We start from the raw sequence: 141,646 nt of genomic DNA on the forward strand, positions 1-141,646 counted from the left end.
TCTCACTCTGTATCTCAGCTTGGACCTGCCGCTCTCAGCCTCGACTTGGCTGTCCCAGATACACTGGGAAGGTCCTACCAAGGATGGGACTTATTTTGTTCGTCCTGCACCTCCTGGATCCCACTGCCAGTCTGGTCCCCAACAGCATCTTCCATCCATTATGGGGAACTGGGGTGCTTCCTGTGTGCATTGAGGACACCCTGCAATGCAGCAGGTGCCTGGAGCATCACCCCTTTTGCATCCCCTGGGGGATGAGCTGTTTTTTGGAAGTCGTCGCAGAGGGTGCCAGGATTAATTTATGCCTTGGATTATGGGACTCCTTAATTGTTGTCTGTTTTGTCTTTTGGGAGCTGTGTGTGTGATTCCCCATGGAAACTGAGATGTCCTCGGCTGTTCCACCTTCCTCCCGTCAAGGCTGTTACAGTATCAGGACGAGGCTGCACTGGAGAGACCAGGGCTCTCCTTCTCCAATTCCTGCTGGCCTTACATCACCTTTCTTGTCCCTTAGCTGCTGACCTGAACGTGCCTGTAGCCTCTGGCACAGAGTGGGCACAGGTGATGGCCACCTCCCTGCAGAGAAGCCCCCATTGTCCTTTCCAGCCCTCCTCTGAGCTGCCCAAACAACATCAGGATGTCACCTCCTGTAAGACACTCCCTGGGTGATGTAGGGGATGAAGGGGTGAAGGCTTAGGATGGAGATAGGATGAGGATCCTGGGAATTTGAGTCCTTGCCTTGCTGTCGTGTGGTTTCGTCCCTCTTCTCTGGAGCAGGGAGGGATGGTGGGACGCTGGTGGCAGTCACGTCCCCACCCATGGGCACCCCACAGTGATGTGGCTGGGGCAGAGCCGCCCATCCCTGCCAGGGCCTCTGGAAAATAATGGGAGGAAAAAAAAAAAAATCATTAAAATCAAATGAATAAAAGCAAAGTCAAACAAAGCAGCTCCCTAGGGATGCCGGAGCGCACTGGCCCTGGAGCAGGCAGGGACATCGCGGTGTCCCTCGTGGGGGACCCAGCCGTGGGCAATGTGGCCGGGGGAGCGGACAGCCTGCCTGCACCCGCCACTCCCTCCCTCCTTCCCTCCCCGATGCTTTAATCACATTTTCAATTCAAATCTGCTGCTATTTGATCCTCCGGGGGTGGCGGAGAGGAGGGGGAGAGTATTTTTAGCTGTGCTTAAAGCTGCCGGGGCGGCTGGGGGAGATCGTGCAGGTTGCTTTGGCCGGGTGGAGTTGGACGGGATCCCCCCCCTTCCTTTTTTCTTCCTCCTCCTCCTCCTCTTCGCACATCTGAGGGCGGCAGCGGGGCTGGCTCCCCCCTCCCGGAGGTCGCCTTTGTTTTCCTCGTGTCGCTTTCCCGAGCAGCCGGGGAGGGGGAGGCGGGAAGGGGCCGGGACCGGGCTGGGCTGGACCAGCCGCCCCTTCTCCTCCTCGCCCCGCCGGAGCCCGCGGAGTTGCTGCGGTTCTCCCGGGGCTGCGCAGCCGCCGCCAGACCCCCCCATGGCACCGCCGAGATGTTCGTGTCCCGGGTCCTGGACTTCCAGAAGACGCGCTACGCCAGGTAAAGCCGTCGGTGCGCTGGTCCCAGACCCCCGGGTGCTTGCAGAGCCCCCGGACAGCCCCGGGCTCGGCTCCAGCGGGGAGGGAGCCCCAAGGGACCTTCGAAACCTGCTGAGTGCCCCAAAGCCCAGGGCAGGTGCTGGCTGAGCTTTCGGGAGAAGATTACCTGCCTTTCTGCATCCTTAAGGAATTCTGAGCATCCTTGGGAGCCCTCGCTGCCTTTCGCTCGGTCTAACTTCACCGTTGTCCTCCCATTGCTGGGGGACAGACCCCATCACTGGCTGCAAAACCTCCGTGGAGGGACCAATGTTGCCCAGGGTTCCACTGGACCCAGGTGACATCCACTCCAGGTGGCTCCCCCAGCCTGGAGCTGATGGATACACAGGGTTCCCATGGAATTACTTGGTGGTGGATCCTTCCCCCTTCAAGGGAGGTTTTCCAGCAGCAGCAGGGACTTGTTTTAACAGCTCAGGTGTGGTAGGAAACCTCGTGGCATTACCTGCGTAGGGGGAAACCTGAGGACCGCTGGGTACAGGTCAGAGGGCACTCGGCCACGCACGCTGCTGCAGGATCAGATGTGGCTCTTAGCAGGGGAAGCTGGTGGGTGACACGGGGACAGCAGCCGCCCACAGCCCATGGCACGCTGGGTGGCCGAGGATGAGTCAGATCACACAGTGCTGGGCGACGCACGGCCAGACAGGGCTCAGGGGGGTGCTCAGTGTTAGACCAAGGACAGACTCTGCTCCCTGTGACTGTGGTGGGGATGTTATCATGGCTGTGGAGGGTCCCACAGGCTGGCACAGCTCCTGGGCACATTCGGCTCTGCTGCTGTCACTGCCAGACTCCCAGTGGTCCTGTTAGAGGCACATACCAGAGAAAAACTTGTCTGGAAAGAAGTGGTGATGGCGTTTCTTGCCTGCTCCAGACAGGACCATTCCTGAAGGGTGTTTGCCTGGGCTGGGTAAGGGCAGGACACCTCTCTTCCACCATCCCCACACCACCAGCTCCTCTCCTTCCAAGTGTCCCACAGCAAAAATCCATGCTTGCACCTCAAAAGCTGCTTGAAACATGGGTACCTGCTCAAAGACCATTTTGATGCTGTAACTGTCTCCTAATGACCTTTGCCTGGGGGAGATGCAGGAGGTACCCAGCAGGTCGGCACAATGCACCTGCTCCAAAACTCCTTGTGAAAACAGAGAATTCAAAACTGTTTTTCCCAGCTGGCAAGCAGAGGGGAGGGCCAGGGGGAGATGGAACCGAGTGAAGCCCTGTACTCCCAGAACAGGAGAACTGTATCTTTGCCCCATGGCAGTGGTGCAGAGGCTCTTTGGGAGCTGGGCAGCAGAGCAGGGCCTGCCCCTCAGCAGAATGCACCTGCCAACCTGTTGCTTGATTCATCCAAAAATACTGATGCTCCAACCTCATAGTGATGTTTTCTAGAGACAACTTGTTAAAGAGGGATGGGGTGTTACAGAGTGCCTTGTAGGGACAGAGCCCATGTGTGGGGCAGGGGCTGTGGAACGTGGGAAGGATCAGGTCCACAGGGCATCCTTTGCTTCTTGCTGGGTGCCAGGGGCTGGATGGGGAGTAGAACGAGATGGGTGCTCCCTTGGCTTTCACCCCAAGACACACAAAGGCAGTTGTCAGCACATGATGCTAACCCAGAGCTCCCTGCATCGCCACAGAGATCCTCTTAGCCTAGTGCTTAAAAATAACAGTTAGTTAATCCTCATCCTCACCGTGCTCGACACACAGCAGCATTCCTCTCCTGAGAAATGCTCCACTGTGGCATATCCCAAAAGAAACCCTAAAAGCAGCTCATTCCTCTGTGCCAGGGATGCTCTGTCAGCTTCTCTGGGCTGCAAGCAAGAGGGACCAGGCTCTACAATGGGGACTGGGGTGAGCAGGAACCACAGGACTCATGGTGGCACATGCACTTCAAGGCATCAGAAGCACCTTGCGACATCTTTTCAGAGGATGAGAAACTCTTGCTTATGGCCTTCCTTGGGAAAAAAAAATAGCAGGAAGTTTTCTTTGTGGTGGAAAAACCTGGAACAGCTTCATTTTTAATGTCATTTTATCTAATTCTTGCAAGGAGCAAGAAAGGAGGAACTTGGCCATCAATACAACCATCAAAAGAAATAAATAAAATACAGCATGGTGATGAAAGACCTGTTGTGTGAAAGCTGCAGAGAAGGCACCGGGCTTTGAACAAAGAGATGAAAGGCAGCGATCAATGCGGCAGCATTTCGTGAAATGCCAGGAGAAAACTCGGGGTTGGAGGGTCACTGGAATGTCCCTGAACCCCTCCGGGCTGGGCTTCAGAGATGGAGCATCACGGGTGGGGTGGAAGGGAAGAAAGTAAGTGGAGGGGGCTGTCTCCGTGGTGGGAACAGGGATAAATGGCAATGCCGCTTGAACAGGTTGTGGTTATAAATGAGGCTCTCTGTGGTTTCTGCTCTGCTGTAGGGTCTGCAGGAGGCTCTTCCATGGGGAAAAGGAGTTAAAAAGAGCTGTTGCTGCAAGGCTGTGTTGTTCACAGCCTGCGCCATGGCGAGCAATAGCTATCTCCTCCCCAACAGGCCAAATCCAGCCGTGATGCTGGGAGCAGATATGATTCCTCCTGCTTTATCTATCCACTGGATCATTATTCCCCCACTCTCCCTCCAACCCTTTCCTCTCCTTCTCCGAGCTCACCAAATTGCTGCTGGTTTCCCCCCAGAGCAACAGACTGGTGCAAGTCACATCTTCATCACTTAAACTCATCATCCAGGTCACAGTGAGCCAGTAACTGATCCCTCCACCTCACCCCTGGCTTTGACCACACTTTGACCCACTTTTTGCTCAGCATTCTGGTGCCTCCTGCCCATGTAGCCACAATTCAGCCTTGATCTCTCTACAGGGATACAAAATACTTCCCAGACTTTTGCCATCCAGAGTCATCATTTAAAAGAAACACAATCAAGCAGGGAGCTGCTGCATCTGTCCAGCTTCAGCAGCTCCGGAGCAGCCAGGGGAGAGGGGTTTGCTGGGAGCTGCAGGCTGCACAGGGCACTGAATCATCCTAATTAACTGATAGCAGGCCACAATTCGCTTTGTTCATGTAGAAGGCTCTAAATCCTATTGCATTTGCTTGTCTTGCCCTGTGCAGAGTAAGAAAGAGGAGCAGCCAGAAAAATCTACATTAATTTCCCAGTCCATAAGAAGCAGGAGGTTAGGGAGAGCAGGGGCCTTTGTAGGTGCATGGTCCAGCCTTGTCCTCACTTGTCCAGTGTCTGCAATGTAGACACTGCCACCTCTTCACTGGCACAAGGGGATGGAGATCTGAACTCTACATTTGCCCAAAAGCAAATCCTGAGTTCAGGGAAAGGCACCTTCTTTACCGCTCCCTGCACCCATAATTACTGAGCAAGGAGACCTTCACAGAATCCTCCTCCAGCATCTCCAGGCAGGAGGGGAGAACCAGCAGAAATAGGAGTGAGAGAAAACACTGGGGTGCTCAGACCCCAAACACAAGAAAAAGCAACACCAGGCTGACAGCCTGAGCACAGCTACTGCATAGGGAAGGTCGAGTCCCCATTTGCTTCACAACGAAAGCACCAGCAGCCCTTGCCCGCTCCCACACACACCAAGATGCTTTCCAAGAGCCCTGCTTCCCCTACAGCCCACGTGGGATGAAGTGGTGAGAAGGGAGATGCTTTCAAGCATCAATATCACAGCTCTGAGCTGCTTAGGAGGCAGGAGCTCCTCAGCAGCCCCAGTAAGACCTCCTGGGCTGCCCTCTGGCTGAGCGTATCTCCTTGCTGTGAAAGGCATCACTCCGAGGAATGAGGAGTCTTCCCAAAATACCAGGATCACCTGGTGTCACTGACCAATTCAATACTGATCACTGTGAGCCCAGGCTGACTCAGACACCTTCTTAAGAGGATATCTTAGCACTGGAACAGGCTGCCCAGGGAAGTGTTTGAGTCACCATCCCTGTGTTTAAAAGATGCATAGATTAGTTTCTTATGGACATGATTTAGTGCTAGAGTTAGGTTGTGGTTGGACTCAATCTGACGGGTCTCTTCCAACCCAAATGATTCTAAGATAGCAGTAGTAGGATTCATCTCAGGTAGGCTTAGATGCCCAGGGTGCAGTTATCATTGGAAGCAAGTATTTAAAAGACAGATACTCAAGACCATCATTTGCACAGCTGGCTGGGGATGGGGCATTCCCTCAAACTGCCCCTTTCTCTCCTTTGAGAGGGTCAGGAGACCATGCAGGACAGGCTCAGGTGGGGATCAGCACCCTGGAGATGCACAGCAGCAGCCAAGCCCTGTTCTTCTGGGGGAAGGCCAGTCTCTTGTCTGCCTGGGAAATGGATGTACGATGGTCTTTTCCCTCCTTCAGCTGGTGTTGGATGTCAGCCCGATGTGATTCTTTGGCACAGCTCGCTATGGCCAGCTTCACGAGGTGGCTGCCAACACGACGCATGGGAAATTCAAGCCACTGCAGGTCAGCGAATGTGAGAGATGGGGCTGTGCCAGGACTGTCCCCAGGCTCGCTGTCTCCCCTCCTCCTTCCCACACCCCCAGCTCCACAGCGAGACAAAGCAATGCAAACCGACTACAGCTCCTATGGAAAGGAAGGGAAAAGAGCACAACTGTTATTTCAGGTCATTGCTCTTGGAGCTGCAGAAGGAGGTTGGTTGACTACCCAGAGGTGCTGCCAGGGGATGGATGCTCAGAGCAGGAGCTGAGCAAGACAGCAGAGGTGTGATCCAACACACAGGGCTCAGGTCTCTATTTGGGGTTCTCTAGGTGAAACTGAGCCTCAGCATTTTCATGCCATGAAAATCCAGAGTCAGATGGGCTCAATGTGATATGCCACAACTTCTGATAACGTGATACCACGAGCGTCATACTCCTGATGTTTGCTTCAGATGTCAATGAGTTGAGCTGAGCAGTGCTGACCTTCAGGAGAGCTTTGCTCTGGGTTTATGCTCCTGTTCAAGTTCATAGTCCAGGCTTGCTGCTGCTGAGGAAAGGATTTTATGCAGAGAGCGATCAGCAGGTCAGGAGCAAGGAGTTACCTGCTCTGCTGCGCTCAGCAGCACCAGCTGGTACCACAGCATCAGACACAGCCCTGCTCTGTTACAAATACTAATGGAAATCCTAGTATTTGCTCTCCTGAGTGGTGAAATGCATGGTTCTCCTTCTGTGCATTCATTGTCCAGAGGCATTTGCTGAGTTTACAGGTATCATTTGTACTTGAGCAGCATCCAGGAATCCCAAATGAGAGCCAGGCTCTGGCTCTTGAGGGATGCTCTGGGGAAACTTCACAGACCTGAGAAACCACCACCTGCCCGTGTAATTTAACAGTGACAGTGGCAGCCAAGGTTGGAGGCTGGGAAGAGTCCAGCCCCCCAGACTGTCCCAAAGTGGGCAGAGGGGTCAGTGGTCGCACTCACTCCTGCCCTCCTTGGACTGTTGCAAAGTTTAACCTGGCAGAACCAACTCAGGACTAATCCCACTGGCTTCAGTGCTCATGGCAACACCGACAAGGCAGCAAGGAACATTCACAGTGACTTCCCAAACAAGAAAATTGTGAATAATAGACAATTTTCAGTTCTGGAAACAGTCCTCCTAAGATTTTTTTAAACACCTGGGACATCAGAGTCATTTTGTGACTAATCAGCTGTTGTTGGAGGTCTCATGAGCACCAAATGAAACAAGAAGTCCCAGCTCAGAAAGTAATTTGGGAAACACTCACCAAACCCATCTGTTGTGAATAAACAAACAGCTCTGCTGTAGTTGCAGGGTCATGAATTACCTTGGAAGACTCAGAGATACCATCTACATAAAAAGCAGAAAGCCTGCCAGAGAGAAAAATAAATACCCCTGCACAGAGGGTGGGAATATGGACAGTTATGGCCCTGCTGGGAATTACCTGCTGACTTTCCACCCACCAACCAAGCCCTGCTAGATATTTATGGGTTCTCATGGGTGCAGAAATGGTCTGTGTTTGTGCCTAGCCTGGCTTGGAGCATCCCGTGGCTGTCTTTGATGGGAACAGGAATCAGGTCTAGCCTTGGTGTTGTCAGGGAAATAACATCAGCATATTCCCTCCCGCCAGGCTCAGCCCCTTGTGTACCCACTGCTGGTGGAGCAGGTTGTACTGGGAAGGGACTTCCCTGTCCCTCCATGGGGGACAGCTCAGGACCAGACACAGCAGGGACACAGCTGAGCACGTGGTCCATGCCTGGGAGCATCTCTCAGTAGGCAAGTGGACTTGTTCAGTGTTTCTCCTGGTATCCAGGCTATGGTCTACAACCATCTCAGGGTGTCCCCACATGTGAGAGTGCTGGGAACATGTTAAATCAGGCTGAGGGCTATCAGGAGGTGATACATGAGCATTCAATCTGCAGCCCATTTTGACTTGCGTTGTGGAAGCAAAGCTTGCACTGGGGGCTTCTGAGCAGGTTACATCAGAAATCTGGCAATCTGCTGGTTTACCCATAAGAAAGGTTGAGAGACGCTGGTTTAGATGAAAAGCCTTTCAGTTTGCTGGCTCAGTCACTCCCTACCCAAGCTGCCAGCTCTTTGCGTGACGCCAGGAAGCAGCACAAAACAAGATGCTTTGCCATCTTGCTGCTTCTCACATGGGACAGGCTGGAGTCAAAGGAGCAGCCCACGGAGCAGGTTTGTCCTGGCTGCCCCTTCTTCCCCAGCTCAGGGAGCAGATTCATGAGCTTACAGCACACAGAGCTCAGCTTTCCAAACCAGGAGCACCATATGTTCATGTAGGAGCATGCAAGCACCAAAGAGGAGGCATGAAAACAAAGATTTCAGCTCTTCACAGGGTGCACATGCCCATGTGGGTGGCTCTGCAGATGGCAGTGCTGGGCAGCATCTGCCTGAGCCTTTGCATTTCTGCTTCCCAGTGGCAAGTACTCCTGTGTCAATGGATAGAAAGGGAATGCAGGATTTCCCAAGCATTCCCAGGCTGGATGAAGTAGCTTTGTGGTGCTGCAGAGTCTGGAGGCTCCACACCAGGAGATACAACCATGGGGAGAGAGAGGAGGGCTGCTGAGCCTTTCCTGTGTCACTGAGTTGCAGAATTGATGTCCTGGCCCTGAGCATATCCCTGTGGTCCTGCTCTATCTCCTGCATCGTGGGATCACACCCCCTTAATGAGCAGCGCTCAGGGCCCCGCACCACATCATCACACGCAGCTCCCCAAGACTGAGCTAATTATGATCCACAGAGGAGCTCAGGGGGATGAAGCCTCTTAGCAGGGACCACAGCTGGAGAATTACCAGATTACAGGTCAGAAGCAGAGCATACAACAAGCCCCAGATCACAGGGATGTCACTGCAGCAGCTTGCATGTCAGCACAAGCCTGACATCCAAGCACCAGCATCTGCATTGGGTGCGCAGCTTCTGGGATCTTTAGGGCAAATCCAGACCATGCACTGAAGAGGGATCTGGGGCCAGTCTGCCCTGCAGGGACACATCTGCTCCCTTACTATCACTTCAGGCATCACACCACTTGCTCTGCTAAGGGACAAGATAAAGGACCCCAGCAGGACTTAACACCACTGCTGGTCAGCACCCAGCAAAGGCTTTCCCCAGCCTTCCTCTCTGATAAGAAGCCACCATCAGGATACAATCCTTCAACAGCTCATCTATTACTTAAAAAAACCCAAACCTAGTTGTGACATCCAGTCACAAGGAGAAATCCCCTTGATTTACAGTCAAATCTCCAGGAGCATCCCAGCAGAGAACACAGTTCCCTGGGCAAAGGAGTAAACACACAGGAAACCAGCAACTCACCTCCAAAAACATTGGACTAGGGCTTGAGCAAGCCCAGCCCTTTTATAAGCCATTCTCAGGTGAAACTTGTAGAGATTAGATAGTCTGGGGAGATTCACATCACCTGCGAATGAACTCGGACATGCCGGCTGCTCCTTCAAACCCCTATCCCATAGTGCAACACATGGCTCTGGCATTTAATTCGCAAGTTCTGAAGAGGATGTGGTGGTTTTCAAGTGTCACAGCCATGGTCACAGTCTCAGCAATGTGCAGGGGGAGCCCAGCTCCTAAATATGTAGATACACAGCCACATGTCATGCCTATAGCCTGATTTATAGCAGGTGCCAATGCAGTGGTTGATGCAGGTTGTCTTGGTGTCCCCAGAAGAGCTCAGATGCTCAAATCCTCACACATGAGGGACTCCGAGGAATAATTTAATTTAATCCCCTTTTTACCTTCTTCCCTCCCACCCCAGCAAAGCAAGAGCCAGGCAGATCTGCCTGATTTTTAAGGTCAGAACTTTGTTCTTGGATAAAAGTCTTTAAAAAAGAAACCCCAAAGCCACAAAAAAACAGAGTGGGAGAAAGAGAAGGAGAAAGGAACAAGCCTGGGAAGCCGGCTCTGCACTTTGCCCTGGCTGCCTGGGACAAGGGGCTCTTTGTTTCCCCATCCAGAGCCTGCTGTACCGGCCCTTTTCAGGCTCCCTCCCTGGGAAAGGGGCCAGGGGGAAGCAGGCACAAGCAGGGCAGGCAAAACCCCTGGGGCTGCACTGAATAACCTTTGCTTGGACCCCCACCAGCCCCCCCATCTTCATATAGCTGGACCATATAGTGTCTGCCAGAACTGGCACTGGGAGAAAAAGCTGCCGGGAGCCCCTCGGGTCTCGGCTTCCCATGCACCATCCCTGAGAATGAACATGCTCGTGTTCCTGATGTTCATCAGTTTTTAAACATTTCTGCATCTTTGGAACTTTGCAGTCCTAAAATGCATTGAACTGCTCAGCTGGTGTGTAATCACCTGTCTGTGGCTTCATGGACCCATCGCGCCTAGTGAGCCACCTCATCATGGTTTGCTGGGTCCCTGGGTGGGTGGTGCTGTAGGCTGGAGGCTGTTGGGGACAACCCGTTCTCATCTCCTCCCACCCCAGGGACAGTGCCAGGGTGTCCCCAAGCTTATGGGTGCAATGACATGGAGCTGGTGATGACCGTGGATTCAGCCAGTTGGGCAGGAGACTTGCTGTAGGGGATCAAATCTCAGTTTGGGTTGGTGTTTCCCTTCTTCTCCTTATTTTCTTGCATTGAAAAACCCCAGAGCTCTGCCTGGCTGCCCACAATTCCCCTTCTCCGAACCCCACTGCACAGAGCTGGGGCTGGGAAACACACAGCAGCCTCCCTCGTGGCTCTCGGCTGCTTTGGGCTTTCATCAGTTCTAATGAGAGTAACAGGTGCATTCCCTGAGTGTGTCCATCCGTCTGTCCAGGCTGGAGCTCAGGGTTGAGGCTGGTTTTGCACACTGGTACGGCAACTTTCTGCAGGCTGGGAGTGACACAAGGCTCCCTGTGTACCCATGGTGATGAGCTGGATGGACACTTAGCGTCCTGGGATGGTCTGGGAGATAAAGTCCCAGGAGAGAAGGTGAGGAAACAACCCTGCACTCATCCTTCCCTGCCAGCAGATGTGCAAACACTGGCAGCTCCCATGTTTGTTTGTACCACTCTGTTCCTGAGCACGGAAGACAACAAAAATGTGCCCAACTAGCCCCAAAATGCAATGCTGGCTGCCCTGGGAGGGCCCCGCTGTACCTGGCCTGGCCCAGGAATTTGCAGTCAGGTCCTGCATCTGTGATGCGCCATTTCCCATCCTTCACAGGATGGTGCTTATTAGAAAGCAGGGCAGGAAAACCAGAGCAATCTTTCCCCAGGTCAAAATAAAGATCCTCCTGGATCTATTCCTCCCTCTGGGACAAGCGAGTGCTTGCAGCAGCCGCACCAGCATGCCTTTGGGCTTCAGGGATGCATGTGCTGTTTGACCTCATGCCATGGGGTGGCCGTTCCCAGCCTCTCCATCCCTGTATCAGAGCTGGGGAGGATATTTGCACCCCAGGCATCCCTTCCCAAACGCTCCAGGCACTGCTCAGCCCTGGTGGGCAGGGGCTGTGGGAACCAGCCCCTTCACCGTTCCCTGTTACTGCTCTGAACAGCAACTGCCAGAGCAGAGGGGAGACCACGCGGGGCTTTGTTAAAACAAATAAATTAAAGGAAAAGCCTCGTACACGTTTCCTCAGCAACCGCAACGTCAGGCGGGATGTCTGGGCTTAGCCCCCCCGGCTTCTTATTATTAAAAGGGAAAAGAAAGGGAAGCAGAGAGCGAAGGGGAGCTGGGGACAGTCTCTTGGCAACGCTGGGGACACTAATGTCATCCTACCAGGGGGACATGGCTCCAGCGCAGGGAACCTGGCCAGCCTTCGTGGCTGGAGCACTGGGATGGAGAAGGTGGCCCTGGTGTCCCCTGGGATGGAGGCGATGGCATGCCAGGCACAGCCACCACCACAGGGATGCCCGGCTGCTTCCCAGCCACATCAGCCTTGCTAAGCCTGGCTTTACGCAGCGCGAGTCCTCGACTTGAAGAGTGGTGGGAGCCTAATCCCGTCTTTTTCCCCCTCTCAATTCAAGCCACTTTTTGGTGACAATGACCACACTTCTCGCAGTGCTGGGGTCTGGCAGCAGGCAGTGCAGGGCTGGGGACACGGTCCCCATGTGGGCTGTCACTGCTGCTTTCTGGGGAGCTCCTCGCATGCCCGGGCCTGCTGTGGCCACTCAAATCCTTATTATTTGAAATATTTAATCCATCCTGCCTCATGTTTAACAGATAGAGGCTCACGCGGTGGGGCTGAGCAGGCGGGAGATGGCAGAGGAGTCCGCTCGGGGGTGGATGGCTTGGGGACAGGGAGAGGGGACATTTACTGCCTTTCCCAGTGCCCCAGACCGAGGGGTCACCCTGTGCCCAGCAGCAAGGTCCTGCCAGCCCCCTCACCAGGCACAGCTCAGCTGTGAAACACACTGCAGATGGTGCCGGAGCCGGGAGCTAACAGGGTCAGAAAGCAAATTAACCCAGGTCCAGCAGCGCAGCCCTGCTCAGCGTGGCCATACTGACCTGAACCACAGCAGAAAAGGTCTTTAAACCCCTGATTACCAGCAGCAGCCAGGGAAGGATCACTCTCTATTTGCCCATTTCTTTTTCCCTTTTGCCAAGACTCCACTGCTGGCTTCTGCCAGAAAAGGATGCCGAGCAAGGCGGCGCTTTGCTCTGACCTGTTATCATGGGTACACGTTTAACTTGCGTCTTAATACAGCATTACGTACCTAGCAGTGGACTAGCCAAGCCCAACACTGTGTGTTGGATCTGACAGCGGAAATCAATACGTTCCTCTGAAAGCCAAGAGGAAGCTGATACCTTGGACTAAGGGAAACAGAAATAAAGACCCAGGTTTCCAAGGGAGTGTGGTGGGGCTGCCCCCTGCAGCAATCTGTGCTGGGACACATAGCCCCCATGAGCAGGAGGTAGATGCAGGTGGTACCCAGAAACTGAAAGTATCATGGGAGATAACCCTGTTGAGGCTAGGCACACTGCTGTGACATGAGGGTGTCACTGCTGGGTGGGTTGGGGACTTGCAGCAGGTCCCCCTGCTGCACCATGTGTCCTCTTCACTGCTGGGGCTGCCCTGTCTGTTCTGCCCACAGCAGCAGGCAGAGCCACCTCCTGCCTTCTGCTCTCCCAGCAACGGCGGCTACCGGGAAATGCTTCAGTCTGCGCGGGAGCAGAGCAAGACCTGGGGTCCTGGCATTTGGGGACAGACAGATGGACAAGCCAGGGTCACTTGCAGGCCCCTCCAAAAGGTCTTTCCCCCAAAACCCATCCCCTGAGTGTGTTTCTCGCCTTGCTTCTCGCTGCAGGTTCATGAATCACCGCGTCCCGTCCAACTGCAGGTACCAGCCGACAGAGTACGAGCACGCGGCGAATTGTGCCACCCATGCGGTGAGTCCCTGTCCCCGTCCCAGGGTGAGGGAGGACAGTGCTCAGCTCTCTGCGGGTCCCCTGAGGAACCTCAAAGGACACCAGTCCTTATGGTTGGACTCCATGAACTTAAAGGTATTTTCCAACCTGAATGATTCTATGCTTCTATGATTAAAAACGTCTTTGTTCAGCCCTGGAGCAGCTCCTGAGGGTCTCGAGGCTGTGATGAGGCAGATGTGCCCCAGATGTTCCTGTGGAACCTGGTGTGCATCTTCCTTGCTCTCACCCACCATGGCCCCGTGTCCAAAGGGAAGCTGGCTGTGGGATTAGTAGAGAGGGAGTATTTTGCAAAGCTCTCTGAAAATGCAGTGTTTTTCACAGCGCGATTGGTGATGGGTGCCCCATGGGGTTGCCCACACAGCCACGAAGCAGGCACTCCTCACATCAGGGTTTCTCTCAGGAGATGGCAGCTCCCGCTCCCAGCCCTGGAGATGACTCAGAGGTGTCCATCCTCCTCCTGCCTACCTCCACCTGGAGAACCTACTTTGGAGCTGCACCACCCAGGGAGAGACCCTGCCTGGGCAGTATGGGCAGCCAGCCTGGCCCTTACAGATGGTGGCTTCAACTAGAAGCAAAAAATAAACCCTAAAAGGAAAAGCAAAGACTATATTGTAGCTGCTAAATCGTAAAATCACAGAATCATAGAATAGTTTGGGTTGGAAGGGACCTTCAAAGGTCCCATCTTGTCCAGTCCGCTGCCATGAGCAAGGACACCTTGACCCAGCTCAGGTTGCTCAGAGCCCCGTCCAGCCTGGCCTGTGATGTCTCCAGTGATGAGACATCAATGGAAACACAGAGTCAACAACAGATTTGCTTCTCCCTTCCAGTTCTGGATCCTGCCCAGCATCCTCGGCAGCTCCATCCTCTACATCCTCTCTGATGACCGGTGGGAAACTATCTCAGCCTGGATCTATGGCTTCGGCTTGTCCAGCCTCTTCATTGTCTCCACCATCTTCCACACCATCTCCTGGAAGAAGAGGCATCTCAGGTACCAGCCCTGATCGCTTGAGAAGGGGGGAGAAGGTCTGGAGGCCCATGGTGCTGCAGGCTGTGACCCATCTGTCTGTCTGTCTCACAGGACTGTGGAGCACTGCTTGCACATGTTCGATAGGATGGTGATCTACTTCTTCATCGCGGCATCGTACGCTCCCTGGTGAGTTGTTGGTGCGTGGGCGCCATCACTTGGTCCCACTGGAGAGGAAAAAATCAGTCTGGCACCAACAAATAGGGTTTCCTTCTCCAGCTTTGGCTCTGCTTGCAGCTGTACCGCTTTCCACAAAACCTTCCTATCCTGCAGATTTTAACCCCTTTAAGTTGAAGTTACAACTTGGGAGGACCCTTTGGTGGGATAGCCATGGGGGTGAGGGCAGCATTTCCCCTCTCACTGCCTGCATCCCCAACTGGGGTGCTGCCCTGGACCCCCCCTCACTACAGACCTGGGTCTTGCAGGCTGAACCTGCGGGAGTTGGGTCCCTGGGCCTCCCACATGCGCTGGATCATCTGGATCATGGCGTCTATTGGGACCATCTACGTTTTCTTCTTCCATGAGCGGTGAGTGTCTCTACCTGGCCCCACGCTGGTGGGTGTCACAGAGCCCAGCTCAGCTCTGCCTGTCCCTCGTAACGTCTTGAGGTAGACAAGCTGTAGGGAAGAGCAAGAGGGATAGAGACAGGCAGACAGACAGACAGGTACAGGGTCCTTGGGCAGCCTGCTGGCCAGCTGGTAGAGGAGGGCTTCCTTGGACCACATCCTTCCCTATCTGCACCCTGGTTTTAGGAGCTTTGGCGGCAGAGAGGTGGGAGCAGGAACGTGAGAGCAGAAATCCGCTGCCATGAATTCCTTCTTCCACATGGTGGCACCAAATAGAAAGCAAAAGGCTCCAGCTGTCTCCCCCGAAGCCTCAAGCACCTAGCCCTGAGCTGGCAGCTCCCAAACCAGGGTTGGGGTCCATCACCCCCAGAGCAGGGTTCTAGCCTCACTTGCAGTGGTGTGGCACAAGCATGAGGATATGGGACGTGCTGTGGTGGCACCACTGCCCCTTTTCCTATAGTAGAGCAGCAGACGTTACAGGCGTGAAACTCAACTTTCCCTCTGCACCTGCCTCCAAACAGCTTCTCTGTTGGTTCCAGGTACAAGCTGGTGGAGCTGGTGTGCTACGTTATCATGGGTTTCTTCCCTGCCTTGGTCATCCTCTCCATGGTAAGCCAACACTGGGAACTCATAGGCTCAGTGTGAGGGACAAGTCCCAGCGAGGCTGGTTTGTATCCAGCAGGTTGGTGATGGATAAAACCATCCCCAAACATGACGTGCCCCGGGCTCAGTTTTGCAAGTGATTTGGGTGCCCAGCAGGTACCATGTGCATTTCCAGTAGCAAAGCTGAGCTACTGGGTCCACACTGCCTTGCTGGAGAGGATGGTGTAGCAAAAGGGAGAGCAAGGGTCCTACCTGCACCCTGCCATACTTCTGGTCTTGATGGAGTGGTGAGGACACGGCAAGGGTGTCACAGCACCACTGAGCCCTGCCTCCCTGCTTGTCCCCAGCCCAACAGGGATGGTCTCCCGGAGCTGGTGGCCGGTGGATTCTTCTACTGCCTGGGCATGGTCTTCTTCAAAAGCGATGGCCGCATCCCCTTCGCCCATGCCATCTGGCACCTCTTCGTGGCCATTGGAGCTGGCATCCACTACTACGCCATTTGGAGGTACCTCTACCGGCCCAGCACACTGGAGTCTAAAACACCCCGGTAGATGCCTTAAAGACATTGTTTGCACCAAACCGGCACGTGGGGCATGAAGGGGAGCAGGGAGGCAGCCTGCGCCAGGGCCTCACCCCAAACCACCCGCTCACCCCGTGGGCAGCAGCCACTGGTGCCCTTCCCGCTGGGACAGGAGAGCCCGAAGGTTGATCTGAAACAGATATTTCTTCCTTTTTTTTTTTTCTTTTTAAACTTGGGAACTGCTTATTTTTTTAGGTCAAGGTTTTGTAATACAGTGACTGGCTGACGGGGAGTGACCACTCTCCGAGGCCTTGGGGGGGCCCCACTCACCCACCTGGACCTGAGCATCCCTTGGGAGTGGGGACCTTGGCCCCACACACCCCTGGCCAGTGACACTCTGGGTTTGGCTACTGGAATAAATCAGGGGACTGGAGGTGTCATGGCATGGGGAGGGACCAGATCCTTTTCCCCCGGGATGCCTGGGCATGTGGCTGCTCCACCTGGGCAGGGGGTTACATTGGTACCCCCACACCACCCGAGTTCCTAAACAGTCACAAGTCATGTCAGCACCAACCGCCCCCTCCCAAGTTCTTGGTGGGAAGGTCCGATTCAACAAAGCCTTACCTGAGATTGAAACTTGAATGTCTTCCAGGGCTCCCCAGAGTCCCCGAGCATTGGAAAACACTTTCTCTAAGTCAGTATTAAGTGCACGACTCAGTACATCCCCACTAGATGGGCCCTTGGAGCTTCCCCCGGATATTTCCTCCCTGGAGTGGCAGTCCCGCTCCCAGGCTCTGCCATGCACATGCCTTCATCTGACGGGGACCAGGGGGGGATCCAGGTCTGTCATCCACCTGGCTGGGGTCGGCCTGTCCGCATCAGGGGATTTTCTTTGTCTTTGAGGGAGGGAAGTGAACCTCCTTGGACTGGGATCATAGGGCTGCCTTCCTTCTCTGCTCCCATTTTGATGATGAGCTCAGTATCAGATTTAAATCCACTTTTGGGAGAAATTCTGACATTCCTGAGAGGAGACACAACTGTGTGATGCTCAGAGGTGAGCTGTGATAGGGTAGTCCTAGCGATGCTTGGGTTTTAAACCACCCTAACGACAGCTACACAGTGCCCTCCAAGGCAGGATAACTGGACATGGAGCACCTGCCCAGCCATCACAGAATCACAGAATTACAGAATGTCCTGAGTTGGAAGAGACCCACAAGGATCATTGAGTCCAACTCCTGTCCCTGCATAGGACAACCCCAAAATTCACACCATGTGTCTGAGCGCATTTTCTGATTGCTTCTTGAATGCTTGGTGTCCAGGAGCAGCCCTGATGCTGTTGGAATGGGTAAACCACACCTGGTTCTGCCCCCCAAACACTCTGACAGAGCTGCTGGAACCAGAAAGGTCTGGTCTGTGCTGGGGTCTGTGCTGGAGCAGGCAGAGCAGTGCTGCTCTCAGCCCTGCCTGCACCTTCCCTGGGAGCCCCCGGAGGCATCGATTCTCCATCATCTCTTTGGCCTCTTGATTAATTGCAACTGCAGCAGTCTTGGTGCAACGTGGCAAGAGAAGGAGATTTATGGCCACTGTCCCACATCTCCTGTTTCTCCGGGGCAGAGCTCCGTGTTCTGCCCCGTCTTCCACAGACCTTAGGATGTCCCCCAGCCTGCAGCACCCTGGCAGAAAATCACCAAAGAGAATGTATCCAGATACTCTTCCCCTCCTGGTGGCTGTGGTCACCAGGTCAGCAAAAAAACCCAATCCTGTGAGTTTTCACTTCCACAGGCAGAGGGTTCCTATAAGGATCCATGGGGCTGCTGGGGGGACTCTGCCCCAGGCACCCCAAAGCAGCCTTTGGGCTGTGACACCTCTTGAGGTCACGGGTGGTTTTAGGGATGGGGGGAATGACCCAGAGTGAGCCCGGTCTCTGCTGCTGCCTCTTCCATGTCCCCAGGTCCCAGCCCTTGCTCTATCACCTGCCACAGCCAGACGGGAGGAGAAGGATGAGCTGAGAGTAATCAGCAGTTGGTAGAGCAGGTTTGGGCTTGGAATAGCAAGATATGGGGTCTTAGACTGGGACCTGCAATTTTTTCTGTCTGGCAAGTCATTACCCTTCTCTGTGCCTCAGTTTCCTGATCTTTAAAATGAGGGTGAAGACACCGACCTACCTCACAGGGCTCATGTGAGGACCCCGTGGACCACTTGGGAGCTGACTGGTGCTTTACGGACACATTGCAATTTCCACCGAGTCTGAGGCACTGGATTCCCAGTGGTGGGGGACGGTGACAACTGCAGTTCCCCTCTGTCACTAAATCCCACAGTGTAATCACCCTGGGGACAGACCATGCACACAGCAGTCCCAGCCCTCAGGGAAATGTCCCCTGGCAGGGGCTGGGGATGCCCAGGGACCACTGTCACGTTTTGTCTGCAGGCTTCATCCCAAGGGCTTTATCTTAGAAGCCATTTCGCCACTGGGGGCTTATGGCCCTAAATCCAGCCCAGGGGCTCTCAAGATACAGGGAAGTGCCAGAAAGACCATTCCAAGGCCACTTGATCTCAGCCTTCTGCTGAAAACCAAGGGCAGGGCAGGTGCCTGGATGGGGATGGGTGGCCAGGCTCCATCGGGGACATCACCACCCTGCCTTGAGCACAAATTTGCCGAGTAGGCTTCTCCGTATTTGAGAAGTCCCCACTTCTCTTGCTTCCCAAGTCCTTCCCTTGCAAAGCAAGGTGGGGGGCACAGAACAGGTTGTTGGATTGTCCTCCTATTTTATGCTAATTTTAAATGACTCATAACATTCAGGATGTCTGGAGGAGGGTTTGAGGGATTTTTTAGCATCTCACGTTTTTCACTGTCCATTCTTGTTCAATCAGTATTTTATATTTAACACAGTATTGGGTCAAATTAAAAACAAATGTAAGGAAAATAACGCTAGCAAATATTGTTTCCTGTGGAGTAGGATTGAAATAAAAACTCAAGATACCTCACTATTGGCCGCTTGTTAAATCAAAAATAGTTTCCCTGCAGCATCTGGAAATAAGCTCATTTTCTATCTGACTTGCCCCACATGTCATCGCTGCCCCGGTGAGGAGAAGAGCTGCTCAACCAGCTGCAGCGAGGCCCCGCTCACGGCGATGGAGAGCTGAGAACTGACTCACCTCGGTGCACGGATGGCATTGCCATCTGTTGGCTCGGCTTGCCGGGGGGGGACAGTGCCACTTTGCCCTTCACACCAACTGCACAGGGAAATTCAGGAGATCATGGATGAGTTGAGCTCCAAGCTACAGAACTTCCTTTAAAACAACATGAATCGGTGAGACTGCTGATGGCGACCCTGTGCTCGGCAGCATCAGCTGAAGGGTTTGCCAGCATCTCACCAAAGTGGTTTCAGCATAAGGCCGTGCACACCCACTCTGGCCTTGTCATTTCCTCTCCTGCGGTGGCCGAGTCTGTGGTTGACGTGTCAATCTCTGAAGCTGCTGCTGCAGGGGAGCAAGGATGCCAGGTCTAGGGAGGAGGGAAACCTGTGGCAGAGTGGGCAGAGGGTAAGCACTGCTCGCTGCGCACCCCAGATCACCCACCGGCTCCCACCAGCCTCTCCCATGGGCACCGGCTCCTCTCGGAGAGGGACATTTTGCCCCCATCCAGGGAGCTTTCTGGCTGCACTGTCAGCTCTGCACATCCACTGGTTACCCTCTCGCTCGCACCTTTCCATCATAATTACAACAGGGCCGGATCCCCCACATGCTGCAATGTTTGGCAGCTTTCCTGGAGAGCTGGGGAGGGTTCCCTGCTTCCAGGGACAACTGAACTCACCCCGAAACCTGATCCGCAACTTCCACCTCACTCATAATTTCTTTGCTGCTGGCAATGGGGATGGACTGGAGGCCTCCTGACTTCACTTTGCCTTTGTACTGTCATTCTCAGAGTGTGTCTGGGTGACAAACCCACCTTCCCAACCAAAGAGTAACCACTGTACCATTGGACGGAAAACACGCACTTAACCAAATGGAGATTTTTTAACTGCGAGAGGCAGAGCATCAGCGATCACCTTGTCTGGAACAGCTCCCCAGCGCAGTCACAATCCATCCCTTCCCGATTCCAACCCCCAGCCACAGGAATCTCCAGGTGGACTTCGGAGTTTGTTTGATAAAACCCGTTCGGCCCAAGCCGGCAGCTGCCCACGCAGTCGAGGCGCCGCCGCCCGCGCAGCCCTGCCCGTCTCGCTGCCCGCCGAGAATCTTAACCGGGCACCGTGCCCAGCGTGGAGAACCGGGCACCCCCACGCCGTGGTGCCCCCGTTCATCCCTCCCGGTCCTCCCACTCGCGGTGCGGGGCGCTGCGCGGCGGGCGGCCGCGGGGGGGCGCCGCGGTGCCGCTCCGCTCCGCTCCGCTCCGCCCCGGGACGCGGCCGCGCAGCCCCGGCGGCTCCGGGCGCTGCAGCCGCCGGGGCCGCGCCGAGGCTGCCGGGGTGAGTACCGGGGGCGGGGGGCGCGCACCGCGGGGGATGGCGCGGACCGACCCTGCCCGGGGTATCCCCTATTTTTTTCCCTGGGGGATGGGGTGGTGGGGAAGATTCCCCCTGTGACATCCCCTGGGACACCCCCGCCAACGGGAGCCTCTCCCCGGGATGGGGCCAGCAGATCTCGTTCCCCCGCCTGCTCGGACGGGAGTGTTTGTTTCTTGTCCCCTTGGAAAGTGGAGGCAGGAGGAAAGTGGCGGGGAGGGTTGAGGCTTGCCCGGTTGCCGTTGGAGACCCAACCTGCCCTGCTGCCTGCAAAACAGCACCGGGCAGCGGGCGGGCAGGGAGGGCTGTGCTGGGGGGACGCAGCACCTTGGGGTCCTGGTCCTATTGCACACTCCTTGGGATCTTTGACCCATTGCATGTCCCTTGGGATCCCTATCCCATTTCACACCCCTTGGGATCCCTATCCCATTGCATGTCCCTTGGGATCCCTATCCCATTTCACACCCCTTGGGATCCCTATCCCATTGCATGTCCCTTGGGATCCCTATCCCATTTCACACCCCTTGGGATGCCTATCCCATTGCATGCTCCTTGGAATCCCTATCCCATTGCACACCCCTTGGGATCCCTATCTCATTTCACGCCCCTTGGGATCCTTATCCCATTGCACACTCCTTGGCATCTTTGACCCATTGTATACCCCTTGGGATCTTTGACCCATTGCACACTCCTTGGGATCCTTCTCCTAATAGGTCACCCCTTGGGGCCCTTATCCCCACTCCACACCCCTTGGGATCCCACCACTACTCCACACACACTATTTCACCTGTGTCCAGCAGCTTGTGACTGTTGTGGCATCTCGGGCCTTGGTGGGGAGGTGCTGGGATGGTCTGTGTCCCCGTGAGGCTGGAGCAGCGTCATGCTGAGTTGTAACTTTGGCAGAGAAAACTCAGGGGAGTTTGCTACTTGCTTGGGAAGTGCTTATTTTCAGCACTTTCCAGGACCAGTTAATTATCGCTGGAAAAAAATTATTGCTAAGGTCTTATAATTAGGCAGCCTACCGAGACTCTGCTGCTCGGAAGGCAGCGGAAAGCAAACGCTCTTTGTGAAATGTTTCTTGCCGCGTGTGTGAATAGAGCTGCTTGGGCAGAGGGCTGGCATTTGTACTTGCGCATTACCGGAGAGCTGATGCACGTTGGCGGCTCAAAAGATCCTGCTAAAATAATGAAAAAAAAAAAATTAAAAAAGGCAAGAGAAGAATACCTGCTAAAAGGGCTCCTGTCGTCCTTGCAGAATGGGGTCTCAAATCGTCATAATCTATTCATAGAGCTATAGCTGCCTTTAGGAGAAATGGTTAGTTCATCTTTGCAGGACTGGGACTGCCTTTGTATTGTTTAACTGGTCCCTGGGCTGCGGGGTCCAGGGTGCTACCGCAGAGCGCCTGCTGCTAATAATAACGCGGTAAGGAGTTTACCCACTCTGATCCGGCTAAAGACGGCACCGAGGCTGGCATTGACATTATCAGCCTCCGATCTGTCCCTAGATTAGGCAGATAAAACTCACTCAAGAAAAGGCCAGGCTCTGAAGGGGAGAGTTGATCCACAAGGGAGGGGAGTGGGGGCTCTGATTTGGAAAAGGGGGTTTGGGCTCTGCCCCGGCTGTAGGGACGGGATCTACAGAGGGGCAGGATTTGGATCTGAGGAGCGCACGTCAAAGCTGCCGTGTCCAGGGTGTTCTCATTTCCTTTGCTCTCTGAGTTATAATTTGTTCCACATTGCAGTGCTGGAGTGGCCTCTCCCTCCGCTCGCAGCATCCAGGCTGTGGTTGTTGCCATTAGACCGAGGCTGCGACTGCAGTCGTTTCCATCCAAAAAAAGAAAAAAAAAAAGGAAAAAAAATGGAAAATATTTCAAATAGAGACCTGGGGAAATCGCTTTTCTGGTTGCCATTCTGGGATGGTTGTAGCTGAAATCTCACTGCCCATCTATGCAAAGCTGAGTCTGTGTGGGGACAAGCCCCAGGGAAATTCCAGAAGATTGAAAAGTGTTTTAATAGTGTTGCTGCTCTTCCCAAAAGGGACTAAGATGACCTGGTAGCTACAGGTTGATTGGCTTGATAGCATCCCCTCAGGGGGAAGAGGGAGAAACCTGGCTGAGGCTTTAATTGATTAAAGACTTGAGCACCAGGAATAAATTCCTGCCATCCAACGTGGCTATATGGAAATTAACTCCTGGCAAGAAGAAATTATTTCAGTCTCTGACACGAGAGGTGTCTCTCTGGCTGTAATACACTTTTGCGAAGCATTTGAGTTATGCAAGGTGATATTCTTGTAAAAATCTGCACTCTCCCATATTAAAAAAGTCAATCCAGTCCAATATTTCGAGCTGACATTATACAGTGTCAAGAAAGCTGGCATTAAATAAACCTGATCCATTTCAAAGGCAGTTATCAGAGAAGATTATCACTGCTGGGCACTGCTGGCTAGTAGCATGCCCTCAGTGTTTCAGCGCTTTTATCACTAATCTGAAAGGAGATAGAAATTATTTCTGGAAAAACCTGGGGCTGACCCAGAGCAGCACAGCGTTAACAGTTTGCACAAATCCGGGAGGCAAACTGGGCAAGCGAAAGGCTTCCTAACTGGAGCTGAGTGGAAAATGGAAACCTTCTTGCACCCAAAAATAATAATAACCGGAGTGGTACATGTTTTCCTGTCCCTGATCTGGATGATAAATTCACTATTTTCAGCAGGAGATGCTCATGCGGGGGCTCACCAGCTCCCACCTCCAGCAGAAGCTGCCCGAGGGACAGCTGTGTGTGTATCTCCATTTCTGTGCTGGAGAATTGAACATTTTCAGGCTAATGGGAAATTCTGCTCTGGAAAAAATAGCAGTTATTTGTATTTTCAGTCAGGGCACTACCAGAACTGAATGTGGGGTTATGGCAGCCAAACCCAGTCTCTCCATCTCGGCAGAGGGGATGTGGGAACCAAAGGGAAGGGACCAAGCGGCTACAGAAAATGTCCTACAGTGAGAGACGAGGTGACCATCCAGTCAGTCTGCTCATAAATCAAAGAGGAACAAGGGAGGGCTTGATTAAAGCATCTAAATACTCTCGTAGATGAGAAAATACATGGTGGCCAAGAGCTTGTTAATTGAGCAGAGAAAAACACGACAAGAATCAATGTCTGGCAACTGAAGGCAGACACAGTGGAAATAAGGCATAAATATTTAACCAGTGAGAGCGATTAATTATCGGAAGAAACGGTGAGCAGCAGAGGTGGGTTCAGCATCTCTTTGCATTTTGCATCACGACCCGTAACCTTGTGGAAGGTTTCTCCTATCACCCCAGCTGGGCCAGCAAGAGGGGCTGGATCGAACCTGCACTGAGGCTCTGATTAGGTGATTTAATTAGTTGGTGCTTTTGTCTTTAATCACAGCAGAGCCACGGAAAAGAGTATTTCTTGTGCCCTGCCAGCTCTTTCTGAGAAACACCCATGAAATCACTGCAGGCACTTTGCAGGTGCTTTTTTTCCCCCCTTCCTTTCTTTTTGGGTTATCACTGATCATGTTCCTGCAGATCGGTGCTGGGTGGGCGAGGGGACAGTGCTTGTCCTCCACGTCCAGCAAAACAGACTGAAATTCAGGGAAAACACATCTCGGTGAGAATCCCAGCGCGCTGTGGCCACTGAGGGAAGGAGCTGGTCCAGGACTCATTATCCAGCTGTGGGCAAGAGGGTCCCCAGGGACATGTGCGGTTGGGAGAAGGAGATAAAGGTCACCAGGTTGTTGCTGGTCTCACCTCCTCCCCTTCACCTTTCTTTTACAGCAGAGTTTCTTCTCCTATAACTGTTCTCTCCCAGGCTCTATGTGATGGGGTAGATGCTGCTGGTGGGCATCACCATGGCAGGGTTCGCTCTTCCTCCATCTCCCCCGTCCCAGGGCTTCTGTGTTACTGCTGCAACGGAACCTGAGCTTGGGGTGGGCTGGTCCTCCCCATCTATAGGCTGTGGCTGGATGAACATGCGTGAACGTGCCCATCGCCAGCCACATGTCCCCCATGGGTCCACAGGAGCCAGCAGCCCTCAACTGCAGCAAGCGATTGGGCTGTTTAGTTTGAGGTGTGGGAATATGGTGAGGTGGTGAGCTATAGGGGATATATATATGTGGCTCAGTAGCCTGCGTGCAAACCTGATGCCAATCAGGAGCGGAATCGCAGCATCTCTGAGCCCTCCAAAGCCACCGCGCTGTGAGCAGCCCAGGACCGCTCCTCCTCTTCCTCTTGCAGAGACGTGACAGGCACCCGCCTGGGATGATGTGTGACACGGGGGACGGACTGTTTTGAGGAAGAGGATGAATGGAAGGAGAAAAGGCATGTGAGAAGGATGGCAAGGTAAGGGGAGGTTTGCGTGTGCGCTGGGTGGGGGCAGAGGGAAGGAGCTGCTCACCCACAGTGGGAGCAGGAACCTCGGAGCACACAGGAAAGTCCCCGGCGGTTGCAGAGCCCGTTGTGGTGATGGAAGGACATGTGGTGGCCACGTGAATACCGAAAGCATTTGTCATAGCTCTGCAGAATGAATACAGATGACGCTAGCCAAGGAAAACAGCAGGTTCTGGTGTGGCCGGGCACAGCGTGCGAGGAGGCGGTGGATACCTGACAGAGATCCCATGGGGAGGCAGTCACAGAGATTTGCCTAATTCCTGTGTAGTCATTACCAGAGAAGACGTCACTGAATGCTGAAGAAAGGACCTTTTCGGAAAGTCTAGGTCATACCTCCGTAGCTGCAGGAGGGGTTTTCTCTTTACCGTCCTGGGAGATGCCTGTGACCGTCACGCCTGAACGTACAGATGTAGGAAGAGCCCATCTCGTTATCATCTTATCATGTCCATTCAAGTCCTTGAAAGGATTAAGATTGTGCATTACTCTGTCTTCAGGATAAGGCTGTGATTTTTCAGGGAGCTGGTGAAATGGTGCTTGTGTTGCTCCAGATGTTGAGTAACAGGGGGACCAGGCTGGAAGCTTCTCACAGTCCAGGCTTCATATTTTTTCCCTGTGAAATGTCTTTGCTCCTGCACTCTGTAGAAGCTGCATTCGATGGAAAGAACAGGAAAATAGCTGAGCTATAAATAACATATTCAAAACCAGGCAGGGACCTGTGAGAAGCGAGGATGGTGTCTCTGTCTGTGAGGTGGACTTGGAGGAACGATTTTACCAGCAGCAGAGGTGGAGGAAATTAAATCCATGAACTGAAAACAGTGATTTGATGATGAAGTTTTGTCTTTTGCATCCTTAATGGCGAGGTCTCCTAGGGACGCTGGGGTAGTTTTTCCTCTGCTCAATGTTAGTGAGGGCTGGCAGGGCTGTGCTAATAGCCTGGGGAAGCTGTTCTTGAACCCAACTGTCTGCCAGTGCCCTGACCTGCTCCTCAGGTTGGGTCACTCCCAGGAGGTGTCACACAGCAGACACCAAGTGATATCCCCAGCGGGAGAAGTAGCTCCAGGCTCAGCTGGAGGAGGAGCAGCAGCGTGGGGAGAGTTGTAGCTTTAACACCACCCCTGCCTCAGTTTCCCCAGTTGCAAGGTGGGAGCAGGAACAGCCTTCCCCAAACCCAGCGAGTTGTGATGAAGCTGTTGGGGCAAATGCTCAGCTGGAGAGGTACCAAACACAAGACACTAAGCTCTGCTTTGCAGGCCGATGGCAAAGCCCAGTTTCAGTGAGCCAGACAGCGGTGATGTGCCAGGGCAGGGGCAGCCGCTGGCTCCCCTCCCTGCCCTGCAGCACCCAGACAACAGCTGCATCCTCACTTTTGGAGATGGTGGGTTGTGAAAAAGAACAAACCCTGGTATTTTTACAGTCCTGGTGGGAAAGGGGTGACTTGAGATGCAGCAGCGTTGCAGGATGGCACAGCTCCTAGACACGTCCTGCAGCCTTAGCGCTTGTTGGTGCCTCAGTTTCCCCATGGGCAGGGTTCAATTGGCCTCTTGTCCCAGGCTGGGAGGATGCACACCCTGCAGACATCCTCCGTGCACAGCAGGGAAGTTGTTTCTGGGTTAGAAGGTGACCTCTTCCATTAGCAGCAGGGACGCTTTTTCTTCCTGAATTAGATGGTGGTTTGGAGACTTTCCAGGGCCGACATCATTCTGCCTGATAGCGCTGGGTTTGGTCAGGCTGTGAGATCCTGCCCAAGTGAGACGGGGCTGCAGATGCAGAAAGCCGCCAGCACCCACATCTCCCTGACCATGCACAGCTGGATCGTGCTGACTGCTGCATCAAAGCGCTCTGATAGGAGGTGGGACATTTTGGGGGTCCCCTGTGCATGCACCCTGCCTGTGCTTGTTCCCTGCACATTATAAATCTGGAGGTGAGGGAAATCCCCATCCTGTCCCAATCAGAAACACTCAGATTCTCTTTCCGTACCTTCCCCGTCAGTGGTACGTGGTGCAGCTGACAGCGTCACCAGCGCTGTGCAAGCGCCAGGTGTTTGTGCATCCAGGATGCAATTTCAGAGCTGGCCCCAGATGTCGGCAGTGACATCGGGCAGGGCCGTTGTCTGTGGAGAGCCGGCAGAGCATCGTGGTTTCCAGCCCGTTCCTGGGGACCGAGGTGCAGCACTCGCACGGCCGTGGCCACATCTCCTCCAGTCGCTGCCCCGAGCAGCCCTGCCCCGGCTAATGTGACAAGGGCAGCGTTGTTAGCGATGCCACCGCGTGCTTTAACATCCTCCGCAAACTAGCAACAGCCAAGAGATTTGCCAGAGTCAGGACATTTTTAGAAAGGCTAATTAAAGCCCATTTTCACCCTGTGCCTCTCGGTGAGCAAAAGCGTTTAGCGGTGACCTCAGAGTGATTGAATTTGCACTTGAGCTTTCTGTTTCACCTCTAAAATAAAAATGGGATTGCTCCATAAACTCGTTAGTGTAAGTAACTGCTGATGCTTTGGCTCCCAAGCGGGATGGGCCCCGCCAAGTCCCACTGAGCTCTGCTCTCCTCCTGCCTTTTGCTTGGGCAAGAGGGACCTATTAATACACATGATGCAGAAATTTGGGATCATTCCAGGCCATGTGTTCAGGGACAAATCCATCCTGGGGTAACTGTGCTGATGCCAAGGAGCCCAGCTAAACTTGGCCGCTGGTGTTCTGGTTTGCACAAGGGGAATGTCCCTCACTGCTGTCCCTTTCCACCTTGGAGGTGACAGTGGCTCCTCCGTGGCCACAAGCCAGTTCCTCCTTGCTCTTCCGTGCTGCACATTTGGCCTCCAAACAGCTGATTTTTCCCTTTTTCCCCTCTTCCCTGCCCAGCTGCACCCCATGACAACCTCATGCATGATGTTTTATGGGTCCTCCTCCACCATGGCTCCACCATCCAAGAACCGGTTGAAGCGCCAGAGCCGGATTTTCTCCCAAGTCTTGTACCGAACGCTGAGCTACAAGGATCGGAGCTCAGCCTCTGCTTCCCCGGCAGCCGGTGAGGATGATCCAGCCGAGCTCTCCACCCAGCTCTCAGCCCCCGGCATCCTGAAGATTTTCGGGGGCAACATCTGTGCAGGCACCAACTACAAGAGCGTTTTGGCGACGGGCAGCTCGGGCGCGCGGGAGCTGGTGAAGGAAGCCCTGGAGCGCTATGGGCTGAGCCAGCTCAGCGCCGGGCAGTACGCCCTGTGCGACGTCATCGGGAAGTTCGAGGGTCCCGAGAAACGGTGGCAGACAGAGGGACTGAGGGTCCTGGGTGACCACGAGAAGCCGCTGCTCATCCAGGATCTCTGGAAGCCCAGGGAGGGTTTCTCGCGGCGGCTGGAGCTGCGCAGGAGAGCGGAGGTGGAGGAGCTGGCGGCCAGGGATGTGGACACCACCACTGCAGGTCAGAGCTGGGCACGGGGCAGGGAGCGGGTTTGGGGAGCTGTGACCCCCCTGCGGGAGATGCACCCCCCCACCAGCAGCTTTTGCAGGTGTTTTGGGCACAGTGGGGCATGGTGCAAGTGGGAGGGTAACTACATTTTAGCTGCAAGGCTCCTGGGTAGAGCTGGTACTCAGTGCTCTCCTGCACAAATTTGGTACTGGCAACCTCAGATATTTACCCCAGCCAGTCTAGGGGTTCATACCAAACCCCAGCTCGTGGCTGAGATGGACAGGCAAGACCATCAGTGTTGTCTGCTCTTCCCATCACTGAACCAGCATCGTGGTATCCTTGGCACAGCACTGCCCCCCACCCCTGTACCCCGATCTCCCCATGGGTATCCCCCAGGCCAGACACCCTGTGCAAATCTGCAGGAACAACTAAGCAAAATGAAAAGCTAATGAAGAGAGAACAGTGTAGGGTAGGAGACCCCCCTCAAGGTGCCTGCTGGAGCCTGGGGCTGGCAGGAGGAGATAAGTGCATCATTAGGAACCAGCAGGTTAATAAGTGACCCCAGCACACACTAATGAAGTTTTCCTTCTGCCCTCAGATAAAAACCCCACAAGAACAAGGGCAGAAAGGTTTTAAATTAGGTTTTTAAATTGCGTGATGCCCTTGATGGGTCTGACCTGCTGACGGAGGGGTTTGGATCAGACTCAGGAGGTGTCGACTGAGGGGTTTTGTTGGATGGGCACTGAGCAGTTCCTCACACCTGTAGGAAGAGATTGTGATGGTCAGAAATAACCTGAAGATCACACAGAATTACTGGGCAAACCCCTCCCTGTGTCCGGTCCTTGTCCCGTGCTCAGGGAGGGGACACTGCAGGATGGCTGCACGTGTGATGTGAACGGAGAGAAATAGGCTCAGGCCATGGAGGGAGCTGCAGAGGTGGATGTTGTTCTTTCCAGCTCTTTTTCCAGCCAGGATCAGAGAACCATTAAGCACTTTGGAGAGCAGTGGCTCTAAAAACAGCATCTTTTGAATAGAGAGAAGGGCAAGATCCAAGCGCAATGGCTATAGCGTGCGGTGTTGGGGAGGGCCACGTGGCAGCTCCCTGCCTGAGCCCAAGGTCGCATTGGCCTCAAATTCTCCCCCTGGGCTGCAGCAAGCAGCCTTCCCACCCGTGACCTGGCAGCCGTGGGGAGGGGGAGGCTCCCACACAGGGCAGGGGGGTGGGCAGCACCGAGCTGGTCTGGGCTTGGCATCCTTTGGTGATTTCTGATGGAGGAGCAGTTCCTGACTGGATCACGTGCCCTGGATCTGGAAATAAGCCCATTATGCTTTCAGTGTAGATATCACTTCATTTGTTTCAGCACTCCTGGGTGGGGTGGTGGAAAGTCTCAGTTTTTTAACCTTTAGGCATTTTCCACAGCTGACCAAGCTCTTCCGAGACAGAAAACCCATACCCGCGTTTATTTAGGCTGCCTGCTCTGCAGACTACACAACCCTTTTTTTGTCTCACCCGTTAAAATCTCACTCCTGCAGCCCTTTCTGTTGGTGGCACCAGGGGCTCTGTCACCAGTCTCGCCTCGTGCCAGTGGCACTGCCCAAAGCGATGCTGCGGTGCCGGGATCACACAGTCCCACCCCATCCACAAGCTGCCAGGGATGGATGGGAGTGCTGCAGCACGTCTAGGGGAGGCATCTGCTTTCCCCACACCCAGAAGCCTAGAAAAAGACGCAAAACTCCTGGTGTGATGGGGACTGACTCCACTAGGGTCACCCTTGTCACCAGCCTCCAGCTGGCAGAGGTCCCCTGCGCAGGGTGGTGGGGTGGAAAGTGCAACATCTGTGCAAAAATAAAGGGACTTTGGGCTTGTGGCAGAAAAAGGATGGAGATGTTACAAAGCAAGATTCCCAGGGAAATAAATACCTGCAGGGCCCTTTCCCACTCAGGGCATCGCTGGGACCACTGGTGTCACCCCATCTGGAGCATCACTGCCTGCCCTGCTGCTGAGCTGGGGGAAAGGCCCCCCACCCATCTATGACCTCCTAGCAAATAGCTTGAGAGTTTTATCTGCTCAGTTACTCATTATCCTAATTAGTTTATTAGCTGCTTTCCACTGGAGAGGAAGGCACTCACTCCTCACTAATTAGCTGCACAGGTGGAGCATCTCCACAGTAAACGAGGCTGATGCCCTCCCTCACTGCCACCCCAGCCCTGTTCTTTCTAAGGAGATAAGGGAACATCCAGGGAAAACACCCATAAATGGGAGGGTGCTGGGAAAGAGGTGCAGCACTTGACCTCTTTATGGCATTCATCTTCCAAATCAGCCCCATTTTGCACCATGTCCTGAGCTTGCTGGGGTTTTTCTGGGAGGCAGAAGGCTAAATCACTCGCACACTTTGAGAAACTTAGGAGTTAAGGCTGTTACATTAAAAGATACTCTGCCAGGTACCTCTGAGGATCTGGCTTTGATTATACCTCAGCACAACAGTCTCCAGGGAGGATTCCCTGCAGTGTCTGCTTTGCAACAACATGAGGAAGGACTAGTCCAGTGTTGGCCCCTCCTGGGTAAATTCAAAGCGTGTTGGGTTTTTTTTGCCTGAGGCCCATGGAATTATTTATTGACTGATTTATTTCTCAGCCAGGAAAAGGGAACCTCTTTCCTAGGCTGAAAAAGAGGCAGATCCCAGCCAAAATCCCGGGTACCACAACCGGCAGGTTTTCCCCTGGGATGCAGGATGGGATTAGAGGCAGCAGTGTGGTGGGGACCAGTGGACACTGGCCTGGGGGTGCGTGGTGTCCCTGCCTGGGGTGCCCAGCTCTCCCTAAGGGACAGGGTACGATCCAGCCCCCTTCCCATCCCCATCACCACGTGGCTTCAGCAGCTGCCAGCTCTGCTTGGGCTGCGCTGTGTCAGGGATGCTCAGAAAGTGTTTTGGGTCAGATAACCTGCACATACTTGGGAGGAGAAAACCATACCAGAGGACTGAAGAAAAAAAATAACCTGTTTTATGGAGGGACTTTGTTTTGCTCAGGAAAAGAGCCGTGTTTATCTTTCCAGCGCAGCTCCGGGGTTAGTGGGGAGCCTGTGACAGGGGCTCTATCGGTAGTAAAAAAGCTGCTTTTTCCTACACAAAATAAATACAGAAGCTTCCTTTTCCCTAGATAAGGGACCGGTGATGGCGTGTTTTCTGGGCAGCGGGACCCCAGTTCTGGCAGCCCTTGCTCCCTCCTGGTGCAATGAGCTCCAGCAACAGCTGCTCCCCAGGATCCAGCCCCTCTCCTCCTCCATTCCCCCGAGCTGGGCTGGGACCTGCATCGCCCTGGCCATCCTTCATCTCTTTGGCCCATTTCCATGCTGTGGGTTGAGGATGGGGCTCCTGGAGGGAGCCTGCAGACACATTTTGGGGTGGCCTTTGACATCCCCAGTGGCCTGGGCTGCTCTCCTGCCCGGACAGGCTGGTTGCACCCCCCTGGATTTCACATCTGCAGGACGCAGGCGTCCTGTGCTGTGCTGCTGGCCATGATGGGAATGTGAGCAGGGCCAATTGCCTTTTTAAGAAGGATGCGGGGCACTGGACCGCTTGGCCGTGCCTTGCCCTAATCCCAAGGCATGTAAACAGCAGGGGCTATTTTTCTCCTTCTCTACCCCCCCCATCTCCATCCCTATCTCTTTCATTTTCCCAGCAAAGGAGCGCTCGATTTAAAACAAACAAACACAAAAATGTATTTCAGAATCGACAGCCCATTCCTCACCAAATAAGGCAGATGACATTTTTGTTTGGGGTCTGAGCTTGCGAGTGTCCCTTTAAGCAGCCCTGGGCACTAGGCTCTCCGCTCTGCTGTCCCCAAATCCTGCCACTTGTCCCCAAATCTCGCTGGCTGAAGCCGTGAGCGGGACTCTGGCTCCGTGTTGCACCGATGCAGCTGCAGTCCTCCTACCACAAGAAAATCCTTTAGTTATTTTCCCTTTTCTTCATTGTCCCTGAATGCCAGCGACCTTCTCCCAGGAGGCTGCCCACCCAAGGTATGAGCATCGCCCATCAGACCTGCAACTTTTCTTCCCTGCAGAGCTCAAGCCATGCTTGTAGTAGGAGGGGATGGGGATACCACGCAAGGGGCTGCTTTGCAGCTCGGCCAGGCCTGTTCTTTCACTTCAGCTCCCATTAGTCTTGCAGATGGCTTTGCTTGAATTGATGCTTGGGAAAAGTTAATTACAGCTTGCTCCTGCAGCAGGCAGACAGGCGGGCAGGCAGGCTCCACTGCAGCTCACAGCTCTCATGCTTGGCTGATGCTTGTGGGGGACCAGGGGTGCTCCCTGCAGCTCCTGCTTGCTGCCGGCCACTGAGTGCTGAAGGCCTGAAAGCAGCATCCAGGTCCTTTTTTTTTTTGGCAAGAATTGAGATAAATTTCTTTTTAGCACAGATTTTGTCTCCACCTCCCCAGCCCTGGCCAGGGTGCGTGGGGGATGCTGCAGACTCTGAACCCGGCCTTGCTGCCCCCTGGTTAGTGGGGTTTGGGGGCTGGGGTGGGCTGGGGCATCCGCTTTTTGATGATGGCATTAGGGCACGAAATTCCCCATTTTGGTGTCCTGGTGTCACCCTTTGGAGAGGGCAGGGGACCAAGGGAGGGTGTGTGATCCCGGGAAGGGGGCTCTTAGCTGCTCCATCCTCACTCCAACGCTGCAGCATCCCCCCAGCCGTGGGGTGCTGCGGCTGCGGGGGTGCCAGGAGGTGGCAGCGGTGGGGGGGGCTGAACGCTGCTCTCTCCCCCCCCATCCCGCAGGCATCAACGCTCAAGCGCGGAAGCTGCAGCGGCACCGGGCGCGGGGGGCCCGGCGGCCGCCGGCGGGGGCTGAACGGCGCGGGCCCCCCCCGACCCTGCGGCGCAGCCTTAGCGAGACCAGCCTGGGCTGCCCGGTTCGGCGGACCGGGACCGGGGCCGGGGCCGGGGCCGGGACCGCGGAGCGGGTCCCCCGGCACTGCTCCACCCTGCCCGGGAGCCCGGCGGCGGCGCGGAGCGGCGGCAGCAGCATGCGGTACTCCCTCTACCAGTCCCCGCACCTCCTGCTCCTGCAGGGCTACAGCCAGCAGCATGTAAGCACCGCGCTCACCCCCTGCACCCCCCGGCACCCCCTCGCTTTCCTCCCACCCCCCCAAAGCTCGGGGAAAGGGGGGCCGCTGGCATGGCCGGAGCTGCTGGGGTAAGGGACGGTGGGTGGCGCGGAAGGGCATCTTCTAGAAAACGAAGCGGTGCCAGCTTGATACTTGCGGCCATGTCCCCAAGCTTGTCCCCAAGCCTGTCCCCAAGACGGGGGGCGTGGACCCTGGACCCACCACCCCCGGACAATGCCCCAGAGAAATCCCCGCAGCAGCATCCCTGCTCTGGAACCAGGGAGGTTCGGTTTTGCGGGAGATGGCTGAGCTGCCCCATCCCCTGTCTGGCTGCTTCATTAGTGGCAAATGTAATGAGAGGCAGCAAGGAGACAGCGTGTGTGGGAGCTCCTGCTCCCCAGTGCTGGAGGCACTTGGAGAAATGGAAAGAACTGGGATGGCTTTTGTGCTTAATGGCTACTTTATCCCCATTGAGGATCTGGCTGTTCCAGGCTTTCTGGCAGGGTGACATCGGCACTGCAGCCCTCAGCCCCCTACGGCCATGCCGTTAATCCAGTTGGGGAAACTGAGGCACGGGGTGGTTACGTGAGACACCTCAGGGCATGCGGGCAGGCTGGGGGAGCGGCAGGGCAGGGAACGGCTTCTCGGCCCGGGGTCCCACCGTCCTCCCCCAGGCAGGGGGATGCAGGCAGCACTGCAGTCTGGGGGGAAAAGGTGGGAAGGAAAAGCTGCTGTGGGAAGAGGCAGGGGTGTGAGAGGTGGAGGGAGAGATTGATCTGCCCAAAGCAGCCCCATTGACTGCATGGCCAAAGTTACTGCGCCTGTTAATTAGCGTACCCAAAGCGGGGATTGCTGCTGTCCTGCTCGGCAGTGAGGAAAACGGAGAAAAGTGTTTCTGCCGTGTGAAGGTGCAGCAGGCGAGGGGACAGCTGGGGACAGCGGGAGGCTGCAGCACCCACTGCATGGCAGGGAGGAGGGCTCCTTCCCCCCAGTCCCCTATTCATGCTGTGTCTCCCCCCTTGGCAGGACAGCTTGGTTTACCTGCTGAACCGCGAGCAGCACACGGTGGGCCAGCGAACGCAGGCGAGCAAACCCAGCATCAGCTTGTCAGCCCCCGACATCTTGCCCCTGCACTGCACCATCAGGAAGCTCCGACCTTCCCGACATCGCCTGGAGGAGAAACTGGTGCTGGAGCCCATTGCCGGTGCCAGCATCTCTGTCAACTTCACCGAGGTGACCCGGACGGTTGTGCTGCAGCACGGGGACCTCCTCTCCCTCGGTCTCTACTACCTGCTCCTCTACAAGGACCCCATGAAGGCACAGCCGCTGCCGGCACAGACCCTGCTGAGGCTGCGCGCCCTGCACCCCGCTGTCCCCGAGGGTCCCCCTGTCTGTGGGTCGTGTGGCAGCCTGATGAAGGAGAGGGACTCTACCACCAAAAAGCGGGACCCCTCACCCGCCAGCGGACCCAGGGCTCCCCGCAGAAAGCTGCAGCTGGAGTTCAAACCGGCGGCTGAGGACGTGCTCCTGCAGCGGATCATGACCCTGATTGAGCCGGGGGGGGACGACCACAAGCTGACACCCGCCTTCTTGCTCTGCCTCTGCATCCAGCACTCGGCCACCAGCTTCGAGCCGGGTGACTTCGGGCAGTTGCTGCTCAAAGTGGCCAAAATGATCCAGAGGACAGTGTGGGTCAGTTGGCAGTGGGACGGGGGTGTTGATGGGGTGGGGGTGTTAATGGACCCCCACGGGGGCTTCTCCCAGTCTGGCCCGCAGCGGCAGCGAGTGCTGGTCGGGTGATGCTCGTGCCGCCCTGTCACACTGGTTTTCATTTTGCTTTTCCCTTCTCTCCCTGCCCAGGAGCGGACGCGGGAGCTGGCTGAGAAGCAGTCCCAGCAGTAAGTGCGACCTGCTGCCCTTCCTTGTTTTGCCCCAAAACAGAGAGATTTAAACCCAGTTCTCTGTGAGTGAAGGGAGTCCATGGCTGTCTAAAACCACCCTCCCAGCCTGGTGGTACCAGTAGACACTGAATTTTCCTGCTCAATCCCATGCTTTCAGCTCTCTGGTCCTTTCACCACAGTTCCTGCAAGGGTCTTGCTTGGGAATGTGTGGGGCTGGAAAAGTGGGCGAGCTCAGGAGGGAATAAGACCTGCAGCAGCTCTGGGGTCTTCTCAGATCCAAGACCTGGCCAAGACTTCGTACCTGTTGCCCCAGCATCCCTGAGGGACATGGCAGGAATGGCCCTGGTGTGGGGTCTCACCCTGTTCATGCCGAAGACCCCCCCATGGAGCAAGGGTGGGGCTGGCATTGCATGTGTGCATCCAGGGATGGTGGCACATGGTGTCCTGGGGTGGGAAGAACCACTTTGGGGCCATCACAGCATGCAGGGGGCTGGCTCCTGGTGCGGTGTGAGGCTGGCTTCCCAGTCATTTCCAAAATCCAGGCTCCAAAGCAGCATCTGTTGGTGCTTGCTGTGAGCTCTCCTTGAGGCCAAGCTCTGAGGATGCTTCCCAGGCCTTTCCTGTAGCAGGAGAAAGCAGTTCAGCAGTTGAGAAACTTCCCAGATGCTTTTTATTTATTCTGCTTTATTTTTGAACAGCCCAGGGCAGGCGGGCTGGGTTTAATCGTCCAGAGCTGGCAGGAGCAGCACGTACTTCTTGGGGAGAACTGTTCTTCAGCCATGACTACTGCAGTTCAGCTGTATTAGGGGCAGTCTCCCCCAAAAGTGGCACCCCACAAAGGCCAGGTGGCCCTTGGCCAGCCCAGTCTCGACAGGGTCCCCTTTGCCATCCTAGAGAGCAGGAACCACCAGATTTTTGCTTGTAAAGGGTCTTCCTAAGCAGAGTGCTGGGCTTGGGGGTGAGGGGATGCAAAACTCTCTGGCATTACCCCAGGCTGTTTTCTCCCCAAAAACTTGAATGGGGATGCCAAGGAGCAGCAGCCATAATGCCTGCTGTGTGTCCCCAGCCAGGACCCTGCCGCCTTGTCCCGCTTCACCATCGCAGACCTTCTCCCAGACCTGCAGCACATCCTCTTCTGGATGGCCAATGCCATCGAGGTCCTGTATTTCATCCAGCAGAAATCGCCCACCTACATCCAGAGCATGGAGGAGCAGCTGGATGTCAAAGGTAAGGCTGGGCTCAGCGCCCTGCTTGTTTCACCAGCCAAAGTGACTTTTCTCCGCTGATCCCCTGTTGCAAGCGGTGATCAGTTCCTCTGAGATTCTCCTTTAACCTCCCGTAATCCTCATCGGCAGGGATGTCTGTGGGCAGGCTGGTGTTGTTAATGTGTGCGGGAGGAGCAGCCTTGTGTCGTGCCGTGGTGCTGCTGCACTTCGGGGCCGGGTTGTGCCATGTTGGCAGCCGACCACCCCCTTTCCACCACAGCAGGGTGGTTTTGTGTCCCCGGGGATGCTGCGGGGGCACCTGGATCTGCAGGCAGCCTTGCAGAATGGCTTGCCAGCATTAATACCAGGAAAAAAAGAAACAAAAAAGGGATTAAATCAGCTTCAGAAATCTCTGACCTATGCAGCAAGTTAAAATGTGCATAGACCAGGCTGTTGGAAGGAGGGTGCAGCCCTGAGCTGCTGGCAGGGCAGAGCCCACTGTGCTGCAGTGCTGTGAGCTGTGGGGGATGGCAGGCGGGTGCCTGGGGACAAGAAGAGCATCGGTCCCCATTGAGGAATGCTACGGTGGTGATGCCAGCCTGGGAGCACAAGTAACCCCCACTCCGGGGATTTGGGGAGCGGGGAATTCAGCCCACCTTGCTGCTGCGGGTTTGCTACCCCATCCTCCTCTCCACCCCGCAGGCTCCAAGGAATCTCTGTTCTCCTCGACCATCACCGCCAGCGAGGAGGCGATGACGGTGCTGGAGGAGGTGATCATGTACACCTTCCAGCAGTGCGTCTACTACATCTCCAAGGTATGTGCTCCACAGGGAGGTGACAACAACCCACAGGGCCAGCACGAGCATCCCCAGCAGCTCTTGGGCTGCACAGAAGGCTTATTTTTTTTTTAAGCTTTTACTTTTTGGCAGTTGCATCACACCGAGGTGTTTTCCTTCGGGCTGAAGTGCCCCGATGTTTTGGTCGCAGCCCAGGAAAAGTATTGAATTACTGCGGCGTGTTTCCCTGCCTGCAGTGCAGCGGCTCGGGGGAGGCGTTTGGGGAGAGCTGCTTGGCTCTGGCCCGCGCAGCATAATGGTGCGATTCAGGGCGCGATGGAAAGGGGCCCCTGGACCGTCACTGTTGGGCGGTGAGGGCCGAGCAGCATCGGGAGCAGGGAACAGAGCGGGCAGTGTGAGGCAGGAGAAAAAGCTGCCTGTGTGCTGGCATCAGCACACGGGGACATAGGGGTTGATCCCGCACCGTTCCACCAGAGCAGCACCCGGCTCCCCAGCACCCTCACCTCCCCCTGGGCCTCGCAGAGGTGGGTGCTGCTCTCCCATTAAGGCAATGGGGAAAGGTCCCAGAACAGGCTCCCCAGGGAGGTGTCACAGCCCCAATCCTGACAGTGTTCAAGAAGCGTTTGGACAGTGCACTCAGACACATGGTGTGAATTTTGGGGATGTCCTACGCAGGGACAGGAGTTGGACTTGATGGTCCTTGTGGGTCCCTTCCAACTCAGGACATTCTGTGATTCTATGAAAGGTCAAAACCATCGGTCCTGGTTTATCTTTCATCCCCATGCCCAGCTGGTTGAGCACTGCCCTGGTTCAGAGCAGTTTTCAGATCCCTTTAGCTGAGCTGTCCCACGCTGCCACCTCCAAGTGCTTAAAGTGACAAGCGTATATATATATATATATATATATTTTGTTTTTAATACTTGCACAACACTGGAGCGCATTGAGGCGGGGGGGTGAGCAGATTCAGCCCCTTGCCAGAGCAGCACCAGCAGGGTTTGTTTGGCTTGTGGAGGTGATGGGGTCAGAAGGGTTTGGCTCATGCAAAAAGAACAATAAAAATAAAGAAACAAAAACGAGCCTGCTGTGAAGCTGCCGCCCTCTCTCCCTGCAGTGTCTGTACGTGTCGCTCCCGGCGCTGCTGGAGTGCAACCCCTTCCAGAGCGAGTGCCGGGACAGCTGGCGGGCGTCCCCGCTGCCCGAGGAGCTCCGCAGGGTCGTGCTCATCTACCAGGCGGCGCTGGACCTGCTCCGCCAGTACGAAGTGCACCCCGAGATCACCTCCCAGATGTTCGCCTACCTCTTCTTCTTCTCCAACACGCTGCTCTTCAACCAGCTCCTGGACAAGGGTCAGTCGTCCTCAAACACCTACCTGTAGGGAACGAGCCCTTTGGGAAGAGCCATCCCAGTGCCGCTGTGGAATACAGGAAAGAGCAGGCTGGAGATGGGCAGGTCTCAGCACCATTTTTGGGGGTACAAGCACAGACCCAGCTGCTGTCCCCATTCCCAGGAGGGATTTAACCTCATACATACCCCATCCTCACCCCCACTAGAGCGCTGCCCTTTGGAGCCTGAGCAGAGGATGCTGAGAGCATTTAGAGGGACAGCTCATTAATAAACTCCTGCAGCTTTGTAAATGAGGTGCTCATTAGCCCTCGTTAACACAGCAGCCCCCTGTAAGTGCCAGGTGAGATCTGGCCACCACCAGCAGTTACAGCTATAGGATGCTGAGAACAGTAACCTCCATTTATTTTGCTGCTTTGGGGCTGGGCTCTAGCTGGAGGGGTTGTTTCCCCACACATGCAGTGATGGATGCATTGCCATCTGGGCTCCCCAGTTTAAGAAGGACAAGGAATTACTGGAGGGAGTCCAGTGGTGGGTTTTGAAGATGCTGAGAGGTCTGGAGCATCTTTCTCAGGAAAAAAGGCTGAGAGAGCTGGGACTGTTCAGCCTGGAGAAGAGAAGCTGAGAGGGGATCTTATCAGTATTTAGAAATATCTCAAGGGTGGGTGTCAAGAGGATGGGACCAGACTCTTTTCAGTGGTGCCCAACAACAGGGGCATAGAAGGTCCCATCTGAACATGAGGAGAAACTTCTCTACTTTGAGGTGCCAGAGCCCTGGAACAGGCTGCCCAGAGAGGTTGTGGCATCTCCTTCCCTGAGCACATTCAAAACCCACCTGGACACGTTCCTGCGAAACCTGCTGTGGGTGACCCTGCTTTAGCAGTGGGTTGGACTGGATGATCTCCAGAGGTCCCTTCCAACCCCAACCGTTCTGTGATTCTGTGCCTCCGCAGGCTCCTCTCTCAGCTGCTTCCACTGGTCGCAGGGGGTGAAGCTCCGGGCCAGCGTGCGGCTGCTCCTGGACTGGCTGCGCGGCGCCGGCTTCGAGCAGCTCGCTCAGCAGTTCTTCGCCAAACTGGCCAGCGTGGCCAACCTGCTGGCCATGCCCGGCTCCCAGCTGGTCCAGGTGAGGGGTGCGTGGCCAGGGCTCGTGGCATCAGAATGGGCACGGGAAAGGAGAGACCCTGCTCAGTGCTTGGGTGTCCCTGCAGGGATAGGTCCCTTCTTTCATTTTTACTAAACATTGATCATAAAATGTCAGCAAATATTTGAAAAGTGTATGTTGACTGACAGAGCCACCAAATATCTGACCGTTCTCTGATTTTACAGAGTTGAACGTGGTTGAAAACAGACGTCCCAAGCTGATTTTCAAGTACAAACTCAGCTATTTTAATAATTCCTCCTAAATTATCCTCAGATTGCCTTTCTCACTCTTCTGTAAGTTTTCCTGAGTGTAGCAGTGCCAGCTTAGTAATGAGATTCAGAACAGACTGTGAAAATCTTGTACCTATACTGCAATATGACTTTTTTGCCTTTATTGCAGTATCTACAGAAAGAAACGCCCCATACTAGGGGATCAACCCCCAAAACAAGGCGTTTTCTCCTGCTGTCACCAGCTGCCCCTTCCCGGGGTGGCGGGTCCGTGGGTGGGCAGTACTGAGGAGGGGATGCTCGGGTCACTGCATCTTGCTCAGCTTTTCCCTCGCGAGCCCCTGCTCCCCGCAGAAAGCGGCTCCTCGGCTCTGCCGCTCACCCGTGCTCTGTCTCCTTGCCCAGATGACCTGGCCGGCCCTGCGAGCCGAGTTCCCGGCACTGAGCCCCGCGCAGCTCCACCGGGTGCTGAGCCAGTGCCAGGCGGTGATGGACGTGGGCTGTATCACAGCGTGGCAGCCTGGCGAGGAGGAGAACCCGGCCGCCTTCCAACCCGGTGAGCCCCTTGGCTTCGTGCTGCTGCGATCACCTGCGGGTTCCCTCCAAGGTTTTTATGTACAAACTGAACAGGCAATTCCCTTCCCCTCCCTGGGGCTCCTGTAGTAACTGCAGCGATCAGGAATAACCGTGGCAATTTGGGTGTTGCAAAGGATGCTCAGAATGGCTGGGGGATTTCTTTGCATTCCCAAGGGAGGGTTGCCGCTGTCTCGGAGCTCAACGTGTCCCTGATTCCCCTGAGAGAGTGGCCGAAAGCCGGGAGGTAGGAGTGGGGTGCAGCCAGGACCAGCACTAGCCTCCCTCCCTCTGCCTTTCAGATGAGATGCTGGAGTCCTTTGACAACCACCCACCCATCATCCTGCCCAGCGGCGGCTTCAAAGTGGACCTGGAGGTGGAGACGTTGGATGACAACATCTACCGGCACCTCCTCTACATCCGCCACTTCCTCTGGAGCCTGCAGAGCAAGAGCCCCCACACCGGCGTGGGGCTGGGCTCAGCACCCCCAAAGGTACCCCACGCCAGGGCTGTTCCTCTCCTGGGTGGGCAGGAGGGTCTCAGGTCCCCTCCAAGCCCGGTGCCAAGGGTTTGCTGCCCTCGCCTGCAGCCTGGAGCTGTGGCGATGCCCTCCTGCAGAGCTGCCAGCAGGATTACTGCTGCTGATCCCCGCCCGGGGTGCAGCAAGGACGGGCTGGTCCCAGCAATCTTGTTAGTGGGAAGGAGGGATGAAGGGGGGTGCCTGCAGGCAGGGCTCCCCTTCCCCCTGCGTGTTCCGCCGGCCTCCCTGCCCTGCCTGTCCCCACGTAGCCAGGCAGGCTTGAGCAAAAGCACTAATTAGCTAATGCCTATAAAGTGCAGGGAGGGCAAGACGTGCTGCGGGTGCTGAGCTAAACTGCCATTCATCTCCAGCTCCCAGGGGAGAATGTCCCGCCAGCAAGTCTCCCTCTCCTCTCCCCATCCATTGCAGCACCCACAGGCACCGCTGCCTCCTCCCGTTGCCTTGGGGCCACATCACCCGGCTCTGGGGCCATGGGAGGAGCTGCGCTTCCCCAGTGTCCCCCTCCAAAGAGATCCCCCAGCAGTGACATGACGAGGAGTGTCCACCTGGGTGGCTGTGAGCATCCCCAGCACAGTCCTGGCCACAAAACTGGGGTCCCGGGATTCGTGCTGGGAAGCCAGGACTACCCCTGACGGTGTCTGAATTGCCAAGGTTTCGGCTGGAGCCACCAGCAAAGCAGACAGGGTGGTGGGGTGTAGGTAGGGTGTGAAAAGCACCCGTAGGGAGGGTCACACAGGGTGTCTTTCTCCTTCTATAGAAAGAGGCACGTGCAACACCTGAAGTCCCAGAGGTGAGCGAGAGCCCACCCGCTGCCCTGGGGATCATCCCCCAGGAGGACCACGACTCCCTGGGGGGCTGCACCGAGCCAGAAGCAGAATGGGCCCCCCCACTTCACCTGGCCACCAACGGCTGCCCCTGCGAGCACCCCACCAGCGAGCCACAGCTCCAGGAGAAGCTCCAGCAGCTGCAGCTGGGCAGGGATCTGGCCCCCAAAGCTGGCACAGCACCCACAGACCCCTCCTGCCTGCTGACGCCACCCACCACCCCCCTCAACTTTGACTGCGGGAGCCCAGAGTCCCCACAGGGCACTGGGAAGGGGCTGCAGGAGCCCCGGAGGAACGGGATGAATGGCACCAAAGGCAGCACCCCTGAAGGTACCGAAAGCGGATGCTGCCCTGCTTTGGGGGGTGCAGGATTTGGGCAGGAGGGTGTTTGCTGCGCGGACCTGTCAGTGCTTGGACAGCACAGGTGAGAGCAAATGAAGCATCTCATCCAGCTCCTGCCCGGGCAGAAAACCAGCCTGAGGTCAGCTTCGATGGGATTTGGGGTGGGGCAGTTTTGTGTGGGAGGGTGTAAGGCTGGGTTTGGGCTATGCCAGAGTGGTAAAGCCAGTCTCTCTGTTGCCAGGATGCTCACCGACCCCCTACGACTACCCCACGCCAGAGTCCTCCAGCCGCAGCTCTGCCACCGATGACTTCTGCTACGTCTTCGTGGTGGAGCTGGAGAGAGGACCCATCGGGCTGGGGATGGGGCTGATCGACGGCTTGGTGAGTTTGCACTGATGGTGGGACAGGGCTGATGCCCCTCCAGGTAGCTGGAGTGGGACATGTGAAACATATTTTATACCCCAAGAAGAGCCAACAAAGAATCAGATAGCCTTGTACGGGAGCTAGGCTGCTTTTATTGGGGAAAGTAAGGCACAGAGTAGTCTCTAGTGAGGAGCAGATCTCTGCTCCTGGATTGCTGTGCTGCACATAGAATCAAAGAATAGTTTGGGTTGGAAAGGATCTTTAAACCTCATCCAGTGCCACCCCTGCCATGAGCAGGGACATCTTCACCAGCTCAGGTTGCTCAGAGCCCCGTCCAGCCTGGCCTGGGATGTCTCCAGGCATGGGGCATCCACCACCTCTCTGGGCAAAAGAGACATGCAAAATCCAGCACAGCTGTTCTGCAGCTGGAGAAAGCAACGGGATGAACACTCTTGTGGAAGGAAAATGACTGAGCCGAGGTCTTTCCTGCACCCTTCAGCGGGTGGCAAGGGATGCAGAGGGGAACAGGGAGACTTGTGGGGTGCCAGAACAGCCCCACCAGCGACGGCACTCAGTGCTCTCCCTGCTCTTGCATAAGGTGACGTGTCCATCTGGTTTAGTGCCATGGATCATCTTACTAAGTGGCCTTTCACAGCAGCGCATGAGTCAGTAGGAAACAGGGCATCACTGAGCCCTGGGGACAGCCATGAGCAAAGGGCTCCCATCCCAAGACGGCTGCAGGTCGATGATGCTTTACTCTTAATTTAATTGAACAAGGAAAGATTGCCTGCCCTCTCCTTTCTGTGTATAAATTAATATAAAACAGAATGCTCATGTTTCCTTCCTTATACCATCAGTGACACGGTCCCCAGTGCCTCCAGGGTCCCACCTGGCACTGGGGGGAGAGTCACTCTTCCTGGGGAGCTCAGCCCTTTGGCACCGCAAACCTTTTGTGTCCCCTCTGCCCTGGCTGGTCACTCACCGCCTTTCCCTGCCGACAGCACACTCCTCTCTGCTCCCCGGGGATCTACATCCGCACCCTGATCGAGGACGGCCCCGCGGCCGCCGACGGCAGGCTCTCCATCGGGGACCGCATCCTGGCTGTCAACGGCACCAGCCTCATCGGGGCTGACTACCAAAGGTAGTACCGGGAAAAGGGGAAGGCAGCTGGGTGGAGGGGTTTGGAAGAGGGAGCAGAAGCAGGAGAAAAAATTTGGCAGAGTCCAGGTGCCCACGGGGCAGCTCAGGGCTCATTTGCCCTCGTCCTGGCAGCGCTTGCTTGAAGGCCAAGCTGCCTGTAAAGCTACACGCAGAAGAGAAATGGGCCCTGCCTGTAACACCAGGCAAGCACACAGTGCAGGTGTTCTGCAAACAGGGGGTGTTTTGCAAATGTCTGTGAGCTGGCAGGCTCCCGGGGGGCTGCCGAGGAGCCAGGACTCATCTCTCTCCCTGTTGCCGTTCTCTGCAGCGCGGTGGATCTCATCCGCTCCGGAGGCAAGAAGCTGCGGTTTCTGGTTGCCAAGTCGGACATGGAAATAGCCAAAAAAATCACTTCCAGCTCCTCTTTCTCATAGTCCTTGTGGTACGAGGGTCCTTCTGCCGCAGCTTGAAGGTGCAGCTCTGGTTAAGGCTGACCTCGGGGAGCCTGGAGGGCAAGACAGAGGGACCAGGACTCCACAACTGCCCTCAATTTGCTTTTCGACGCCTTGCCCTGGTGCTGCAGCAGATGAAAGGACACGAAGGGTGGTGCACGCTTCTCCCACCGCACTGGCTGGAAGCATCACTCCTGATCAGTCGTCTGGCCCCATCTTATACAGTGTCATCCTTCTCAGGAGCTTTGCTGTTCCTTGGTCCCCTCTGGCAGGGGGCAGACAGGGGGTGCTCCCCACATGGGGGCTGTGAACAGGTCTCCCATGCTGGCACAGAAAAGACTTGAAACACCTTTTGGATTTAAAGATCAGCATGTGGGACAGGCCTGAGCTTTGCTGTGGCAGTGGCCACCTGAGGTGCTGGCACATCAGCCTGGAGAAGGGTGCTCTGGGAATGGTAAAAGCAGCACAAGTACCCAGGAGTAGAATGCAAAGCAGGACAGCTCGCTAGGAGTTAAGTTCCCTGGTATCATGCCCAAAATCAAGCGCTTTTCTGCTGCTGGGCTACAATCACGCTGCCCCCAGATCTGCTTGGGGATGTGAAGCAGCTGCAGCAAAGGGCTGACACCACCAGCAGTTCCTTGAGTCCTGGGGGAGCCCCTTGAAGACAAGGACTCTCTCACCCTTGCTCATGCAGCAGATTTATTGCCTGGCTGTGGCACCGTGATCCTGGCAGAAGGTCCTTGGGGCTGACCCAGCAGCGCGGGGCATTCACAAGTGGAGAATTTCCCCAGGCAGGAGCTGTTGCCGTCTCCAAGGGGCTATGGCCGGGTTAGTGCTTCTGCCCCTGGTACCTGCGAGCTGGGAATGGTGAGTTTGTGCCACCTGGGACCTGAACAAGCTGACACTGATTCAGACAAACAAGATCTTGGCACCGTGTCCTGGTCCTCTCCCTCCCGCTTTGCCAGGCCGTTGTGTGGCCGCCCTGTGTTCTGCCCCGCTCAAAGCATTTCAGAAGTTTGTGCTGCTGACGTGCCGACGGGTGACGACGAGCAGCAAAAGGCTCCCTGTGGAAGGTCAGTCCTGAACGTCCCAGAAACAGCTCCGCTATCTGCTGCCAACAGCAACGGTGTCACCAGAGCCGAGGTGGCAGCTCCACCGTGCGGCTGGCCCGACCCTGCACACCCGGCCTCCTGCCTGCCACGTCCTCGCTGTGCTTTTAGACATATTAATGGGATAAACCCGACCTGATTTCCACATATAGACAGGTACCGAGACCTAGTTCAGCCGAACCCTATGAAGACAGCCTGCCGCAAAGCTCTACATCACACCCTGCGCTTAAACCAGCATGGACCGGGCTCGGGCAGCAGATGAGATGTTCACATGGCACCTCCCAACAACAGTGCTCCGAGGATTGTGATGCTAAAAAAAGGGATGCTTAACAAGGTCAGCCTTAATTAAACCTCAGCTACTTCATTGCTGTAGTTTTGGTTTCTGTGCTTAGTCTTGCACTTTGCAGAAGGAGAGAGATGTTGAAATAATCCATGCAGAGGAAACACTCCACTAGTGGATTTCCACGCAGCCTGGCCTGGCTTTTCTAGGGTAAGACAGACCTTCACCAAGAGACTTGTGCCTTTTGCTTCTCTGCTCTGCCATGCTCAAGCCAAGTGGCCCGGGGTGCCGTCTCAGCAGGACTGGCAGCGATGTGGCCCTCCTGCCACCGACTCGGCTGTACCAGGCAGGTGAGCAAAGGCTCAGGGCCCCACAGGGCTGCTGGTGATTCACTCGACGTCGAATCAAGTAGGTGTGTTGGTCTGATCATCCCCCACGGAGCTCAGCAGGTTTGCAGGGCTGGAAATGGGCTGTCTGGAGCCCCTGGGCAGGCTGCATGCACTCCCTCCTCCCCCCTGCCCGGGAGCCAGGGCTCCGGGGAGGCTTAGTTTGCACTAGACAGAACCGGGGTAACCAACACAACCCTCTGCAGGCTCCCCTGAAGGTGGGAAACAGCCCCAGAGCTGTATGTTGCTCACAGTGCAGTCAGGTATTGCAACAGACTGTAAATAAACCCAGCTATTTACCAGTGTGCATGATGGCTTGCTTCTCCTGGGAGGAGCAGCAGGAGGGATTTGCTTCCCCCATTTGTTAATACTGTACAGCTCGAGTGTGTATAAACTTCTCACGCCGATACAGAACACAGCATGGCGCCTGTTTGACACCGGGCTGATGTATGTTAAGAAATGCTCTTGGTGTCAACACTAAACTGGATCAATAAATCTCTCTAAGCTCCCGTCTGGTAGCTGTCTCTTGGATTTCGACATGTTCACTCTGATGGTAAGACAGAAGACCAGGGAGGGCTTGCAGGAGACTTAATGGAGTCACTTCTGCTTTCTGCACCTCACAGGGGCTGATCTGCCACCAGCAGGGATGCAATAAAAGGAGGACACGCATAGCCCGGGTGCAGTGAGGGCAAAGGGCATCGAGAAACACATCACAGGAAGGGAGGGAAGAAGAACTGTATCTCCAAAGGGGCATGGTGTGCTGGGTATTAATGCACGCACTCACCCTCCTGCCACATTCACAGAAATCCAGTGGGATTTTCAGTCCATACTGGCCAGGGAGAGATAAGCTTAGGAGGCAGAAAAGCAACAGGCGCTACGAGACAGAAATACAAACAGCCTCAGACCAAAAGAGCAGCCTCAGCTCTACTTGTTCCTCTTTTCTGTTTCATTCACAACAATTTGTTCCTCATTTCCAGTTCAGAGCAGGGCCTCAGCCTTCAGCATCAGCAGTGTCCAGAGAGGCTGGAGCCCCTCAGAAACCCTGTGTCCTCAGCCCGGCACGAAGCCAGGAGCTGGCTCTAGGAGACGGGTGACGATCCTCAGGGCAAAAGGGAGGGACTCATTCACCTCCCTCTGAAACCGCGTACTGGCCACGTCTACAGGCGGTGTGAACACTAACTGAGCCACGCTTGGCATTTTCAGTAAGTTCATGAGCTCAGTTGCCCCAGTAAGGATGTCCTCAAGGTCCTCCTTGCAGTAAGCAGAGGTGACACCAGGGCTCTGCACAAATGTCCTCAACTTGGACAGCAACATGGACGCTCTGCAGGAGAGAAGAACATGGACATCAGTTGGCAGGACCCTAAGAGCCAGCAAGGCTCCCACTTCAGCCTGTGTACTTTCTGTGTTGTTGGTGAACACCAGATGCCACCCACCCCCTCCTGCTGATGCACAGAACGTCAGTCAGCAGATGAAACCCACTTCCCTGAAATGTGCTCCTCCATGGCTTGCTTCCTCCAGCCTGTTTCAGTTTCAGGTTCCATCATTTGCCATGTTTGATTATTTAACACCAGCAAACATCTGTGTTTGGACCCATGAGATCTGCACGTTTCAGCCCTTTGCCCTTCCCTGCCATCCCTCCTCACCTGGGGATCAGGTCCTGGCTGCGAGCTGCCAGCTTGGCCAGGGTGGCCATAAGGACACTGATGGCGCGGGGTGCGTAGGTGGGCGTGCTGGCCAGCAGTTGGATCCGGGTGATTTCCAACAGTGTGGCCTCTAGAGTCTCAAAGAATCGGTTGATCTGCTCCACAGTGCAGCGCTTGTCATAGGACACAGACATGTACTCTCCAATAGCCCAGACCTGAAGCAAAGGCAGATGAGCTCAGGGTAAACAGAAGGAAAGGGGATGGACTATTTTTTAGGGAATGACAAATCAGATTAACTGATGCAAGGACAGAGGAGAGGAGGAAAGGGAAGGTGACAAACAGGTTGCACTGCAGTTGGAGCAACGTGTGCAGAAGCAGGCAGGCCCTGCTTACCATGTGGGTGAAGATGGGCTCCTTGTTCTGGATGTTGTTGACTGTTCCTGTGAACTCCAGAATCTCCTTGGACACTTCCAGGATGAGTGCAGGGTGCAGCTTGCAGAGCATCACCAGCTGAGAGCTCAGCACCCTGGAAGAGAGAGATGGGCAGAGTTCAGAGCAGGTGCAAGGTGGTCATGACAAAACCAAGAAGGTACTGGCAGCACCCAGCCACTGGCACAGTGGCCATACACTTGTGATGCTTCCAGAAGGGCTGAAGGTGCAGCTCCCATTTTGCACCCTCCAAAAATGCTCACCTGTACACCTCATCTCTAAACGCTGGGATCTCATAGAGCTGGTCACTCCTCTGCAGCAGCAGCACCACCAGCTGGTTTATCAGCTGTTCATCTGCAAACTGAGAAACAAGCCCGTGCTTCAGCAACACCAGGGACTTCCAGCAGCCAAAACTCAAACTAACCAGCCAGGTGAGATGGCTGGCACAGAAACAGGCTGACCGAGCAGGCAGCAGTGCACAGAGCAGGTATCAGGTGCTCATTTTGCTCTCACCCACAGCTGGCTGAGAGCAGTGTGCAGCCTGACACTCCACCATGGAGCTTTTCTGCTTCTTCCAATTTAGCAGCCAGCTCAGTGCTGGTTCATGCCAGTATTAGGCCACCCCACCCTTCCCTCACACACCTCTCTGTTGAAGATGCAGCGTCTTAAAACTTTTGCTTCTATGACTGTTCTTCACATAACAGGAGACCCCTGCGGCATGACTGGGAGCCAAACTCCCCCAGGAGAGCCTACCTCTGCCACCACCCCGAAAAAGAGCTCCAGTAGGACAGGGACAGTCTCTGCACACTGCACGACCCTTGGGCTGCTGGCCAGGGATCCCAGCAGCTGCCGAAGCAGAATCAGCCTGTGGGCAACAGAAAAGTTACTGTGGAAGGCTTGTTCCCTGGCTGCCCTTCCCTATCCCCCAAAAGTGTTTGGCAGAGCTACCACAAGGGAGATCAAAACCACCTCACCCCAGCTGAGAGTGGCTGTGCCTTTCCCAGTAACCCCAGTGCTGCCTCCCACTGCTGGATGGCTGAATCAAACCCTTAGGGCAGTTTCCTCCAGCAGCCTCCTACCTTTCCGGGGCATCCTCGGGAACAGAGTTGGTGCGGAGAAGATACTGGAACACGCTCTTGTAGAGAGGATGGTGAAAAGCTTCCAGACAAGTGGCTGGTGTCACAGCTGGGTTGCAGGCAGCCCTCTCGGAGGTAGGAAAAGCAGCTGACCTAACAAGAGACACACACAGAATGTCCTGTGTGATGGGCATGGGCCAGGGCATAGCTGGAATCCTGAACAACGGAGCCCCGTTCTACTGAAACAGGGACAGCAGGTTGGTCTAACTCAGACCCTCTGGAAGGCAGAGAACCAGGGTGATAGTAATTACAAGCTCAGACCCCCTGGGCTCAGGTAATAGTTGCAGAATTGCTTCTGTATCATTCCAGGGAAAGGGGAAAATGGAGCTCTGTATCCCTCAGTGACTGAAACCCACCAATATCTTGCCTCTAAGGTGACTCCCTTTTCTGAGAACTCCAGAAAGAGCTGTTAATGCCAGGGAAGACAAGGAAGAGCAGAGGTACAGCAGGAAGCGCCAGTCCCTGTCCTGCTCCATCCTTCTGGGGACTCATGGTTCCTAATGGCCTCAGGAAGAAACTTCTGCATGCCTCCAGGAGAACAAGGCCAGAAAACAGGGGTAAGGGCAGGGAGGGAAGACCAGGTAGCCCACACTGCGCTGAGGTGGCAGACACTCCAGCATGTGGCAACAGTTTGGAGCTGGATATGGAGAAGGGAAGGACAACAGCTCCCTGAGGCCCAAAGAGAGTCTGGTACTAAAGTACAAGAGCTGGTCACCTTCTCTTCCCATGCACAGCACATCACTAAGAAAACCTGGGCAGCTTTGTGTTAACCAGACTGTAGCAGATTGTAGCACAATCTTGCTCTGTGACAGCAGCAGCCAGAGGGCAGCTGAGGCTCAGAGAAGCGTGTATTAGGCTATGGTCAATGTCAAGACCCTGATTAGCAAGTGAGAGGAAGAACAGGGAGTGTTACCTCAGCTGGATGTCCAGAGCTGCAGTTAAACAGGGTAGGTCGAGCAGCAAATGGAAGATCTCAATGGCTGTGCCTGCATCCAGCAGAAATGGGAGAAGGTCCACAAACTCAGAGATCAGGGGTGGGCTGTTCCACGCCAGGAACTGCAAGGAACAAGCACAAAGTGCTGCACTACCCCTGCTACTCTGCCACACACCCAGACAACTGTCACACTGTGACTGAAAGGGACAGGGAAGGGAAAGTCACTTCTGAAAAACAAAACCAGACAAGTCTGAGGGTTAGTTCAAAACCTGGGATGCTGCTGGAAGCTCAACACAGGCAGCTGGGAGCTCGTTCAGTGGCTGGAAAGCTGCAACTTGTTAAAAGTTTTCCAGAAACAAAGCGCTGTGTTCACTGCGCTTCCCAAACCACTGGCAGTAACACTAATGCAGACTCTTCTCTAGCAGCAGTGCTAATCACACACAGAACCCTCTTCCCTCTTCAAATACCTGCTTTTCTAACAGTCTTTCTTGCCGATGCTCTCCCTAGTGCTGCCATGGAGGGACACAGAGGGCTCTAGGGTGCACGGGAAGGCAAACACAAGGTTCTGGGGCTCAGAAAGGAACGTGCAGCAGGCTCCGTCCTCTGCTGCTCCAGCAAGCTGTACCTTGAAGAGATTTGGGAAGCTCTGCCTGAATATGCCAGAAGTCTCAGTGAAGAGCCGCCTGTTTTCTTTGCAGAACTGGACAAATTCGAAGGCCAGGGATGGGTTGTGGAAGAGCTGAGCTGGGATATCAGTGAATAAGTGTTTGTAGATTGCTTCAGAGTCCACAGTTGCTGTTTTGCCTGGAAGAACACAGCACACAGCTGAGCACAGCCCACCCCGCAGCCCTGCTAACACAGGCTCCAGGGGCTAAGCTAAATTTGGGTTATGTTTTTCTAAAGAGCACAGGACAGCCCAGCTCTTGGGTCTCCTGGAGTGGGATCAGCCATCCCAGAGTACAGCCAAGGCTGAATTACCAGCTCCGGCAGTGAGCAGACTGCCAGGACAAAAGGCTGTGCTGAGAGAGTATGCAAGACAAGATCATGGAGAAGGAGGCAAGAGCTGATGACTTACTGTGGTTCAGGAAGAACTGGGCAATGGGCAGCAATGCCCTGGCATAAGCGGCATCCCCACAGATTCTGCTGTGTAGGATTTTCAGGAAGGAGACTGTGCGGTACACGTAGGAGCAGTCCTGTTTGCAGATGATGTCCATGATCGTCACTGCCTCATTGAGACACTGCAGGAGAGCAGAGAGCCAGATCAGAGTTGGGGACGCCGCAACTCCCAGAGCTTCAGCTCCACCTCTGTGTACTTACAGCTTTCTGCAGATCTCCATCATCCTTCTTCAGGGGTCCTGCCACAGAAGGAAGTCCAAGTTAAACTCTGAGTCCAAACAGGAACATTAGGCTGTTAGTTTGAGCACTAACCCAGATTTTAGGACAGGTGGGAACACAATGATCCTGATTTCAGGCTAATGAGAACCAAGTTCCACAGTTCCCCCCCTGAAAATCAAGGGTAGGAGCTAGAACATGGCCATTGCCTCCAAATCCCTCCCAATACCCCAGCTCAGGGCTGGCCAATGATTTGCACCAGTAGCTGCAACTGGTCCCATGTCTAGAGCCTGACTGCACTCTAGAGACTGAGATCCCAGTCCAAAGCCGCAGTGAACCAGAAACATGTTCAAGACCACCATCAAGAGTGCTCCAAGGAGGGTTTGTGGTAACACTTACGCCTGTTGCTCTGCTCAATAAGCCGCTGGCAGTACTCGAAGGCTTTCTCCCGCAGATAGTCCTTTGAGGGAAGCAGGCGATTAGACGTGGAGGTAGTAGAGACAACGGACGTAACAGACTTGTCCATTCCCGAATCATCTCCTACAGAATAAAGGTTACCACATATCAGCTCATGTCATGGGCAGCGTAATCCAGGTGCACTGCGAAGAAAAGGAGGCTGGGGAAGAAGGGAGTGTTACAAGAACACTAAGGAGTTGCTGCTTCCTACCACCAGGCCTTTTTTCTCAGGGACCCACTGAATGAATAATTTGTCATGGAAAGGTCGATAAGAATCACTCAGGAGGTTGTGTGAAATTTCTTCCCAAAGTTCCCTTGTTCCTAGTCCAAGAGCTCTGAACTCTTGCCCATATTCCTGCCACCTAATCATCTCAGAGCACACACTCCTCTTGGGGGTGAAGTCCTTCAGTTTGTACCTGAATTAGGGGTCTTCAACCCTTTTCCCCCGTAGCAGAGCAGCCATTTTCGCAGCATGGAGAAGGCTTGAACATTGAGCCACTGGTCCTGTGTGTGGTACTGACCCACTGAGAGCACTGTGAAGAAGTCTGTGGCAATGGCACCATCCACCTCTGTGACAGGGCCAGGCTGGGAGAAAACATGCAGCAGGTCAGATCCCCAGGGAGAGGCTAAGTGAGAAGGCAAGAAAAACTCCACTCAGCCTGTGAAGACAAGCAGCCCTCGTTCATACGTACTATGGAGCCTGCAGGGAGACAGTTATCCAGAGCGAGAAAAGACAACTGTGTTGGATTCTTTTGCCCAGCTGAAATACCCCAAATGTTTCCCTTCCCTCTCATCTGTAATCAGCTTTTACTTTGAGGTCCAAAAGACTCTCCCCTCAACACTACTTCATGGATCAGAGTTCTGGCTCTAGAGCAGAACTTCTATGTCTTGGAGCTATAAATACCCCTGCTTTGGTCTCCTACATGTCTTGGCCATTTACCCCACCAAAAGTGCCAAAGAACAGCAGCCCTTTTAGGTCACAATTTCCCAAAAGAACCTGATTTTGTGAACCCAAAATGGCAGGTAACTGATTAACAAATGCCCCTGTGAGATGATCATGGCAACTCAGCACTCACCTGTCTGGTCCTGGGATAGGAGAAGAAGCCTCCAGAGGGTTGAGCGACTCCTTGCTGAATACTCGCGTACCTCAGCCAGTCGGCCATCTTTCTACTGACGACATTGGTCTGTTCTGTACAAGGGAAGTCACAGGCTCATTGCTAGATCAGGCACAGAAACAATCTCTGGGGTGATGGTTTCAAACTAAAGGAGGGGAGATTCAGGATAGTCGGGAGGAAGAAATTACTTACACTGAGGGTGGTGAGAGCCTGGCCCAGGTTGCTCAGAGAGGTGGTGGATCCCCCATCCCTGGAGACATCCCAGGCCAGGCTGGACGGGGCTCTGAGCAACCTGAGCTGGTGAAGATGTCCCTGCTCATGGCAGGGGTGGCACTGGGGGAGCTGGGAAGGTTCCTTCAACCCAAACTATTCTATGATTCTCTGCAACACGGCCCTGCTGCCCCTCAGCTGCTGTGCTTTTCCTCCAGCCTAGATCACTGTCTCTCTGATCCAGCAGTCAGCAAATGGTTTCCCCAAGGCGGATGCCCTGTACTCCTCCTCATACCACTTCAAAGTCCAGGATCGCTCACACTCATTTCAGAGCTCCCTGTCCTTTTCTCATTCTTAGTCACTGGGTCAGTCTCATTATTGTTTTGCCTCTTTCCTCAGACAAAAAGCCAGGGAGCGCATGCTAGGACCAAGGACTTCTGGTACCAGCTCAGTCCAGAGCTCCTTGTTCCTTTGTCTCCATCCACAGCTGTTGTTAGGAAGAAGGTGCAAAAACACTGTCATATCTATTCAGGCAGTGACTGGCTTCAGCTCGACAGACATAAATCCCTCACAGGGAACAGGCAGAAACCAAGGCAGGTAACCCTGCCTGCACAGCGAGCCTGTACACCCTGGCCCAGCGTCCTCCACAGAACTCACGCAGACTGCACGACAAACCTTGCAGGAAACTCACAGAAACAGACTCTTGCTCACAACACAGCTCCTCCCCATTTTAAGCCTGGAATGCTCTCCTAAGTTTTACTCACTGCTGCCCATACAGTTCTGCCTCTCTCATGAAGCGATTTCACACTCCTGCTGCAAGAGGAGACCTTAGCTAAGGCAAATGTTACCGTGATACAAATCCACACAGAATGGAGACTCTGGCCTCCAAAAGGGGCCAAAGCATCTGAAGGCCCAGTCCCATTTTTGAGTGGTGGAATGCTCTCTCATCCAATAAGTTCACGTTGTTTTTAACAACAGCTTCCAAGTCCTGCTCTAAGCCAAAGCCTTCAGAGAACCTTCTGATCACTAAACAGATCACAGCCAGATGGTAACCTCAGGCCTTCCTATATATTTACCTTCAGTTAGTGATTCCGGTGAAAGACTGATGACATTTGAGAGGACAGGAAGAAGGTACCGAGCACTCTGACCCTCAGGCAGTCTTCTTTCAAGCACTTTCACAATACGCTGCCCCACAGCAGGCAGTTCAGCCTTCTTATTTCCCTTAAAAATAAAGCAGAGGTAAAGCTAGGAAGATAATCTACTAATGCTAGAGGCCAATACCATACAAACTATTCCATCAGGCATAACACCAATGTAAAGCATAAAAAGCCTCACAGCACAGGCTATTTTACCACATCTTACAGAGATTTTCTGCAATGTGAATTCAGAGATGCCAGGAGGGGAAGAGTAAACATAACTCAAAACATAAATTAAACATTAAAAAGTTGCCATTTTTTCCTACACAGTGCAAAATAATTAAGTTCCTTAAGTGAGCATGGAAATGCTGCTTTTTCCTAGATACTTTCAATTGATTTTCACTTCCTTGAGCTCAGCAAACAGAGAACAATCAGAAAGCAAATCCATCTTGACAGGGGAAGATTTCTGACTTGACACGTCACTTACCTGAGCCAAAAGGACAGAGGATACCAGGCTCAAGAGCTTTGTATCTTGAGTCTCATCACAGGAGAGGATCAGGTCATTGCAAGGCGACATCTCTCTCAGGATGGCAGCACATAACATCTGAATCTGCTCAGGGCTCTTGGATGAACAGAGCACTTTCTGCAACAGTTCCACAAACGTGCCATCTAGCCTGCAAGAGTCACAGTAAAGCATCACTGCAAGGCAAGGAAAGATGCAGAGATTTATTTGCTGCATATTCTTTATCTTGGGATGATCTCCCTTGACGGTGACCCTGACTAACACCATCTTATCATTTCCACTTCTGAAGTTTGTTCCTTAGCGCAGCTTGAAAGCGTGTTCAGTGACGCAAACGCTCGTGACCCTCAGTGCCAAAGGAGGTAGGCACCTTCTGCTGAGCAATGGGGAGAAAAAGCAAAGAGGGGCTTTACATTTGTGTCATAGAATGGTTTGAGTTGGAAGGGACCTTAAAGATCATCTCATTCCACCCCCCTGCCATGGGCAGGGAGATTTTCCACCAGACCAGGTTGTTCCAAGCCCCATCCAACCTGATCCTGAACACTCCCAGGGATGGGGCATCCACAGCTGCTCTGGGCTGCCTGTGCCAGGACCTCACCACCCTCACAGGGAAGAATTTCATCCTTATTTCTCATCGAAATCTCCCCTCTTTCATTTTAAAGCCATCACCCCTTGTCCTATCGAGCCCAGTGTTTCAAAACACTGGTTTTTTTTAAAAGTACTAAACCCCTCGCCCCCTCTGTTTGTCAAGAAAGCAACACTTCTCTCGTTTCGAACACCAGAGGGACACCGGGACACTCACCCGCGGGGGTACCTGCTGGCGGCCAGGGTGAGGTGCAGCCTCTGCAGCCCGCTCACCGCCTCGGGGCTCCGCTCCGGGCCCTGCAGGGCGGCGGCGACGCGGGCGGCGAACCTGCGCAGCTCCTCGGCCCGGACCTCCCTGCGGGGACAGCGGGTTAATCCTTGGTTCTCCTCGGGAGCCCCGGGGCTGCAGTCACCACCCCCTCAGTGCCCAAGCCCCCCGGTACCTCGCCTGCTTGAGGAAACTCTCGGCCGCCGCCGTGAACATGCCAGACGCTCCACGACTCGCCCCTTTCCGCCTCGGTGCGCGGCCAAAGCGGCCCCCCGGGGGCGGGCGGTCCGGCACGGGCGGCTCCGGGGGAACGCGGCTGCTGCTGCACGAAGGTTCCGGCTGGGGCTGGTTGTGGTGGAACTGGGCCGGGTCCCGCCCGCGGGGAAGAGGGAAGAAGTGGAAATGGCAAAAATCTCCCTTATGGCTTATTTCGAGATGCTGCTATTGTTCTCCACCTCAGGACTCCGAGGTGAAGCTTGGCATGAAGGAGAACAGCTCTGGGGACTCAGACATCATGGCAAGACTTCGGGTTTTTAAGAGCGTGACGATAAAAAAAATGCCATATTAGTCTTTCCTGCAATCTGTTCAAAAAAATGATGCTTTCCAAAAAGGGCAAGAGGTGTTAAAAACAGTTGCTCAGTCTTCAGAGCTTCTAAAAGGTTAAAAAGGCATTAATTAACATCTCCTCATGAGAAATGTCCTTTCTGACTGCTCATAAGCCCGAAGCTCTCGCTGCCGCACTGAGCATCACCCAACGGGGAGGAAAAGGTGTCACGGGATGAGGCTCGGCACTTTGCCCTTTGGTGTTTCTCTGCCCAAAAAAAGGGTTCTGGCTGCCTATCTTTGCTATACTGCGTACAATTTAATTATTTCTTTTTAAACATCAGTTAGTGAAATACAGCTAATTTACATCAACTGGGTTTTTAGAAGACAGTCCTATTCAATTTTGAGGCTCAGAATCACTTTGTTAAGTGAAAATAAACCCTGAACTTAAGTTGTAGCTCTGCCAGGAGGAAAACCCTAACTGTAAGGCAGCTGGATAAAGAACTATTTTCTGACCTCATATGCTTAAATGAAACAGTTATAATTTACAGTAAAATACACTCAATTTATCTTTCAATGTTTCACTTCATGACAAAACAAAAGCTAGAACTGGAAGAATAGTTTAAAATCCCCAAGGGAAGCATGATGCATATCAAACACACACACGTACAGATGTTCACTCTGAATTCACATCTGCCCAAATAACCGACAAGGGATCAAACCCAGGGTATCTGTGAACTCTGAAACAGCGCAAGGTGTCCAGACATTTACCTCCCTCCTACAGCGTTTAATGGAAATAATAAAAGGAGAAAAATAAAAGCCCTAAACCACTCTGTTCGCTCACATTGTGAGCAGGGTAGATTCTGCAACAACCCCCATGACAGGATAAAAATGGATAAAAAGTATTATTAAATAAATTAATATTAATAATTAATAGTTACACATATTTAGTAATAGTTACTATTAATATCTATTAATAATAGTAGTATTATTAATAATTCTATCCCGCTGGAATGGTAAAAATCTGTCTCTCAAAAGCAGCCAAGCAATTGCAGGGTATTTTCTCTTTCATATATAATTTTATTTCTGGTTATAGAAACAAATGCTAAGAGGAGAAGCAACATTCCCCAACCACATACATCAAATTAAGGTAACAGAACAGTTAAAATAAATGAAAAAAAAAAATAGTAGAAATTTAAAACTTTGTTATAGCTTTAAAATATTAACGTTCTTGATACATTAGAAATCGCATTCAGACCTCAAATCACTTTAAAAAAAATGTATGGCTCCATATTAAAAAAACAAAACAAAACAAAAAAAACAACACAAAACCACTGTATGTCATTGGATGTGGAAATGCAAGTCCTGCTCCTCGGACGCTTGGATTTGCCGTCCCCTCCGGCGAGCTCCAGCCCAGGAAGCAAAGCAGCGCTGCACCGCGGGCAGGTGGAGAAGATGAGCTTCACATCCACTGCCCCAGACGGAGCGTTTTCCCTCTTGGGATCCACATCTGCTTTTTGGAAAGCACTGATCACGAAAACAAGTCACAAAGAATACAAAATACTTTTGATGTCAGCTGTAAAAGAACCACAAAAACCGAGAACATCTGGCTGGAGGTGCCTTGTACAGGCAACGCCAGGAACTGAAATGCAAGCATGGCTTTAGTTCCCCCATCCATCCCCATTTAAATTAAGTGCCAAATTTAGGTGAAAGGGGTAAAGCTCCCCCAGATCTCTGTAGAAAAAACACTTTGTCGAGCCACTGAGGTATTCCAGGTCCTCATCTCACCGCGGCCTTCCCCTAAGGACCCAGCAGGGATGCAAACGGGCAGAACAGGGGGAGCCTCAGATTTTTTTATATATATATATATATATATATTTAAAGCAATATTCAGAGTTGGATCTGAATTTCCAGCTTTATCATCCATTGCTCATATACAGCTCCTGATTTATCCCTAACCACCTTTTAACAGTCCTTTGGCTAACAGTCCTTTAGATAGCTACAGAATCTTAAAATGCTCTTTTTGGCTCCGCGGAGTTCGGCTGCCAGGCTGGACTAGGCCAGTCTCACCGCAGCACAAACCCACAACAATATACAGCGTCCTAAGATTTGTGGATTTTAAAGCCATTCTGTTTTCCATGTCAGTATATTTGAATGAGATTTTTGCTTTTACATTCTCTGCTTTCTTTTCCATTAAAACAAAAAGATCTTACAAACGACAACACTCGGGTTCCTTCCCTCCACTTCGAGTCCATTTGGGTGAGAAGGAAGAAAAAGGAAAGTGAGTTTAGGTTTACAGCCATTCATTTGCTACAGAGCCAACCTGCCTACATAGCAGCCTGCCCACCCCAAAGAGCGGCACATACACCAGCAGAACGTGAGGATGTTCTGCACCAGGCTTTTAGCAGCAAAGCAGTGAAAGAGAAGGAAAACTCAGTTCTTTTGCTCCATTTAAATCTCATTTTTCTTCCATGAACAGACATTTCCCCTCAACATTGCCCTTAGCTTTAAGGAAGGCTGTTTCAGACTGATTTAGGTGAAACTGAGGTGGGGTAGGACGAGGACGGAAAGGTCTAGATCGCGGCAAAGGTGCATCACCCAGCTTGGCAGCAGACGTGAAGAAATAACTAAATACTATGGGAAGGCTGGTTTTCACAATGGCTGTTTTCTGCTGAGGATGAAACCTCTTTTCTTCCACTGCTCCTATTCTGGTTACGCTTCTTACCACCAATCCTCTCCTCCCTTCAGTATCAAAGCCCAACCACCGGACAGTGAGCGGAAAGCGCGGTGAAGCATCCACCCAGGTCCTACAGAGAAAGGAATTCCTATCCTGAAAGAGCAGTGAGGGTTAGGAAGCCAAGTATCACCTGCTTTTAAGATTCATTCTCAAAAGGCCCAAGTGGGTCAAAACACACCCTTCTGTGAATTCAGTGATCCTTGTGGAGTTGAACCATGACTGAAATGTGGCTGATTTGGTAAAATCGACTCCTGGTGAATGGGAACATCAGAAAAAATGCGCTTGCTTGTAAGGGGGTATACACACCTCACACCCCATGAAGACATAGAAGTATCTCAAAAGGAGAATAATCCCACTACAGAGGGAAATTAACTATTTCATATTGCCCCTGTGTTAGCTCAGCCACCTGACAGACAGACAGGGAGGAATTCCTCAACCTCACTGCATCCTCATGGGCTCTCCATTAATTTCCTCTGTTAGAAATAAGGTCCTATTACTTACAGACCAGAACTCCCTGATACCGCATCTAGAGATAACTTGAGCCAAGAAAGGTTTCCAGCTTTCATTAGTGCCATTTGGGGGATTTTTCTTGCCTGAAAAGCAGCACGGGCCAGGGTTGCGGAAAGCATGACGAAGACAGAAGCAAAGAAAGTACCAAGTCACCTCTTCTGCTCTGTGAGAGGAAGGAAAACAATCATCAAAGTAAAGCTGCTTCTACCAGTCGCCCGTATTTGTTAAAAATACAGGTACATCGCTCTTTAGAATCAGTGCCTGGTGCAGGAATTTACCAACATACTGTATAAAAGTCTGTGTAAAGTACCTTTTAAGAGAAAGAAATAGTCATGGACCATTTATATATCTATATTTACACACACACTCACACACACATTAATAAATATAAATTTTATGTTTACACAGATCTAATTTAATATTCTCTGAAAAAAAATATTTAAAGGGTTTTTCTTCCTTAGCTGCCACTCATGAATTGTCAATTGTTTCTTCTGCCTTGAGAGCGAAGGGGTAGACTTGGTACAACTACCCCCAGGCTCCGAATCTTAAAGTGACATGTAAGGAGAGGACCAGCCATACATTCCGAAGGGTTTTAATTCAGTGTTGGTAAATTGAAAAGGTATCAAAAGAATTTTCTGAACATATAAATAGAAAGGTTAAAAGTCGATTAAAAATTTGGAATTTAAATATAGTGCTCCAAGAAAACAGAGTATTTTTCAAAATGTCTTGCTCAGGGCAAAACAGAACGCTCACTGTGGTTATTACTGCCCTGTGAAAGACAACCTAAGAGAGAAAGCCCACCATCACAGCTAGGCATTTTCCACTCATTATTACAGATGCATATATCCACACCTACATGCACAAACACACCTGCTGTCCTGCAAATAACCCACCTAGCAGAGAGAGAGAGTTTGCTGAGCTATTATAACTAAGCACAGCCAAACAGCCGTCAGGCGGCCGCAGGGAGAGGTTGGTCCAGCCTAAGTCACAGCTACGGTTTGGTCAGGTCCAGATCGAAATGCAAGGCGGCATCACTTCCCACTCCCATCAGTTCCAGCAACCCAGATGACCTTGTAGTGTAACTGCTTTCTGCAGCACAGCTGGCTCCACTGTCAGCTACACTTCCTGACAGTAGTGTTTGCTATAGTAGTAGTAGCAGCTTTGGCATAATTTTTCACCCAGAAGGAAACAAGAAGTTACACGACTGACCAATCTGTTGGATAACTGCAACCTAACACACAGATTCTCACCAGATGCAGACCTTCAAGCAATGGCATTCAATTAGGAGTTGGATTAAAGAACCCCGGAGCTGATGGAAATAACTACGAATCGAGGGGAAAAGCTGCGATGGGGAGCAGAAACAGGAGCTGCCCAAGAGACTGGCTGGCAGCATTTGCAAACTCAAAAGCTCAGTGTGCAGAAAAGGCAAAATGATGAAGCTAGTCATGGTCCTTTGGAGGTTCATTTCTAATGCCCAACTTAACTAGCAGCAGGACTTCAAAACCTGAAAGATTTTGCATCAAGGAGGAAATGCAAGCTAAGCTCCATATTGGATCAAAAGTATCATTTGAGAATGTAAAGCACAGGTATTTTTAAAGTGATCAGGATCCTTCAGCAGTGCCTCCTGTTCAAAAAGCTACAAGCCCAATCTGGCACCCTTCCTGGGAAGAGAGGGATGAGACTGTTGCATATGTACAAATGCAATCCAGAGTGTTTCTGGTTCCCTTTGTGCCTCTTGGTTCTCACACTGTACGCAGAGCAGCCAAGGGTGAGCCAGCCGTGCATCTCGCAGCAAAGAAGATCAAACAAATACTGGGCTGTACTTGCAAAAGGTCATAGGAAAGCGATTCTTCTTCCACTCCATCGTTAGCCTCTATCTAGAGCACTGTCTCTGGTTTTGGGCTCCTCACTATAAGACAGACATAGAGCTTCTGCAGCAATTCCACCCGATATCCTGAGTGCTTGAACACATGATGTACAAGAAGAGATCAAGACAATCAGGTTGGTTCAGCCTTCAGGAAAAAAAAAGGCAAAGGGGGAAAAAACTCTTAGTGGTATCTTCAACTACGTGTTTGGAAGATGCAGAGGAGGCAGAGCGAGGCTCTTCTCAGAGGTGTGACGTGACACAACAAAAGGCAATGAACACGTGCAGCTGTGTGGGAAATGCTTCTCAGATATGTGAGAAAAGTTGTCATCTGTGGGTGGTCAGAGTGGAACAGGGACCAGAGTCTTGTGGAGCCTCCGCCTTTGGAGACACTAAAAACTCAGCTGGGCAAGGACATGGCAACATGATCCGTCTGTACCTGCTCGGAGGAAGAGGTTGTAGCAGAGGCCTCCAGAAGCCTGGGTTCTTTCAACCCAATTTATTCTACATCTCTACACAGCTACAACTGGCTAATGGCAGAGACAACAAACTGACAGATGTGATCTTCCCTAATACTGCAGTTTTATGTGATCTACGTTTATCAGTGATAAACTACGATTTATAAGTCATAGTTTAAACCTGAGAAACAAAGATGAAACAACCAACCAGCTGGAATTTAATCCTTTGATACAATCAGCTTGAAGATGCAGCTTTTCATCCTCTATAGAAAGATATAGAACTACTGCTAAATTAAATCTTTGTCACCCAAGATCCCCAAACTTCAGTTTCTCCTTTCACCCTACGTTTTGACATTCATCTATATGTTAGTGCACATCAGAGCAACACCAGATATCTCACTGGGAAACCTCCTTGCTAACACAGATGAAAGGTTCAATTCAACATCCCCAGTGGTCAGTGCAAGGTGTTCCACACCACACGGTATGAAAGCTCAGGTCAGATGCTCTCTCTTGCTTAGATACAAGTCCCTCACCTTCTGTGCTTCAAGTTTTATTTTACTGTTGGCATTTCCCTACTGAAAAAGGGGGAAAAAATGTGGAAGTTAACTCTGAATGACAGTTCTAAGTCAGTACACAAGACAGATGCCTAAAATACACAAAACCAAGCTTCCTCCCCTCCCAAATCTGACACTAGACCATGACACTGATTGCAGAAGCACCGTAAAGGCTTCAGCTGTTACTTAACTATTTCTTTCCTCTTCCAAAGCTTTAATGTGTCTCTGAAAACACTTTGCTGAATACGCTGTGCCCAACAGTAGCATGCCTCCGACACAGCATGAAAATTAAATACAGGGTGACCAAATTGACCTTTCTCAATCTGTTCTGGAGCCCCAAGTATCCCACTGGTATCGTCGTCCTCGAGTCCTTGGGTAAAACTTAATGCAAGATGCTGTTCCTGTCAGTGGATAAAAATGACTGGATATGCTACAGGGGACACCGTTAATGGTTTGGGGGAGGGAGGAATACGGGAAAAAAAGGAGTTGAAAAGAATATATGAGCTAATCACGAACTTTAATTCTGTGCTCAGCACCGTGTTGTGTTATCACTAAATCAGATTAAATAGATCTCACTGTAAAAAGCTTCCTATCACAAGAGCCAAGGTCAAGACAAAACAATAATTAAGGAATTCCAGCGGAAAACACAACAAGAACAACTGCATTCAGCTTTTGCAAACTGAGGCAACAAAAGTTGCTATAAACTGACCACTATCAAAGTCAAATTAGTTTTTTGTCATTGCCTAAGATAGAGAGCAGGGAAAAGAAAAATCAACAGTGAACTCACAGATAAGAAGTCAGTTTTAAAGTTTTCCCAGGTCTAACTTCTATCAGGTTAAATACGAAACATGGTTAGACTCTCATTACACAGACAGCAGAAGATGCAGTGAAGCCCCCTATTCCTCTCCCCCTCAAACCTCCCTCAGTTAATAAAACTGTGGATGAGATGCAACTTTTTAGACAAAAACAAGTTAGGCGATCCATTTAAAAATAATCCAAGTACTGCATGTAACCAGTAATGTTTTCTTCCTAGTTGAAGGCTTAATTCTACTATCACATTAATTTTCATTCCTCTGCAGTGCTCAAAACAAAGTCCGGGGAGTCAGGACTGATATGGAAAAAGAGCGATAGCGTCTTCCAGACGGAGCAGCGTGTTGCAAGAATTCATCTGGAAGCCTGAAACAAGATGTCCCCACCTCATGTGTTCCAGATAAGGACTACATTCTTCCACAGCTCTCTACAGGATTTAGTAAGAAGTTATTCTGCCTAGTATCAGGCAATGATATAGGCAATGTATAGGCAAACCTATTAAAAATATATTGTCAAGTGGAACGGCTGCTTCCCCCAGCAGCAGGGGGATGCAGCAGACTCATAAAGCAAAAATCCTCCGATAGGATGAGCTGCGAAGCTCCAGACACCTCAAGCAGAATGGGTGAACAGATCACAGATATTTGCACATCCCTCAACCAGCAGGTACTATGAGCCACGAAAGGAAGAGTGAGAATGTATTATTCAGTTCTAAATACTAAAGAGGCAGATCTATACATGCAACCTGAGGACAGACTTTCAAGAGGTATCGATAAAGCAGCAGCTGGTGTATGAAAACACCGCGATTCAGATGCTGTCACTCTATGGTGCCGGACCAGTCTACAGAAGTTTAGGGCCTAGTTATTTAGACTTCCTAAGAGAAAAAGCAGCCGTAAAGAAAAATCCACAAAACTTTAGCAGCTTCATGTTGGTTGCTCATCTTGCGCTGACTCACCCGACGTACTGGAAACCCAAAGATTCCTCTGCTCCAGGAAAGCTCCCGGCCTCAGGGCTCTATCTAAACCAGCACTCACCCAACCATAATGATGCATCACAAACTATGCTGCACTCTCACTCGTGCGTTCTTCCTTGAAGCCCATTTTATTGAATTCTGGCTCTGAAAAGGCTACAGAAAGCGGAGCTAATCCGGGTGCTCTTCAACCTTCCTAGCAGGAAAAGTGACAGCAGGAGGTCGGCCTGCTTCAATTTGTGGTTTGTGACAATCCTCCTTCACAAAATCTTTTCAAAATACTAAAATCCAACCTAATAACTTGTCACTAAAGGCACACACCTCGACGATGAAAGCCTAGCTGTAGATAAATGAACTGTCTCGAACACTTCGTGTGCCTCTCACTGCAGAGTCTAACTGCGAATCATGAGACCAAGGAATTCTTCTCTCAGAAATATCTCTCGTGAAACAATTGGCTTGAGAATAAAACACGGCTGAGTTTTATTCAAGAGGTGAGACTTGGTTGTTGAATAGGGTTTGGCAAAGAGAAAGGAAATCTAGAAGGGAAGAAGTGATGCCAGCTGTTACCTTGCGGATTTCCTCCCTCCCTCCAAATTCCAGCAGATGTTGAACTGTTGTGCCTGACCCCTAAACCCCACAGACGTAACGACAGCATCATTCACTGCACATCGGGGAAGTCTTTTTACAACGTATTTATGCAGTGGGCTTGCCTCTCTGCTCTGCAAAAGCATTGTCAAACTGTACAACAGTAACCTGACAATAAATCAGTAGAGGTTGGGGGATAACCTACCAGAGACATATTCCATTCCTGCTAAATCTCTTTTGCCGTTACCGAAGCCATAATGTTTTCTAAATTAAAAGCTCTCTGCTGTGCTGCCAGAAGATGTTAGCCAAGGGGATCGCAAACAGGCATAAAACCAAAAGGGTTAGCTGGAGGCTACATGGGTTGATTTATTTTTGCCAGTCACAAGGTGTCACACACAGCCACCGCTCCGTGTGGCTGAAGTGACTCAAATCCACTTCCCTCATAAGATGTACTTGTAGTACATGAAGAGCCTGGAATTTAGTTGGAATAAAAGCCTCCTCCTACTGGCCAACCCCAGTGGTCCCCAAGGGAGAAGAGATGGGAGAGGGAGCTGGGCAATGAAAGGAAACCTCCACATTCCTTTTGGAAAACCTGTTTAAGACCCCCAGTGACTTTTGCCACATGGAAAATAAAGCTTCTCTTTTGCCTCGGTCTCTCCACACATACAGAATTTGTATTCAACACCGTATGAACTCGGCTGCCTCTCACCCCAGCTCTCAGGAGCTGTGCTGTGAGCCACAGCGCAGGGTCGGTGACAACGCCCACCCAGCCCTGGCCTCCTGACCACCATCCATCTAGTCGAGGACCCCAGTCCCAACGGGAGGCAACGGCAGATCGTTCTAGTGCAGAAGACCAACCAATATTTTCTTGAGTTGACAAGAGACAGTGGCAATGTCTTCACCTACAGTGCTATTTTGAACAAAACCTGTGGCTCCAGCACAGGATGCAATCAACTGAACGTGCACAGAACCTTTTGGAGACACCCTTCCCCATGTCATCCTCAGATACTTCGGCTGTTGTCCAGAGTAAGTGATGAATAATTGTAAGAAAACATTGAAGGTACAACACCCTTTGTTTTTAATATCTTTACAGGAACCAAATTAATACAGTTCCTCTGTCATCTTATTCTCCCTCAGAGGGAATGGAGAGAAATTGCATCTGGAAATCCAGGTGGTTGAGCCCTGTAACTCTTCCTCCTGAATTCCCACATAAATAAACATTCGTTCATATCCAGAATTTTTCTGTTTCTTTTCTTTTTTTTTTTTAATCATTTGCCTTTTTCTTTAAGCTTGGTACCATGTTTCTTTAATGCTGTTTTTGTGAGATACTGCACCCATCTTTCAGCATTTGATTGCTTTAGGTGGCCTTTTTAAAATGGTCCTATGGTTCAAAGCTCTGAGAAGTACAGTATTAAGGCATAGAAAAGGAGGAGTTTTCTTTCCAGGGAGCAGATTGTATTTGTGTTACATTCCTTTAGATGCTGAACTGCAAATCCCATCCCCTTGGAGCCAAAAGGGGAAAGGACAGTTAAAAAAATATCCCAGCAGTCATACAATCAGTTGTCTGTATGTTTTTTGAATTTTATAAAAAAAAAAAGGAAAATGTATCCCATAGGTAAAGACAGAACAGAGTTCCAGGTATGGGTTCTTGGGAGGGGGTTTCCATTCTTTTTGGCACCTTGTGATTCTAACAGCTGTTGACCTCCCAGTTAAAAATCTGACTTTAAAAAGGGCTCGTTATTCGCTATATTTTGAACTGTTACAGTTGTGGTTTGTTTTCTTTGAAAGCTGCTTTAGGGGCTGCTGCCATCCCATGCCCACCCCGCATCACTCCAGCTCCTCCCACCGGTTCTTCATTCACTGGTGGCCTGTCCTTGTGGCACCGTAGATGTGATGACTCCAGTTTGGGCTGGGACTGCTCCGCTGGACTCTTCTATCCGGGGTCTTTTGACTTCGGGTTCGCTGGAAGAGGCGGCTGCTGGCTCTTCGGTCCCGGTCTCACACACCCGGCTGACTACGACAGGAGTGGACGAGCTGGCCTGGGCTGCAAGAAGCTGCAATGGATTTGTAAGAGCTGGGAAAAGGAGGAGAGAAAGAAGGAGAATTAATGTGATGAAGTATCACGAGCGTTTGCTATTCCAGAAAACAAAACATGGTCAAATGCAACAGCTGGCACATATTCAAGTGCTGTTTTCAAGCCCATTTTGTAAGGCTTGCTAGCCTTGTCTCTCTCCTCTCAATTTCAGCCTTGTGCAAGTTTACCAAACTGGTAATAACTCCTTTCACAGAAGAACCATTTTCTTCCTACCCATTGTCAAACAAGGCATTGCCAGCTTAGTGTTCATCTCCGGATGTTAAAATTACAGCAGACCTCCTCTTTGAGAGGTAATTCTCTGGCCACCTCCAACCGGAACTTCTTGCAAGCAGCAACATCTGTGTACTGTGCCTTCAGTTTAGGGAGCTCTCTTTAGCCCTGCCTGCACAGTAAGAACAGCCAGGCTGTTGGGAAACCAGATTACAATCCAAATATTGAGTGTACTGACATGTCATTTTTAAAAAGGGGCAGGGGAAAAAAGCTTACCCCAGACAACCAAATGCATCCCATCAGAACTTGGATCAGAATGTAGGAATTTCTGGCTCCCAATCTTGTATTCTAGTACTGACAAAAGCTCTCTCCCTCCCATTAATAAAAGTGGTGAGATAAAAGACAATTTAAGTAGCAACCCTCCGTAAAAATGTCTACAATTCCTAGTTCCAGACAGAGAATGTGCTTACACACTGGCTTTGGCACACAACACTGCCTGGAAAATAAAACACATTCAGTTTTTGGACTCTGCATCAATCGGAGAGGCAGCCAAAGGGGACTCAGGAGACAGGACATCCTCTGCCCTCCAGACTGATTTGCAAGGGATGGAATGACAGAACATTAGTGGTGTGTTCACTGCTAAACGCATCAAAAAAGAAGCCTTAGGATAAATAAACAAAGAAAACAGAACAAAGGCCCTCAAAGCCCAGCAACTTCCACCAAGGCATGGGAAGGAGCCTGTAGAGTATCAAAAGGATAAAGAAATAAAATAGGGCAAGGACAAGGGCAGTCGCCAGTTACAGCTCCGAGACCTAGAGAACCCCAACCATGCAGCTGAACAGAAGTTAACTTTGTTCAGTCAAGAGACTCAGACTTTGTTTTGTGAACAGAAAATTCACTACCACTTACAAAAAACCCCAGATGCAACTGGAATATTTTCCAGTTCGATTAGAGAGCTAGAAAAACTTTGGTGAGATTAGAACACCTCAACATAAAAACGTTAGATAAAAAACTGATCCTACATTAGACAAACACTGCTGCTGGGTAGCAGCAACTCCACCTATCTGATCTATTTAATATTTGAATATTCCACTTGCATAAAAACCTTATCACTATCAAGATTCTTGCAATTCAGGTGACACTGTACATAGACGTGGTAAAAAATTTTGTAGAAAATTCCTGCTTTGCTTCATGAAAGCCAACAAAATCCTACCAGTGCCCTTCATTTCCAAGTCCCTGTAAGCAGCAGTCTGGGCCAGCAGAGGTGCTTAGCATCTCATTGAAAAGGGCAGTAAGAAACCTGCATTTTCCATCCCCAGTCATCATCCTTAACTGGACAAAACCAGCAGTGATGACCAAGCAACAAGAGGAGGCTGCCAAGATGGAGCTAGTATGGGATTTTAGAAATCAGGCTTGACAAACGATTAGAACACATCATGTATATGAAACATCCTGCATTCATTCACCTGATGAAATAGATCTTATTTCTCTCAGGCTCTAAAACCTTAAGACGGGAAAGTATGTTATTTTCTTAATCCTCTGTGGAGTCATATTTTAGAAGATGTAAAGAGCACCATGGAAATTTTATTATTTGGCACGCCGAAAGCAAAGGCTGTTTGTCAGAAGAAAACAAATGAAAACAGGCTCTGCACAAGAATCTCTAACGCTTTCAACAAGTAAACCTCAAAAAGTAGAGAGTGTAAGTAGTAATAAATGCATAGCCAAGGACAGAGGAAAGACACTGGACTTTTCAGAGGCAACAGTAGGTAGCAATACTATTCCAGTGGAGCACAGGTGGACAGGACATCTAACACTGACATTTACAGCTACAGAAGTTGAAGAACTGACAACTTCGGAATCAGAAACAGGGAATAACTTGTATAGCTAAGAAGAGAAAACCCTTACAGCTCTACAATCTAACTGCTGAGTTCAGAGAGTGATCAAGCACCAGAGAGGGATGGAAACGGAGCGTACCGTAAGCACTGCCGGTGATGCTGTTGGTGGGGACAGCGTGTTTCCCGTTCTGAGTGATTGCCCGCACGGGGAGCTGGTGCTGCCCAATGGTCACCGGAGCTGCCTGCTGCAGGATGGTGACTGTCTGTCCTGGAACACCCTGCGCCATTTGACTGGCGACTGTCTGAATGACACGGCTGGCTGTAGGTATCGTGGCGAACGCGATTGTTGGCTTTTCATCCATGCCTGCTTAAGAGTAGAACAGACAACAACCGTTTACCATCATTAGGAGCAGACTTTGTTCTCATTAATGACATGTCCTACAAGGTTTACAGAGTGAGAACAGAAATCACAGCTTCTCAAGCTGAGGCAGCTTAATCACAAAAGTAATATATTTGGGCTCCAAGGAGCTGTGAATATTCCTAGAGGCCTAATACTGTGCAAAGTGCCTGCAACTCTTTAGGCAGGATCAGACACACTTTCTGCAGGCTGATTCATACAGTGGAGTCAGTTCTTAAAAGGTAATGGTTTAGTGGTTCACTCATCCCACTCATTAGGGGAAAAACACTGCAGTCAGGGATGTGAGAATAGGGAAGATCAGTCTCTCTGAAATGCTTATTTTGAAGCACATCAGAAGGTACAGGATGAATACTGGAAAACACTAAAATATTCTCTATTGCACGCACACTTTATCAGTACTAAGAACATTTTTCTTACAGCACAAATCACTCAGGAAAAAAAAAAATTATAAACTTGACTCTTTGTCCTAAAAAAGCCCATCTTCTTCATTGGCACACTCTAGCTGTGATATGGACAGCAGGCACTGCAAATCTCATAGCTTACTTTCTAATTACAGGCAAATTGGCCTGACTCTCAATACCACACAGCAGGAGAAGACATTAGCATCTTAAACAATGCCTGAAGCCAAAAGTCTGCAACAGCTTGCTGTCAGGCCCGCACGTAGGTTGATTTAAAAGGAGGTCCTCCCACAATTGCAAGCTTCTGCCAGCTATGGAAGTACGGGAAGAAACAATGAGGGAGGAACAAAAATTAAAAAGAGGGCTGAGCTCCTCAATAGAAATAGGTGGCTGAGGGCTCTCAAACAGTAATCTCACTTCCCAGGATAAATAAGGGTCAATTAAGCAGGTTGGTAACAGCTACAGGACAGTCTTCCACTGGACACACAGGAGAGGAGAGTCATGCTCCTCTTTCAGGAGCTCTTTGGGTCTCAAAGCAGAGAAGGAAGGCAGGAAAAATAACCTCATTAGTCCCGTAGGAAGAAAAGAGTTCTCCCATTTTAACATTAAAAAAAAAAGTAGCGAGACATAAACACTGAGGCCTTGCAGAGGCAGGTTGATGGGAAGAGGGGAGTGAAAGGCAGGGAAAACTGGGACGTGATGAAGGAAAAATGGAGCAACCAGGAAAAACAAAGGGAAGGTAGAGACTAGGAAAGGGTATGAGTGGGAATAAGAGAGGGACAAGGAATAAGAGAGGGACAAGTAGGGAAAGAATATATGACAGCAAGAACTAGTCAATGAAAGAAGGGAGCAGGTGACAAGACAGGCAGCTGCAACTGTTGGTGTTCCAGGAACATGTATGGGATTCTGACAGGAATTTCTAGAGAATGCAAGTGAAACTCAAGCAAGATAACCAGTGCTGAACTAAAAATGCCAGTGGTCCTGCTGCTGCAGTAGGAGAAGGTCTTTGTGATATTCTTCTTTCCCTTAGAGAAGCACCACTGCCCCACTGCCCATATAAAAGCGACCAGAGCAACTAGTCACACACCCATTGTGTAGCACTAAGCCCTTCTGAAACGGTGAGCAGCCAAGATGGTGTCAAGATCACAGCAAGAAAACATTTAACTCACTAAATCCTCCAAGGCTGGAATTTCCAGCTTAGGGAAAAAAAAAAAAAGAGGCCTTTGTTGTAACTGGTTTTGGAAGATGTTTTAATGGAGCCCTGCCTGCACTTCCAGAAGCACACGCTTTTCTCTAGGAACCCAGGCCTGTGGGAGAGAAGGGCTCAATCATTCATTTACAAGACCATCCTGAAGCAGAGTTTCAGCATTTCCCAGGCCAACTCTTTAGGCTAGAAGCAGCACACACTTCTGCAGCACACCCAGCTGACCACTACACAGGTGTAATATTGATATTTGGGATAATATAAATATTTAAAGCACTGCATGTTTTCTAAGTCTCCAAAGTCTGTTGGATTTGCTCCCCACAGGAGGCAAGCGAACACAGTTGTCCTGCTCTCTGGTGGAGTCATCAAACAGACGAACTCTTACTTGGCTGAAGTTTTACCTGGGGAAGCATCTCCTATTGAGGCCTAAGCACGCAGTGATTGAAACAGTATTTGACCACCCACTCCCAAGCTTATTACAGGAATGAAATGCTACCTCGATGGTCACCAGCTAAGTCCAACACTGCTCCTGCAGCTTCGTGAGCTCCCCCTGCTGTGCCCTGATTTGTGAGGATGTATCCGTTCGCAGAGTTTGCAGAGGAGGTCACAACTCGGACCATTGTAACAGTGGGAGCTTGTTGAACGACGTGAATTGCATGACACGAAGGCTGTTGGGAAGTCACTATCGATGCTGGCATGTACGCGACTGGTTTTGCCACCAGTGTAGATGGTCGGGGAGGAACAGCCATAATCACTGGCTGGGCACTGACTGGAGATCCTAAGCAGAAGAGAGAAGCATACATTAATAGGAGAGGTAAAAAGACCTCCTTTCATTTCACCTATGCACTTCTAGTTGACCATACTCAGTCCTTTAGCACTGGCAGGAGTGGTGGTACAGAGCAAAAAAATAAGGCTTCAAAACTACCACCTTCAATCTTCTCTTTCCTACCTTACAAAAATGTTTCTTGCCACCTGAGCACATTCCTGTGAACAAAACCCACAATAAGCACAAAAAAACCCCCCTGAAGCTTTGCTTAATGAGCTTTGTGTTCCAATTTCACCAGGAACACCCCATACATTGGTCCAGTTCTAGCACAGCTGCCACGCAGATCCTTACTAGGGCTTAACAAATTACCAAGGCCCTAGCCACAGCACTACAGAGCTCTGTGTAGCGAAGGTGATCATATCCAGAAGGCTGGTGAATTACTGTGAGTGAGTTACGCACTGCCACGGTTACTCTGCTGTCAGTTCTTTCGAGCCACCTAATTCAAGGTTAGCTCATGTGTTTCTATACATTCTTTTATCTCCTGTCCCCTCATCCAAAGACTAGTAAGAAAAATGGTCTGATGTTGCATATGCATCACCAGTCTCTAAAAACAAAGCGGAAAGAGAGACCTAGAACCTCCTGTAACACACCGGCAGAAGCACTCCTGCGCTGAACTTGGTGCAATTGAACAGTTGCCCTCTACGAAACAAGAGCTACTCACCAGGTGCGCTCTGTGAATATCGATACTCTGGAACCGAGGCTAACTTTGACCCAAAATCGTGATCATGTGGAATGGGGGAGCCCTCCCGGGACAGGCACTCTGGAGTCTGTAGGCCACTAGAGTGAGGGGACAGCAGGCCAGGGTGAGTCGGGGAGGCAGGAGCACTCCTGGAAACCAGAACAGTGTGTTGGTAAGTGTAGATGCATTTCAACCACAAGACAGCAGCAGAGAACAGGAGTTATCTCCACACAGGATCCTCTAGGAGAAGTACGGCCTTTCTTCCACAGTACCCACTACAGTCTTGCTAGGAAGACTTGAAAGGTACACAGTAACCTCACAAATGCTTTAGCACCAAACACTGTCTATTATTCCTTGCTGAAGGAAACTGGACCCTTGAGATTACGCTTCACATTTCATTTTAAGATCCACTGCTGACAGAGAAGCTGGAAGTGCCTCATGTTCACATCAGTTTTATAATTTCAGGCCATTCTCAAAGGATCTTTGTCAGTGTTTGCAAGTGACAGGGAGAGGAAGAAAGATGCAACGCAGATGCAAGTGTCTGGCCCCACATATGCTTATAGAGCAGCTGCTCCCTCTTTTCCCTGATGCCTCTCCGTCCCAACCACTTGGTTCCCCCACCTCTGGTCCCATGTGGGCACCAAACATGACAAATAAAACATTTCCCTAATGACAAACGATATAGAGCAGTTGATAAGCCGAAAGCCTCTTCTCCTGTTTACCCCTATTTTAACACAAAGAAAAGAAATGAGGTGTGGGAGGAATGTTACATTAAATTGTTCCAGCTCATGTTGAACTGCAAATCTTATCCTCACAGCTACAGGGCTCAGAAAAGCTGTCACCGCACACAGGTCCCCTTCTGCAGTTACACAGAACACCCCTCCCATCGCTTCACTGCTGACAACCGTGATTAACCCAATCTTCCCTATAGGAAAGTGTTTTAAATACCACAAAATTTATCCCTACTATGATCTAAGCCACATCTAAACACAGCTTTCCTGAAATGAGAGATTGGCACCTGAAAACACTTACTCTAGTGATAACTGCTTTGAATTTCTTTGAAATGATGCCAAAACAGATATGTTATTTGATGCATTTTTGGAGTTTGGTTCCGGATTTCTTTTTGTTAAACACTTAAGAAGTCAGAACGATTTTCAGATTATGCCTCAGGACTATCTAACTGCATTACCTCTCAAACTATGAACAGAAGCAAAGTTTGCTCACTGTACTTCAGGAGAAACTTTTGCTTGTTTTCTTTGTAATGAGTTTGGCGCAGAGGACAGAGGAAGCTGAAGTTACCTGGAGGACAGAGGCCCAAAAGGTGTTCGGAAGCAGGACACTCCTCTTTGCCTTCGTTTTCTAAACGCTTGCTCTACTAGTTTGGCTTCAGAGGCAGGGTCAATTCGCCAAAAGGAGCCCTTTCCAGGCTCCTCCTGGGAGCGCGGGACTTTAATAAAGTAGCGGTTCAAGGAGAGGTTGTGCCGAATGGAATTCTGCAGGAAGCAGAGGAATGAGATGATTATTTTGCCACGAGGAAGCATAGAACAAAGACGAATGGGTTTCACCCCACAGCTTGGAGAAAATAAAATTCACACAGTGTTGAAGAGCAAAACAAGGCACTGAACTCACGCAGCTCCAAAGCCACAGGAGAACTGCAAGAGAAAACCTGGGGAAATGTGTCAGAGGTTCTGCTAACCACGCTGAAAGATGGGTTTGCTTGGTACTACACCATCACTTAAATACATCTGGAGCCAGGCACGGCAGTGACTTTTTTGTGGAAAGCAATAAAAGCAGAGCTTTTGCTGAGTCAGGGGGAAATGGGTATAAAACCACATCAGAACTCTCACAAAAGACAGACTTTATTCTAGGCAAGCGGAAAGAATTGCCTGAGCCTGTGCTAACTGCTTACCTGCCAAACGATCACCGGGGTGCCCAAACATGCCCTAAAGGGCGCTGCATCTCATGGTAATCGTAAAGCAAGCCAGCAAACTTGCCCTCAGACAGCTGTCTCTGAGAAGAATCCATTATTTATGTGGCACCAGTCTAGCACGGTATGGCTCTCTAGATGTTGACAAGACTAATTATCCTTTTCATTGCAAAAGCTCAGCTCTGAGCATAGCACTGTGTTTTGGGCTAGGAGAAAGGCTCAATAAGCCCAGGTGTGCATGAGCTCGTTCCTTTTCCACTCTCAAAACAAAACAAGAGCTTTTGTAGCAGCTTTAGATGAGCTCTTCAAAAGCAAAGCCTTACGATGCCACTGGTAGAGGAGGGGAAAAGGCAACTTGAGCCTCCACTGAAAAGCAGCTCTCTTTGAAGCAGGATGCAGCAACTGGTTCGCAAAGCACAACTCAGCCGAGCAGGTTAAGGCAGGAAGTGAATTCCACAATTAATTAGAACTGCAGGGAAAAGCCAGGGAGGCAGAAATGTATTTATTCCAACTGTACTCAAAGTGCACCAAGCAGTACTGCTCCTGCCAGTTGAACACAATGAAATGAGCAGCTGCAAGAGCTTTTCCAGCTGTATTAGTGTATTATATTCAAATGACAACACCCATTTCAGAGGTGCGATGCCAAGAAAAAGTCCGAAAGCAGGTGGAGCTGAGGTTTCTGGAAATTTGAAATCAGCCCTCAAGTGAACATTTAAGCCTGATTTAGCATCTGTTAACGTTAACTACATTCAAACTCCCCTACAAAGCTGGTCAGATTTCCTTCAATATCACAAGGAAGGCAAAGACTCAAAGTTCCCCAAGTTCTCATTCTGAGATTCAAAACTCGACACATGGGGAAAACAAAACATCTGTGGTGGTTTAAGGTATTAATATGCTTAAAAACTGGGACTTCAGTTTTAGGCTGGATGTTTTCTGCTGGGACAGATCATGCCAAACAAAGACAAGGTGAAGGTTTGAGTAGCAGTCAGGCAAGTATTTGGGCAGAGGAGCAAGTGATAGCAAGCATGCGGATCGATAAAGATGAACAAAAATGAAAGGGTTTCAGAAACCAGACTGATGGTAACACATGACATTGCCCTAGAAAGTACTGAAAAAAACCTAATCACCCACAGACAAACTAGTTAGCTTACGTTTAACAAATTCACTCTGGGAATACGGAGCTGCATTCCCAGCACCTCAAACCTTTGATAAATGCATTTCAAAGCAGATAAGCCCTGTCAAAGCAGTTTAAAGGCTTGTCAGTGTCAAGAACTCACCTGCCAGCCTTTGTCAGCAGTCCTGTAATATGGATAATGCTTGGTAATGTGGGCATAGATCCCACTTAGTGTTAATTGCCTGTCCTGTGCTGAAGATATAGCCTGCACAATTAGCTGAGCATAAGAATAGGGCGGCTTGGACTCATCCTAAGGAGGAAAAACAAACAGAAATTTAGTCACTTACAAAGAATTCCTACTCTAGAGTGTACTAACAACCCAAACTAAACGAGCACATGAGCTGTAGCTTCACAAATGCTAAGAGAGCATCAGGGGTAACTAAGAGCAGCATCACCCTCCTCCCTTTCACTCCTGTTTTAGACCATCACATCCCAATTTAGTACAAGCATTTGTGACAATCAGGACTATAGGACCGAACCAGACTGACGTATCTCCTTCCCTCTCCCCACAAACACACACAAAGAAGCTAAATTTAATCTGGTTCCATTCACCACTGAATTTACCACATGTGCTTACACCAGCACAGGAAAAAGATTCAGTACAAGCAATTGGAAGCAAATGGTTTGAGGGTGTAGGGTATGTCCACTGCTTTTACTGAAACTAAAGCCTTCAACTCTGCCCAGCTACAACTACATTTTGTTAGAAAGGCTTCATGCACGTACGCTACCAGCTTTCCTCCCAGCAACAAGCCCGATATGAAACTTGATCTTGTCCCTTCCCTCTCCAGCAGGATTCGTTTCATTCTAGGAACTTTAATTTGTTTGCCAGATCTCATATTCCCAGCTCTTCGTATTACTCCATCAAGAACAGCCCTTCATGTCTCAAGGGGAATTCAATCTACAAAAAAAAAGCCACCTAGTATCGTGCTTCTCCACCCAATCCCAAATCAGGTGGTTTTGGATCTAGACCTTTAACTTTGATCTGAAGATCAACTCACAAAAATTAAATTTGATCATTATAACTATGTTATTTTTTAATGTAAACTCCACTTACTACTCTCCTCATTTAACACTTGCTTGACAGGCCTCTGTGTTTATTTTAAAGTCAGACTGCAGATTTCTCATGGCAAGGATCTGGTTTCTTCCCCTGCTATCCCTTTCTCCAACTGTGTTTTGCAAAATACCATTAATTAAAAGGAGAAAAAAGGATTCTGAATTTTAATGTGCTGCTGCTTTATGGATTCTTGATTTATCAAACCAGCAGCAAAATTCTTCTCACTTAACCCTTCCAATGAACGACTTGAATACATTTTGGGCAGCTAAGCAAGCAGATTAATCATCTACCACTAATGAGACGCTGGTTTGGAGACATGGTCTCAAAATCCTGGAGGATACTGTATACAGCGCCCTTATGGCCAGGGTGTTCTTAGAACCTTTTAAACTATATCCAGCGCTGGCAACAAACGGCCAGGTCTTAATAAGCCTCCCAAAGAGCACTGCTGGGTAAATAATATTTCTGTGAACCTTTGGGCTGTCCCCGCCAGATGCATCTGCCTGCTGTTCTGATGCTGCTTTTGCGGCAAACTCTGCTGCCAGCTGCAGATCCGAGGTAATGTTGTGAACAAAACGATATCCTGAGGATCCAGCACCACGTGGACTGGCCGGGCAGGAGTTGGGAACACTGGAGAGACAAAAAAGAAAACACAGTTATTCGCTACTTCATTTACTAACAAGACACTATTTCTTACTCTCTAAGGCACAGTAAAGCTCCCAGGTCACTGAGAAGCAGATATGCGCTGGACTTATTTTTGCCCTTGTGGTTTATCCAAAGACCAGACAGAGAGAGGGGAAAAAATGTCAGAGATAAAACTGGAATTTCTACAAAACCCTGACACACCCACACACTTTCTGCAACCACAAGACAGCAGAGTCTCCAAGTATTAAACAACTCCTCTGTGTTTAGACAAGCACTTAAACCAATGAGCGACTTAGAACAACATACGCTGTATCAGGGATGAATACTTAGATAAATAAGTAGCTTGTTATTATAACTTGTGAACGGACAACACACCACTCTCCTTATAACACAGGCAATATTTAATCAATGATTTTAACAGATATGGGATACGTTCTTTTACAATAGCATAGTTAAAGCACCCAGTCCCTGCCTAACACCACCACAAAAGCTTCAGAAGATGATGCCCTGACCAGTGTCACCCAGCTAGGGACAGGGACGTCCTTACTCACCAGCACACAAAGGCAGCTAACAAAGGGAGCTGCAGGCACTAATATATTAGTACACCACAGAGAGCAGTTCACTCAGCTTTGGCTAGCAGGGAGAAAATACATTTATAAGGCCACCACAAGATGGCATTACAGGAACAACCACTGAGCAGGAAAGCCACGCTAAAGCTGATCAAACGCTACAAACAAATAAAAGGTCGCTATAATTTGCAGCACCACTCAGGCACGTAGAAGTGAGTGCTACAAGATGAGAAGTAATCAGAGAGGCTTGTCTAGGGATCACACATTCTTGATTCGTGGGGTTGGAAGGGCGGGAGGAGAGGATGAGTCCAGGAATCTCATGTTCCCTTTTTCCGTTTCCTCTGCTCCGTGCTGTCTGGGATCGAGGGTGCAGCGCCAGAGCCGCGTGACGCATATTCAAATCCCACGATTACACACATCTTCTACGTAAGAGCAGAGAAACGGTGAACAAGAAAGCAAACAATACACAGAAGATTTACGTAGCAAAACAAGCACTTCAAATTGCATGAAAAGATGCAAATTGAAGCCCACAGCTGGGTACTAGAATTCAGTAGGACTGGCATAAACAATCCTCTTACCAGTCAAAGGCCCAGCAGCAGCGCTAAGCCCAACACAAATAAATGCAGTAACTTGCACTCCATCACAGCACTGCGCTAAATGCTGAATGAAAACACACAGAACGCGGTCCCTTCCTCAAAAAGGTGACTGTCTAAATAGCTTCCCCTGTGTGGATGGAGAGGAAACACTGAGATAACCCCTGTTTGCCCAATGGGCAATACCCTGGGTGCATGAGCAATGTGACAGTAAGGAATGACCGTTTCCTACCGCAGTCCAGCCTGCAAACCGAGAAGTCCTGCTTCTCCTTGTGGCGTCTTTGCAAATGGTTGCAGCGTTGAGCTCAGCACAACCAAGACTGGCTTCTTTTAAAAGTGAATTATGGGAGTGGGGGGCCAGGGGGGAGGGAAAAGGCAACAGAAATATTCAGGCATGACAAACCCTTGCAATAGGAACCCCAGGCTCACCCATCTCCCATATCTCAGCCATGTAAAGTGTTGCACAGCACCTGCCAGCCCTTTCAGCGCCCACCCATAGGCCTTGGTGTTAATGGGTGATGTTCTTCAGAAGCGCAGTAGGAGGTGAAGCTTTCAGGAGGTGCAAGGTATATAATGTCGATGAGTCCACATGTATAAATCTCCCTCTTCTAGAGATAAAGGCATTTCTTACCTAGTCTTTCAAGAAGCAGAGACCTGTTTGTGCAGGAAAATGAATCAAAGCTCACTATTCCACACTTTGGAAGTGGATAATGCTAAACCACAGAAGACACTCTTGATGTCTTAGTATTCACATGAGGACATGGTGCGAATTTAATTATTCGGCTGTCATTTTTCAATAGCTTCTCCACATACACGCTTCTTACAATGTGTAGATAATTACAAATGGAAGTCATTTTCATACATGAAACAATGACGAACCAAAAACACAGCAGTTCTTTTTATCTTGGTGTTTGGCACCCAAGCAATAATTGTAACACATGGACTAGGAATGCAATAGGATGAAACAGAGTTTTCCAATTTTTGTCTGCAGAAATACATGAACAACAAATCACAGAGACAGCAGCCAAACTCAGGTCAAAGATACAGAAGAGAGAAAAGTTCTCCAGTACATCCATGAACTGCACAGAGCTCTAAATCCTCCTCTCCCCATTTTTGTAAATAAACAAATAAAACCAGTGTGGCTTCAAAGATTGTCCCATGCAGTTCAAATACATTAATTGATTCATTTATTCAAGGTCAGCAGAGCAAGTAATCCAGTTTTTGCTGTTCAATTTTTATCTTCTGAGGCTGATAATGCGTTTTAAGTATGATCTCATATCTCTTGCCTTACTTTGCAGGGCTATGATTGCCTTGAATGCTGGCAAAGCCCCTCCAACCTGAAGTGTTGTAAACTTTTAGAAAAGCCAGCCTTTTTCAGTAGATGGTCACTGAAGAACATGATAGTCCCCCGAAGAAGCAGCCGTCCCTTGGGACACCCACAGCTGTAGCAGAAGGTTTGGAAGGTGTATTGTTCTTTTACCAGAATGGAGCACTCCTGTCCAGGTAGACCTGCCTCCTTCCACCATGGATCAGTGACCAAATCAAGAGACACAGGCCACAGGAACATTTAGCTGCTCCATGCAAAGCGATGGGGTAACACACAGTACCAGGAGTTCAAGCTCTCAGTCAATCAGAGAGCTCTTCTGAGGGGGGGCAGAAAGAGCTGACTACTGGAAAAACCAAGGAGACGCAATCTGTTCCCCCCGCACCATGGGACAGAAGGAGTGAAGAAACAGTTTTACTAAAAATACCCCTTCTTAGGGTTAAGTTAAAATTAAACATTGGTGCAGTCAAAAGAACACGAGCAAACACAATGCAGTGACATCAGCTTCCTGGAGTTCCTGGAATTCTCCTCGCCACCCAGAGCCGGGGATGCTTGCATGTGTTCACACCCCCTTTAAAAATATTATGGAACAAAGACTTTTCCCTACAAGCACCTGTTTGTGCTATAAAGCAAAAAGCAAGCGTGGGGGCAATGATTAGGATTTGTTGGATATTCATATTGCATCGATACTTGGTGATAACTTCGCCCATTTTAATACTATAATCTTTTATTGAGAAAAGCATAGCTAGATCTGCTATTTCACCCAGCTCTCAGACACCCAGACTTACAGCTGTGATCCACACTTACTGTCCGTGCAGACAATCTTAAGTTTATCAGCAATTCAAGCTAACTTTGGCTAAACTTGTCATAGAAGAGAGCATTTTGGGAGGAAGCAAGTGTTTTATACCACTGAAAGACACCCAGAGTACGTGCGCAAACCAGCTCAGCTACCCACAGCCAATCCTGTGGCATCACAGTTAATGTCCCAAGCCCTAGAGATCTTCGACATCTGCTGAGGATTCAGCATCTCAACTCAAAACCACTGACTGCAGGCAGCCACTGAGCCACAGCTCCCCAACCACCACGCTGAGACTCGGCTTTAGACTCAGCTTTAGAATCACACTGCAACCACGTGCTCAATCACCTTGGTCCTTTGCAGCATGTTTTCCATTTAATATTTAACCCTTCTTCAGCTGGAAGGCCAGAAAGTTGAGGACTGAATGCAGCGTCTGCAATACGTTCACCCATGTAACGGGCAAAATGCCTTTTAAACGCAGGCATTTAAATAGAACAGGTCTTGTAGCATCATGATTCGCTTTCAACCCCTGCCAACAAGAATCCAGCCTCTTAAGTTCACAGTGCTTTCTAGTAACAATTAAGTCTTCACACACCAGCCATCGGAGTAAATGCACAACTTACTGCATTGCTGCTGGAATATCCAAAATCAGTTTGCTTCCGCTAAACAAGAGAGCAAAAATAGGATGTACCACTGTGTGCATGACGCATCCACATCCAGGACACTGTGTGTTGTGTCTCAGCACACCCAAAACAAGAGAGAGTGCTGCTATGTTTGTAGTTACACTGTGGAACCGCGTGCTGTAAGCCAGGACTGATTATGAAAATGCAAAAGGCCGTTACACAAGTTCTTGGGGAAAGGAGGAATCAGGGAATTATCGGGGGCTTCATTAGACAGATGGTCAGGAAGTCCCTGATCCAGTACATGATGGAGGCAGATTGCACGTAGGTTAGCACTGCTCTGTTTTCTGTCTTCTGTTACCCCAAAGATAAACTTCTGAGGCAGAACACTGGGTTAAGAGGGAGTTGTGGCCTGAGCACATATAGTGAGTCTTACGTAAAAATAAAAATAATAATAATAATAAAGAAAATCTACAGACTCTCTCAATATTAGCCACAGTTTATAGACTAGGAAAAAAACAAACAAAACCAAACCCAAACAAACAAAAACATAAAAATGAAGCAACAAGTGCTTAAATGATTTATTTAGGGTCATATTACAAGTCTATGAACAAACTGGGAACAGAAACACTCCAAAACTCCAGTGCCAATTTCCCCAGAAGGATTAAGGAAAGGTGCTCTATTAATTAATTTTATTCTTTTCTGCAAGAAAGATATCTATAGGGATCAGGCTGTAAGAGGTTTAATTCAAGGCACATATATGGATAAAGCACCTATCCTCCCTGTGACGAAAAGACTACCTGGGATCCCACACAAAATTGTTCCCTGATTTTGAATCTGCATTGCTAAAGAGGAAAAAATCCATCTCTTCAATTTTGTGGTTTAAGACACAGTATGCACATGGGCAGTGTCTTTGAAAAAAATGCCTAAACACACATTTGGGAAGCAGGTACAGCAGCCAGAGCAGTGATAAGAGCTACAACCTTGGCAACACCACCAATATACAGATTTCTGTCTGAATAGGCAATTTTTTAAACCCCTACTGAGTACAAAGGGAGAATTCCTGTGTCTTAACAAGATCTCCTCTCGTCTCCTCCTCAAACGCAAATTGGAGGTGTGTTGCCTTGCACACAAGAGCTATGGTTAGAAAAATGCCACCAGCCTCAGACTACCCCTATATTTCATTTCATGAGCCTGCAAAAAAGGGACAACAAAAGACAGAGATGCTTTCTTCGTGCAACAAGCAAGAATCAGGTCAAAGTACAGCCCTTTGGCTTGCAAAATGAGCATTTCCACAATACAGCAATCATGGCTGAGAATCCTCTGCCGCTCTCTCCTTCCCCGGCCTAGCCCCAAAAACGTAACTCAAAGGCAAGTCCTTGCACGTTGCGTGTTTCAAACAGGTTTCAGAAACAATCACAAGCGGTGAGACTGCCAAACCAAGCTGGATTTTGATGTGAAAGGAGAAATCTGAGAGCTACCCTGCCTACTCAAGAAAAACAAAGCTGTCGAGCAAGCCCCAGTGAAAGTCAGCCGTCCGCAAGCCTTGAAATTCGTATTATTGGTCTTTGCTCCAGTGGTTCCCCTCTTCAAAAGGAAGTGAGCTCACTCTGACCGTGGATTCAGTGAACATCTTACACCCATCAGGGCAAAGGGAAGTGCTTGTGTAGCTGGTGACATCTGCAGCTTTTCCTCCAGCACGTGCCTTGGCCCATCTCCTCTAGCACACGCTCCATTATCTGCGATAAACATGCATAGGAACTCCCGAATCCAGTATAGATTGTTGCTTTTCTTATGCGATATATATGCCTCAGACGAGTCGGCTTGTGGTTTGGAGACAAGGGTGATTAAAAATAATCACCGGTCTGTCCAATTGTGGGAGTTACCCGAGCTGTATATTCTGCCTGAACGCAGGAAACGATGGATGACCGAGACAATGCAAAAGAGCCTGCAAAAAACCTGCCTTGGAGCTCTGCACTGGCTTTTAAGCGGCTAACAGTGCTAGAGGAAGAACGAAAGCCTGAAAGAAATGGGGCAGGCGATATTTATGCATCCTGTTCCAGCCCGTGAACGCACCCTCTGAAGTCAGGGTTCATCCAGCGTCCCACTGCACACCTTTAGAGGAAATGCACAAGCTCAGATTAAATCCCAAGTGTTCTCGAACAGTGTTGTACAGTTGTCCTAGAGTCTATTAAAACACACTCCAAGCCGAGTGTGAATCAAAGCATAGCCAGCAGTTGCATAGCTGCTATACCATGGCTCCTCTCTCACACACACTCTATTCTGTCACACTTTCCAGAGTAAAAGCTCAGTATGTAATTTATCTACTACACACTCTTGGAAAGCAGTAATTACAATACACACGCATAAAAATCAGGCAATGAATTGATATGACCTGTTAAAGGGCACAAAACGAGTCGGTGGCTAAGTCAAGATAAGTGCAGTTCCTGGAGCGCAGACCTCTGAGTAATCCGCTATCAGAGCGCACAACATGTTACTGAACCCATTTTGCGTACTGAAAATAAGGAAAAAAGGAAATAAGGTTTAAAAAAATATAGCTTCTGAAACCATGGCAATTCAGCCTACACCTTCTGGTTTACTAATCAAGCTCATGAAACAAAAGATGCAGATGGATACCAACCGAACTCTCATTATTTATGCCGTTAAATTCAGTGTAAACTAGGTATTAACCCTTCTAACAACAGCCAAACATGGATGGAGCCATTAAGTACTAACAATTCTCTAAAATACAAATTCGGGTCGCCACACAAGTATGTATCAGTTTAGCCATTAGCACAGAATCTCCTCAGACACTCTTCAAGCAGTGGTTCTCACAGGGCTCTAAGGGCTCTTCCTCCTACATGTCAAAGAATTATTTATTTGTTTTTAAACTGATAAAGACTGCATGTGAGGTAACTATCCATGCCCTTTCAGTGAAAAAACAAACATGTACAAGACAAAGTGTTCAAGCCCACAGTCATTCTGGTGCAGAGATAAGCCAGAAGTAGCAGCTGTAAAATATCAATAATGATACTGACCTCCATAGTATAAATTTAATATTTATTTCTTTATTGTAGCTTTTTGATAACATACAGCAGTAAGAACATCACTGCTGTTTAGAATAGGGAAACATGTACAGAGAAATAATTTCATTTTCAGAAACACTACAAAAACCTCGACCCTGAAGGGCAGTGCTGGAGAGAGATGCTATTTGGGAAACAGAGTTAAGTTAGTACTAAAGGGTCAATCACACCGACTGGTAGACAATAAAAAGAAAACCAAACACTGTAAATCTAAAGTCCAACTCAGCATGACTTTGAGACTAGAAACAGGCTCCTACATCACACCTTGTGTGTGGATCTGTTTCTACTCCAAGCATGAGCCACTGGGGGGACGAGATTACAACACATATGGACTCACATTCATGTAGATATCATGGATTTACAGTAAAACCAGGGAAAACTAAGTGTTTGTAGCAGAGGTGAGGAACTTCACGTCACCAGTAATGATGCCACCCAAGAGGATCCTCCAAGTGCAAACTGCAGAACCTTAAAGCCACATACCAAAAAAATCCTCCCTTAACTCCTAATTGTGATTCAGTTCCACCTCCCAACAGGCAGAGCTCAATTTATCCAAACTATACACTATACACAGCTTTTCAGTGCCTTGAATCTACCAAGAAAGTGTTTGGTGCTGCTCTGCCCTTTCTCATGTAAAACAGACAGGCTGCTTCTACCAATTTCTTACAACCACAGTGACCTTTTCATTCATGGAACATGCAAGTCTGACTTTTTTTAAAAGGAATTTTGAACTCGAAGCAGGAAGAAATAAGCCATGCCTGCATGTAAGCCTCACAGCATGCTGCCAACCAACATTTCCCCTTAAAGCTATACAACAGCATTCAAAACATCTACAAACGGCCCCTCCTAGAGATAAAACACCTAGCTAAGAAAACAGTGGACACATTGCTCCCTAGGAGTAAGCAGGAATCTTGCTTTGCAAAGCTGCTGAGGGTGGCAGGTTTGGTTTTGTTTAACTAAAGCTCGTTCCCTCTCTAGGCGGTGCACTTGGCAGAGGGAAAATAAACAGGCTGGAAAAACCCCAGAAGCTTGCAGGGGGGAACCTGCAGGGAAGCAAACTGCAGGGTAAACAGGGCGGCAGAGCAGGGCCGGGGGTCAGGAGGGCAGCGCTGGGTTCGGTGGTGGGAGCGCAGGTAGGAGCCCCTGCCCTGCACCGGGTGGAGCCAGGAAAAGGGGCCAGGAGCCGCTTTCCAAAAAGGAAATTTCACCCTGCCCAGGATTTCCAAACTGCAATAATTTTCCATGGGCCAATCAGGGAGGAGCAAGGCAAACGCACCAAATTAGGAAAGTAAATACTGGAAGGGGGAGAGGGAGGAGGAGGAGGGAGAGTCCAGCTCATGCAACCACCTCCTGCAGCCGGTGATGGGACAGGGGTGTGGGTCCCACACTGAGCCCCCGCCAGCCCTCCCCTTGGGGTCAGGGAGGGGACACTGTGCCAGCCTCACCCACCACTGTGAAGCCACCAGGACAGCAGAGAGGTGCCCTGGAAGCCAGATGGGCAGAACGCACAGCTACACAATCCCCCAAGAGCATTCCCTTTCCTGGGCAGAAACACCCAAATCACCTCCCAAAGCCTGGCCCAGAGGGTACAGGAGCTGCAAGACCCTGCTAGAGCAGAGGGGAAGCTTGCAGGGATGTTTACAAACGTGTCAGCCCCTCCTCTGTAAGAGGAACTCGGAAACGAAAGAGGTTTGGCAAGTGAAACCTCAGATGTCTTTTGAGGTTTTCTGAAGACTTGGCTGGATTAGCTTCTGCTCAAGACAAACGGATGCAATCATTAATCATCCTCAGTAAACACTCCGTTAGGGGCTGAGCACAATTCAACACTACTATTTCCACTTTCTCCTTATGCAAAAGCGACATTCTCGGGGAGTCAAATATCAGTTGCAGGCATATGCCAGAGTCAAAGATACAGGCTCTGTTAGTAACAGAAACCACACTGTGCTGCTTTGCGCAAGATGACTGAATGGAAACTAACTACCATATGTTGGCAAAGAAACCATCCCCCTCCCCTCCCAGCAACAAGCTTCATCTAAAAAGAGAAGGTTAAATATAAACTAAAAGCAGTGCCTGAGCAGAGGACTAAAACCACAGCTACCTCCAGCCCCCTCTTTCTAGAGTATCTGCACATCTGTGCAGCTCTGCAAGGCCGGGGGAAAACCCAAACAAGCAAGCGCCTCCAGATCTATGCAAAACCAAACTGGCTTCATTGTGACACTGAAGTTGTTCTCAGCCTTGTAAATTTGAATACTACTCGCTGAATGAGTACTAACTGTCAGATGATGTTGGTATATTATACCTTTATACAGATGTACAGACAAGAAAAACTAAAAGCTATTTCTATTACCAGGTACTCTCTTGCTTTTCCGAGGCCTGCATGTTTTAATGTCTAAGACACCACCTTATACCATGAGTTTACTTGCAATTTATACTTCAGGTAAGAGCTTTAATGTGAAAAAGAGAGCACTCCATAACACCAACTCTTTGCCAGGAAAGAAAGAAAGCAAGCATTCAAGACAGTAACTTGATGTTCAGGTTATTTCAATTGCACATTCCTGAATCGAGTAGTTCACAAAACAGGATACTCACACAGATGTACGTTCAGATTGCTACAGCCCCTCCGTACATGGTCAGCATCCTACCCCCATTTCCTTCTATTCCCAGGAAACCACGTGCCAATGGCCACCCGTGTGCCCAACTCCAGATAACACCAGCACCACCCAGCAACAACAGAATATTATAGAGATAAAAATAAAACAGGCGGTCCTAACATAGAAAATATTTGCCAGCTTTCTTTTCTCCATGCATATAGGTAGCTCTTGACAGATATTTCTAATTCCACTGCCAAAGATAGACTAGTAATTCTATAGTGTGAAACTAATACTTGAGTCGCCCCCAATCCTTTGAGCTCTTAAACAAAAGCCTTGTGCCCTGCTTCCAGCCACCATGACGTAGGTTTTAGCAGCCTTCCCTTATTTTGAGCATCGGATATTTAACTAGCTATTTTTAATGGGGCATTTAATGCATCAAGTATACAAAAAAAACAGGGCTGACAGACTGGTGTAGAAAACACAGATGGAGTCTCCCGAAAGCACACTTGCGATAGTTAAAATCTTACCTGATAGTGCCGGTGGGGGACGGGAGGGGACTGACCACACTCCGGAGATCCGGCTCCGGGATGTGGATCTTCAGAGGCGATATTTGAGGGTAAAGTGGCCGAAGGGGAGGTGATGAGGCTTCCTCTTTTGCTTCCTCTTTATGGTATAAAGATGTGAACTGGATCTTTATAACCGTGCTAGGGAATCGGAAAGTACATCTGTAAGGGAGAGAAAAGTCACTTTCAGACATGATACTAAGCATACTTCAGTGTTTTTGTAAACAATTAGTGAATAATTCATAGCATAGAAGTCCACCATTCTCTATAGCATCTTTCTACCCAGAGTCTTTGGCAGAATTACTGATCATTCATAAATCTCTCTGTATGTATCACAGCGTATCAACACGTATTACCTAGTGATTAGTAGATGGAAGCTGAAGGTTTGGGTAAGCTAAGTGATTTCCCCAAGGCCTTGTATTTAACCAATAACTAAGCAAGATGCAGAACTATAATGACAAACTCTAGGGTTCCTGCTGTATCAAGGACTAGGATTTATCTTTTATTAGCTCCTTGCACATAACTCAGGAAGATATAAGTTACTAGAAAGTATCAACCACCAGCAACATGGAGCAAAAGAGCGATAAAGTCCAGATATAGCAACAAACAGCCTCCCGGTAAGACCCGTCAGCACTGTGGCCTCTACATATAGTGTAACTACTACCCATTTATATCTCTGCACGTGATGCTAAAGGATCATCCAGCAGGTTTCAGATTAAAATACATTCATTCAGAAGTGCCTCCCTTTAGACAGTGTGGGTTACAGCTAACAGGGTTAGAACAGGGCCCCGCAAGCCTGTAGGGCCTCATTTCTTCTCCAAGTAACACTTCTTTCCAATTGTTACTTAGGGGAAAAAAAATTAATCACACAAGTGTAGCCTTCAGGAGATGCTGGGAAATTCAAAAGGAAATAAGCACTGGCTTTTTCCATATTTGAACGGAAAGCTTTCTGATTTATAGTGTCTACAAGAGGCACAGGGCTGAATGAGCAAGCGCTCTGCATTTCTTCTCATTGCGCTCTAATTAGACAATAATGTGCAATCAATACAAGCTTTCCAGGGATCATTTCACTGATACTAAGGTTAAAGAAGCAGGAAATAAAAACCAGGTTTCACTGTGAGAAAGGCCAACAGAACACAGTAATTGTGCCGGCTTCCAGCATCTCGCCTATAGAAGCAAAACAAGGGACTCGGGCAGTGTTGTTCTAGCACTTTAAGTGCTGGTGTAGGCTAAACATGATTGTTTTAACCAATGCATTATTGAATCCTACCAGGTAACAACAGAACAAAGTGGCAACCAAGTAAATCCATATTTGTGACCACTTTATCTTAATGCTGCTTTTGATAGAAAGGCAGAAAAATCTCCCTATTACAGCTTTAAAAACATCCTCTCTTGCTCTTAGTTCTTCTGCACAAGCTAGTTCTGCTGTAAGGTAATGTCCAGAAACCTGCCTTGAGGAGTACAAAATTACCATTCAGGCATGGGAGGCTCATGGCCATTTCCCACCTCACCTTGAGCTGAGCTGGCTCAGCATTCAGCAGCCTGGAACTCACAAGAGCTCTGCTACGTACAGGAGTTTGCATTGCATTTAATGCATTTCAGAGGTCCTGCCACCTGCACTCCTTAATGCATTAAATAAGAACATCATCGCTGGCAACACAGCCTCGTCGTGTTTATCTAACCCTTCTAAACATGGTTCCCAGCAGATTCAATACAAACACACAATTCAGAACAGAGCATCTGTGCACTGCAGTGTTTGCCTGCAGCGGGCACACAGCTCACTGAGATGAACCTGAAACAAGGTTGGGGAACCACTGCTCTCTGTTTCAAGTTTTTGTACTGCTACATGGATTTGATTATAGAAAAAAAAAAAAACAACAGAGAATACATAAATTTGCAATGAGCATCACATGGACTAAGGCTTGATACCAGTATGAGCAAAGCTTCATCATTTCTCAAGCCCTTACCAGGGAAGAGCTGAGCTTCCCTTCACAGAGCGATGGAATTCTCTGCTCTAATGCCAGGTGTGCAGCATTTTTTAACATATGAGCCAAGGACAAATCAGTCCTTGTTTAACAGTGTGTTCAGCGCAATCCCAACCTGCTGCTGATCTCAACAGGCCCGGCTGCAGGCCCCTAAGACAGGTTTGCCGCACTGCGAGGACAGAAGATCCCCGCTTCATACCAGTGAGGAGCAATACCCCACTGCCACTTAAATCTTCCTTTTTAGAAGGACCCAGTAATGCAAGATCCACATCTCCTACACACTACTGCTTCCAGGTGATGGAGCAACTAACTCCTCAACTCTGCTATACTTGCCAACGCTGTAACAACATTAGATAAGTCGATACCTGCACCTAAACCACTGCGAGGCAGTTCTATTAGTCTGCGAGCATGCGCCAATCTTAACAAAATCTGTTACTTCTCCAAAATCATGACTCAGCCTGAAATATGAAGGCTCAACTAACACAGTAAACGTGTGCTGGAGGGGCCTGTCTAACATTGCTTTTCCTTGAGAGCCTCCCCAAATCTCTCCGGTCCAGCCACGTGATTTACCGCAATCTCAGACTGGAACGAGGGAAGAGAAACAGAGAGGCTGGGCTGGGCTGGCTGCACAAGCAAACCATTTGTTGGCGGCTGTGATTTTGCTTTTAGAAAGGCAGGCTTCCCAAGGCACTGAAGCGGAACCTAGGACGTACAACTAGCTTTCACACATTATGCTAGCTAGCATGTACGTGGCCATTTTGTAAGGAATCAATCCCAGAAAAATCAGAGTGTGGATATATGCAAGGGGTGCTCAGAGCTTTCGAAGGCTTCTGCAGCCCGGTCGGTGCTGGTTTCCACTCCTGACACTGCCAAGGTGGGGGGGAATTTACGCTTTTACTGCTGTAAAAACCTGGAGCCCAACGAATGGAAATGCAATGCAAAATACAGTGTAAATTCCTGCTGAACTCCTCCCGTCCCTCAGGGGCGAGAAGGTGCCTGGGATTAAGGTGATGGGTCCAGTCTCTATCACAACTGCCATGGTCATGTGAATAGCGACAACAGTGCAGCCCAAGACGCTGCTTCAAATCAGCGTACGTGCTCTAATACTGGAGAACTGTGTCAGTGAGAAATCAGAAAAGCATGATTTCTGAATCACCTCGTTGCAGAAAGCTCACTTTTCGTTACACTGAACCCGAATGCAGTTTTAATGAGCTTTTCTAATTGTTCCCTTAATTAACCTCTTTCTGATCAAAAGAGGATAAACTCAAATTATGTCGGGTAGCCCTATTTAGGAGTGAGGCACATTTAGTGCAGGATTTAAGCCTGTGAGAATTATACTTCGACAGAAGATAAGCAGGACAGGGCAGACAGCCCAAGCAGAACTGGGCATGCATTCTTTAAGATTACTGTATATATTTTAAGTTATTCAAACTGAGTTATACTATTTGATCCATGTTGCATGATTCCTATCAAAGATGCATGGCAATTACTACTACTGCTTAACATTTCCACCACGAGAAAAAGATGAATCTGAAAGCGCAGATTAGGCCTAACATAAAAAGCATAACAAAGTTAACTGGTATTTCCAAGGATGCCCAAGAGGCAACTCTTAAGCACCTCTGAAATTTCCAGCTGATTACAGGGAGTAAATTAATGGTCTGCAAAATCTCTCAGTCTTGTTACATGCAGGAAACAACCTGCTTCGGTTCCAGAACTGTTGAGTTTTACTTGATAATTGCGATAGACAGGTACATCCTGCAATCCCTGGGCATATAAATGATATATATCGTACTCATACAGTTATAGTACGTTGCATACATTTCAATTCCTCATGGGAAAAGCTTCCTATTTCCCTAGGACGCCTTGCATGGCAGTGAGAATAGAAAGCTTTTTTAGTTTGTTAGAGATGAAAACACACAAACACAGACCAACCTACATAAACTGCATAGAGATAATTCTTGCTTTACAAGATTACAGGCAGGAGAAAGTCAAAAGAAAATGGCTTGCTGGCTCCCTGCTGCGTGCTTCAGCTCCCAGACTCCATCGCATGTGCTGAATGCATGCTATATATACATTGGAGACCACGGGGAGGAGGAGTGCACAGGCCACACGTGGTTGTAACTCTATAAAAGACATTGCTAGAATTTTGTTTGGGTTTTTTTTGAAAAAAAGACAGATTTTCCAAAAGTTTCCTGGGTGAGCGTCTCACACGGACAACACAGCACCCATGCTATTTGGCATCCGGCGTGCGGTGAACCAGTGACAGTGACCACAAGCATTTCATCTATGCAAGGTTTGAAAATAAAGTGCTAGGAAACACTAGACTTTACATCAACAGTCACCCCGAAAGCAGACGTCAGGGAAAATAAACAACTACAAAACTACTACATACCCTGCATAATTCTACGAAAAGCAGACATATTCTCCCCCTCCTCAAAGCACCTTTTACTCACAGATGTAAAGGAAACAGAGATGCATTTACAGAAACACAGTACCAGGTTCAATGGAAGCTATTATAGTTGCTAATTCCTTTGTTAGAGCGCCTTGAGTATTGTTCAACACCAAATGGCTTCTAAGATCTGCTGCATAAGAGCAAGAAAAGGCTATTTAAAGAGGTTTTAAAAGGAGACAGGAAACTGTGCTGGATTTATGTTTTCACATGTATACTGTAGAAAAGCGCAGCGACAAAATGGAGAAGACAAATCATGAAAAAGCCAAGGTGAAACATATATATAAAAATATGTATATACCAAAATGTATAGATCAAGTCTGGGATGGTATTTATACATATTATGTTTTATATATATATATAAAATGTAATATATAATATCATGTTATATATAAATATCACTCCAGCTTATTATGCAGAAGGGAATAACCAGCAAATTAAGTTGGGAGACTGTTACACATGCATTGTCATCAGCGAGTCGGTACCATCTTTGTCTACTTTATCTTGCCACGATTTATGAAATCCTGTTATTCCTGAATGTTGTGGGTATAAACGCGCCAGTGGCATTGGTGTTACTAACAGTGCTGGGATGCAGGTTGGGTAAGGAACTTTTCATAAAATGCTTTGTTTAAAATAATATTTCACAATCTGAATCAGAAGAGCAACAGTCCTGGGGTCTCATCCAGAAAACTTAAGTATGGTTGTGTCCCTTTGCTGCAACTGCCACTTTTTTCTTCCTAAACCTGCAGATACTGTTTCCACACCACTGACTCAGTATCTATATCTTTCCACATGATGCAAGGGGACAGTAGCCCAGCTCTTGAGACAGTTATATCTGAGATCAGTAAATTCCTTGGATTCAGCAAACACGGACAGCCAGAGCTTTAATTACAGCAGCACATGTCACAATGAAACAGAACTATGTCATTACGAGCTAAAGTTTGACCAAGAATGCCCACAAAAACCCTCATAAAAGAGGAAAATATCCCAAACAAATGCAGCACAACAGCTGTTAACCCATCCCCTTTAACATCTCTGAAAACACTTTAAAAAGGGTTTTTTTGGTGTCAATTACATATAACTGCCCCAGAAGAATACAGTATTATTCCCATGCACAAAGTTCTAAAAATGTGTTGGGTTTCTCAGCTCAAGTGAGAATTTGCCAGCAGTGTCTTTGGCAGGCTGTTCCCATTATCGGTTATTTCAAGGCATTTTGCATGATGTTACTGGAGGGCAAGGTAGATACTTCTCACCCTTTCAGTCAATGTGGAGGATAAATACCAAAGTTTCAGGCCACAATCAATGTGCAGGTACCGTACGGAGCAGCAGTCCCAGAAAAGTGCCCCAGTTACCTCCTGTAACTCATTTTCTTCGTCTTCTGTAATCAGCTAAGGGAAGAACCACATGCCTGCATCTATGAAAATCAAGTTCCCTTTAAGTCATAAATCCACTCCCCATTCCCACACCACTTTGAAGCAGTCTGAAAGGAGGTGTCTTGGACAACATAAAAGACTCACTGGGAAAGTTTAGGCACTAGTGCACCCCATATCAACCCAAATTTGGTTACAAAGAGATAAGAATTTGCTTCCCTTACCTAAACATGCGTCTAAGCCCTGAAGGTCTGCCCGTGGAGAGATAAGCAAACTGAGACAAGAACAACTACCTCAGATTCAGATTTCTTCAGAAAGAAGCCTCTGATCATTGCTGTGACCACTGCAAAAGAGCTGAGCTGGGAACATCTATTGACCAAGATTTGTTGGTTTGTGATGCTGTGCTCTGCCCAGGGAGAGCAACGCTCATGGCAACTTCAGCACAAAACACTTCAACTGCAAAATATTTATAAGGGTATCACCTCATTTCAGTAGCTAAATAACTAAATCAATTTTCTCCAGCTTCACAAAAATAAACTCAAGCCTTACTCCCCAATGGGAATAATCATCAGAAGTATTGTGCTCAAAATTATTATTTTCCTGGAGCTACAGCTGTCTGAAGCAGCAAGGTGGGCAAAAACATGAGCAACAAAACCACCTTTCAATCACAAGTGGATTAAAATGAATATTAGTTTGAATGAATGTCGTAAAACCATATAACAAGCTCTGAAAGCCGCCAGAGCTGTCACAGGAGATTAGGTACTATTCACCCCTCCTTTATAATAAAATCATCCAACATTTCCTGTTCCACTCCCTGCCCTAGATTTTTTTTCCCTAAATAACACTTTGTAAGCAATACCAATAAGAAACCAGTTATATCATCCACTTGGCCAGTGCTATCTGCATTCCACATGAAAAAGTTAATTGCACTGAGACCAAGAAAAGAGTTCTGGAGGAAGACAAAACACATTTTATTCTCTTAAGTCTGAACACACATTACAAAACAAGCATGTACCTATCACCATGGCAATTTAAAAGGCATTATAATTCTTTTCTTTACATGTCTCTTTAGGCTGGGGGACACAGGCAACAAAACTGCCAGGATTTTAAGAGTGCTTGGTTAGTTTTGGAGGTTACCAGTGTCTTAATGAGTTTTCAGCATTTGCTGTTTCCCTTTGATCGCTGTGCTGATCTGACCAGATTTAACACAGAAATCCTACTGAAGGCCTACCCGTAAAGTCCTTTATCAAACACACATCAGAGAAATATCTGTAACACGATGGTTGGTTAAGTCATTTGTTGTATTCGAGAGATAAGCAAAGGGTCTGCAAGTAAATGGTGCAGCCCAGAATCCACATTTTTTCTTCCTGGAAGGAATCAACTCAAGCTGAAGACAAGCAGGACAAGCACTGGCAGACAGCAGCAGGACACGGAAATAAACTGCAGAGCTCCCTGCAAAACCACCTCTGGTATTATCCACTATTGTTTCATTAGAGGGAAAGCTATAAAAGTCACTGCACGTGTTTTTAACACAACCGAAGGAAACGAGATTTAGAACGTACAGAGATTATGTGCAAATAAAGGAGGATAGTGATCTCCATCACTGCTGAAATGACAGAGCAACCCAGTGAAATGTTTGTCGTAACTATTCTGTGAGCCACAACATGAGCTTGGATCAGGAGGACTGGTTTCTAACCTCACGAGTCGCTTGCCTTGCATGCTTTGTACACACTTTATTTAATATACACTGCCATGCTTAACATTGCAGATATACACATCTATACTGGTACATATATCAGCTGAGACTGAGCTAAAATTGTCTGAGTACATCTGTGAGTGAGCTCAGATTTTAAATAATTAGTTGAATTAAAGACAGAGCAGTCTTACTTCTCTTCATGAATTTTAATTTTCTTGTGTTGGGAACATTTTCTAGAAAAAGTAGCAGCAACTATTTCCATTGCCCTGTTACACCAGATGCACAAGTAGCTCAGCTTCAGTGTACTGGGGTCCCTGGCATTAACCACTGCTCAGGTATTGTTCCTGTACTAGATCAAATGTAAATCTGGTTTTAGTAAAGATAATCTCACACTTAAGTAACTGAGAATCCCCACACCCAATCTGGTGGAATTAGTATCAACTAGCTATTCCAGATTACTGGAGGATTTTCTGTCCTTCCCCCGAATACATCTGAGTTAGCTGGAAATCCTCCTCTTTCCATCATCACCCTGGACTCGCTGGGATGAGTAACTGGACAACTGGGTAAAATTCCATGGGCTGCATGGATAGCCCGCTGATTTCTTCTACCTTAAGAAGAATCTTCTCCCCAAAGAGATATCAATGATGCCACTCAGTCTCCTGCAGATTTATTTTAGCACAATCCAACTCTGTTTCTCTGCTGTAAGAGGCATTTCCCGTACCTGACACCCTCCCCTCAGCCATTTCCTCTCAATGTCACCCTCATGCCAGTAGAACCATCCAATCAACTGCACAGCAAGGCAAACCACGTAGCTGAAATAATAATTTCTTTATTTTTTTGTTGTTGGAGTAAGTTCTCAGGCAAATCAGTCCCTTGTCTTGCCTTCCACACGGCAACACAGCCCCACCGCCTCCACAGAGGTGGTGGAGGGGACAAGTATCAAGGGAAGGAAGGAGCAGGTACCAGCAGAAATGGTGCAGACGCATGACAGATCATTAAAAAAACCCCACCAGAGTATGTAACCACAGACTCTGATTAAAGCATCACATGATCCAAACACTACCTTCTCCTTTCAGAAAATGAAATGCCATTCATTCATTTTTAGAAAAGCTCTGTTTTTAATCAGATAAATCACATCAGCCTCCAGGTTGATGCTCTAAGGCTGGAAATTTTCAGAAGTTCCTCAAACAGAAAAGTCAGCATGTTGTTTTTTTTTTTTTTTTTTAAATTCAGTCTAATTATTTCAAAACCAAACTCACTCAGCTGTGTGCAAGGGGACCCAAGAACGAAAATGTTTTCTGCTTCCCCGTACCCATGGCAATTCTCCCATGGCAACCAGCAGGTCACATCTGCAGGAGCAGGAGTGGGTTTGTGGTCACCTCAGATGGGCTACGCAGGCTCTACACGCTGCAAAATAAGTGCTTTTTAGTACCTTCTTGCTCCCAGAGTTTATGAACTGATTGTCCTCGAGAAATGCAAGTGTAGTGAGATGGCTGAACAAGGACAATTCTTTAGAAAAAAGCAAAATTGCCATTTCTCTTTGTCAGAGACAAGACCCTTTCCTTATGCTCCTTGCTACTGCTTAGCTGAAACTGTATGCAGAGGCACCACAAGTTACATTGGGATTTGACGAACACTGCATACTACTATATTTAAAACAAGATTTCCAACACAGCCAGACAAGATTTCAGATGGGCAAAGAGCATGTGCAGGCAAGTGTATCTATTTAAAACAAATACTACCAGCAGCATCAGGCAAAACCACAAATTATGAATAGCTAGGTCTCTTAAAAGCACCAAGTAAATTAGCTGTAATGAATGTTTCTATTGAGCTCAGTTGCACAGGGCTTCCCTTTATGCCATTTCATCAAGGTTCAAACACACTGAGAAATGCTTCCACACGCTGGCAGATTTTCTAACAGGTATTTGTTGCAAACTCCTTTGAAGACAGTAGCGTTCACAGGAAAGCTGGGGCAAACTCTGGATTCCTCTGCCTGCCAGCACTATGCACACAAGGACATTCATTTTGGTTTCTCTGCAGACGTCCCACCTCGCTGAGCCCACTGCCCATCCTGGGAAACAGCAGCAAAAGCGAGCCAAGCAGGTGGTGGAGGGGGAAGAGTATAAACACCACCGGGGTTAATCAGGAAGGCTAAAAAGAGATACCTGAAGCCCAACCCAAAGAACATCAAAATGTTGGTTTGGTTCACCTATATCTTCTTTAAAAGTGCACAGGAGACGATGAGTGTTTTTCTTGAGCCTCCAAGAACTAGATATTGAAAGAAAAACCTTTGGGAGAGTTTGCACTATGATACCAGGCTGTAAAACTTTGACAGTTATTTTATTCTACACATCTTCCCTACGATTTCTTACCTAGCAAGCCTTTTAATTGATTGATGTATCAGTTTGCTCTGTGACGGCAACACCAACACCACAAACAGTGGCAGTTAATTTTTCATTCAAGTGAGAACATTCGAGGCTGTATCACGCTGGAGAATTAGGAGTGAAGAATCAGGAGCTGTACTTTTATTTTTACATCCCTTAAATCTCTTCAATAATGTTCTGATTTTAGTCTTCAAAAATTATTTGAGACATCAAGCACAGCTTCACTTCCAGTCTCCCCTTTGAGAAGCAAAGCACAGTGCAGAAAAGGAAAAAACCAACACATAAGATATTGTAGTTGTCATTTTTTTTTTTTCAGTAATGAAATACCACAACAAGGTTAGGGAATAAATTCACGCAGTATCAAATTAACATTTCATAGAAAAGCAGGAAAGAATATCACCAAAACCGCTGTGACGGGTGTTTCAATCAGCTATTGAAGAGATGGCAGGAATGGCAGGAGGTTTCCTCTGGAGCCACCACCCTGCCTGGGAAATTCACATTATGAACTGGTTTTTTTCCAGATTCTACTACCCTCAGCTTTGCAGGATGGGTCTTTGAGTAATCCTGCTCAGTTCAATACCAGAAAAACCTACCAGAAGCTGCTCTAGTCTCCTACAGAAAGCTACCAGAGTGCAAAGGGCCAGGAGCGTGCAGTTTCAAAATCGACCTTTCTGGAACTTTTGCAGCAGAAAGCACTGTAAGCCAGCTCGTAGCATCTCCTCATTCACTTTAATGCCTGCAAAAAAAGCTGAAGGATATTCTTGAAATACCATCATTGTTAGCTACTTACTTTTTAAGAGCAACACCGGTCAATCCACACCTGACTAGGGATGAATTCACTTACATATTTAAAACATTAAAAAAAACCCAACTATAAACACTTAATTAATCCAGAAAAATCCTGACAATTCTTTCCAGACAGATTATAAATATGTAAGATGATCTCAGAAACCAAGCCTCGGTATAATCAAAAGATTATCATTAACTGGCTTTTATAACAAATAGCATTAAGGCAGATTTTTGGTACTTGGATCGGGGACCCTGTTAAAGCAAATCACAAAGCCCACCTTGTTCAATACGCATGCTGAGATGACAGGGGAGTCACTTGGTGCCCATCCACCAGACACAGAGAAACAAAGAGATGGTGCTATAGTTGTACCTCACTTCAGTTTCACATTTCAAAACACTGGAGTCAGCTTCAAAATATGCCATTCACTCCAACCCAGGAGTGCTGGGCACAGGGCTCACCATCAGAAGACGAATTCCCCTTCCCCTGCCGAGCACTCCTATTCCTCTAAAAACGAGCGATTCAGCAGCTCGTGGGGCAGATCGTGGAGTCCAGCCAGTCTGAGGCATCACAAGATCCAACTCAAGTCTGTCAACGTGCAAAACATCTAAGCCTGGAAGGTCTTACCTACCCCACAAAAATCAGATGGAATTTTACATCAATATAAATTAATCTGCAGCAGTGACTTTTATCCGTTAATCAATATTGGTTAGGGTTTTTCTTTGCCTGATTTTTTTTTCTTTTTTTAATTAAAGTCTCCCAAGGGTGAATTCTGGCCCCTGCACCGCTCAGAAGCCGCTCGGTTCCCCTGTGCAGTCCTCAAAATAAACAACTTCATGCCTCTAGCAAATGGTTAAGACACAGTGAACTTTTTTCTACGTGTCATAAGCCACATCTTACCCTAACATCGCTCTGCCAGTCAGTTAAAGCCTGTCTAATTTATCATGCCTCTCAGTATAACGACAGCGGAGTAAAACTTTGCAGTTGCATTCCCAGGGATGTCAACAGCTACCTGTGGAGAACATTTAGTAAGCTGTCTTTAAAGTCTAAAATTAACCATAAGGCTGCTGTTTATTTGGAATCTTGAGAATAGGGCCGTGTTTTATGTGCCAGAATGAGTGGCCTGACATCAAAAACTTGATATGAAAGTTTGCCACCAAAGGAGTGGGCTGGCACAAAGAGCGGGCGACGCTTTCATTTAAATGAGGTTGGCTGGCAGCACCAGAACGTTTCGCTATCAGCACTGCAGATGCCTGATATCATCTGCAACACACAGCAAACCTATTATGTTATTTTGTTGTGTGTGTGGTTGTATACATAAAAATAATGATAGTTAAGAGACTATATAACACTCAACAGCCTGTGTATCGCTGCTGCTCTAATCAGGTATGCTAGCCTGTTGAGGTCTAGATCCTATCTTAACCATTTCTTCACCAGCCAATAAATATTTGATCTTCAGAGAAAATGCAAATTATACACAAATGTTGCACATCTCACTTTTAGCATCAAGTCTTATAACTGCAAAATGTTAGGATGATCAATCTGTTAATTTTTTCAGTATATTGCCAGCATTGGATTTTAATTTTTTCTTCCAAAGCCTGAAAATCATAAATATCTGTGATTTTAAAATAAACACAATCCAACATGCTACCTGCGGACTCCTTCAAAAGCTAAACAGCTATTTAACACCTCTGGTTTTATGTAGCTAAGAGGGGCCAGGAACCAAATTGCTTTAGCTTCAGAAAAGACATGGTGTGTGGTGGTGTTTGTATTTTTTTTTTTTTTAAATGAACTTATCCTCTTTCTGATATTTTTGTATTTGCATCTGAATTTATTTTCCTAAATAGTGGTAGCCTTCTGATTTTCCATTTTGAACCTCCTTGCCTTCCATAGAACACCATGGGATGCTTTCTGCACGCCAAGGTCAAGAGGAAGGAGTGCATCGCCTACATACACTCCCTTGTTTGAGTATTACTGTACCGTACAAAGGAAAAAAACACTGTGCTGACAGGTATCAGTCTCTTGCCACTGTGTTTTTGACCAGCAGCCTGCCTGACACCCCACGGCCATTGCATTGACACGTGTACAACTCCAATAACAACAGCTGGAGGGAGACACAGATGACCAGCCAGCCACTCCCTCCTCCCAGCCTCCTTTATGTCAATAGATCTTAATCTGGCTGTTTGTGCAATGTTTAAACAGTTTTGAACGTGCTCCAGAATATAAACAAAGGTGAGTAGGAGAAAATGTGAGAGTCCCGTACCAAGAGTCCCTCGCTGCTTGCTGCTGAACCAGGTAGCATAGAGCAGAGAAACAAGTAACTGCTAAGAACAGAATACAAGCACCTGGTGTTAATTTGAAACAACCACCATGCAACAACATTAAAGTATCCAGAATTCTGACCACAGAAGGATTTCAAGGGCTAAATGCATTAACATTCTTAGTTCTCTTAAAAACAAACAACAAAAACGAAAAATTAAATTGCCGAGAACACCCACTTAGCTGCATGGAAATAAACTACCCTCATTGACCTCATCCCATCGCCATTTACAATGCACTCATCTTGTTTCCCTTCTGTGTTGCTAATCGAGCTAAAATTAACTGGTTCCTCCTGCTTCCAACACGTGCTAGCACCACAAAAATCAACACGGGGCAGGATCAATCATCTCTCTCCACAAAGTGCTGCCCACATTGCTTGTCGATTTAGGACCTATGGGACCCTCACATTGTGGGCCCGGAGAGCTGTTTAGACTGGGTGACAGAATCAGTAGCTCTAACAAACCCAGTTCAAATACTTCTGAACACCTTCTAGTCATTATTGGCTTCTACGGACCTCAAAAAAATGGGCTGAAGAAAGTGTGGATTTTGGTCCTGTTAAGCCAGTGTCCATCTTAGGAAAAATCAACACCGTACTTGTCACTCCTGCATTGACAGAGAGCAAAGATGTGCCTTGAGCCAGCATTTCCACAAAGCCCTGGAGGACTTTTTGTCAGGATGGCACTTAGTTATGTTTGAGGTACATTCAGAGGACACAGACATTCATTTTATATGGTTGCCACTCCTACAACATTGACAAAAAAAATATATACCATATCCTAGTGTTCAATTTTAAAGCAGCTCCATTTTAGATCCCAATGTGATGTGGCAAAGGAAAAAAAGTCAAATGAAAATCAAATCCCAATCCTACCAGATAATACCCACTAAACAAAGCTAAAGCACAGGTCAAATTGGCAGGACTATGGAGTGGAACAGAAGTTTAAAAGAAAAAAGCACTCTGTGGAGATAAATATCCTTGGAGCGTGTGCCTGACAGCAGCAATGTTTTATGCCATTAAAAAAATACAATACACACTACAGTGACAAACAAGGTTATTCCATCCACCCCCGTGCTAACGTGCTGTCCCACCAAGTTAATTTGAGTGCACGATGAAAGGCAACTTGTATGAACCAAAGTGGGGTGGTTATTCTGGCAGCCCCAGGCAGTGAGCAGTCAGTCTGACACTCAGTTTGTTTTCCAGAGATGTCACAGGAACGGCAAATACTGTAAGACACACATTTGCCCACAGTGTTTTTGTGCCAGAAAAGGCTGCCTAGCCCCCATGACGTGCTGAATTTTTCCCCCCTTCAAGACAAACCTTAAGATAAGAGCCTAAGCCTGGCTTCCATTGTACCACAGCAGAGACCACAAGAAGTGATTCAGCAGAGCGTGGCCACCACCAGCATCTCTCACTCCTTCCCTGCTGCTGCGAAATTGGAGAGCCCTTCTGAGAGGCTTTCCAAAGCCTCTGCTGTTCACATTGATCTTGGTTAAAACGAAAAAGGTCAATATTAACTATTTTCCTTCTTTGCTCATCTTGGCAGAAACACTCAACTAGGTACGTTCCTCCCTCAATCATAAACCACAATTAACACCTACCTCAGTGCCAAAAAAAGCCCCACCTGCACCCACGCTCTGGGGAACTTCCCTGTAACAGCTTCTACAAAGAGTTCTGTTTTCAATAAGAAATTAAGCAGCGCACTGAGAATTAAACACATAGTGGCAGCACGGAACTCAGTGCAGTGCCACAGTTGGCCTCTACAAGTACCACTGGTTATTCATTTCCATACCTCACTCAACACCAAGCATTTCAAAGCTTTGCTCAGCTGCTGGGGAATTTCCAGCTTGCCGCAGATCCTGCCCCTTTCACCACAGAAATCTGGCCGCGACTGCCACAGGCAACATGGAACTTCGATTCTACCCTGATTTTCAGCCTACCTTCCATCTTCTTGGGAAGACTCTTCCTTTATTACTACAAGTATCCAGATTACTGGAGAACTTTTATCCCCTGAAGAAGGAGGAGTTATCATCATCGAGGCATTAGCATCATGCATTGATGATAACTTCCTTCTTCAAGTGATACGAGAAGCCAACAAGGAGAGGTGCTCTGCTGCATCTAGTTCTCACCAACAAGGAGAGGTGCTCTGCTGCATCTAGTTCTCACCAACAAGGAGAGGCTGGTGTGGAATGTGAAGGTCAAGGAATGTGTAGCTGTAGTGACCATGACATGGTGGAGTTCAAGATCCTCAGGGCAGCGAGGAGGGCGTACAGCAAGCACCCCACCCCAGACCTCAAGAGACCAGACTTTGGCCTCTTCAGAATCTCCTTGGTTCAGGATGTCGCCCTGGGGTGCCGAAGGGGCACAAGAGAGCTGGTTATTGTTCAAGGATCACCTCCTCCAAGCTCAGGAGCAATGCATCCCAACCATGAGGAAATCAGGCAAAAACCACCACCCAGGGCCACATCCAAAGCAGCGTGAGCAGCAGGTCAAGGGAAGGGATTCTCCCCCTCTACTCTACTTTGGTGAGACCCCATCTGCAGTGCTGCGCCCAGCTCAGGGGCCCCGACACAAGAGGGACATGGACCTGTTGGACCAAATTTGGCAAGGCCACAAAGATGATCTGAGGGCTGGAGCACCTCTGCTGTGAGGACACGCTGAGAGTTGCCATTGTTCAGCCTAGAGAAGAGAAGGCACCAGGGAGACCCTACAGCAGCTTTTCCCGTACCTAAAAGGGACCTACAAGAAAGCTGGAGAGGGACTTTTTACAGTGGTATGTAGTGATAGGACAAGGGGTGATGGTTTTAAACTGAAAGAGGGGAGATTAGATGAGATATAAGGATGACATTCTTCCCCACAACGATGGTGAGGCCTGGGAACAGGCAGCCCAGAGCAGCTGTGGATGCCCCATCCCTGGAAGGGTTCAAGGTCAGGTTGGACGGGGCTTGGAACAACCTGGTCTGGTGGAAAATGTCCCTGCCCACGGCAGGGGGGTGGAACAAGATGATCTTTAAGGTCCCTTCCAACCCAAACCATTCTATGCTTCTATGAAACTAACCATTTGAAAAGATCAGTTCATAAAATCTCCTAATAACCATCAGAGACTTGCTTCAGCATCTTTGTTGGATACACTACAGCAGTTTAATTCTCACGTAAATCTCATTTGCAATGCCATCAACTTTCTTCTAATGGGCCACTAATCATCATAGGGTTTCCTTTCAAGGAGCCAGCCCACCTCCTTGAGCAGTCGCATGAAACATCTTGAAGATTTTCTCTTCCAAATCTAAGGAACTACCTATAAACACCTTAGCAAAGGCTCGACAGAACTAAATAACCTCTCTAAAAAAGATCTTAATTACCACATACGTTTGCCAGAAAAGTCTTGCGTGTGGGATGTTACTAACCTTTGAATTCAAGCAGACTCTCTAAGAGGGCTCTACCACACAGAGCATGACTATGATGTATTTTCCTTTGAGGCTGCTTCAGTTCATTTAGAAAGTGATTTGAAAGAGCTAATGTACTATTTATGTACATTATAAAAAACGATCCATATGGAGTCAGACTTTGCAAAATGTTCACTCAAGTCTGCTTCGCTCCCTCTGAAGACATCTCACAATCCATTCAAAACCCAGTAGAGGAAGCCAGGATTACAGGCTCTGAGGGTAATTTAAATGTTTTAATAGCTGACATCTTCTGGACTTGCAGCCAAATAAACATTTGGGGCAACAGAGAACATCTCTCACACACATCTAGAAAGTGGCATCCACCTGCAGTCTCCAAAATACTGATATTGAAAATAAAGAAGAGAAATGCATGCACAACCTTCCTTCCTACTAAAGAAGAGGAAAAGAGAATAATTTTCCTGTGACTCAGGAGAAGTAGATGATGTACTGGACTGGCTTGTAAAAGACCACCTAGCAGGACATGGCTAAGACTGCAAACTATGTAAAAAAATCCCCAAATTACTACGGTATTTTAAATCCTGCCAGCACATATGACTGTGCTGAGGGGTTCCTTCCTTGAAAGGAGTTTAACCAACTGAAGTGACAATGACTCTTGCAAACCAACAGCGCATATACAAGTTGCTGCCACAGTAGTTTCATTATTTTTAAATCAAGAAATTTTTAGAGTTAACTTGTCATATTACTGGCATATTCTAACGCTCCCATTCCTTTGCTTCAGTATAGCATACAGAATTAGAGAAACATTTTACTTTAACAGATGTATCTTAGCTGGTAACTTCATACAAACTTCATAGTTTGCAGTATCAGCGTTTAGGGGAACAGGATTCTAGCCCTCCTCTGCTACAGTTTTTTTTTAATAAGAATTCTCATACTCGTAATACTATCTGGTGAAGCACAAAGCAGGATGAAATTGAGAAGTAACTGTGAACCACTTGGGGAAGAGGATGCACCCACTTGTCACCAAGAGACCTCAGATTTGGAATCGCTGTCTCTCAAAATTTGTTTCCCAGGTTCATTCTGTGCCTCTTTGCTGTGAAGCGCTGATCCAGGAGGCTCAACTGTGAACAGATCACGTGCAAATCCAAACTACTTGATTGCGCTTATTTCCAACAGCCACTTTGCATATGCCCTGTTTACACAAAATACCAAAAACACTGGCAACGCTTTTATTGAGCCACCACACATTAGGAATTTTCTCCTAAGAATTCCTGATGCCTGGAGAAACCTTGAGCGCTTGCCTTAATATTCCATAAAGACAGACATTAGCAGCAAAGCACGTGCCAGCCTTCGTCTTCCTTTGCAGGTCTTCGCAGTGCTAAACCAATTTCGCTACGGCTGGTCTCGTTGGATGCTGTGTGAGGGAGACATGCTAGAAGACAGATCGCAATTAAACAGCTGAATGGCCAAGACAGAAAGAGGCAGAGCCACCCAATTGCCAGGCTTGTTGACAGTCAACACCCCTTTACGCACAGTGGGCGGGCAGCCAATCCAAGGTACACTGCCTTACGCAAGCCACGAAACAATTAAAATCAGAAAAAAAAAGATCAATAAATAAATAGCAGTTGGCACATCTCCCACACCAAGACACTACCCTTACTAGTTTGGGCTACACCTCAAACTGAATGCAAAGAGCAAACACATTTTTGGTCTACCCATCAGGTGGAAACAAAATTTGCTTTCTCTGTCTAGTCCTTTTCTCCTCCCACACAATCAGATTTTGAGTGTTTAAGAGTCCATAGTTCTTATGCCCTCGAGAGAGGAAAGGCCTTAAGTTGCTCAAGAACAATTCCTTTAGCAAGTGCACAAACTGGATCTGCAGGGAGTCCAGTCCTGCTTAGTCAAAATGTTGGTGGCTTTCATATGTGGCCTTAAGGGAGACAGAAGATCAAAACAGTTTGTGTGGGATGACTTCCCAATGCTCTCTTTAATTTAAAGTGGCACAAAGCAGAAAAGAAGGGGTACAGCTATAATGTTGTATTTCAGAGAGAAGCGGGGGGATGGCCTTTTGCACAGTGCTTAGATCACCTCTGCAAGAGTTTTTGTCTCCTCATTCTGTTCCAAAAGATAGAGTGGATTATATTTGTACATTATTAAAACAGTCTCTTATGTTAGGTGATTCTTGAAACAGGATAATAAGCGGTTACAATATGTTTAAAGTTTTATTCCACTTATCCTCCTATCCTCATCACAGTCTATATTAACAGAGGCAGACAAAGACTGTCCATCTTTGCTCCCTCAGCTAAGGCAGAACTACCACTTAATTTCTACGTTTATTTCTCCCAAACTGTCAAGATGTCCTGAAACAACATAAAAATTACATATCTTGCACATTCAAAGAAGGGAGGAAAACCACCAAAGTAAATCACGCATACACAACAAATGACAACCCAAGAAATTAAACTTGCTTTCAAATTACTAAAAATAGATTGGGTAGCGAGGGGACTATCAATCAAATCTTAGAGCTGCTGAATATTCAAAGAACAGGCTTCTAATAGAGTGCTCTCTCAAGACTGCTTGAAATTTTTATGATAAAAAATGCAAGAGAACATGAAAAAAGGAGCAGTAGGATAACAAAGAGCAAAATACACAAGACAGAAGTGGATACAGGGTATTAATTAGGCCATTAAGATCCTTTAATGTTTTACTGTCCAATAAAATATGTATTTCATAAAAATTAAGTGCCATGCAGAAGGAAGGCACACATGCATTTTATTGAGCTGTTCTGGAGAGACTGAAGACATGAATTACCAGCAAAAAACATTTGTGGACAAGAGTGAATAGACTTTAGAAAAAAACATATCTGTACTATGAAAACAAAGAACATACTATTCAATAGGAATTTTCACTCTCATTTACCTAAGTGAGATATTAATCTGCTCTATAAGCATCTCATCAGTCTAGTTTTATGAGGAGTTTGATGTCAATTGAAACAGGGAGACTTATAAACACTTGAAAAAACTGTTCAGTGATTAAGACTGAATTATTGACTGAAGGGAATGCATTAAGACCACACAATAATTTGTACTCACAATTAGTCGATTAACCAAGTCTAGAAGTACATTTAGATGTCTTTTCATAGCCCACATTCAGGAGACAAAACAATCGCTTGAACTTCTTCATCTTATAGATTGGTTCAAACCATCACTGCAAAACCTCTGGCTCCCCATGTTTCTCGGTGTCGTCTGGTACATCAGGGCACACCAGCCACTTCAGATACATCAAACAACATTTAAAAGCTCCCTAAGCTCACCAGCCAGAAAGCAGCGCACCAGCTCAGCAGTGTTCTTATGGCACTCACTGCCTGTCCTCCATGTAGGCAATCGTAAGGCAACAAAGATCATAACCATCCAATGCACTCTGGACTAAGCTCTGCAGCATATTTTGCTTTCACGCTATTTATTTTTTTAGTCGTTTTGGAGTAGTAATCCTGAAGTGGATGTCCTAGCCACGAGGCTGCAACCTTAGGAAACCCTCAGAAAACGGCTAGATGCGTGGGGACTAAACCAAAGAAAATAAAACAAAGCCAGAATTAGGTATGGCTACGTGCGAGAGGCTTCTGTGCTCCAGACTAAGAAAAAAGAGAGCAAAGAATATCTGTACTAAAAGCAAATGAGATAATTCCTCTCCCTTTTCATTGACATTGCCAGCTCTAAAAACATATATTTTTTTTCTTTTTCAAGCCACATTTCCACTTGGATTTGGAAGGGAAATCTGGCTCCTCCACATCTAACCAGCAGTAAGGTGATGCTCGGTTCGTTAAGCATTTCTGGTGACGATGCCCCTTGGCTCTGAGCGCCAAATACCCGAACGCTGCCTGTGCAGCCACTTCCGAGAGCTACAAGGGGCTCAAAGCAAATTAGTACATGTCAGAAGAATTGATATGGAGCTGAGTGCTAGCAGAGATCCACCCCCGAATAAGAAAGCCAGCTGGAGAGAACTGTCAAATCTCTGCAAGTGGCTTAACGAGCACCTAACCAGCCTATATCCCTTTTGTTACTCCCCCAGTATCGAGTGCGACCCCCCAAGCACAGAGTTGAACTCACTTGCCAAACTCCACACTCTGCAATTGCTGCAAAAACTCTTCTGTTAACAGCAGACACTAATTACTACACATAGGCCAGTAATAAGACTTTATTTGCATGGTGTAAGTAGTAAATTCAAGCAGTTTCCTGTTCTTTACCAACATCCTGTTGCCACATCTACTCCTCCAGGAAACTGCAGCACCGAGTGAGAGAATTTGGCATCCCACAGAACAGTTCTGACGCCAAATGGCTATCAGAGCACAGTTACTAGGAGCTTGCTTACAAAGAAAACAATCACATTTATCTGGTTGTCATTTATGCTTTCAGTTATTCGGTGCAAGAGTGTGTGTCCCATTTTCTGGAAGGGAAGAAAAAAAAGGGGAAAAAAACCCGTTGCTTTGATTTGTTACCTGAAGTCAAAACAGACGCTGTGCAGTGAGGATGCTCACACAGCCGCCTCCAAAATAACCAAGATAAGAATTACTGCAGATTTCATCATTTTTATTTCTGTTTTCGTACAAGCAAACGCTCTCACACTCATTCATCCCCTGGATTTATATAAAACCACAACAGTACCAACTGGAAGAATCCCACAGTCAGCTAAGCATCCATGTAACAATCGAGAGTTCGCTAACACAAAGACGTTCCACCAGCAAAACTCAAATCTACGTTTAAGCCTTTACAGCTGAGACTCTGCACAAGAATGTACAAGATAAGTGTGGCATGTTCTGGTCAGATTAATCTTTTAATAATCAACACTTCAGCTAAACTGAACCAAGCTTGATTTAAAAGGATACATAAGCGAACATACACTGAGTTTTGCACAGCATTAGTTTATATTCACAACCTGACCTACAGCACAGCAATTTTTGAATCAACAAATTGAGTGGTAGTTTCACATGAGAGAAACTTTCCTTAAACGTTTAATGTAACTCATGACAAATTGAGCTGCTTAGCCAAAAATTACTTGACATAAAGTCCATAATTAAAACCAAGTGATCTTTTATCACCATCTTGCTGTGCAACAAAAAAACCTGTTCTCAAAGACAGTCTTTGAAATCAAATGACAGCAGGAAAAATCTAAGATGAAGCACTAAGGCAGCAAATCTTTAAAGAGTTTCTAGTGAGAGCAAAACCACCATCCACAAGTTGCAGCAAAGCAAATGATGCATCTCAAACAAAGAACAAAAAAGTGGTTGCACATGCAGATTACGCAATACTTGAGTAAAACTACACGAGGAGTTATCGCAGTCATACGCGGCATTTCAGAAACAACTGGTTCTGTAGTCGTGGTTATGTGGTCAAAGCATTTCCTTAGTGTCTGTATGTACAGCCCCTGAGATGTCAGGACACCCGCGCTCACACACCCCACGATGGCATCGTTCTAACCACAAGAATGGAGGCCCAGTGGTTAGCGATGTCTTCAAAACACTGCCATACATTAGGTATATCTCTGTTTTTCTGCATTATTTTACCTCAATTTGTGCCTCCGGTTACTGACCTTACAATCTCGCTTTGAAAGGGAAATGAAAAGACTGTTGGATGTAGGTCTCAGTTCTCCACTTGGTTACTAAGCCCCAGTTGCCCCATTACCCAAAGACTAAAGCCAACTTGTGTATCCGCAATACAGAAAGATTAATGCGCACATCAGATTTTGTGAGATCAGCACCTTGATATGTGCTCAGAGGACTGGACTATTTATTTTTGTCAAGTTTATTAAGTACGTAAGAAAATCCCATCGTACATAAAGCAGCACGCTCTTAATAAAACTTCATATGCATGGTAAGTTTTCAATTTATAATGGGGCTTATATACATAATAAATTTATTTTAACACCATGCTTTAATTTAATTTCATACATCCATATATTTACTACACTTACATTTTATGCTCAAACTACAAAACTTCTCCATTTATTTCTTCCATTTCCTATAAGCTAAAAGAACTACAGATTTAAAAACTTATTTTTACGCTTGAAAATCTTGTACTGAAAGTATCCATTTACACTGAAGAACACAAACTTCAGGCTCCATTAATAGCGCTACCGCAAACATACAAAACAGTCACAGAGGCAATAACCAAATATCCCACGAAATATTCACAGACAAGCACCATTTTCCAATCTATTGAGCTCCCCGTTCGAAAAGCTCAAGTGTTATTACCAGGCTACGCTCAATCAACATTTGCAGTTCTCAGTCAATAGAACTTTTGTACTTAGGAGCATTTGAAAACTTGACCCATAGCTGCTTAAAATTTGGGTTAGCAAGCTTAACTTTCAAGTCTTTCAGTTCCTTTGGTTCCGGGGAGAAATAAATAAATAAATAAATAAAGCTTATTTTAGTTCCTGCAAGTTTCTAACTTGTTATTGTCACTGCTTTTAAATATTGAGTAAATTTTGAAGGTATCAAAGAAAAACTTAATAATTCAGCATTAACCTGATCCTGTAAACACCTAATTAGAGTGTAAATTTGAAAAAAATACTGTCTTCAGCAGGAAAAAAGTACTCCAGCTAATGGATCCTGCTGTATCTTATATTTTCACTTGTATCAACAGTTTTTAAAATCTAGCAGATACCCTACTGATAGTCTTGAGTTGCTTTTTGTAATAGAAAAATACCTAGATATTTATCCACAGATTTCCAGCTTCCACTAGCACAGCTAAAAACATTTCTAGCAAGCCTTAATTTGATTTAAAGCACTTATTTTTGATATAAGTACTTCCATAATTTCACCTTGATTTATATTTGTAATGCCTGCTGTAGTGTGGCACTCAGGTTAATTAAATAGATTAAGGGGTCTTCAGCTGTACTTCTTCCACCCACTTTGTTTCTAACTACCATTAACCTCTCGGAATTGCCCTCCTTGTTGGTCATTATTGTTTAATTATACTTCATAGTTATGTCATCACATCTGTGAAATATAATCTTCCTTAACAACACAGCTGTGAAATACGAGACTCTGGCCCAGCAGTGGAATTCTGGTTATGGTAGATTATACAGACACATGATGTCGATGGAGGAAGTGATAGGAAACTTTGAACAGGTCCATTGTGTTTGGAGGTAGGAACAGACTTCAAGAAAGGTCTCAAACTCTTCCTCTTTCCTCCCTTCCTCACCTCTCCTGATAAAACCTCCAGTCAATTTTAGGAATAACCTCTTCTAAACTTAGAGGCCTTACAACAGAGAAGTTTCATACAGAAAAAGTGAAGTGAGAAGAAACCTCAGAAATATAATCTAGGAGTCTAGGATTTTTTTTTTTAACAGATAGTATGAATACCATCTGAAAGACACTTTTTCCCCTGGAACCATCTGCTTCCATTCATGATCTCATGATGCACAAGCACCTCCTTTGCTTGTACTAAACAGCAGTAGTGACTGCACTGGCCTGAAGGATACAGGACTTTGTGTATTTTTGCTATACTTTACAGGTAGGAATTAAAAACCAAAATCAAACCAACAAACCAACAACAAAACCAAAGGGGAGACAACTATTTAAACAACTGGTTCATAGAAGATTACCAGCAAGAGCTCCCCACATCACAAGGACCTCCCATATGAATTACTGAATGGAACAGCCATTAATTCCTGAAATTTAATATAAACTGCACATTCTGCTGATACACATAGAAGGTGTGGCTGTATCAAACACGACAGTAGTGTCACCATAAAATAATAGAAAAAAATATAGTTTGTACTGTAAAGTCTGTGTACTAAGACCTGTCTTTGCTTTGTCCTATTTTTGACATTAGTTGGCTAGCAGTGGGTATGCAGACTACTCCACAGAAAAGAAATGGCACCAATTTTTTTTTTTTTTTAAACTGGGGGGGGATAATGTGTCTATGTATGTGTGTGTGGGGCTAAGTGGGAGGGAATTGTCCGATTTTTCAAGAGTGGAGATAACAGCAGACAGGAGAACTGTTTACATCCTCAATCAAGACTGTGCATACCAAGCTTCAACAGCAGTTTTTTTCTTGGTCTGGGTTACAAACCCTTGACTGGCCAGCAGAGGCAAGGAGTTGTTTACCTGTTAGAAGCAAGGGGGCAAATTCCTTTAGATTGATACAAAACATTTTCCTACTCTGGTAGTCAGAAAGGGAGGAGCAACAAGTTTATTTATGTAGCTCAAACAGCGGCCAAGCAAAGAGGATGCCTTATTGTGCAGAGTTCATAACTGTACGCTAAACTCCTCCCTTTAAAGCGATGAAGAAGGAAAATTGCTGTTCCCACTCCAGGAGTCACGAGCAAATAGAACGGGAGAAAAATAAGCAACCAAGTCACTGCTTGAGAGAGTTTTCAAGCACAATGCTTATGATTAACCAACTGAAGAAACAGAATGACTGGGAGGAGGCAGCTCACACAGATAAACTCAGAGCCAGAGGGAGCCTCAACAGAAATGCCCTGGGCTTCGGGTGGTCTTGTTTTACAAAGCACGATTAATTAAACAGACACTAAAGGACATCTCTTTTAAAAAATGAAACACATTACAAAGCAAAATGCCTCAGAGAGAAAGCAACTGGGGAGTTATAACTAAATTACTAAGTACAAAATGAAGCAGCCTGCAGAGGAAATGAGTAATTAAAAAACCCTCCCCTGAGCAACAGGCTAGCAAGAGAGGGATAACTCCAGGACCCTTGTGCTGGAGGTAAACAGCATCAAAGCCAAAACCTGTCAGATGAAAACAGATGTTTTATACAAACACAGAAAGCCGAGTGGAACATCATGAAAACCCAAACTCCTGCCTTTACAGGGTGTTTTCACTCAAGAGATGGCACTAGGCACAGCCTGTGTCGTACAACCTGAAGAGATGCAGGAATTACATCACCCACCACCACCACGCTGCCAGCCCAGGGGTGAAGCTCTGCAGCGCTGGACAGTCCTCAGGAACCATAAACAATGTTTTCAGAGGAAGAAATAGAATTATATCAACCCCATTCTTCTTTCTGCAAGAGAGTTTATCTAAAACACAGTGCAACCACCTTCCCTGCCAGCTCAGAAAACCCTTCTGCACGCCTCTCCCTCAATGAAGCAAAGATACCTTTGGGAACCTGCGCACCGAGGGTCCTGGTGAGCAACATCACCCCCGGCCTGGCCCAACTCCCTCTTTTGTCTTTTGTCCTAGAGAGACACCAGGAACAACATCCAACTTGTCAACCCCAAAATAAGCACTCTGGCAAAGTGGTTTTCCAACTTTTTCCACTGGGTCTTCCCCAGGGAAGACAAGTCCTGGGTGTAGCAAGTTTTAGCTCACTGACAAGCATGCTGCTTCTCCTATTTATCTTTTGGAAATCCCTTAAGGGCCAGCAGCTGAACACGAGTCTGTTGGCGGGCAGGCATGGAGGATGATGACTATGGAGTCAGCCCTCTGGAGAAGCACCCTGAGGAAAGGGACCCACACTTATTCCCCAAATGTGGTCCCCTCGGAGGGAGCAGCCCCAGCCCTGACGAACACCATCCCCTTTCTCAGTTGTGGTCGGCAGCAAGGTCGGGAAGGCGAGGACATCTGTTGACATTGAGGCAGATCCACTGGTAAGTCACCAGGCAGACATTCCTCACCGCCACCTCCAGCCCTCCATCAGGTGAGGGTCACTCTGTCATTCATCGCACAGACGGTCCCTCACCCACCATGAGCAACTTCAAGTGACAGGTCCCTCGCCATCCCCTCAAACTCATTGTGGTCTGGGGAAGCCCTCAAGGCCATTTTCTTCACAGGCAGTCCCTCACCGTCCCCTCAGGCCCTCTGTGGGCTGGGGGATCCCACAGTATCTCTTTCATCCAGGTGGCCCCTCACCAACACCTCAAGCGCTTCTCCTGTCAGACCTGTGTCCCCTCCGTGGGGTGCAGGTACCTCACTATCTCCTCGGCATGGACAAGGGACCCCTCACCGTCCCCTTCCTCTCCACCCAGACCAGGGGTCCCTCTCCGCCCCCTCAGGCCCTTCCCCTGATTTCTCCTCACAGGCCTCGGACTCTCCCTGTGGAGTGGGTCCAGCTCCGCGGGCTCTCGCCACGTCCCCGTGGGGCCGCCGCCCCCGCGCCCCCGGCCCGGCACTCACTGCGGCGGGAGCTGTAGGGCCGGGCCGCCGCGGCGCTGGAAGGCGCCGTCCACGAAGACACCGTTCTTGCCGAGGCAGCGCAGGTAGAAGTGCGGCTCCTGGAAGCTGAGCTGCAGGTGCCGCCGGGAGATGAAGCTGGAGTGCCCCATGTTGACGTCCACCGAGCCCTGCGAGGAGTTGCGGCCTATGGTGACGGCCGGCTGCCGCATGAGGAACTCGAACTCGCGGCCCTGCAGCCGCGCCAGCACCGGGCCGGCGGAGGCGGCGGCGGGCGGCCCGGCCGGGGGCGGCGGCCCGGGAGGGGGCGCCGCGGCGGGGCTGCAGGGCGCCGAGCGCAGCGCCAGCAGAGCCCGCGCCCCGCTGCTGTCCTCCCCGACTTCGGCCATGTTCCCAGGCAGGGAGCGAGCCAGCGTGCCGGCCTCCGGGGCGGAGCCGGCGGGGCGGGGGTGGTGGGGGGGAAGCGGGGCGGAGCGGGAGGCGAGCCCGCCGCCGCTGCCTTCCCCTGCCTCCCCGGCAGCACCGCCGGGCCCGGCCGCCCCGCCGCGGTTCATGGCGCGGGGCGGGGACGCAGTGCCGGGCTCGGCGGGGCCGCGGCGCCTCCTACAGGCCCGGGCGGGCCGGCTGCGCTGGGCAGCGGTTCAGGCCCTCGGGCAGGTGCTGAGGGGCGACCCCTTCTGAGGGAGCGACCCCTTCCGAGGGGGCTCCCGCCACCTTGACCCTGAACGTGACAGAAAAATCGCTTTCTGCCGGGTCCGGGAGTTGAATCACCCCCAAAGCTGCCCCACTCCCGTGCGCTGGAGAGGTGCCCCCAGCCCAAAACCCTCCCCGCTTTCTGTGGGGCAGGGGTACATCCACCCCACAGCCGGTACGGTGTTTTCAAACAGACTTAGGCCGGGTGAGACGGCAATTTGTTGCCTCCTCATGTCATGATGCCAAGACCCAACTGCACTTTTAGACGGCGATTGAATCACAACACGATCTTAGTATCCCTGGACAGTTTGCTAAAAGAGGCAGATTAATCCCAAATACACAAAGGTGTGGGTTCAAAACACCTTCATACACTTTCATAGACTTTATATATATATATATTTTAATATATACACTCATGTATATACTCACATAGTGTTTTTATACTCTAAGCTTTACACTCATAATTTTTTATAAGGTAGTGTGTAGATTGTTTAGCTTGTATTACATGATTTCTTCAAATTACTTTTTATATAATTTTTTTTTTATATGAGTTACTTATATGAATCATAAAGGTGACGTTCTTTGATACAACGGCACGTATTTGGATCATGTACATACTGTACTGTTTAGATTATCAAGATGAAACAGGAAGAACTTTTCTATATATGTGAGCCAGTGGTACTTTGCAGAATCCTGAATTGTTAAGTAACCAGAAAATACAATAAATTTGAGAATCCTGGGAGGGCGAGCAGCCGTAATTGCTTATTGCTTCGGGTCGTGTGGGGAACGCAGCAGCTCGTAGCAAGGCTGCTCAACAGCTTAGAGGAGATGGGGAAAAAAATCCCATAACCGGTCAAAAGTGCAGAGCAAATTTCAACTGCGAAGACTGTAATTAAATGAGCTGGAATCAGTCCAGGACCACAAGGTTAACATCCCCGTTCCTGGAACATCTTCCCTGAGATGTTTAATGACTGCTGAGCAGTCGGGACCTGAATTAGACATCTCGCCCGAGACACCATCTTCAGTAAGTGTGCTCTTTGCCACTACAGTTCAATATCAGCCGAGAGGAAGAAAGAAAAGCACCGTCGAACAAAACACGGATACTGCTTCCTATGCCTCAGCATTTGCTCTCCAGCAGGTCTCAGCCAAGCCAGGAACAGCAAAAGGCTGCAGTCCCCGGGGCACGAGAGGGAGGAAAGGCATCCCTGGAGGGGGCACAGGGAGGTGGACACATGAAGTGGCCATCCTGGAGGCCTGGAATTAAATTACAGCCGAAATAGTGCTCTCAGAGGGCGAGGAATAAATAAGCAGGGTCAGGGCACACAGCAGTGGCATAACCTGGGCGCCGGTGGGGAGCTGCTCCGCTCGCACTCGTCTGCCTGAGCTCCTCTCCAGCTCCGCATTGCTCAGGATCAGCAAATGCTCATGGCCAGAAATAAAATGTGGCCAGTCGGGTAGGTGAGAGCCAGAGTGTGACAGGGGAGCTGGCTCAGGCCTTCTGCACTTTGACACCAGGGTCAGGGTGCTGGTAAGTGTGCTTAAAAGGGGGCCCAAGCCAGCAGGCAGGTGTGCGGGAGCAGGTGGGATGGGACCTCTTAACAGAGCAGCGTTTGACCTGCCAAAAAAAAAAAAAGAGAAAGGAGCTCTGGAGAGATTTTAGTTCGTGTCTAAGGCTTTTCTAAAGGCCAAAATCATGTCATTTGACCAGAAGGAGCCTGAAAGAATCAGAAATAGGGTGAGGCTGTTATCAGATGTTGTCAGTAAATGTTTCCACAGCTGCATGGTGAAACGTATTGTGGGCAGGTGAGGCAGGAGCCAAGCCCGGCATGGGCAGGAGCGGGGCGGTGGTTCCAAATCCAGGAGGTGCAAACAGCCCTGGGGACCCATCTGATGTGGGGCCAAGAGGTGTGCCCTGCCAGGGCTGGGCCCTGTTACCTCTCCCACATCAGATACAGGCTACGGATTTCTGAAGCTCCGCTCGGGGAATAACCCGAGGGCTGGCACGTGAGGCCGGCTGTGAAGATCCTTGTGCTGCCCTGCGGCTTCCCGAGCGCTTCGGGCAGATGGGCTGTGGAGCTGGGGATGACAATGGGCACGTTCACATGTGTCATGGCCACTCTGCAGCCACCAAGATGCTCCCACTGCACGAATCGGCAAGATTCTTCTTCTAACAAGTCTCTTTCTTTCTGCCTGGAAATTTCTTGAGTGGAGTTTGCTGCTTATGCCAGTGCTGCTGCCGAGATAAATCCCAGCTTCATGCAAAACGCGATCAAGTGGTGTATGGAAACAGGATTCCTCCGAGCTGCCTGATGGGTTGTGCTTAGCATCGTGTCTCACCAGCTCGTCCGCCTGCAGCATCCGTTCCCTAAGCTCCTTGTGCTGTGAGGAACAGAGCGCTCTGCTCGGCAGCCTCCAATGCTCTGCTTGGCTCTAATCCACCCGGCGACAGCATCAAACCAAGGGCTCTTCAGACAAGGAAACGCTTTGCGCTCCTCCAGTCAACTAATCCTGCTTAAAGTCAAGCTGGCTGCCCCAATGTAAATGCCTGATGTAAATGCACACAAAATTGTTTGAATTAATCTCATCCTGTACGGCTGGATTGACTTTAAAGTGGTTAATTTTCCTCGGCAGGGTTTTAGACAGATATGTCTGCAGGTGTGGCCAAACTTCCTGACTCTACAAGTCGCCTACCAAAATATTCAGATGACCGCGAGCTGCCAGCCGGGTACCACAAGCCAAGGGGTGGGAGCAGCCCTAGCAGGAGATGGGTCTGCTGGGGGACAGCATGGTCCTTGTGTCATCCCTGCAAGGTGACCAGGCAACACTTGGATGTGGACTGGCACCTCGGCCATCCCCAGCCATCCAAATGGGCCAGCTGTGGGCTTGCTCCAGCCGTGGCCGTGCTCAAGCGCTAGCATGATGCGATGCCGAGACCCTGTACAAGTGTGACTGCTTGTGCATGTGCAGAAATAATCCCTCCTGGCACTTCATAGAGACACCGTGGGTCATTTTGAGATGCCACCCTGCTCTGTCATGCATGTGCAATACAGCAATATGAACCAGGAGGAGAAATAAAAAATTCAAACAAAGCAGCTGGGAAGGGAAGGGTGAGAGCAGAAAGGAGCTGGGATAGAGTTGGTGTTACTCAGAGAGAGGTACAAAACCTGACTGTCCTTTGTCAAATATTTGTTTGACAGTGTGTCATCGCTAACTGTCTCAACACAGTGATACACAGCAGGAATCTGGTGCTATCAGTTGTGGGCAAATGAATGTAATGGCTTGTTATGGTCACCCAGGTACCACTGTGTTGGGCAAACACAAATCTTGCAAAAACAGTGATAAAGGTAATTTTCAGCATTTATCTGCTGACTAGCATCTGCTTGAAAACCGTTTCTGTAAGTGAAATGCTGCATTTCTATAGCACTTCATTCAGCTCTTGCTCGCTGTTCTGATTAACAAGACTGAATACATACTTATCAACCCCCAATTCAGCAAAGAAGCTGCCCGGCTTCGACACCGCAGGAAATCTGTTCTGCCCCCAGACCAAAGCATAATTGAAAAGCAGCTTTGACAGAAAGGAACGATGTGAGCTGCATGCTGGGCGTGAGCAGCTTGATGTATTTACCCAGCAGCTAGACAACACGTTGATGCTCACAGTGAAAGCCAGGCTAACGCACACAGCCCTGACCTGGGGAAGGAGGAGGAGAGGAGTGAAGGAAAGCAATTGCTCTAAGGAAAAGAGACGGCTGGCTCCATGCTAGACCCATCCAACATTTCTCCTGAGCTCAGTGCCAGTCTGACAGGGTGAAGTGCAATAGGGCTTCCACTGATGTAAAGTGTGCGTCAGTAGCAAGCGAGCAGAGGCTTCAGGACCCGCATCACACAAATACTTCGATAAAATACAAAAGAAGAGGGCAGTGTTCCCTCGAATTCCTGCCCAGCTCCCTGCAACACTTGTCCCTTTCCCCTCCCTCAGCCATCAAATAGGTTATAAATGCTGTTGTGGTTTTTGTCCAAACCGATTTGAAGCAATGTAAGTGATGAACAACGTGCCCTGTATCTGTGGAGCTACTTTCCCCAAAGCACCTGCGCTCAGGAGCAGCTTCACTTCTTTCTCCAGCTGGGTGGGTTTTAATTCTGCTTTCTGTCTCAGGGACATCACAGTACTGTGACATAGGAGCAAAAAGGAGTGTGCACTTTGATGCATCTGGTAGGATTTTCTTTTTAACCAAGCAGCTGCAAGAAGTTAAATAAAATTAATTGTTTTGAAACATAATCAAGTGCACCATAGTGTCTGTCTCACACAAGCACACATGCTCACATGGTGTCTGACCCAGCCTCTGGTGGGATTTCTACCTGTTTTCGCAATTCCGTTGCAAGATCTGTGCTTTTAACCCTGACTCTCATGTCTCTCCAGTGACCTCCCCTGGTCCTGACCTGGGGCAGCCCATATAAATCTCATTTCCTGCAGAGGCTGCATCCACAATACAGATCTCTCACCTGGAGAGCACCTGTGATGCTCGCAGTGGCATCAAGGAGGTGACCTGCGGCTGAGGCTCTGGGAAGCCCAGAGGAGCCAGGACACCTCTAAGTACCCCTCTGCAGTCAGAACAGCTTTGCAAATGTGTCACGGCAGCTCTGAGCCAGGTTTTAATCCAGATGGCCTGATAAGAAAGGGTTTGCCTGTGGAGGAGGTGATAGAGAAATTCTTTCTTTTCCTGCACAGCTTTTAATCAGCAGAAGGTTGAACAAAACACCACCAGTGAGTAAGAAACGTGGTGGGAGCAGTTACGGTCCCGAAAGCTCACAAAGGATACAAACCCACCATTTTTTTTTCCTGATGCCAGTAGGCTGCTGTGCTGAAGGAAGGAGTATGGGGGACAGCAAAAGCTTTGCAGACAGCAGGACCTAGTGCAAGGTGGGCACGGCTTAAATCTGGTCAGGGCTGCCTCCTGCAAGGTGCGGAGCGCTTCGTGCTGCGTGCTGAGCAGCGGCCTCAGTGCCTGGCGAGATGGGGCTAAATGAGATGCGGCATTTGTTACCTCCCTCCCGGGAGCAGCGGAGCCTGGGAAGATTGTTCTTTCTATAGTGATGAATTTTTCCATTTTTTAACATCAGCTGTGATCCTGTTTACTGTAAACTCCACTATGCTGGAAGTGTTTCTGTCACGGTTTATTTAGGTTTCACAGGGATTTTTTTTTTTCAAATCACACTTATCATGAATATATTTTCACAGCAAGTTCTCTGAAATACAATAAAGACCGAGGAACATCTGATGCCCAGACTCCTCCGTTCCCTAAGATATTATATGATCTGCTCATTCCCCATGCAGAAATGCTGTCACTTTTCTAGAATCCATGCCAGAGACTGTCTGATGTATGGTAGCCCATTTCAGAAAGCTTTAAACAAAACCATTTGTTGTCAAGATAATTTTACAAAAGCAGGACCATTTCATGGGTTGTGGTTAAAATAATTCATAAAATATACACTGGTGTGTGTGCCTCCAGCTTTAAACCCACTCAGCTAACTTACTTTCAATTTGGCTTGAAACTTAGACCTCGGTGAAATACATAACGCAAGCCAGGTCTGAATTATTTGCTTTGGTCCTTTTTGAATGATCTCATTTTCTCACTTTCCATCGATGCAAACAGAGGAAAAAAGAAAAAGCCCACATACTTTTCAACAGCTAAAAACAACTGAACCAATAAATATAAAATCTGATATCAAACACGAAGCATTTCAGCCCAAAAGGAATATGGTTTTGGACTTTTATGAGCAACTGTAGCATATATTGCCTGTTGCTGCTGAAAACAAGCTCTATGAGTTGTCTGGAGGGTTGGGAGCAGCTGGTCTTAAATATCTTGCTTTACAACCTGCCCGAGCAGCTAGAGGAGCCAGTAAAGCTGCGGAATTTGCCCATTTGAACAAAACCCACAGGACCCATATGTTTACTGTCCCAAACCTTGCATTCTGATTCCCACCCTGTGATGATGTATCTACCTGATATACAGCCAGTGTAACATGCTGCCAAAACCACGGTGCTCACACCTGATCCCAGCTTCCTATATTTTCACAGGCAGAAACAACACAGGGAAGGTCAAGGTAATCTGGAATCAGATCCAGACTCAGCAGGGTATGTGTGTGAACACTCTCCTTGCCGTGTCACCTCTACATCATGACCCACCAGCCTGGACCCACGTTATCGCGAGCACCAGGGATGTCTGCATTTCAGTGCTTCTTTAACCAGTTCCCCCTCCAGAATGGACAGCCTCCTTTTCTCTTTTAAGTCACTATCACCTGTCAACCTGCTGGATACCAAAAGCTTTTCTTCTGAATGGGAAAAAAAACCCAGTAGGCCAAGCCATGCCAGGAAAAAAAGGAAAAGGTCTGGATTCAGCCTTTCTTGCCCTGCTCAGGGCTCCTGCTTCAGAGCATCCTGGGGATGCACGTACATCCTGGACACCCTCCTGGCCGGGTTCGACCTCGAGGAAGGATGTGGTGGCCAGTCTTCATGTGATGCTTTTTCTTTTCTGTTTTGTCAAATAAGGAACAGGAAACCAAGGGCAGACGCGGAACGTACAGTGCGGTGACATGGACCCAAGCACAGAGTCCAGAGACCCATGTGGGTACAGCCCTGGACTTCAGCTGCTGAGTAGTGTCACAGTAAAGGAAATTTGAAGTCATTAGACATGAGGAAAAATTCTTTGCAATGAGGGTGGTAAAACCCAGGTTGCCCAGAGAGGTGGTGGATGCCCCATCATCCACGGAGACATAAAGGCATTTGCTGTAAGTGCTGGAAAACCTTGGATATACAATCCTCATGCCTCACTTTAAGGGCACACTGTCAACTTCAGAAAAACATCTGCTATAAACAGTTTTACTTATGTACATTACTAATAATACCATACAGTATTAAAAGTTAAAGGATTTAAAAAATCCAATTTACTTGTCCTTCATCTCGGCAAGGGGAAAAAAAATCAATGAAATGGGTCTTGGTTTTGTTTAGAGGAATTTTCACTTACCAGTTGCCTCATTCTGCTGTTCTTGCATTACAGGCAGGAAGAGACGTGTTTACCTGCATAGAAAAAACCCGTGCATCCTGGAAACTAAAAATAAAAGGCAGAGAAATAAGAAGGCATGAAAACATGTCTATTGATTTTTTTTAAATAAATACATGTTTTACAGAAATGAAACAGTTACTGAATTTAACCAAAGGTCTTTCTTCACCAGTAAAATAATAATCATGTGAGAGTTTAATGGTTGAATCGAATTCAGTTTATGTTAGAAAGAGATTACTGCTATGGAATAACCTTTGATGAAATTAAGGGTGTTATTTTTCTTTTTTTAAAGGTAGGATTTTAACCCCCTAACAATTAGAAGTAACTTATAGAAGATTTGGGTCTTAGACAAAGTTTGTGTAAGTCAAACTAAAGGATAAAAATAGGAACTCTGTAGCCTCCAGAAACACTGACTCTAACCCCACAGGCTCGTTTGTTCCTGGGTTATGTGTTTTGGGGGCCTAGAGAGAGAAAAACCAAGGGAACGTGATTTGAAAGAGATTTATGCACATTGGTCCCTTTATTTTCCATGTGGCCTAGAGTGGAAAGTAATTTGGTGAATGTCATCTGCTACTGGCCTCCTGCCACCCGCCCGCTGCTCCACCAGCAAACCTGTCCCCAGGAACACGTTATTCCCAGAAAGGGCTGTGGGGCATTGGAACAGGCTGCCCAGGACAGTGGTGGAGTCACCAGCCCTGGAGGGGTTGAACAGACGGAGGCGAGGTTCTCGGGGACGTGGGGCAGTGCCAGGGCTGGGTTAATGGTTGGACTTGATGATTTTGAGGGTCTTTTCCAATCAAAATGATTCTCTGATTCTCTGATTCGCTGATTCTATCCTGTCCCCACTCAGCATCTGAACTTTGCTGGTGTGCAGCGGTGGAACAGCCCCCAGACGGGACCCTGCAGCCAGCAGTGCCGTGGTCCAGCCAGGATGGTTTTTCCCACCCATGTCCCATCCAGGTCATGCCGGTTTAGTGCGTCACCTTGCCAGGTGCCGACCCCAAGGAACCTGGGAGCCCCCAGCCCTGAATCCGTTGATTTTGGGGAGCTGCACACATGCCTTGCTAGGGTGTGTGATCAGCCCGTACAGTGGGAGACCAGGGGTTGCAGGTCCCCCCAGACTCTCCAAGCCATGCTGGAGTCCATGGTCCCTTCAGCCCATCTAATTCCCAGCATCAGTCACCCTGGGGCACGACCCTGGTGATGGAGGCAGGTTTCCGTGGAGGTGCCCATCATTAGGATGGCAAAAGCACTTGGTAGCAGGTCCTTTCTGTCTTATTCATCCAGAAGCTGCTTTCCCTCATCATTTCTTCCCATTAGATGTTTGCTCAGAAGCCTGCAGTTGGCATGCTGACCACAGGCAGTCAATCCCTTTTGGAGGTGCCTTTTTGGAGCCTCAACGCATTCAGAGATACACGACTGCGTTGCTACAGCTGATGGCATGGAGACCACCCCCGACAGCATTCTGGCTCATGGGTTACGATGCAAGACCTCATTGCTAAACACCCATCATGATAATTCGGTATTTTATTTTTTGCCCTGTATCCTGGCTGTAATAAATTGGAATGATGCTATCTCAGGCTTCGCCCGGAGCTTCTAGCTAAAATTTGGCATTAGCAAAATGTGCCCCTGGAACAAGGCCTCATAAAATATTGTTAGGATTGCTAGGCAACCTGGAGGCATGTTGGGAGCTGAAAGGAGCCTAAGTGGGCGTAGCGAGCCTGCGCTGGAGTCTCAGAAGAAAAGGAGAGGGTATTCTTTGTGTCTCTGTGCTAGCAACACTTCGTCTCTGATTTTCTTTTGGAAAGAGGTTGAGATACACCACTCCCACGTGCACAAAGGTACGTACCTGTGTAATTATTGGTGCAGTGGCCTCTAACATCAGGTTGATCAGCTGGATGAGAAAATGCACCTATCCAGAGCCTTTCAATAGCAATAAAAGTAAAATTAAGTTTTTACTGTCATAAAAATACCCATATTCCAGCTGCTTCTGTCTTCCAAGTGAGAAAGAGGGGCCATGTTCAATAATAACTTGTTTTATGTGGTCACCAAGGCATTACATCAGCCCCTTCTGCATGCTGCAGTAGCAGGTAATGCACACTGACTCTGGAAGGAAGAGAAACAAATAAAAAACTTACAATTTATTGGCAGGGCCTAACACGAGTAATCAGATACATGCCAAAGAATAAAAAGAAAATTGAACTGGGATTGCAAGAACAAGAGGAGAAATTACTGTAGGTGTAAACAGAGGTGTTTTACTGTGGATTTCATCAGCTAAGATGCTAAATTGAGTTTCTGGTTTAGCCCTGCCTGCCTCCAGCTCAAGAGCAGGAGATGCTGCCCCTTCACAAGGACACTTGGGTCTGCAGGAACATCTCCTCTTGCCCAAGGGGCTCAAGCCAAGCTGCTCCAGCCCTTCCCTGGGCAAAGCTCTGCTTTGCTTTGCTTCCCCCCAAGCCTCTATCAGGCTTATGCTTTCCTTAGTGGAAAACCTGCAAAAATACCCGCACTTTGGCAGCAAAACCAGCACCCACGTGCTGAAGCTGCCCTTGACACTCCAGCTTTCTTTCTGTGGGTCCAGCGCTGCTAAAGGCAAATCTGGCAGCAGGTCCCATTGGAGGCGGACGGACCTCCGCTGAGAAACGCTGCTTGCCAGGCGCTGGCCTTCCCACCAAGCTGAGTGTGCAATTTGTTTCCCAGTGCTTGATTTAGCATATAATTTTCTGTTTCAACAGCCAGTGACCAAGCTGACTGACGAACACATCCATCTGCACAGAGCCTGTCGGGCTCCTCCGCATGAAGGGCTGCTCTCGCCAGGTCCTTTCCAGAGGCCATGGATGGCTTCCCCCTCAATCTCCAGCACTCGTTGGTGTCTGAAATCCCCTATTCAGGAAAGCCCACCCCGCTTTCCTCCCATATCCACACAGGCTTCATCTACTCCATGTTCAGACTGGGAGTACTTACCCATGCAAAACATTCCATCAGCGCAAATGGGGGACACTGGAAATTAATGGTGAGAGCAGGAGCTGATGATTTTGACCCATCCTTTGTCAAAAGCAAAAGCATATCCCAAGCCTCTAATGCTCCTAGATATTCCTGTATGATACAGAAAGGGACTGTAATAAGCTAGATATGCATTTCCCAAGACCATTAATGAATATTACCATGAGGCTGTTGTTGGGATCGGGCATACTGCATGACCTTTCTGTTGGAAGCTGCTCTGGAAAAACTGAGAAATGATAGGAACAAACCTCGAATTTCCACAGTATTACAGAGTTTCTTAGATAGGGTAAGGATACAAGATATGGTATGTATATGATGTAACTACACCTTTTATTTCTCACATCCCTTTCCAGCTAAATTTAGGTCAGGAAAACTGCTTGAGAGGTATTTATCCATTCCTGGCGGGGAACCGGCTGTGCTATTTTTCTGCTCTGTTAGCATCACAGGTCTCATGATACATATTTCAATACCAAATGGCCCAGGACGAAGCACTTGGTGCTGCCATGCTGTTCCTCTGCTCCTCCTGCCAGAGGATGCTGGTGGGTACAAGGGGGTTTCTCCTGATTTAGGGCTCCCAGCTCCTGCCACCTCCACCTCCTTCCCCAGTTTCACAGGGCAATTTTGGAGGCCCATGAAATAGGGCCAAACTTGGGCTTTCTGTTGGTTTTCTCAGCAAAGCTCCCTCTTCAGACTGTGCCAGAGATGAGCTGGTTCTTAGCGTTACTTTAGCAGTTGTCTTAATAGAAACGTGGCTGCTGGATGGATGGGAGCCAGGCACCTTAAGAAATCGTAGTTGCAGAACTGGAGCGGTGCTAAGAGTTAACAGAGAGATGTTTAATCCAATTCTCAGCTTCTATTTTAGGAGCCTTTTAACTTTCCAAATCAAAAAAAGGAATAGGGGAAGGGGGGGGAAAAAAGAGAATCTCCATCACAGAGCAATTTCTTAAGCTTGTTTGCAGCCCAAAGGTGAATTCTGTGCATATGAGGAGTTTGAAGAAAATCCATTCAGCTGTTTCGGAGGTTTCAGAGCATGAAAACAACATCTGGTTTAAAAATAAAAAATAAAGAGAAACTCCCTTTGCTCATCAGAGTCAAAATGGGTTTTGGTTTCACGCCTCTGATTCAGTATATCTTGAGTTGTCCCCTGGAGAGAGCTGGTCATTTCTGCATTGATTCGGAGGGCATGAAATTGTGTTAGAAACCCTGCAAAATTAGGGACACACAGACATGAGGGCAGGTGGGACTCACACCCTAAGCTCCTACACTCCCATCCATCCAACACAACATGGATCGTGGCCCCTTAACTGCCAATTTAATCCATTGCACAAAAGTTTCCTGCAGCCTGCTGCCTCAGTTAGGGGTTTTTTTTGGCTTCTGCTTGGATTTTTGCAGTGCTGTTTGCTGTGCGCAGGACTGCGCTATAGATGGCAGTGCAGGATGGAAATTGCAGATGCTTTTGCTCTTTGATAACAACCCTGGGCTGTGATGGCTCCTGCAGCTTGTCCCGGCAAATGAGGCCAACCTCACATCACTACTTTCTGCAGATCTGCCTGAATATATCACTCAGATTTTTACCTGGTCATTAATAACAACACAAACGTGACCCCCAGAATTTACAGTGGGCAGAAGTGACAAGGAGGCTCTCTGCAAATTAACCACTGCTTCTAAGAAAACACACGAATGCTGAAACTCCACTGGCAAATTTGACCATGATGTTGCAACACGGGAATATTCTGCGTTTCATCAGGAGCAGGCAGTTCATTTCTATGTACATTTCTCAGTGCAAGATCAAATCTATGAAAACACAGTCATACTGGAGTTCTCCTGCTGTAAATGGACGCGTGCACCTTCTCAGCATCCCACTGATATTTGTAAGGACACTAAAAACAAGCCAAATGTAACCATTTGCAGCACATTTTATCAATTTTGTTCTCCCTTTGTACTGTTTTCTACGACTAAAAGTAAGAAAGGAAGCAAAATCCAACTCAGTTCTGCAATACGAGGTGCAATGCTGGCAGGAATAGGGATGCTACCAAGGAGATCATGGTGGGAAGTGGAGGATATCACAAACAATTACAGCGAGATCGTTTAGAAAACTCCCTCCAGGTACCCAGCTGCATCTGTCGATGCTTAAACACCTTCAGAAATCTGGCCACCAGCCCACTGCTCAAGATGTTTAAAAAAGGAAATCAGGGAAGAGTAAAAGGCATAAGAAAGACAAATTCAGTTTGTCATTGGTAAAATGAAAGGAAAACCCCAACTTTTTTAATGATTAGGGTGGAGAAAACTGCAAACAATAAATACCATGACAGTTGTCCTTCTCTTCAGGTGGAAAGTGGAGCTGGGATGGGATTAGGTACATGCAGATGTTTGTTTCACCTTCAATGAACGGTCCGATGAAGAGCTCCCCTCTACCTGCGCTGTCCTGGGATGGATGGATGAAGCAGCATAGTCCTCTCTGACAAGGAGATATGCAGCACTTTTCTCTTGCAGGATTTTAATGTGATCTTATATATCCAGAGGATTCAAATGACAAGAATGAATGGCAGTAGCCAACCTCATGGCTTGATATTCTGATGAAATGATGCCCTGGCACATCCATCACACTGTTCTGCTGTCAAGAGAACTCCCAACTCAGGAAGATGAGTGTGTTTTTCTTTTACAGTGTTCAAAAAAAAGCAAGGAGGGGATGGAAACAGCATCTGTCCTCAAGCCTAACTACTACATAAATGTAACTCTGAGATAAGGTACAGCCAGATACATGGGATCTATGGTTCAGCTGCAAACAGGGAGGGCATGACTGAACCCAGCTCCATCTGAAGGCATGTGCGTGCAAGCACAGAGCTGGGACTTTGCAGAGCACAAGGTGAGACAAACCGAAAGACTGAAGGAAGATTCATATCTTGCCAGTGGCATATGTAGACTTCTTGTGCCAATCCCTGTACGCTCACCTTGGAGAAGCAGATGCGGACGCGAGCGAGGGGAAGCAAGGTGTAAATCTGAGCGCGCATCAAGTGCCACAGTGAGGATATTTGCTAAGCGCGGGTCTGGGGAGATGTGGGGATGCAGATGCCGATGTTGCCCAGGCAACACTCACTCTTGCAAGGTGCCCCTTTGCCTCTCCTGATTTTTAAGTACGGTGTCTCACTCTAAAATGCAGATTCTCCAAGCTGTAAATAAGACTTATTATCTCCTGATGCTCTTTTTCTCTCTCTTTTCAGAGCTTATAACCAGCAGCCCTGCTTGTGTCTGGGTAATGCAGGAAATTAAGAGCAGCTCCATGCCTTTGATTTGCACAGGATGGGAGAGGAGATCTCTGGAGAGAAGCACAGGTAAGACGTGGTGCCTGGGGCACGGGGTGCAGGACACCCCAAGCTGAGCAAACACACCAGCTGAGAGCAGGATTTAGGGTAAGGATGAGCCTTTACAAAAAGCCTTGAATTTATTCTGCATAAAGTCCTTATTCCAACTTCCAGAGCCCCTAATAAAGCTGCGTATGGTATTGCTGCTATTGCTCTGTGCTGACTGCAAGTCTTTGTACCCAGAGCATAAAGTCTAGCACTGCATTTTCCACTTTCCACTATTGCAACATTCACGTGCAATAACCACCATTTGCCCCCTCCCCCTGCTTTGAAACTTGAGGGTTGGTGTCTGCCAGGAAGCGTTAGGGACAGTCAGTTTTTTCCCACCGTGTCTCATTTCCCAGGACGCAGCACCATGGTTCGCACTAATTATGAGACACTGATCCCGTTATTATGGAGCAGAATTACCAAGTGCTGGAAAGAGCACAACAAAAGCTGGCAGAGTGGTAAACTTGAAATGAGGTGGAAGTAATATCTGCTGCGTATGGGAGGCCCAGATTTGCTAATTGGACATTGCTGAGGTCGGTAAAGTGGAGTGAGGAAAGTAAGACATGGCGAATGGGATGAAATCACCCTTCCTGCTGAAGGGGCAGGCAGGAGATATTTGGGATAAATAGTCTCTCTGCACCTCCCAGTCAGAAAATAGGATTTGAACACAGTGACAGAGGAATCACAGCGAGCGAGAGACCTCTGCTCTGAGCGTGGAGATGGCACAGGAGCAAGCAGGGAAGAAGCAAGCACAGTGGAAATATATTGACAGTCAAAGGAGCGGGGAAGCAGGAATGCAGAGCAAAGGCACGAGCTGTGCTACCTTGTGTGAAGCCCCTAAACGTCCTCCTCACCTTGGCCCAGGCAACTGTCCCTGTCCCCATGTGTCCAACAGCCCCTGCATTGAACGTGACCTGCCCCAAGCCCAGGGCAGAGCAGGCAGCAGCCAACTCGTTCTTGTTCTTATGTAGCATTTAGTCGCCCTATTTTGCTGCCTTCCCTTTGAAGCAATGAGCCTGTGGGGAATAAAGCTCGGTGGGAGATTGCTTACGTGGTTTCTAACCCATTAGTTTCTTTTATTGGCTGTTGCCTCAATTACAAAAAAAAAAAAAAAGAAAAGGAAAAAAAAAGAAGATAATCAGGGAAAAATATTTCAAGGTGTGAAGAATTCAGATGGCAGGAAAATACATAAAATGTTATTGGCTCAGTACCCCTTGTCTCCAGCCTCAATCGTCTCACCATGCTGTGCGTTTATCCTTCTATTATTACACATAATGACAGGGAAATTTTAGCTAGTCCTATGCAAAAAGCCAGCCCGCTCCTTTCCCCTCCCCAATGAGAACCATCCCGGCTTGAGCTCACGTCGCTTGGCATCTGATTTCAGCCTGGCAGGGTGTTTCAATACCAATAAACATCGTGTTTTCATGTGAAGAGCTGTTTCAGCTACATTCTTTCCTATCTTTTGTGAGCATCCAAGGCTCCGTGTAAAACTTTTTATTGATCACATAAATAGCAGCGCTGTTTCCCTACAGGCCCCGACTTCACAAAGTGTTTTGATATCTGGAGAATGAAAGGTTCAATAGAAAACTAATTCCCTGGGCTTCTCGGGACTGTGAACCCAGGGCTGCTTGTTTCTCCTGTTCACGGCAGAGTCTGGGGAGAAGAGTGGGGGAGCTGGGAGGTGAATGTCTGTCTTATCCTGGGTATGTTTAAGGCGGTTTATCCACACAGCCGGCCTGCAACAAAGGCAGAAGTGAAGCCACTGCGCAAAGAGCTGAGAGGCGATCATTAAAGATTTAACTGGTCTGAAAGCTTCCTGAAATACTAAGGAGAGACCTAAACCACACAACTTTGAGCAGGAAACCTCCCGAGCTGTAAAGCATGGGTGGCTTTGCTGCTTACGGGCAGCAGCATTGGTGTGACAGGTAGTCATTTGCGCTGCTGTGCTAAGACATCCTCCAGGGATGGGATGCTCTGGCCTCACCGGTGAGCAGCCGCTCCCTTCATCCCTGGAGAAGATGTTTCAAGCCACCACGTCTCACGAGTGCGGACTGAGACCTCTCCCTGCAGCTGCGTTTCTCCAAGCCATGACAAAGGACTGCTGTACAATCTATGGCCTGAAACCCAGACAAGATCCTTCCTGCCCATGTCCTGGCTGTCAGACCCGTTGCACCGTCACCTTCTGTGTGAATGAGTGAGAGCAAAGACAAAACCTCTTCAACCGCGGCCGTGCAGAGCGCACGGGGAAGGAGATTAATGGGAGGTACCGGGGAGCCTCATCAGTCCTTGTTCAGGAATCAGAAACCCCAATCAAAACCTGCCTTGACTCATAGCTGTGTGCTGGCACAAATCCAGTCTCGTTTTGATAACGAAGGGCAGATCCTGTTCCAAGCTGTGTTATAAAACCTTTGTGACTGTGTGTTTATCACAGCAGGCTAAAAGGGCACTAACAACTTTGCTGAGCTTGCTGCTTGATGGAAGTGTGTGACAGCCCTGGAGCCAGCCAGGCTGTGACAGTGGCTTTTGGAAGAGACACAATGACAGAGGCAACACTTGAACCCCTCTGCGGCTGGAAGGTCCCAGCCCAGCCTGCCAGTCTGGTCCTGAGCCACCAACAGATGCCTCAAATCAGCACAGCCCTTGGGTAAAATAAAGCTCATCTCTATCTCTTGAGGTCCTACCATGTCCTCTGGGGGACCTGCTATTAAACTGTCCTTGTCTATGGAGAAAACATACAGAATTCCCAGGCTGGAATTTGGTGGCCAAGCCAAAATCCAACACCTCTTTCACCTCAAGCCCCTGATCCTGAGTACTCAGATTTTCGATAGTTTTTCGTACAAGGAAACGCCACTCACAAATGTAAAACTGAAGCCTGTTTCCACACCGATGTTTTCCTTTCTCTGCTTTATAACTTTATTTATAGCTTGGTGATAATGAGAATACTACTGCTATTGATTTAAAAAAAATAAATATATAACTTTGAAGAACTGTAGATATTGCATGGACTTTGGAACAAGATAAGAAGAAGAAGAAGGAGTAAACACATTCGCAGCCTCTGCAGCCCTTTAATTAATCTGGGCAGCAAACTCTAGCTGTAGTCCTAGACTGGACTGACTACCTCTCCTGAATATTCTCATTTTCTACAGAAATGTATAGATACTCAAGATAAATCAGCACCCCACAGGGATCTAACTCCTGACACAATATTTTTATAACAGACAAGAGAATTGACATGGCCCTGCTTCTTTGAGACCAAATGCTGTACAGCTCTGTGGAATGAGCTGGAAAACAGAGAAATATTGGCTTAACTTCTGCTAAAATAGCAAATGATCTCCCTTTCTCAGTACAACCTTAAGATGGAGCAAAACAGTTAAGCTGGAAGAATGCATTGCAGAGGGAGAATAATAGAAACCAGAAAATGAGAGGGTTATGCTCCAGCTTCCCAGTGACCTGATTTAGGGCAAAATCTTTAATTCTGGAAGAGCCCATCCCTGTGCATTGGTCCTGGGGTTTGCACAAGATACTGGGACCCCACATTTCCCCCGTTGTCTCCTGGGGTTGGCGCAGGGAGGAGGAGGAGGTTGAGCCAGGTTGGTGCCCGGAGCTGCAGAGCCCCGGTGCCTTCCTCCTCACCCTCCTCGCCCTCAGCCCCGCTGAAATCAATGGGATTAAATGAGCACAAATGAGAGGGGAGCTGGCTCCTTCGCTGCTGTGGTAAGTCAGTGTGGAAGCTGGCCTCGGTACATCTATCTAAAGCTCTGTGTTGAATCTCAGCTGACAGCTCCAATAATGATAATAGATATGGCCAAAGCTGTTTTGTATTTTCTTTGGAGGCAGCCAGGTTCCCCCTCCCCGCTCACAGACACGCTAACCGCACTGCCAGCTCTCGTCTCTCAGGCATTTTAAGGGTTCGGTAAGTGAAACACGCTCCCAAACCCCAAAGGGATGACAAAGGATGACCGAGCTACCCTGCACACTTAACCCAGGCCCTTATCAGGGTTTTTGCAGGAATCCCTCTGGGTTCAGAGCCTCGCTAACACCCAGTGGCATCCCACGCTTCACCTTTAATTTCATCTGAAACTTCCCTGGCTTGGCATAACAAAAGAAATGGTACCACGAGGATGCCACAAATGCGTCCCACAAACATCTTCTCCAGGAGGAGGCAGCTGCAGATCCAGCCCCAGAGCCTAGGACAGAAGTGCCAAGGACACGGTGTGTGTACAAGGACATGGTGTGGACACGGCTATGGCTGAACATGCAAAGCCAGGCTAAGCTAACCCAAAGCTCAGTAACATCGAGTCGAGCCACATCAATGTGAGAGGCCTCAAGAGAAAAAAACCCCTCATATGAGAAAGCTAAAATATCTGGACTTCATTAGGGCATTATCCATGCACACATGCTGCAAATCTCTTCCGACACTTCCCCCCTGCAGCCAAGTAAACTGTACCCAAGCACCACAGCCCCAGAGGTGGGGTTTAGCAAGGCTCAGGTTTTACCCCATCTCACAGTCCCCGCTGTGCTCAGCTCTGCTGGGGATGTGTCACTAAACAAGCTGGGTCAGGTAGCAACAGAATAGCTCAGGGATGTTTATAAAACCAGGGGAGATGAACCCTAAAGGAGAGGGCATCCCGTGTGTTTGGGGAGCTAAATCAGCAGGGAATAAATTGGGCTGCCTGCAGTAAGTGATGCTTCGGGGAGACATAAACCAGGGAAGCAGCCGGGGCACACGCGACTGTCCCTGCGCGGGGTCTCCAGCACGTTCTGTCTTCCCTGTGTTTATGCTGGTGACTGCGAGCTCTCCAGAGCATCATCAGGTTTTATGGCGTGTACGCATTATTAGTGCTTCACAAGTAAATAATGTCATATTTCACTGTTTATGGCTGAAAATGCACAGTAAAAGGCTAAAGCCTGAAAAGTGCAGAAAATAATTTATGTGGGAGGAATGAATTTCCCATCATGTCAAATCGCTGCCAGAATTTATCACAGTGCCCTTCAATTTGGGTCTCTGTCCAACATTTTAAAGGTCTGTCTTTGTCATACATTTAGGCTTGTGGAAGCTGAAGGTTATTGGGAAGAGTGGGAATTGCTGCCGGTGCTGGAATGAGAAAAAGGAAAGCATATGGTGGGGGCTCCAAAGGGCCCTTCCCTCAGTGAACATGGAAAATTAATGGCATGGTGGCCTCCGGAAACCATCCTGATGAAGGGATGAAATTAGAGGAGGTTCAGCATCAGCTTTGAGAGCTGCTGAACTTCATGTTATTTCTGCAATTCTTGAAAAGCATAAATCAGCACAGAGGTGGACAAGGGCCACAGGGTGAACTTTGTGTGATGATCGACATCTCTTAGTGAGGGTCCGATTCTCACTCTCCACTCAGACACTCAGCACCGGTGACTCAGATCACAGACGTAAGGATTTCTCAAGTGTATAAGGATTAAAAGATGAGGCCACGGAACTTCAGAAAAAGGTTTTGAAACCGCTTTCCCTACTGCTGCTTTTCCTTGAGAACCCACTGCGCTGCTGGGCAAGAGCCTCAACCTAAGGGAATAATTGTGTTTTAAAGCTACTATTTCTGTCCTTGCCATTTATATGTGTCTTGTCAGATTTGCACCTGAATTCACCTCCCAGGCATCCGTAGCAGCCAGCGTGGAACTGCAGCCGGAGCTCTCCGGTGAGAGCACGCCGAGCTATTTTCCAAAATACACTTCTCTCTAAATTAATAGGGCGGCAGGAACAGCCTGCGGAGCTGGGGGCAGCACAAGCTTCCTTGCTGCAAAGATAAGCTCTCCGCTTCTCAAAGTGCCCAAAAGATTCAAGGCTTTGGGGCTGGAGATGCCCTCGTTGACCAAGACAAGCATTGTGCACACAGCCACGCTGCCTCCTGCAGGGAGGGGGAGCTGGGGTGGGTAGGTCAGAAGCTAGAGAGGCACAAAATTGCGTAAAAGCATAGAAAGCTCAAATAAAAGTTGCCTGGTTTGGAGGAACTAGATGCCCCCTGGGACTGGTGGGGGTTTTTCTGGTGGGACCCATCCTCTCTCACTCCTCTGTCATGGATTTCCAGGCTCAGCCATTTGAATATTGACACAGACACTAGTACCTGGTTAAATATCCAACAAAGTAAACTGCATTGCCAAATTGGGCAGTGAGAGATGTTTTCACATGCGGACCTGAGCTCAGAACTTGTGACATCCCGAACGACCTGTTCGCACGAACTCCTGAGTTCAGATAAGCCAGTTCCAGAGACTCTTTGACCTGGGTCCATGCTACTGTGTACTTAAAACTCACTTGACCTCTCAGACTCATTTCCAGACACAACTTTTCTTTTTTTGACAGTGTAACTGTCTTAACACAAATGCATATGCATATTAAAAAGGGCTTATCACAGAGTGATTCAGGCAACATCCTGTATAGCTCAGATGGCCCGTGTATTTTGCTCACATAAGATAATTTTAGCAACTGGTTCTCCAAATAATCTCATTTGCTTTTAACAATAAAAAGGTCTGACTCAAAGTTGAAACTTTAGACCCGGAGGAAATGCTATTTAGAAAACAGAAATAAAAAAGGGTATATAACAGGATATGCTGACATGTGATATGAAGATAACCTTGAGATAATCCTTCTCCAGCATCACATGTAGCTGGGAGCAGATCAGGTAGCTGGCCAGAGGGAGTGGGGATGAGGGAGCTGCAGTTTGGAAACACTCATATTTAGGTGAAATGCATTACAAAGGAAATACCTTTGTTATCATGTACAGCCCTTTCCATGAACCTCCATACATGACAGCCACTGACCACTTTTGCACAACCTCGTCTCCTGCAGCCCACCGACAAGCACTAGAGAAAGCAAACCCCTCTGGTTTGATGGTGGAAAGGCAAGCGATCTGTGATCTAAAAGCACACTGAGAAAGGATTCCAGTTTACTTTATTACAAATGCTGGAGTCTCGTGATCCTTACAAACTTGTGTTACTACAACCATGGCGGAGCTGAACCTGGTGAGATAAAGTCAGAGCAGGTCACCCTGTGGAAAGCTGGGGCGATGGCCGGGACAGTGACTGGAGACATGACGTTATTCCTGCGTTAGGCACAATTTCATGCAGTTCTTTGCATCTCAAAATCCTTATACTCCGGATGAACAGTTTGATTTGTCACCCTTTAAAAGATTCATCGCCCTGAATGAGTCAAGTGCGCTGACTTCACCAGGCTGGGATGTACCGATGCAGAAGTCTGCTCGGGCAATGACGCGCGTAGTTGCTTCTTGGAATGACTTTGCCAAAATTATGGTGCAACACAGCAGCACTCGCACGCAGCTGCCCCATCAATGCATCCTCCCTGCAATGAGCAGGAAAGAACATGATCTTACACCTTGAATTGGAAATATCCCTCTCCTAGTTTGCATTTGTCCAGGACTGGTGTTGCTGCTCCCTTGTGGGATGCAACCTTGTCTTTCATTGCATCATAGGTAAGAAGTCACGTGCAGAGCTATTCTAGCAGGATTCTTTATTCTTTCTTAACTCATTTCATAAGGTTAAAGTGAAAGAACCTCAAACAGACATTTGTATTTGATTGGGCGAAAGAATGTAGCGCACAGATTAGCTATCCACATATCACAGAGCTTTTGTAGCTGTGGTTTCTTAGAATGGAAAGGAATATAAGGATATATTGTAAAGATTATGAAGGAAGATTGGTAGGTATCAGGGATATTACTTTAACTGAAAAAAAAAGTATCTGAAAAATGTCCTAGTTTCTGTGTAGTTCCAAAGCTCAGTATATGGAACAAAACATCCAGGGGAATTAATTACTTTTTTGTTGAGGTTTCTTGTGAGCTTTTTAAATCCCAAGGAAATCTATGTGCAGGAGGGCATCAGTCATCTCTATACTGAACTACATAAATATCATTACAGACCCCTCCAAATATATTGATTTTTTATCCAGCAGCAGTGTATCAATATTTTAACCACTGACAACAAAAAGTAGCCTTCATTATGAAGCATTTTCCTGTGGGTAACTGAACCACTGCGGATCAGGGAAAACAAATAGTTGCCTCCCCACATCTTCTGCCTATGCAGAAAATGAACCTCAGATAGCTCTGGCAGAAGAGCACTGGTAAGAAATGCAATGTATTGCTCCTTTCTCCCACCAGCAGCTCTCTTACCCCCATTTTACATTATCTGAGCTTTTTTTTTCCCTTAAATTCCATGATGGGAAGACTCCTGAGCTTTCCAGGCCAGGATTGTGCTCATTTCCAGCCCAGCATTTATTTGTGGCTGGGTTATACCCATTTGTCTCTGCGCCAACATCATAATGTGATTAAATGGCTCTTCTACCTGGCATTTATCTTACAGTAACCACCTTCCAGCCCAGCTATCATTTTGCTAGACTAAACAAACAAAGGTTTTGGGAGACACGTCTCCAAGGGGGCAAGAATTGCCACCATCGTACTGGATGCCCCCTTAATTGGACCCCAGTGAGCTGGTGTGTTCAAGTACTGGGCTGCTTCAAATTGGGCACAGGAATGAGCTGCCATCCCAGAAGATCTTATAAGCAGAACATATAATAGCATACCCGTTATTTTTTCCCTCTGCCTCCTATCTGGTTGGTTTATTCTGAGCATCCTTTCTAATGTGGCTGTTCAGCCAGTTGGCTGTAAATCTGTTCCTGCAAATCTCTTGGCATAAAACTGGCTGATAATATTAGCACCGTTGACTTGAAAAGGAAGCTGGGCGCAGTCTGCATTAAAGGCCCTGAGATCTTCCATTGGTTAGTTTCATTAATTCATCCTCGAAAAAGAGAGCCTTAGTCACAAGCTTATTTTGTTTATACTTACGTTAAACTAAAAGACTGCACTTATTTCAGCCTAAGGTAATTTTGCTCCTAACAGTTCTTCTAGTATATTTTGCATTACTTATCAACACCAAAGCTAAACCAGTTCCACTGCTTGTCGGTGTTTCTCCACTGCAGAAATCTGCCATCTCCCCCGCAGAAATTATCTGAGTTCTACAGGATTAGTAGCATTTTTGACAATCCATGACGATCCAGAGTTTAAAGTATTCCATAATGATACAACTCCCCAGCAATATTTGTATCCCAAGTAGAACTGCAGAGTCTCTACGGCAACGGGTCCAACCCTGGGAATCTAAAACACATTTCCCAAAGTGTCTCAGGAGAATCTCTTTCACGATCATACTCAAAGGTACATTAGACCTGAAGATTCAGGCTTACCCAGCCTGGGCCTCCGTGTGCCCATGCAGTCCTTTCCGTCACAAACACCAAATATTGCCCACTGTGACTCTTTTTTCCCCAACAGCTCTTTCTCTTCTCAACTGCTCTTTCTTCTCCACACCTGTGCCCAGTCATAATTGCTATTCCAGGGCGTTTTTCTTACCGTACATCATTTGGTTTCATAGCTTACGGAAGAAATACACGTTCTTCTATTTTACTGCCTAGACCTCAGGCATTATTATACAAGAAATCCCCCCTGCTCACCACACCTTGTTCATGACCTGGATTAGGAGCACTCCTTTCATTACACTGCAAACAACAACACTGTGTTATTTTGCTTTTCTGAAAGCCATTAATCCATTAATCTGAGTTACTTAAGGGCATTAAAAATGGAAAAGCAGCTCAAGTCTCTTCTGAATTTGCTGCAAACTTTGGCTTTTTAAACCTCTCATCCTGTGGCTGTTCTGGAAGCACAGTGGCAACGTGGGCATTACCATACGGTACAGCAGCCTTAATGATGAGGGTGAGCGTCGCATACCCACCATGCACTGCACATTGTGTGTGACGTTGTCACCCACGAATGAGACTTGCTGTGTCACTAGCAGGCTGTTCCATGGGTGTAATTGCACCTTCTCATGTCCCTGAGCAGTGTCTCTGCCAGCAGACACCTGGGGTGATGTGCTCACCAAAACCTGTGATGGGATGCAGGGCACTTCAAAACATCCACGGGAAGCAGAGTATGGGCCTAAAAGCCCGTGGTGGTCAGGAATAAGTTGTATCTAAAGGACTTCAGAGTGAAGGGACAACTGTGATGTCCCAGTGCAGCTGCATCCAGAGACCTTGGCTTGGAAGGGAAGGTGTAGGCTGGGGCTTGGTCATGCAGTTCTCCTCCTTCTCACCATTTCTGTAAGGTGGGCTTCAGTCTTGGCTGAAAATTGTGCCCAACAGCTGATGTTTCTCCTCCCTCCCAGAGATGGAGGGCAGGAAGAGAAGTCTTCCCCGGGCTCCCCAATCTGAAGGTGCCCAAGCTGCTTCTCAAACATGACCTCCTGTTGGTTTGTAGTTTAGGGGACACCACAGCCCAGAGCTGGAGGTTTACAGTTTTAATACAGGATGCATTAGGGCACAAACCCAACTCTGAGCTGGACTTCTGTGACCTGAAAAAAAATCAATTGTTTGTTCCTGCATCATTGACTTTCCTCTGGCACAGAATGTTTATCTATCCTCTTTCTCAAAGGGATGGTGGGTTTCTGTTTGTTTGAAATCAACAGGCACAGTCCATTTGGCAGAGATCAAAAGACTTCAATGCAAAACCAGCAACAAGATTTTGCACCTATTTTTTTTTACAAGTCTTTCAAGACACTATTTTTACCCTTTGAAATGACCCAAACAGGACAAGGATTGAGGTCTATTTTTACTGAGGATGGAGACTCCCTACAGCAAGCTTATTTCTTGAATAAACTGTATTGACTTGTATTACCCAACATGGTGAGTCAGTGGGATTTGGTGCCCAGTAAACTCAGAATTCAAGGCTATGTTAAAATGCACAAAGGGGAAAAACAACCACTGCTGTGACAGTTTCCTGAATGGGAAAGCACCTATTTAATTCCATGTTCTTTAAACATCTCTGAATAAAGCAAGGTAGGACCGGATGCAGACTTGTGTAACAACTACATCATGAACTTGCCTGTTCATGTCAAACTAAAGTCAACTGTGTTTATTACAAAATAATCTACAACTGAGTCGTTTCTGACGGTCAGAGCAAAGGCCAGGCAAAGGTGAAAGGAGATACAAATGCTGCTGAGGTAAGTTGAATGATGACTCTCAGAACATGGCTTGTATCACCATGTGGACTATGTCCACTTATCAGTCAAACAGCATCAATCACAGCAACATCCTTGAAGACACAAGGCGCTGGATGTGCTATAGATTTGTAACACCCAGTTATTTGTACCCAGTGCAGTCTGTAAACTTCCTTTTGAAAACAGCACCTCTGCCAGTAGGAAGGGAATTGCTCATTCTTAAATGCTGAACAAGGCCCTAAATATACTGTAGTACACAGCTGTGCAAACCATAAAGCCTCCTGCCTTAACATTATGGCCACTAACAAACACCATCCAAATGCCCCGTTTTCTCCACCACCACACTCTTCTCTTAGCACGCCCATACCCTTTCTGCACCATTCTTACAGGAGAACCATTACCAAATCTGAGCTTTCCCTCTGCTTTTGTCATTTTGCCAGCTGCTGGGAAAGGGTGGACGCTCTTCCTTTTTATTCATTGGTCATGAGCTAGTGTTTTGGAAATGGTGGTACTTCAACTGCTTGCTGTTGTGGAATGACAATATTTCTTTTATGAAACACCCGGTCACAAGCCAGCAAACAAGGTGGACTTCTAAAGCCTATATAGGGGACAGATTCCTGCCTTTGCTAGCAGCTGCTTCTGACCCACCACAGGCAGCGCTTGCTCTTCACGACACACAGAGAAAATCTTAAATTCTGCCAGAGTTAATTCAGCTGCCAGAAGAGATCTTGTCGTACAATATACGAATAACCTTTTCGCTTCTCTTTTCCTTTTGCAAACCAACTCTGACACTCGCTTTGGGATTTACCTTTTCATTGTAACTTGGTTTTATTTATTTTGGTGTAGGAGCCCAGGAGCATTATTCAGTACAAAGCCAGTTATTACGTACTATTACAACAGAGAAACTCGCTGAAGTGCTTGACAATGTGTGTATTAAACATTTTGAACCTTAGACAGTTCAGCCAAGCATTTGTCTATCATATGAATCACATTTTCAGATTAGCATATTTTGCTACCTTTGCCTTCCACTCCTCCTCTTTCAGAACAGAAGGACAGCCCCTAAATCATATGATTGGACACATAAGAGGTGCACATTGCAAAACGCTCTTATTTCCCACAGACCCAGGACAAACACAACAAGGCAGAACTCAAAGCCAACCAGAGAAGGACCCAAATGGACCTTCCCTTCTTCTCTACAGAGACATGGGCCATTTTACTTATTCTCATAGCCCTCCTCTTCACGTGAGTACAATATTCTTTATTGGTCCTTGTTCTTACCATTCTTTATTTTCATGCATCTAGTCTGCTGAAGAGCAAACAGGTAGGTGTGACTTCTGGATTCCCAGCCTCTACTGAGGCTCTGAGAAGCAGCCGAGAAGTTTAAAGACCTTACAGACACGTGATGTTTCTCCAAGGTTTGGAGAGTTGCCGTGCACTGTTATGATCTTGCCGCTAAGCATCAAGGCAATAATCAAATAGTAACGGTGCCAAGCATTTGTTACTAGCAGGGTGCTGGCTTCAGTGAGGATCGCAATCTGCCAGGTGATTTTCCACAAAAATACAGTCTAAAGAAGGCTGTACCCTATGGAGGGGAGCAGGCAGTAAGTGACCCCACTGCATGACCCACAAAGGTGGAAAGCAGCAGAAAGACACCAGAAAAAGAGCGTTCCTAGGATCAGTTCTTACTCTGACTCCTTCTGTAGTGCCCAGGTAAGATGCTCCATGCACGGGCATCTGGACCAGGGGACAGCATCCCATGCCTGTCCCCACAGCTTGGGGAAGCGATGAAGCCCAGAGCAAGGTCAGCTCTCTGCTCCTGGCTTTTCAGACAAAGTCCATCAAGCAGAAGCATATCCTGCTGCTTCCAAGGAGCAATGCTAGTGAGAAAATGCTTTTGTCCGCTTTGCTGATGCTCTTCGGCGCTGCAGCATAACAGGGCTGCCTGAAAAGCCCCTTCTGCTGGGACATGCAGGATCTCCACCAGCAGCCCTGTCCAGCAAGGCTGGACTGACTAACTTTGTAGTGTTGACAAGCCCTTAGGCAGAGACAGCATGTTGCTAGCCATAACCTTAATGATTAATGCGGTGTGCATGAGCACAATCCATTTGTCTGCTCTGGCGATGCTCCAAGCACAGCAGTTCAGTAAACTCCAAAACTTTTAGGCTGTATGTTGGTGTTTGTTTTTAACTGTTTCCTTTAATTTGGATTACGCAAAAGCCTGTTTGGGGCAGATACTTCCAAAAAAACCCCAAACCCCATCCTCATTATTGACCTAAACACCTGTACTTCAACGATTCCGTGGCCATCTGAAGTTGCTGGTTACCGCATTCCCACCTTCTGCAACCACTTGCAATTTTGTTGTGGCAAAAGAGACTAAGCCCAGATCTTTGTGCTCTGATATCTGAGCTGAAATAGAAATTTCCCTGCCTATTAGCA

The 141,646-nt window shown here is 48.5% G+C and overlaps 5 protein-coding genes across 8 annotated transcripts in view; 3 read left to right on the top strand and 2 right to left on the bottom strand.

The window, feature by feature from the left end:
- Positions 1-964: 964 nt before the first annotated feature.
- MMD2 (monocyte to macrophage differentiation associated 2) lies at positions 965-24,975 on the top strand. Of its 2 annotated transcripts, none has more exons than XM_071814945.1 (7): positions 965-1,559; positions 13,307-13,388; positions 14,255-14,415; positions 14,506-14,580; positions 14,877-14,978; positions 15,557-15,626; positions 24,890-24,975. In XM_071814945.1, the coding sequence occupies exons 1-7, from the start codon at positions 1,513-1,515 to the stop codon at positions 24,944-24,946; spliced, it is 594 nt and encodes a 197-aa protein (XP_071671046.1). In that variant the 5' UTR covers positions 965-1,512; the 3' UTR covers positions 24,947-24,975. The 2 variants fall into 2 exon arrangements, with proteins under 2 accessions (XP_071671046.1, XP_065707184.1); XM_065851112.2 differs by lacking the exon at positions 24,890-24,975 and adding an exon at positions 15,968-16,786 and having other exon boundaries at positions 967-1,559.
- Positions 24,898-46,688, top strand: RADIL (Rap associating with DIL domain). The gene is made up of 15 exons (XM_065850383.2): positions 24,898-24,994; positions 27,900-28,458; positions 33,226-33,536; positions 34,581-35,246; positions 35,415-35,452; positions 36,522-36,682; positions 37,363-37,475; positions 38,569-38,803; positions 39,752-39,924; positions 40,575-40,725; positions 41,045-41,235; positions 42,041-42,437; positions 42,691-42,830; positions 43,814-43,953; positions 44,281-46,688. Exons 1-15 carry the CDS (start codon positions 24,959-24,961, stop codon positions 44,384-44,386), a joined length of 3,417 nt encoding a protein of 1,138 aa, XP_065706455.2. The 5' UTR covers positions 24,898-24,958; the 3' UTR covers positions 44,387-46,688.
- Positions 46,689-47,078: 390 nt separating this feature from the next.
- On the bottom strand, positions 47,079-56,212 carry AP5Z1 (adaptor related protein complex 5 subunit zeta 1). Of its 2 annotated transcripts, XM_065850735.2 has the most exons (17): positions 56,119-56,212; positions 55,893-56,030; positions 55,058-55,244; positions 54,511-54,655; positions 53,186-53,298; positions 52,526-52,694; positions 52,053-52,193; positions 51,639-51,676; positions 51,397-51,559; positions 50,947-51,125; positions 50,301-50,443; positions 49,331-49,480; positions 49,005-49,116; positions 48,515-48,612; positions 48,216-48,348; positions 47,823-48,037; positions 47,079-47,500 (listed from the first exon to the last, which is right to left on the bottom strand). In XM_065850735.2, the coding sequence occupies exons 1-17, from the start codon at positions 56,157-56,159 to the stop codon at positions 47,230-47,232; spliced, it is 2,436 nt and encodes an 811-aa protein (XP_065706807.2). In that variant the 5' UTR covers positions 56,160-56,212; the 3' UTR covers positions 47,079-47,229. The 2 variants fall into 2 exon arrangements, with proteins under 2 accessions (XP_065706807.2, XP_065706808.2); XM_065850736.2 differs by lacking the exon at positions 56,119-56,212 and having other exon boundaries at positions 55,058-55,269; positions 55,893-55,975.
- Positions 56,213-66,025: 9,813 nt separating this feature from the next.
- Positions 66,026-114,491, bottom strand: FOXK1 (forkhead box K1). 2 transcript variants are annotated; one of them, XM_065850413.2, is made up of 9 exons: positions 114,091-114,491; positions 87,534-87,731; positions 77,262-77,418; positions 75,841-75,987; positions 73,936-74,129; positions 72,619-72,785; positions 71,628-71,909; positions 69,251-69,475; positions 66,026-67,045 (listed from the first exon to the last, which is right to left on the bottom strand). In XM_065850413.2, exons 1-9 carry the CDS (start codon positions 114,474-114,476, stop codon positions 66,825-66,827), a joined length of 1,977 nt encoding a protein of 658 aa, XP_065706485.2. In that variant the 5' UTR covers positions 114,477-114,491; the 3' UTR covers positions 66,026-66,824. The 2 variants fall into 2 exon arrangements, with proteins under 2 accessions (XP_065706485.2, XP_065706483.2); XM_065850411.2 differs by having other exon boundaries at positions 69,251-69,478.
- A 25,815-nt stretch (positions 114,492-140,306) lies between these two features.
- LOC136108643 (cytochrome P450 3A21-like) overlaps positions 140,307-141,646 on the top strand; it is an 11,279-nt gene continuing 9,939 nt past the window's right edge. The window contains exon 1 of the mRNA XM_065850684.2: positions 140,307-140,452. Within this exon, the coding sequence (XP_065706756.2) occupies positions 140,385-140,452 (68 nt within the window). The 5' untranslated portion in view covers positions 140,307-140,384. The remainder of the gene's footprint in view (positions 140,453-141,646) is intronic.

This window comes from Patagioenas fasciata, chromosome 15 (genome assembly GCF_037038585.1).
Source record: "Patagioenas fasciata isolate bPatFas1 chromosome 15, bPatFas1.hap1, whole genome shotgun sequence".
Classification (NCBI taxonomy): Eukaryota; Metazoa; Chordata; class Aves; order Columbiformes; family Columbidae; genus Patagioenas; species Patagioenas fasciata.

Excerpts from the sequence above, each read along its gene's own strand:
- FOXK1 (XM_065850411.2), bottom strand. The coding sequence starts at position 114,476 with ATGGCCGAAGTCGGGGAGGACAGCAGCGGGGCGCGGGCTCTGCTGGCG. Across the intron at positions 69,479-71,627 it reads CTTAGCTGGTGACCATCGAG|CAGGCATGGATGAAAAGCCA; the intron begins GTAGCATTTCAT and ends TCTACTCTTAAG. Across the intron at positions 67,046-69,250 it reads CATCACCGGCAGTGCTTACG|CTCTTACAAATCCATTGCAG; the intron begins GTACGCTCCGTT and ends TCCTTTTCCCAG.
- RADIL (XM_065850383.2), top strand. The coding sequence starts at position 24,959 with ATGGAAGGAGAAAAGGCATGTGAGAAGGATGGCAAG. Across the intron at positions 35,453-36,521 it reads GCTGAGAAGCAGTCCCAGCA|CCAGGACCCTGCCGCCTTGT; the intron begins GTAAGTGCGACC and ends GTGTGTCCCCAG. Across the intron at positions 39,925-40,574 it reads CCGGCTCCCAGCTGGTCCAG|ATGACCTGGCCGGCCCTGCG; the intron begins GTGAGGGGTGCG and ends CTCCTTGCCCAG.
- AP5Z1 (XM_065850735.2), bottom strand. The coding sequence starts at position 56,159 with ATGTTCACGGCGGCGGCCGAGAGTTTCCTCAAGCAGGCGAG. Across the intron at positions 51,560-51,638 it reads ATGGAGATCTGCAGAAAGCT|TGTCTCAATGAGGCAGTGAC; the intron begins GTAAGTACACAG and ends GCTCTCCTGCAG. Across the intron at positions 48,613-49,004 it reads TTTTCGGGGTGGTGGCAGAG|TTTGCAGATGAACAGCTGAT; the intron begins GTAGGCTCTCCT and ends CTTGTTTCTCAG.
- MMD2 (XM_065851112.2), top strand. The coding sequence starts at position 1,513 with ATGTTCGTGTCCCGGGTCCTGGACTTCCAGAAGACGCGCTACGCCAG. Across the intron at positions 13,389-14,254 it reads CGAATTGTGCCACCCATGCG|TTCTGGATCCTGCCCAGCAT; the intron begins GTGAGTCCCTGT and ends TCTCCCTTCCAG. Across the intron at positions 14,979-15,556 it reads GTTTTCTTCTTCCATGAGCG|GTACAAGCTGGTGGAGCTGG; the intron begins GTGAGTGTCTCT and ends TGTTGGTTCCAG.